The sequence below is a fragment of the Nerophis ophidion genome, linkage group LG10, assembly GCF_033978795.1.
Source record: "Nerophis ophidion isolate RoL-2023_Sa linkage group LG10, RoL_Noph_v1.0, whole genome shotgun sequence".
NCBI classification, from domain to species: domain Eukaryota; kingdom Metazoa; phylum Chordata; class Actinopteri; order Syngnathiformes; family Syngnathidae; genus Nerophis; species Nerophis ophidion.
The window spans coordinates 44,797,264-44,936,852 of record NC_084620.1 but is presented as its reverse complement, the minus strand read 5'-3'; the positions used below and the strand labels follow the sequence as shown (position 1 = coordinate 44,936,852).

The following is a 139,589-nucleotide window of genomic DNA, read 5'->3' as shown; positions in this document are numbered from 1 at the left end:
ATTTGGGCGGAATGCGTCGTACACCCTGGACAATTCGCCACCTCATCACAGGGCCAACACAGATAGACAGACAACATTCACACTCACATTCAAACACGAGGGCAGATTCAGTGTTGCCAATCAACCTATCCCCAGGTGCATGTCTTCAGAGGTGGGAGGAAAACGGAGTACCCGGAGGGAACCCACAAACTCCACACAGAAAGATCCCGAGTGGGGCACTTGCCCTAACCCCTGTACCGCCGTGCTGCCCTTTGATGGCAATATGTCTCAAGTAAACAACACCAACATTTGAAATGTTCCATTGAAAATACAGAACACTACAAACGGCGCTCAAAAATCGAACAAAATGTTTTAGTACAACTTTAGTAAGCTACGAAGCCGCGTCGCTTGATGGATTATACTGTGCTTCAGCATACCTTTATTATTATGGTGCGTGTATAAGGTAAGACATGTTATCTGGTGCTTTGTTTCGCAATAAATGCAAAAGAAACTTTCCTTACCTTCTGGTACTGAGCCGATCTGTATTTGGGATCTGCATAAGTCCTGTAAAATTGCGCGTGTACGCCTTTGTAATCCGTGTTGACACCGTAGTTGATGAACTTGTTCTTTTTCTCTGTCTTCTTGTTATTGGACATTAATCCTCTGCTGTTGCCATTTCTATTATAAAGTAGCGTAAAGTTCTTAATTATATCTGTCAGTAAACTCGCCATGAAATCTGTAAAACATACCGGTGTAGTGGGTTTACATTTTTCACCCAAGGAACTTTAGCTACTGGGAGTTCCGGCCGGACGGTTTTTAACGGGACACATTTCCTGTGTTGTTGTTTCTAGATGAGGAGATGCTGATTTAAGATTTAAGAAAAGTCTGAATGTCATTAAAACAATTAGCTCCATCTTTTGACACTTCTTCCACTCCCGTCCTTGCACGCTACACCGCTACAACAAAGATGACGGAAAAGACGCTGCCGAAGGTGAGCCACAAAACGACGCACCCTGAAGCGACTGTCAGAAAGCGGCTTCAAGATGATCTGTAAAAGATCATCTATGCATGATTTTGACCAAAGAACCACCGTTACAGGTTTTGTAGACCAGTGGTCCCCAACCACCGGGCCGTGGCCCGGTACCTGGCCGCGGCTTGATTGGTACCAGGCCGCAGAATAATTTTTTATTAATTTTTATTATTATTATTATTATTTTTTAAACCCTGTTTTTATTGTATTAAATCAACATAAAAAACACAAGATACACTTACAATTTTAGTGCACCAAGCCCAAAAAACCTCCCTTTTTCATGACAAAAACCTCCCTTCTTCATGACAAAAACCTCCCTTTTTCATGACAAAGAAAAAAAAAAAAAAAACCTGATGTTCTCTACTAAATCCTTTCAGCAAAAATATGGCAATATCGCAAAATGATCAAGTATGACACATAGAAGGGACCAGCTATCCCCGTTTAAATAAGAAAATCTTATTTCAGTAGGCCTTTAATGCGCCCTATAAACCAGTGCGCCTCAATCCATCCATCCATCCATCCATCCATCCATCTTCTTCCGCTTATCCGAGGTTCGGTCGCGGGGGCAGCAGCCTAAGCAGGGAAGCCCAGACCTTCCTTTCCCCAGCCACTTCATCCAGCTCTTCCCGGGGGATCCCGAGGTGTTCCCAGGCCAGTCTTCCCCAACGTGTCCTGGGTCTTCCCCGTGGCCTTCTGCCAGTCGGACGTGCCCTAAACACCTCCCTAGGGAGGCGTTCGGGGGGCATCCTGACCTGATGCCTGAACCACCTCTTCTGGCTCCTCTCGATGTGGAGGAGTAGTGACTTTACTTTGAGTTCCTCCCGGATGACAGAGCTTCTCACCCTATCTCTAAGGGAGAGCACCGCCACCCGGCGGAGGAAACTCATTTCGGCCGCTTGTACCCATGATTTTGTCCTTTCGGTCATAACCCAAAGCTCATGACCATTTGTGAGGATGGGAAAGTAGATCGGCCGGTAAATTGAGAGCTTTGCCTTCCGGCTCAACTCCTTCTTCACCACAACGGATCGATACGGCGTCCACATTACTGAAGACGCCAGACCGATCCGCCTGTCGACCTCACGATCCACTCTTCCCTCACTCATGAACAAGACACCGAGGTACTTGAACTCCTCCACTCGGGGCAGGGTCTCCTCCCTAACCCGGAGATGGCACTCCACACTTTTCCGGGCTAGAACCGTAAACTCGGCTGCTAACCGATCCAGTGAGAGCTGAAGATCTTGGCCAGATGAAGCCATCAGGACCACATCATCTGCAAAAAGCAGAGACCTAATTCTGCAGTAATATACACCCCCGATCCTGTATTGGGGGTGTTTATTGGTTTATTGAAGCGCCCCGGAAGTGTTAGTGCTGCAAGGCGTCCTGGGTATTTGTTCTGTTGTTTTTACATTGTGTTACGGTGCGGATGTTCTCCCGAAATGTGTTTGTCATTCTTGTTTGGTGTGGGTTCACAGTGTGGCGTATATTTGTAACAGTGTTAAAGTTGTTTCTACGGCCACCCTCAGTGTGACCTGTATGGCTGTTGACCAAGTATGCCTTGCACCTTTAAGGTTTAATGGCACTCTGTACTTGTCCCTATGTCCGTGTACACAGCAGCGTTTTAAAAAGTCAAACATTTTACTTTTAGAAACGGATACCGATAATTTCCAATATTGCAGACATCTATAATGAAAAACCATAAATCAAATGTTGTACTGATGTAAAGGTGGCTGCCAACTTTCAGTGACAAACTTTCCGACCACCACCAAACATTAATACGCCGGCTCCACTCAAGACAAGATCGGTCAAAGTCTTGTTTGAGGACACGAGAGCAGTGATTGGGAAGGAGAATGCGGCGTTCAAACAACTGACTCTCCTCTATGTGGACCACCTCCTCGAAACCACTACACCACTACAATGTCAAAACAAAAAATAAACCTTACTTTCCACACATTACAACTATTCTTGTAGAAGTACTGATCCGGCTTGTGAATGAATTATCTATGGGATGATATTTGATTAATATTAGAAACGGCCTGCAGGCCACAGCCTCCTGCTGCTGTTTTACAAACACACCAATACTCCCATCAGTGTTGGTGCTAGGAATTTTGAAAATGGGCTCCTAGGGATCCCATCAAGTCATCAAAATTTGCATTGTGACATTTCATTGAACAACAACATTACAACTTTCTGACTATTTTCCTTCCAAAGTTCATTCTTGTCATTGAGAAACTTTAAGCTAATATTCTCGCAGCTTTACAAATATTGTTGTTTTTTTCATAGTAATTCTATAACCGTATTCTTGTCGCATTTGCAACTTCATTTTTGTTACTTATTGAGCCACACATTTTAAATGGGAGACTGGTCTGGACTACAGGCAGGCCAGTCTAGTACCCGGACTCTTTTGCTACGATGCCACACTGTTGTAACACCTGCAGAATGTGGCTTGGCATTGTCTTGCTGAAATAAGCAGGGGCGTCCATGAAAAACACGTTTCTTGGATGGCAACATCTATATGTTGCCATCCAATCATGAATGTTGCTCCAAAACCTGCATGTACCTTTCAGTATTAATGGTGCCTTCACAGATGTGTAAGTTACCCATGCCCTGGGCACTAATACACCCCCATACCATCACAGATGCTGGCTTTTGAACTTTGCACCTACAGTATAATAGTCTGGATGGTTCTGTTTTTCTTTTAACTGGAGGACACAACGTCCAAAGTTTCCAAAATAATTGAAAATGTGGTCTCGTCAGACCACAGAACACTTTTCCACTTTACATTAGTCCATTTTAGATGAGCTCGGTTCCCAGTGAAGCCAGCGGCGTTTCTGGGTGTTGTTGATAAATTGCCTTTGTTTAGCATAGTAGTTTCAACTTGCACTTACAGATGTAGCTACCAACTGTAGTTACTGAGAGTGGTTTTCTGAAGTGTTCCTGAGCCCATGTGTAGATATCCTTTATACACATCACTTTTTGATGCAGTACTGCCTGAGGGATCGGAGGTCCGTAATATCATCGCTTACGTGCAGTGATTTCTCCAGATTCTCTGAACCTTTTGATGATATTAGGGACCGTAGATGGTGGAATCCTTAAATTCTTTGCAATAGCTTGTTGAGAAATATTGTTCTTAAAATGTTGGACAATTTGCTCACGCATTTGTTCACAAAGTGGTGACCCTCGCCCCATCCTTGTTTGTGAATAACTGAGTTTTTCATGGAAGCTGCTTTTATACCCAATCATGGCACCCACCTGTTCCTTTTCACCTGTGGGATGTTCCCAATAAGTGTTTGATGAGCATTCCTCAACTTTCTCAGTCTTTTTTGCCACTTGTGCCAGCATTATTGAAACATGATGCAGGCGTCAAATTCCAAATGAGCTAGAATGTGCAAAAAATAACAAAGTTTACCAGTTCGAACATTAATTAACTTGTCTTTGCAGTCTATTCAATTGAATATAGGTTGAAAAGGATTTGCAAATCATTGTATTCTGTTTTTGTTTACTATTTACACAACATGCAAACTTTACTTGTTTGGGGTTTTGTTTTTCAGCTGTACAACTTCGATAAAGGCAAACAACTATCTTATTTTGCATTACAACTATACTTCCAGTCATAACCAAGTGCCAAGTTCCTGAGAATTAAGTTGCAATGCTACAATATTACGATTGTAGTATCTTACAAGGTGACAAAAGATTTATTTTACAAGGTTTTTTTTCTGCTTATTTTTAACGTGTCGTTGTCACAGTCAGTCTGTCTGTTTTTCTCTGTGTGTCTTTGGGAGAGTGGGCGTGTTTTGGGCGTAGGCTTGGCTCCAGCTCTCAGCCTGACACAGCTGATCCCAGCACCCTAATCACTCACCTGCCTGCCATCAACTCATCACCTGCAGCCTACAAATGTTTGGACTCCACTCGGCGCGATTGCCAGATCGTTTCACCTCGCTACATGTGGTAACGCTTCTCGCCAGTTTGTCCTAGAATTCTAGCAATTTTGATAATCTTGCAAACCTGCTATTTTGTGTGTTTTTTTGCTCCTCATCTTACCCGTGTTTTTTCCTCTGCCTTCAGTTCCCTACTTGCCGTGTGTGCCTGCTAGTCTCGGCCTGCTAGCCTCGGCCTGCTAGCCTCGGCCTGCTAGCCACAGCCTGCTAGCCTCAGCCTGCTAGCCTCAGTGTGCTCTCCTGGACTGCAAAGCCTAGGACTACAAGCTGCCTCGTTTTCCCTCAGGTTTTATTAATAATAACCCTTGAACACGATTTCAGCTTGTCTTTACTGCATTTGGGTCCACCCATTTTACCCCCCCGTGACAGAACGATCTGGCACTTACAATGGACCCAGCAGATTTTGACCGTGTGAGGGAGGCCCTTGCCAATCAAGGACAGCGTTTGGGAAACCATGACCAACTATTACAAAAACTTATTGACCAGATGTCACGCGTTTCCACCCAGCTCACAACTCTCATCAATCAACAAGCTCAACCACAACCCGAACCACCTGCACCACCTGCACCCCATGCTGTTCCTGCTGTAGAGCCACACATTCCCCCGCCTGATAAATATTCTGGCAATCCTAGCACCTGTCGTGAATTTTTAACTCAGATCCAGCTTGCTTTTGAAGCTCAGCCCTCTCGTTTTGGCCGTGAGGCAGCCAAAATTGCTTATATAGCCAACCTGCTACAGGGGCCCCCTTTGAGTTATTTTAATGCCCTTCGTGAGCAAGGATCCCCTGCAGTCCAGTCCTTTGCTGCACTATCTGCAGAACTGAAGCGGGTCTACGACCACCCCATACGAGGGCAGCAAGCAGGTCAGCAGTTGTTGCGACTTCGTCAAGGGAAACGCTCAGTAAGAGAATTTGCCTGTGAATTCCGGTCCCTAGCTGTGGAGTCTGGCTGGAATGACCAGCCCCTTCTCACTGCTTTCCAGAATGGGCTTAGTCGGGTCATTGGAAGGGAGATTGTTCTGAGGAATGAGCAGTTGTCCTTAGACGAAGCTATTACAGCAGCTATCAACATCTCAGACCAGATGGCCCAGTGGCAAGCCGACCCCGTTTTTTGCAGGTCATTGGAGCCCTCCAGCTTTAGACCCGGGTCGGCCGAGCCCAATTTGCCAATGTGCAAAGCCTTAACCTCCAGTTCCCCTGTTGAGGAGCCCATGCAGGTGGGTCGGGCTCACCTTACACCTGAAGAGCGCCTCCGCAGAAGGAGGGCAGGGGTGTGTCTCTATTGTGGTCAACCTGGCCATTTCCTTGCCACCTGTTCTTTGCGGCCAAAAGAGTAGGCTCACCAGTAACAGTGGGGGTTCTGGTGAGCCAAGCTGTCTCCTCCCCTAAGTCCCTATGCCGTATGCAGTTTTCTGCTAGTCTCCGTTGGCAATCTCAGTCCATGTCTCTCCTTGCTCTGGTGGACTCGGGGGAGGATGAGAACTTTTTGGACGCCGACGTTGCTTCCCAAATGGGCATTACCATCGAACCACTTCCCTCACCCTTACAAGCCAATTCCCTGACTGGTCGACTCCTTGCCCGTGTCACTCACCGATCCGAACCTGTGCACCTCCTTGTCTCTGGTAATCATCTTGAACAAATCCAATTCCACACTATCTCTTCTCCTCATGCTCCTGTAGTCCTTGGTCAGCCCTGGTTAAGACTTCACAATCCTCACATTGACTGGTTTGCAGCCAAAGTGGTGAGCTGGAGCTCCTACTGTCTTTCCACCTGCCTGCGGTCTGCCCGCTCCCCTGCTGAGGACACAGTCTCCCCGGTTGTTGCAGAGCCCCCAGACCTGTCCAAGGTTCCCTCTGTCTACCATGACTTAGAAGAGGCCTTCAGCAAGCAACATGCACTGTCCCTCCCTCCGCACCGCCCTTATGACTGTGCCATTGACCTGCTTTCAGGAGCTCCCCTGCCTTCCAGTCGGTTATACAATCTGTCACGCCCTGAGAGAGAGGCGATGGAAAAATACATCCATGACTCATTGGCTGCAGGCATTATTTGACCCTCATCTTCCCCACTCGGTGCAGGTTTTTTTTTTGTGGGTAAAAAAGATGGCACTCTACGTCCCTGTATAGATTTTCGAGGGTTGAATAATATCACCATTCATAACAAATACCCACTGCCTTTACTGGCATCTGCCTTTGAACCCCTCCAAGGAGCAACTGTGTTTTCCAAGTTAGACCTTCGCAATGCCTACCATTTGATTCGAATCCGAGCTGGTGATGAATGGAAAACAGCCTTTAGGACTCCCCTTGGCCATTTTGAATACTTGGTTATGCCCTTTGGCCTGACTAATGCCCCAGCAGTTTTTCAAGCTCTGGTGAACGATGTCCTCCGAGACTTGATTAACCGCTCCGTTTTTGTGTATCTGGATGATATCCTGATTTTCTCCCGCAACCCGGAGGAACATGTGGTTCACGTCAGACAAGTGCTCCAGCGCCTTCTTGAGAACAAGCTCTACATTAAAGCTGAAAAATGTGAGTTCCATGTTCAGTCCACAAGGTTTCTCGGTTTCATCATTGAGAGTGGTCAGGTGAAGGCAGACCCCGAAAAGGTGCGAGCTGTGGTGGACTAGCCACAACCAACCTCAGTTAAACGTCTCCAGGGCTTTCTGGGCTTTGCAAACTTTTACCGCCGGTTCATCCGGAACTACAGTCAAGTGGTCGCACCCCTCACAAGACTCACATCTCCATCTATCCCATTCACTTGGACGGCAGAGGCTGACGCGGCTTTCAAGGAGCTTAAGAGACGTTTTACCACAGCCCCTGTCCTGATTCATCCTGACCCCTCACGCCAGTTCATCCTGGAAGTTGATGCCTCAGAGTCTGGAGTGGGGGCTGTACTATCCCAGCGTTCTGCCAAGGACCAGAAGCTCCATCCATGTGCGTTCTTCTCATATCGGCTACAACCTGCTGAGCGCAATTATGATGTAGGTAATAGGGAACTGCTGGCAGTCAAACTCGCTCTGGAAGAATGGAGGCACTGGCTTGAGGGAGCAGAACACCCCTTCATCATCTGGACAGACCATAAAAACCTGACCTACATTCAGTCTGCAAAGCGCCTCAATTCCCGTCAGGCCCGGTGGGCTTTGTTTTTTGGTCGATTCCGCTTCACACTGACCTACCGTCCAGGATCCCGCAACATCAAACCGGATGCCCTGTCACGTCAATTCACTTCGGAGGGTCCCACCAGTCCTGAGCCTATTCTTCCGGCCTCGTGTGTGGTGGCCACAGTGACTTGGGAGATAGAGTCGGTGGTCCGAAGGGCTCAGCAAGACCAACCAGACCCGGGTAATGGTCCTGATAACCGCCTTTTTGTGCCTGATGCTGTACGTTCACAGGTTCTTCTGTGGGCACACGCTTCCCTATTATCCTGCCACCCAGGAGTTGGCCGCACCATGAATCTCCTCAAGCGACACTTTTGGTGGCCTACCATGGATGCTGATACCCGTGCTTTTGTGTCTGCCTGTACTGTGTGTGCCCGTGGAAAATCCTCCAATCGACCACCTGCCGGCCTACTCCATCCCTTGCCAGTCCCAAGCCGCCCCTGGTCTCATATTTCACTGGATTTTGTCACTGGCCTCCCGCCTTCTCAGGGAAATTTGGTTATCCTCACTATAGTGGACAGATTTTCCAAATCAGTGCATTTTGTGGCTCTACCCAAACTCCCCACGTCCCTGGAAACAGCCAACCTCATGGTCCAGCATGTGTTCCGTCTTCATGGTATTCCTTCAGATGTGGTCTCTGATAGAGGGCCTCAGTTTACTTCAGAGGTTTATTGTTGTCGGGCTATTGGAGCCACTGTGAGTCTGACTTCGGGTTATCACCCTCAGTCTAATGGGCAAACCGAACGGGCAAATCAAGACCTAGAAGCGGCCCTCCGATGTGTCGTTGCTAAGAACCCCTCCTCTTGGAGCACCCACCTGGTATGGGTTGAGTATGCCCACAACTCATTACCCTGTGCAGCAACTGGAGTGTCACCATTTGAGGTATCCTTGGGATACCTACCTCCGTTGTTTCCTGCTGAGGAAGATGACATCTCCGTACCTTCAGTAGAGGCTCATATGCGGCGTTGCCGCAAGGTGTGGAAAGATGCTCGTGCTGCCCTCCTCCGCTCTGTGGACCGAAATCGTCGATATGCTGACCGACATCGAAGTACGGCCCCTGTATACCATCCTGGTCAGCAGGTGTGGCTTTCCTCTAAAGACCTCCCCCTGAAGGTGGACTCTAAGAAACTTGCACCCCGGTATGTTGGCCCTTATGAAATCATTTCCATCATCAATCCAACAGTAGTTAAACTCAAATTACCTGCACGCTGGAGGATCCATCCCACCTTCCATGTCTCTCAACTGAAGCCTGTTCCAGCCCACTGTCTCCCCCTGACACGCCCCCTCCTCCCCCCCGTGTCATCGATGACCACCCAGCCTACACGGTCCGGCGACTGCTGGATGTGCGCCGTCGGGGTAGAGGTCTACAGTACCTGGTGGACTGGGAGGGGTATGGACCTGAGGAGCGTTGCTGGGTGCCACGCAGCTTCATCCTGGACCCTTCCCTCATCTTGGCCTTTCACCGCAGTCACCCGGGCAAGCCTGGGGGATCGCCTGGAGGCGTTCCTTGAGGGGGGGGCACTGTCACAGTCAGTCTGTCTGTTTTTCTCTGTGTGTCTTTGGGAGAGTGGGCGTGTTTTGGGCGTAGGCTTGGCTCCAGCTCTCAGCCTGACACAGCTGATCCCAGCACCCTAATCACTCACCTGCCTGCCATCAACTCATCACCTGCAGCCTACAAATGTTTGGACTCCACTCGGCGCGATTGCCAGATCGTTTCACCTCGCTACATGTGGTAACGCTTCTCGCCAGTTTGTCCTAGAATTCTAGCAATTTTGATAATCTTGCAAACCTGCTATTTTGTGTGTTTTTTTGCTCCTCATCTTACCCGTGTTTTTTCCTCTGCCTTCAGTTCCCTACTTGCCGTGTGTGCCTGCCTCAGCCTGCTAGTCTCGGCCTGCTAGCCTCGGCCTGCTAGCCACAGCCTGCTAGCCACAGCCTGCTAGCCTCAGCCTGCTAGCCTCAGTGTGCTCTCCTGGACTGCAAAGCCTAGGACTACAAGCTGCCTCGTTTTCCCTCAGGTTTTATTAATAATAACCCTTGAACACGATTTCAGCTTGTCTTTACTGCATTTGGGTCCACCCATTTTACCCCCCCGTGACAGTCGTAACAACACGGTATTTATGGAAAAAATTTGTATTTTTGTTCACACAAACAAAAACGTTTTTTGCAACCCAAATAGATATTTGCAAAGAAAAAGAATGTATTTGAAATTATAAAAACAAAAATTGCAAACAAAAAAAAGGAATTTTAATAAATATTGAAAAAAATATATCGTATTTTTTTTACATGGTCAAGTCATACTCTGGGATTGGTCAATAAAAATGCTTTTTTTTTCTTTTTTTTTCTTTTTTTTGACTTGTCCAGTAACTTAGGCAAACACGACGAGTTGAGTTTATACCAAAATGGATACATGGATGGATGATACAGCAGAGGATTGAGATAATGTGATGAAACCAAAATAGAACTTTTTGGTATAAACTCAACTCGTCGTATTTGGAGGAAGAAGAATACTGAGTTGCATCCCAAGAACACCATACCTACTGTGAAGCATGGGGTTGGAAACATCATGCTTTGGGGATGTTTTTCTGCTAAGGGGACAGGACGATTGATCCCTGTTAAGGAAAGAATGAATGGGGCCATGTATCGTGAGATTTTGAGCCAAAACCTCCTTCCATCAGTGAGAGCTTTGAATGGTTGACCAAATACTTATTTTCCACCATAATTTACAAATAATTATTGAAAATTCCTACAATGTGAATTCCTGCATTTTTTTAACATCCTGTCTCTCACAGTTGAAGTGTACCTATGATGAAAATTACAGACCTCTGTCATCATTTTAAGTGAGAGAACTTGCACAATCGGTGGCTGACCAAATACTTTTTTGCCCCACTGTATTTTGCATAAAAAGACACGTTTTTCTCCAGGTTTGTACGTTCAAGCAAAGTTGAATATAAAGAATGTGTTAGGTTAAGAAGCTAATGGTCAATGAAAAAAAAAACAACGTTTTTTTTTACCGTCCTTGGGTGCCACCCGGGCCCACCTAGTACCACATAGATACAACATGGATATAGCCGCCCACCCCCCCTAAAGCAAGTGCATATGGCGTCCTGACTTTGGGGCGCCTTTTTGATCAGGTTAATGGATTTTTCTTTGCCTCTGACAGATGAGTAGGAGTGGGGGACTGGGCCGGGGGGGCGATTGGGGTCATTTGAACTGCTTGCTTGGAGTCGAGCAGAGTGCCCAGACGCAAAGTGCCAACGTTGCATTGCTAAGTGTCCAGCGGCGCGGGCGTCAGGATGTCTGGCGACATAGTGAGCAGCGCCCACCCGGGCCACCACTTCTTTACTGTAATTCCAAACGCTCCTCAGCAATGATCCCTCTAATTTTCCATATGCGTGAGCAAACGCAAAAACTCCTTGAGCATTCAGGGGAGCACATGTGAGCAACGTTAGACGTGCACATCTACTGTGGCCACACCAGTAGAGCAACGGCCCCAAACCTGACTAAATAACAAGTTAAATGTTTTATTGTTCTGATCAAATGACAGCAGTGATTTCCATGAGATTATTTTCTAATATAAGTATTTTGGCCCAATTACAATAACAATAACAAAAAATATTGTTTTTCATGAGCTGTGGACTAGTATTGTATGTCTGGGTGGGGGTCCTGCTTTGGAAATAATTTGTACTCCTTTCAGATATCCCATTTAGTTCCAACTAAAACGTTCACATGTTACACAATAGGATGCAAACCTGGGATCATGTGTACATTCCTGTAACTTTGTTTGTTCAAATATATCTTTATTAGTATTTATTTGATATAATAACATAACTTCATGGTTAATATTTATAAATTAAGATACAATTAAGAAAACAACTTTATTATTGTTAATGCGGCTGCTAGACTTTTGACAAGAACAAGAAAGTTTGATCACATTACGCCTATACTGGCTCACCTGCACTGGCTTCCTGTGCACTTAAGATGTGACTTTAAGGTTTTACTACTTATGTATAAAATACTACACGGTCTAGCTCCAGCCTATCTTGCCTATTGTATTGTACCATATGTCCCGGCAAGAAATCTGCGTTCAAAGGACTCCGGCTTATTAGTGATTCCCAAAGCCCCAAAAAAGTCTGCGGGCTATAGAGCGTTTTCATTTCGGGCTCCAGTACTCTGGAATGCCCTCCCGGTAACAGTTCGAGATGCTACCTCAGTAGAAGCATTTAAGTCTCACCTTAAAACTCATTTGTATACTCTAGCCTTTAAATAGACTCGCTTTTTAGACCAGTTGATCTGCCGCTTCTTTTCTTTTTCTCCTCTGTCCCCCCCTCCCTTGTAGAAGAGGTCCGGTCCGATGGCCATGGACGAAGTACTGGCTGTCCAGAGTCGGGACCCAGGATGGACCGCTCGTCGGGACCCAGGATGGACCGCTCGCCTGTGTATCGGTTGGAAACATCTCTGCGCTGCTGATCCGACTCCGCTTAGGATGGTTTCTTGTGGACGGGACTCTCGCTGCTGTCTTGGATCCGCTTTGAACTGAACTCTCGCGGCTGTATTGGATCCACTATGGGTTGAACTTTCACAGTATCATGTTAGACCCGCTCGACATCCATTGCTTTCGGTCCCCTGGGGGGTGGGGGGTTGCCCACGTCTGTGGTCCTCTCCAAGGTTCTCATAGTCATCATTGTCACCGACGTCCCACTGGGTGTGAGTTTTCCTTGCCCTTATGTGGGTTTTTCCGAGGATGTCGTAGTCGTGGTGGTTTGTGCAGTCCTTTAAGACATTTGTGATTTAGGGCTATATAAATAAACATTGATTGATTGATATTGTTCACTAAAAAAGGGTTTTCGGTGAATGCGCATATGAAACTGGTGGGGTTCGGTACCTCCAACAAGGTTTAGAACCACTCCATTAGCGTGATGCAGAGTTACACAACTGCAATAACAAGTATAATCATACTGTTAAATGTATGCTCTCTGGCAATGTTACAATTTCAAATGTTAAATGGCTTATTACTGTTGAAAGGGCTCATTAATCCTTATTAGATGATGTGGGCTAGCATATTGAACCACAGAGGTTCATGTTAACTTTTTGTTTACCCTGCAGTTGGAAAGTCTTCTATGGCAGCTGATACTTTGAGATGATTAAAAGCGGAATACTTTATAAAAAGAAAAAGAACGATGAGTTACAGTGGAAAGACAATTGGAAATTCCAACTGTATGCCAGGGTGCATTTTTAACATTGCACATAGTCTCATTGATTGAGTTCACAAATTCAAAGGCATAGTTTTTGCTTCGCCAGCTTTCTGGTACACTTACATACAGTGGGGCTTAAAAGTATTTAGTCAGCCACCGATTGTGCAAGTTCTCCCACTTAAAATGATGACAGAGGTCTGTAATTTTCATCATAGGTACACTTCAACTGTGAGAGACAGAATGTGAAAAAAAATCCAGGAATTCCCATTGTAGGAATTTTCAATAATTTATTTGTAAATGATGGTAGAAAATAAGTATTTGGTCAACCATTCAAAGCTCTCACTGATGGAAGGAGGTTTTGGTTCAAAATCTCACAATACATGGCCCCATTCATTCTTTCCTTAACACGGATCAGTCGTCCTGTCCCCTTAGCAGAAAAACAGCCCCAAAGCATGATGTTTCCACCCCCATGCTTCACAGTAGGTATGGTGTTCTTGGGATGCAACTCAGTATTCTTCTTCCTCCAAACACGACGAGTTGAGTTTATACCAAAAAGTTCTATTTTGGTTTCATCTGACCACATGACATTCTCCCAATCCTCTGCTGTATCATCCATGTATCCATTTTGGTATGAATGAATGAAAACTTTAACTTGCTTAGGGTCAGATTTTGTTTTGTGTGACAGCTCGTTCCTTTTCTCTCTGTCTTTTGCATTTTCCCGCAATAATGTTCCAATCCCCGTTCCCATCTTGAGTCTTCGTACAATTCCAACAGCTTTCAAATGACTTTTCTGCTGAATGTGACGCTTGAGGTACTCCAACTTCCATTCAGTCTACATTTTTCCCTCGGTAAACTCATTTGCTACTTTAGCTTCGTGGCATGTTTTGCAGAGTAGACCCTTCTCACTCGAAAAAAAAACATCTCACCCAGTTTCACCGCTTGTTCTTCTATTCGAACATACTCTGACAGCCATTCCATCTTAAAAGAACCGCATTTCTTTTTTAAAACCGCTTGGTGAGTGGATGTGTCGTTTGCCATGATAAGGGGTTATTGTCAACCATACTTGCCAACCCTCCCGGATTTTCCGGGAGACTCCCGAAATTCAGTGCCTCTCCTGAAAACTTCCTGGAAGAAATTTTCTCCCGAAAATCTCCCAAAATTCAGCGTAGCTGGAGGCCACGCCCCCTTGAGCTCCATGCGGACCTGAGTGGGGACAGCCGGTTTAGCGCCCGCTTTCCCACTATACAAACAGCTTGCCTGCCCAATCACGTTACAACATCTATAGATTTTAATAAAAAAACTGCACACACAAGGAGACGAAGCAGAAGAACGAGGAAGTTACAGCCATGGCGACGCCGTCTGTAATAGAGTGATTCTATCTTGTCTGTCGCCATCTCCTGGTGAATGTTTGCTATAGCGTTATGGGGTTGCTTTTTGATTGGCCAACAATTTACGTGGTGTTGCGCACCTGACGCCAAGTGACTCTCGCCAGTACGCAAATGGCAGAACAAAGGTTATTCAAATAGTGAAAGGTAAGTGTTTTTGGTTTCATTTCAGTAACCAGCAAGCACAGTACAGTTAGTAGAACAACTGTGTTTTTATTACTGTGTATTTGATAGGTGACGTCTGAAATTCAACTATTTATTTTATTTGTATATGTAATAAAATAAATATATAGCAAGAATTCACTGAAAGTCAAGTATTTCATACATATATATATATATTTATATATGTATATATATATATGAAATATATATGAAATACTCGAGTTGGTGAATTATACTCCACTCTTAACCACGCCCCCCGCCCCGCCCCGCCCCTGACCACGCCCCTCACCTCCCGAAATCGGAGGTCTCAAGGTTGGCAAGTATGTTGTCAACATCAATAGTTTCAATGCTATGATTGGCTGGGTAGCGTAAGTGAACCGAGTCGTTTCATTGGCTGGAAACCTGGACACGTTGCAAAATGGTACAGAAAACACCATTTTTATTATTAGTATTATTATTAGTTTAATTGATTAGATAAGATTAGGACTAATATTAGATATCAATTCATACGTTTATTTTGAATAGTATTTTATGCGCTGCATAGATTTTCTTGTGCGCTGAGAATGTGCGAGCAGTGCGCGATTGCCCAAGCGCGCAGTTGAGAGGGAACATTGTTCCTCAGTGGGACCTTTGAAGGCCAAACTTCATCCAATCAAAGTGTTCAAAAGTGGCCTGTCTCCTTCCAACTGTAGTTTCATTACGCGTTACACTTATTTTGTTTTTAACATCTTTTTCAAAACCCTTTTTTTTATCCCTCAAAAGATTTTATGCCAAATGTATATGTGAACGACTCCAGCCGTCACCGTGGGGGTTATCTGGACCATTTAGGAAGGACATTGCGTCGAGCAGGTTTGACTCTTTTATTTTTTCAAATAGCAAAGTGTCGGCGTCGATCGGGTCGCTTTTCAGCTCCGCCTCCTCCGCTGCTCGTCTCGGTCGGCTCTTCAGCTGCCGGTGGCGTTGTCTTCCTCTGGGGCTCCTTCTCGGATCGTTCTGGATTTGGTTGCTTCTGCCATGTTGCACTCCTGCGGACACTCCAACTCTCTCTCCTGCTCCTTCCTCCTTCTCCCCTCTTAAACGCTGTGAGGAGATAGGCAGATTGAGAACCAGGCACGCCCCGCCTCTTTGTTCCGCTGCATACTCCGCCTCCTGGCCGCCATTTTGAGGATGGCCAAAGTGTGTCCCGCCCCAGCGTCGACTCCGTCTCTCCACAATATACTTTTCCTCATGACTTTTTTTCTGGCAACTTTGCACTTTTTTGTAATGTCACAAATTATTATGATTTATGCTGATATTGTCATGACCCATGGTCCGGATCATGTTTTTGTTATGTTCTGTTAGTTTTAGACTTCATTAGTTCCTGTTTTTGTGCACCCTTGTTTGTTTTAGTTTCCATGGCGACTTATGATTTTCACCTGCCTCTCGTGTTTGGGAGGCGCACCTGTTTCCAATCAAGAGACTTTTATTTAAGCCTATTTTGCCAGACAGTCGGTCTGGCAACATTTCTCCTCTCATGATTAGGTTTTGTTGCTCTGTTCATGCCATACTTCATGCTGCTCGTTTTCATGCCAAGTAAGTATTGTTTATTCATGCCACAGTTCAGTGAGTTCTGTTTCTTGTCCATAGTTCTGTCTAAGTTGTGTTTACGCCTCATGCGCCCTTTTGTTTGTTCTTATTTTGATAGTGATTAATTAAAAATGTTCCTCCCTTCACGCTTGGTCCAGAGTAATCCGTTTGCATCCCGAGAGAACAAACCCCACAGCAAGCTGCGAAAATCCCCACGTCATGACAGATAGTATATATTTGTACCATGAATTGATTAACGTGGGACCCGACTTAAACATGTTGAAAAACTTATTCAGGTGATAATAATTCTGACTAACTATATTTCCGAAGAAAAGGTGTAACGATATTTTCATAAAAGTAAATCTTTTTTCCTATCTGTGTAGCATAACGGCAGGGGTGCTCTAACTTTATCGGGCTAAAATAATTGCCTGGGTACCCAAAAACCGTAATGTGACAATAAATAAATATGAACATATATTTATATACAGACACATATATATATATATATATATATATATATATATATATATGTATATATATATATATATATATATGTATATATATATATATATATATATATATATATACACACACATATACATATATATATATATACATATACATATATATACACACAAAAACATTAATATACATGTATATATATATATACACACAAAACCCAGTAATTCGTAAATAAAAACAGAATACAATGATTTGCAAATCCTTTTACACTTATATTCAATTGAATAGACTACAAGATATTTTAACGTTCGAACTGAGGAACATTTTTTTTTTAACAAATAATCATTAATTTAGAAATTAAAGGGAGCAACACATTGCAAAAAAGTTGTCACAGGAGCATTTTTACCACCGTGTTACATGGCCTTTCCTTTTAACAACACCCAGTAAACGCTTGAGAACTGAGGAGAACATTTTTGAAGCTTTTCAGGCGGAATTATTTCCCATTATTGCTTGATGTACAGCTTAAGTTGTTCAACAGTCCGGGGTCTCCGTTGTGGTACTTTAGGTTTCATTCCTCAGGCACTAATACACACCCATACCATCACGGATGCTGGCTTTTGAACTTTGCGCCTATAACAATCCGGAAGGTTCTTTTCTTCTTTGATCCGGGTGACACGACGTCCACAGTCTCCAAAAACAATTTGAAATGGGAACTTGTCAGACCATAGGCGCCGGACGCCAACTTTCAATCTTTAAAATAATTATTGAAAAATCAATCTTGTTGTAGTTAATTTTGTAGCGAGTTTGGTCCGTTTTACAAAATAATAAAGCCACAAATCATATGGTATATTAACTTTGCTGAACATCTATTTTTTTTAAATACACACACACCGAGCAACCACTGGCAGAAATGTAGATCGGCGCCTATGCGTCAGACCACAGAACACTTTTCAACTTTGCATCAGTCCATCTTAGATGAACTCGGGGCCTAGGGACATTTCTGGGTGTTGTTAATAAATGGCTTTTGCTTTGCAGAGTAGAGTTTTAACTTGCATTTACAGATGTAGTGGCAAACTGTAGTTACTGACAGTAGTTTTCTGAAGTGTTCCTGAGCACATGTGGTGATATCCTTTACACACTGATGTCGGTTTTTGATGCAGTACCGCCTGAGAGATCGAAGGCCCGTAACATCATCGCTTACGTGCAGTGATTTCCCCAGATTCTCTGAACCTTTTGACGATATTACGGACCGTAGATGGTGAAATCCTTAAATTCCTTTCAATAGCTTGTTGAAAAATGTTGTTCTTAAACAGGTCGACAATTTGCTCACGCATGTGTTCACAAAGTGGTGGCCCTCGCCCCATCCTTTTTTTGTGAATGACATGGAAGCTGCTTTTAAACCCAATCATGGCACCCACCTGTTCCCATTTAGCCTGTCCACCTGTGGGATGTTCCAAATAAGTGTTTGATGAGCGTTCCACAACTTTTTCAGTCTTTTTTGCCGCTTGTGCCAGCTTTTTTGAAACATGTTGCAGACATCAAATTCCAAATGAGCTAATATTTGCAAAAAATAACAAAGTTTTCCAATTCGAACATTACCTAAGTGTCTTGTCATTGCAGTCCTTTCAAATTGAATATAGGTTGAAAAGGATTACCAAATCATTGTATTTTGTTTTTATATACGATTTAAACAAGTACCAACTTTACTGGTTTAGTTTTTTTTTAGAATAGCCTATTGATTTTACACAACTTTATTCCCGTAGCATTCTTTATCAACGACATTTGTATGTTTTTGTTTTTTCTCGGCTTTAAGGGTCATTGCCATTTCAAAAGTGAATCCTGCTCAGTTCTAGAGTGGGAGAGGTGCCATATTGCACAGGCAGTGATGCTCGGCACATACTTGATTGAAAAGGACTGAAGTGACAACGTAAACAACAGCCCATTCATTAGCGGTGCAACACGATCACAGGCTCTTGAAGGCTTTCAGGGGGTCTATTGATCCGTCAGTGTGGTCACTTTAGCTGTGACAGAGGGTCTGTGTTAGTTGAACGGGGGTCAAGGGATGACAACACAATGAATGGTCCAAACGACACAAATAAGGCCAAAGGTCATCTCATCGACCCTACCAAAGGGTCCTCTAGTGCAGTGTTTTTCAACCTTTTTTGAGCCATGGCACATTTTTTTGCGTTGAAAAAATGCGGAGGCAGACCACCAGCAGAAATCATTAACAAACAAAACTCAGTTGACAGTAAAAAGTTGCTGTTGGATATGACTTTAAAGCATAAGCAAGCATGCATGACTATAGCTCTTGTCTCAAAGTAGGTGTACTGTCACCCCCTGTCACATCACACCATGACTTATTTTCACTTTTTTGCTCTTTTCCTGTGTGTAGAGTTTTACTTCTTGTCTTATGCTCCTATTTTGGTGGCTTTTTTCTCTTTTTTTGGTATTTTCCTGTAGCAGTTTCATGTCTTCCTTTGAGCAATTGATTGATTGAAACTTGTATTAGTAGATTGCACAGTACAGTACATATTCCCTACAATTGACCACGAAATGGTAACACCCCAATAAGTTTTTTAACTTGTTTAAGTCGGGGTCCACGTTAATCAATTAATTTTCGAGCCTTATTTCCTGCATCTACTTTGTTTTGGCAATCAAGACTATTTCAGTTCTTGGGTGGACGTTCTCGATTGTCATGTCATGTTCGGATGTACTTTGTTGACGCCGTCTTTCCTTTACAGTAAGTCTTTGCTGTCGTCCCTAGGCTTAAATAAATGATAAATGGGTTGTACTTGTATAGCGCTTTTCTACCTTCAAGGTACTCAAAGCGCTTTGACACTACTTCCACATTTACCCATTCACACACACATTCACACACTGATGGAGGGAGCTGCCATGCAAGGCGCTAACCAACACCCATCAGGAGCAAGGGTGAAGTGTCTTGCTCTTCAGCTCTCACTGGATCGGTTCACAGCCGAGTGTGAAGCGACCGGAATGAGAATCAGCACCTCCAAGTCCGAGGCCATGGTTCTCGCCCGGAAAAGGGTGGAGTGCTATTTCCGGGGTGGGGAGGAGACCCTGCCCCAAGTGGAGGAGTTCAAGTACCTAGAAGTCTTGTTCACGAATGGGGGAAGAGTGGATCGTGAGATTGACAGGCGGATCGGTGCAGCAGCTTCAGTAATGCGGACGTTGTATTGATCCGTTGTGGTGAAGAAGGAGCTGAGCCGGAAGGCAAAGCTCTCAATTTACCGGTCGATCTACGTTCCCATCCTCATCTATGGTCATGAGCTTTGGGTCATGACCGAAAGGATAAGATCACGGGTACAAGCGGCCGAAATGAATTTCCTCCGCCGGGTGGCGGGGCTCTCCCTTAGAGATAGGGTGAGAAGCTCTGCCATCCGGGAGGAGCTCAAAGTAAAGCCGCTGCTCCTCCACATCGAGAGGAGCCAGATGAGGTGGCTCGGGCATCTGGTCAGGATGCCACCCGAACGCCTCCCTAGGAAGGTGTTTCGGGCAAGTCCAACCGGCAGGAGGCCACGGGGAAGACCCAGGACACATTGGGAAGACTATGTCTCCCGGCTGGCCTGGGAACGCCTCGGGATCCCCCGGGAAGAGCTAGACGATGTGGCTGGGGAGAGGGAAGTCTGGGCTTCCCTGCTTAGGCTGCTGCCCCCGCGACCCGACCTCGGATAAGCGGAAGATGATGGATGGATGGATGGATATATATTTAAATAAAGCATTTAGGAATTTTCAAAGTGGGGTCCCATGGACCCCATCAAGTCATGAAAATGGGGTCCCACAATACATTTTTGGGGTCCCACTTTTTTGTAAGCTTTTTGAAAACAAATAATAAACGTATGCATTGTCCTGCGATATCTCACATTCCATATTGTGTTTTGGAAAAAGGTTGTCATAAACGTAAAATTAAAAGAAATAATATAAAAAGAAGACACATTTTTATGCATATGTAAATGTATTTGTTTATAATCATTCATTCACTTTCTTCTTTCCTTCATAGATCTAAACTTTACCACTGCTGGTAGTTGTTTCTATGTTTTTATTCAACAAGTTGTAGGTGTATTTATTTCTGTATAAAAGTCTACAAAGTGTTTTGCTTGGGTCATGAAATGTTAATAAGGTTGTGCCAGGGCATACATACATTTTATATTTAACGCTTAAATCTCTGGTGTCTACATCAACTTCAGATCTATTCCTCATTTCAAAATGATTTAGTTTTTTTATGTCGTTTTCTTTTTTTGTTTGTTTGTTTTCCGCCCTTTTTTGTCAAACAAAACTATGTTTTTTTTATGGCAAACAAACAAAATATGCAAAATCTTCCATCAATAATATTTTTCCAAGTGGAATATTTGATGTGACGGTATTGTAGCATCCCGGAAGAGTCAGTGTTGCAAGGGGTTCTGGGTATTTGTTCTGTTGTGTTTATGTTGTGTTACGGTGCGGATGTTCTCCCGAAATGTGTTTGTCAATCTTGTTTGGTGTGGGTTCACGGTTTGGCGCATATTTGTAACAGTGTTAAAGTTGTTTACACAGCCATTCTCAGTGTGACCTCTATGATTGTTGACTAAGTATGCCTCGATTGACAATCAACAGTCTATCTCGCTCTCACGCTCTCTCAGTCTCTGCCCCTCCCTCACGGCTGTTGCTGCGTGTGCACACCTTCACAATTTGTTTTGTTATTAACCCATCTTAACCCTGTCCGTACATTGAAAATACACTCAACCTTGACACAAAACACCGGACATTTGAAGCATTTAAGAAACCCTGTCCGGACAGTCCCTCAAAAGAGGACATGTCCGGGGAAAAGAGAACGTATGGTCAAGGGATGACACATTTGAGGTCGTCTCCAAGGTTCTCATAGTCATCATTGTCACTGGTGTCCCACTGGGTGTGAATTGTCCTTGCCCACTGGGTGTGAGTTTTCCTTGCCCTTATGTGGGTTCTTCCGAGGATGTCGTAGTCATAGTGGTTTGTACAGTCCTTTGAGACATTTGTGATTTAGTGCTATATAAATAAACATTGATTGATTGATTGCTATACGGCCACCCTCAGTGTGAATGTATGGCTGTTGACCAAGTATTTCATTGTATCGCTTGTGTGTGTGAAAAGCCGTAGATATTATGTGTCTGGGCCGGCGCGCAAAGGCAGTGCCTTTAAGGTTTAGTGGTGCTCTGTACTTCTCCATATGTCAGTGTACACAGGGACGTTTTAAAATGTCAAAAATATTAATTTTTGAAACCGATATCGATCATTTTGAAACCGATACCGATAATTTTCGATATTACATTTTAAAGCATTTATCTGCAGATAATATCCGATAATATCAGACTTCTCTAATACAAAGCATTTCAATGGTTGTAATCTGCACTTTTGCATTATATACTAGTTACTATGGTAATATATTTAGTTACTATGGTCATCTAAGTCAGTGGTCCCCAACCTTTTTGTATCCGCGGACTGGTCAACGCTTAATAATTTGTCCCGCGGCCCGGGTGTGGGGTTGGGGAGATGTCCTTTTTTTTTTTTTTCTTCTTTGTCATGAAAAAGGGAGGTTTTTGTGTTTTTTTTTTTTTTCTTCTTTGTCATGAAAAAGGGAGGTTTTTGTGGTTGGTGCACTAATTGCAAGTGTATATTGTGTTTTTTATGTTGATTTAATAAAAAAATAAAAAATAATAAAAAAATGTATTTATTTATTTTTTCAATAAAAATTTATAAAAAATTCTTCTGCGGCTGGTACCAATCGGGCCAGCCCGGTGGTTGGGGACCACTGATCTAAGTCACAGCAGCTCAGACGGGGTAATAAGCACTGTTGGTGGGGAGCGTTTTCACAGAGTGTTTATGTGTTTTCAGGCCAGCCTGAAATGTGGGTGTCAGGGACAGACGTGGAAGGAGATTTTTAGTTACAAAGCTTCGTAATTTATCAGATGTATCAGATTGTATGTGGGGGTTTTTTTACCCTTCGTGTTAATATTTGGTTGTGTTTGTTGCATTTTTGTTGTGTTTTGCTTGATTGTAAAATTTGTAGATGGAGAGGGGGTGTGACGTTCATATGTTGTCAATATTCCGTTTTATCCTTCATAGTAAATATTAAAAATCCCACATTCTTTATTTTAATGTACATTCTCGGTGGCTCATTCAGTAAAAAACAAAACAAAAGCGTAATTCCATTCCGTTTTTAAGGTAGTCTGTCATAACGTTTTCAGCATTCAACCAGACATTATTGTGGGTGAGGTTTTGTAATTGCGTTCCTAAAAATAGATAAACCTGCCCCCAGACACATTTTTTTCTCTCTAAATTTGTCTCCCAAGTCAAAATAATTGCCCAGGCCTGATCTAAAATGTTTAAGTCGATCATCCATTTCCGATCACATGCATCATTTGCATTTCTAATATGATGTTCATTTCTTATTCCATAAAATCTTTGAATTCATTTTTTAATTGTATTTCGTTAAAAAAAAAAAAAAAAAAGGGTATCTTCCAGTTCATGCAATTAAAAGACATACTTTCTGAGGATGTGCATATCTTTACAGCATGTTTTAAAAAAAAAAGATATATAAAAAAAAAAATCTGGGTATATTATATTGATCAGTTAATTAATTGAACGGTTAAAAAGAGTGTGCATGAATAATATGATGAGGTTTAGTGATACCTCTGTCTTTCCATGTTTTCCAATTGACCACATTTTTATATGATATTGAATGATATTAGGATTGTAGCAAAGCGGATGTAGTTGGGTTGATTCCAAGTATTTTCTAACACAGTTTTAGAATGCTAAAGGTGGCTTCTTTGGACTTTGCCTACGTTTAGTAGGTATTTCTTTTTTAATGTACTATAGACTCCAAATTTATTAACACACACACACACACACACACACACACACACACATATATATATATATATATATATATATATATATATATATATATATATATATATATATATATATATATATATATATATATATATATATATGTGTGTGTGTGTGTGTGTGTGTGTGTTATATATATATATATATATATATATATATATATATATATATATATATATATATATATATGTGTGTGTGTGTGTGTGTGTGTGTGTGTTGATGCATTCCTTATCTGCAGTAGAAAGGAAGAAGTTCACAACCAAAGGAGATATAATAATATAACAAGTTTGGTAATTGTGGTCTTCCCTTATCTTGTGGACTAGACAATTTTAAGTATGAGCATCAGGCCTTCTTTCCACACCATAAAAATATGATATCATTGTATATATTTTCTTAAACCATCCTTTATTCATTAGGACAGGCATCATTTTCAATATATACCGTATTTTCTAGACCGTAGGGCGCACCGGATTATAAGCCGCACTGCGGATGAATGGTCTATTTTTGATCTTTTTGCATTGTGGAGGTTTTTCCCTTCCCGGTTATTCGGACCACCAAGTACTGACATGACAGTTCCTCTCAGGGCTGAGAACACTGTTTTATTCTGCAATAAATTGTCTCTGATGTGCTTTTCAGCAATTGTCTGCGTTGGTCTGTCTCACTCTCGCTCTCGCTCTTGCTACAACTACACCTTCTTTTTTCTCCCCAACTGCTGCCTTTTAACGGAGCTATAGGTGATTAGGTAAGCAGGCCCAGGTGGGCCTGCTTACCTGTCGCTGATCTCTAAGCCGGTCCTGGCACACCTCGCTTTGCTGCAGGTCCGCAGACCATGCCCCCCCCCACATGCGTACCAAAGGGTGCATTAAAGGAGTTACTAAAGGAGTATATACTGTATATATATAAAAAAATAATTAAATGTAAAACACTTCCTTGTGGTCGACATAACATGTAATGGTGGGTCTTTGGTCAAAATGTTGCATGGATCATGATTTACAGATCATCTTCAAGCATCTTTCTGACAGTCGCTTCAGGATGCGCCGTTTTGTGGGCGGTATTAATTACGTAGCTCATCGACTTAAACAAGTTGAAAAACTTATTCGGGTGTTACCGTTCAGTGGTCAATTGTACGGAATATGGACTGTACTGTGCACTCTACTTATAAAAGTTTCAATCAATTAATCAATCAATTCAGCTGTCTCTTCTCCCCGTCATCTTTGTTGCAGTGGTGTAGCGTGCAAGGACAGGAGTGGAAGAAGTGACAAAAGATGGAGCTAACTGTTTTAATGACATTCAAACTTTATTTAAATCAACAACAGGGCAGCATGTCCTCATTTTTGGCTCCCTAGTGCAACAACAACGCCGGAAATGTATCCCGTGAAAAACAGTCCAACCGGAACCCTCTAATTACTAAAGTTTCTAGGGTGAATAATGTAAACTCACTTTGTATGTAGTATGTATGTTTTAGCACTTTCATGCCGAGTTTACTAACACATATAAGTAAGAATTTTACACTACTTCATATTAGAAATGGCAACAGTGGAGGATGAATTTCCCATGACAACAAGACAGAGAAAAATAAGAAGTTTATCGATTATGGTGGACTCGCACAGAAGTTCAGGACTTATGCAGAATCCAAATACAGATTGGCAGGAACCAATATAAAAAACTATATGAAAATAAATATAATTAAAAACGATTTTGAAGGGTAAAACCGAATAAAACAATAAATAGAAATAAAAAAATTAAAAAACACAGAGGACCACACAACTCACGTAGTGTTAAAAGCCAAAGAATAAAAGTGGGTCTTAAGACGAGACTTAAAACACGCCATTGTGGGAGCAGTTTTAACACGAAGAGGTAGAGTGTTCCAGAGATTAGGGCCGACCACAGAGAAGGCCCTGTCTCCCCTGGTTTTAAGTCTGGTCTTGGGCAGGAGTGTACATTTGGATGAGGTCCGATATATAATGAGGTGCCAGTCCATGTAAAGCTGTAAAAACAAACAGCAATGTTCTAAAATCAATTCTAAAATGAACAGGGAGCCAATGCAAACTCTCTAGAATTGGGGTTATATGCTCGTGTTTCTTGGCCCCTGTTAAAAGTCATGCTGCCGCGTTCTGGACTAACTGCAACCGGGAGAGAGCTTTTCGGCTAATGTCAGCATAAAGTGCATAGCAGTAGTCCAGGCGACTTGATATAAAAGCATGCACGGCTTGTTCAAAAAGGTTAAAAGATGAAAACGGTTTTACCTTTGCTAAAAGACGAGGATGATATGCAAATTTATTACAAAAATATAAATACAAAATCAATCAATCAATCAATGTTTACTTTTATAGCCCTGAATCAAGAGTGTCTCAAAGGGCTGCACAAGCCACAATTTTCAGAAAATAATAGAATGGAAAATGACACAATATGTTACTGCATACGTCAGCAGCTAAATTAGGAGCCTTTGTTTGTTTACTTACTGATAAAAGACAAGTTGTCTAGTATGTTCACTGTTTAATTAAGAACACACTTGCAATAAGAAACATATGTTTAATTTACTGTAGGACTTTGTGTTAATATTAAGCCAATAATGCCATTTTTGTGGTCCCCTTTATTTAGAAAAGTATCGAAAAATATTTTGTATATGTATATATCGCAACAGAGGGGCGGGGAGTTGGGGCCCTGGAAGGCGACTGCTGCTTTGAAGCGCTGCCATCCAACCATCACCACAAGGGGAAAAAGCGGTGGTGAAGGCGTGGGATGGGGGTGGGGTGTGTGCGTGTATGCCCAATTGTCTTGGGTGTGATGATGTAATGTTTTTTAGATTGAGGTCGATCTGCAAATGATCGACTCCAGGTGACGTTAAGGAGGGAGGGAGGTCAAAAGCGTCTATCGTTGAGGTGTCCTCAGGATGTTTTTCAGAACAGCCTGATCATGCGTAAAGGCCGTTCAAAGGAGTCAAATCGTAGATTAGGATGTTTGTTTTTCTCGAGCAGACAAAAACAGTGAATTGTCTGTTCTATTCGTCCATGTTGGATGCTCTCAAATTCGCGTCGAGAGTCCAGCTGATCATATCCATGCTGACGTTTAGATTCAAGGACAGCGTAGAGAAAGAGGCTTCAAAAAAGTTCAGACAAGACAAAAACAAAGGGAGCAAGCTGGGAGAAGAGGAAGCGGGAAAAAATGCGACCGCCCTCACCAGAGGCAAGACAGAACGTTTATTTATACAAATTCTTGATTTATTTGTATGTCACATTTTTATATTAAAAGAAAATGGATGGATGGAAATTTTATTTGTATGTACGTTTGTATTTCCAAATCTCAAAAATATATTTGCAAATACGCGTTTACTTATGCCAAGTATTTCTCTATTTGTACATCACATTTGTATTTGTATTTTTATAAAAACACGATTTTAAAACGCCATTGACTTGTTTGTCAAGTTTAAAATCGCTGTCTATAGTGACGCCAAGGCTGGTGACCTATCAATATCAATCAGTATCAATGAGATATGGGAAAAAATTTAAAACAATTGTTCATTAAATGAAAATTTGTACATTTGTAATAATAGAGGAGATAAGTATTCTCTGAATTTTTGATACAATTCTGTATTGTTGGAGATTTTTTTTATCCAATCCAAATTAATTTATAGCTTTTTGAATTTCCATGAATTGTATAGGTTCCTGCAGTGATTTTTGCTGTCACTTCACTGACCAAAAGCCCTGACCCCATGACATCTGACCCTACCAGACAACTACATGCCCGAAGGGGGCTGGGCAGCGGGCGGTGCCGACCACCCGAGTTTGTGCAGTAGAGCGTACTTACGACGTACGGCACGCAGGAATCAATAGCGCACGGAAGGATACTGGACACTAATGGACACTCGAAGTTGTGAAGTGCAGAAAAAAAACCATATTGATACGGACATCGAAGGCCAGTTGGGCTCCACGGGGGCAAGTGGGTAGGAAAGGAGAGAGAAGGGGATTGGGGGGGGTTTCCTTTGACTGGCGCGCCGCTCTTAATGGAAGTTTATCGACTGGATGGTGAAGAAGCTAACAGCGACGAAGAGGAGGCGCCAAGTCTGCGTTTGAGCAAATCAGAGCTAATTATTTTCCGCGTGACACAAACGTCAAAACAAAAACAGAGTCAACTGCAAAGAGTACAATTCTGGACTAACACAAACAGCCGCCAAGGTTGCCCTTTGTCACCCATTCTATTCATAACTTTTTATGGACAGAATTTCTAGGCACAGTCAGGGCGTCGAGGGGATCCGGTTTGGTGGCTGCAGGATTAGGTCTCTGCTTTTAGCAGATGATGTGTGTGGAGGTTGTCGTCCAGTGGGTTCTTTTTACACAAAGATCCTTCATCATGCCTCTGCTCACCAGCAACTCCCAACCACATCTCTCGTCCCCGGCTGTTGCTAACAAGGGCGACAGGTTATTAGATAACAAGTCCCAGCTGGGCAAGCTACTCACTTGCCCCTGACTTCGAGGCCGGTCCTTACATCCCGCTACCTGGAAAGCCCGCGGACCACGTCTCCCTCCACAATGTGGCTTCAGGATCTTCAGCTCTCACTGGATCTGTTCGCAGCCGGGTGTGAAGCGACCGAGATGAGAATCAGCACCTCCAAGTCAAAGTCCATGGTTCTCGGCCGGGAAAGGGTTGGGTGTCATCTCCAAGTTGCGAAGGAGATCTTGCCCCAAGTGGAGGAGTTCAAGTACGTAGGAGTCTTTCTCACGAGTGGGGGAAAAGTGGATCGTGAGATCGACAGGCGGATCGGTCCGGCGTCTTCAGTAATGGGGACGCTTTATCGATCCGTTGTGGTGAAGAAGGAGTTGAGCCGGAAGGCAAAGCTCTCAATTTACCGGACGATCTACGTTCCCATCCTCACCTATGGTCATGAGCTTTGGGTTATGACCGAAAGGACAATGTCACGGGTACAAGCGGCCAAAATGAGTTTCCTCCGCCGGGGGACGGGTTTCTCCTTTAGAGAAAGGGTGAGAAGCTCTGCCATCCGGGAGGGGCTCAAAGTAAAGCCGCTGCTCCTCCACATAGAGAGGAACCAGATGAGGTGGTTCGAGCATCTGCTCAAAATGCCACCTGAACGCCTCCTAGCGTCCATTTCCATGCTTGTATCTTTGTTTTTCCCCTAAATCATGTTTTTTGCATCAAAGTTTTTCACAGGCAGATAACAGTTTATTGTGTGTTAGCATTTTAGAACGCCTTGAATTGATTAACGTGGACCCCGACTTAAACAAGTTGAAAAACTTATTCGGGTGTTACCATTTAGCTGTCAATTGTACGGAATATGTACTGAACTGTGAAATCTACTAATAAAAGTATCAATCAATCAGTCAATCAAAGCCTCTTTTTCAAAACTAACAGAAGGTGGAAATATTATTTTTAGGTGATGTTAATATTTTGTCTTCACAGCAATAATAATACAAACTATGTTTTGATGTTTATCTAATTGTTCCTAATTTAAGGATTTGTACTACTCCTACTGCATTTGTACATCCATTCATACAAGTTATGTTAATCCACACTACTCAATTTGTTAGTATTTTAGCAAGTTTTTTTTTTTTTTTAAATACAATCAAGATTTTTAAAGTACTGGCATGCATTATTTTTGGGTAGCAATATTTGACATTTTTTAGGAGCAGAATGTTTCCCACAACCCTACTTCACTTGTAAATATATTCATCAAGGTGGGGTTAAGGTCAATAATTGAACTAACTATCGTATTTTTCTGTATGAATATTGACTGAATTTGACATAATTCTAGTCATGACTTTCAACATTATCTGGACAAGGCATCCTTGAAGAGCACTGGCATTGTCCACTTGTTTTTCTTAAAAAGGTTAAAATATGGACCACTAGGTTTGATTTGCATGACCAAATGTATTTACTTTTCTTTATTTACCTTTGTTTAGGTGTCTAGATCTATCGTATTCCCGTTGCGATGTGTGGGTTCATTTATTAATTGTCTAAGACCATGACTATCATTTATAGTTTGGAGCGCCACGCACAGAGTGTCTGACGGGGTATTTATATGGATATTGAAATACTCCATTATAATTATATTATCTGCGTTCGTCACTAGATCGGCGATAAACTCTGAAAATTCACTGATAAAATAGGGCAGAGGAGGACGATAGATAACAACCAGATACAAAGGTAGTGGTGTGACAGACCTCATAGTAAGCACCTCAAATTATTTATATGTACTACTTAGTTTAGGGCTAAGGTGAAGAATTTTTTGGGGCGCACAATATGTGGACTTGTATAGTTAGGAGGAGATGCCTTGTTAAGCGGGAAAAATCCATCTGGTTTTAGCCAAGTCTTACTGAGACCAAAGACTTTAGGGTTGTTTTCTCTAATGACCTCATCAACTAATAACGTTTTGGGACAAAATTATCGGGTGTTGAAAAAGTCCATATTACATGTAGTGGGCTGTTTTGAGGATTTTTTGTTAATGGTATCCGTAGTTCTGATAATAATAACGTTACGTCTATTTTGTGTAGTGTGCAATAAAAAATTTCGATCGAATCTAGGAATTGATATGATGGGGATCTTGAGATTATTTGCTTGGTGCTGATCATCATAATTTGCCACTTCTTATAGCAACATATTTATGTGCACGGTCAAAGTCTGTTTTTTAATGTAACCAATACTGTGAGTGTTTTTACATTGAGGTTCATGATAGGATACCCCAATAATTTTTGTTGAAAGTAAAACATAATCTATGTCATGTTAAACAGTAAAACTAGCAGTGTATTTAACTATCTTTAAATACTTTGTAGACGTTTGCAAAGTATATTTTTATGTCACATTTTTCCGAGTCTAATTATACATATTACACTTGTACACCTTGCACATGTACACATTACTTGTACTACTTTTCACTACTGCGAACAATCCATGTGCGTGTACTAGAGATGCCCGGTTTGCGGTGTCATCCGCGGATAAACCGCGGGTCGGGCGGGTGAGATGACGAAAAAACTGATTTTAAATAGATTCGGGCGGGTGGCGGTCTAGCCATTCGGAAATGTTTAATATACATAGTTCAGAGATCGGCAACCTTTACCACTCAAAGAGCCATTTTCACCCGTTTCACAAAGTAATGAAGACAATAGGAGCCTCTAACATTCTCACAAATATCTGCTGGTGGTCACCCAGATAACAAGAATAAAGGTGTGCTATGAAGCCATTGCCTTTGACGCCTTCTACAACATGTGCAAACTACTTGGCAGTCCAACAACATGTTGTGTGTGGCTTCCGCAGACACACGTACACGACTGCAAGGCATACTGGGTGATACAGAGTACACTGATGGTTGTGATATAAACAACTTTAAAACTCTTACTAATACGCGCCACACTGTGAAGCTACACCAAACAAGAATGACAAACACATTTCGGTAAAACATCCTCACAGGAACACAACATAAACGGAACAGAACAAATACCCAGAATCCTTTGTATCAATGACTCTTCCTGACTATATTATACACCCCGCTAGCACCAACCCCCCGCGTCGGTAAGAAATACCCAGAATCCTTTGTATCAATGACTCTTCCTGACTATATTATACACCCCGCTAGCACCCCCTCCCCCGTGTCGGTAAGGTGGGCGGGGTTGGGGGCGCGGGGGTGTAAAATATAGTCAGGAATAGTCATGATTGCAAAGGTATCTGGGTAACCATCAGTGTACTCTGTATCACCCAGTATGCCTTTCAATCTTGTACGTGTATCAGCAGAAGCTGCATACAACATGTTGCTGGACTGGCGAGCAGTTTGTACATGTTGTAAAGGGCGTCAAAGGCAATGGTTTCATAGCGCGCCCTTATTCTCGTTATCTTGATTAGTACCAGTAAATATTCGCGAAAATGGTTGCAGCTCCCATTGTCTTCTTTACTCTGTGAGACGGGTCAAAATAGCTTTCGTGTGTTAAAAATTGCCGACCCCTAATATATATCAACGGGCGGGTGGTTGCGGTTTTGATAAAATGTTGGTTCGGGTGTATGGCGGGTGGTTGACGACTTTAGTGATGCGGTTGCAGATGATATAATTGCCTATCCGCGCATCTTTAGCGTGTACATACTGCATGGGCTTTATGCACTTTTTCATTCATTCACTCACTATTTTCAGTATCTTCGTGGTTTTAATGTGTTTACTGAAACAACAGTATTACAAACTTTTATAGCACGTAGTTACACTTGGACAGTTTAAGACGTTTCTTATATGAGACTGCAATTTTTAATTTTTAATTATGTTATTATGATTATTTGTTATGCAGTGTTTTCTATGTTTCAACATTGAAGAAATGAATACATTCATTGCACGTTGTGTAATTCTTAAATAAAAACAGAAAACAATGATTTGCAAATTCTTTTCAACGTATATTCAATTCAATAGATTGCAAAGACAAGATATTTAATGTTCGAACTGAGAAACTTAATTTTTTTTGCAAATAATCATTAACTTAGAATTTAATGGCAGCAACACATTGCAAAACAGTTGGCACAGTGGCATTTTTACCGCTGTGTTACATGGCCTTTCCTTTTAAACAACACTCAGTAGTTGTTTGGGAACTGAGGAGTCTAATTTTTGAAGCTTTTTGGGTGGAATTATTTCCCATTCTTGCTTGATGTACATCTTAAGTTGTTCAACAGTCCGGGGTCTACGTTGTGGCATTTTAGATGTAGCGACCAACTGTAGTTACCGATAGTGGTTTTCTGAAGTGTTCCTGAGCCCGTGTGGTGATATCCTTTACACACTGATGTTACTTTTTTATGCAATACCGTATGAGCATCCTTGAGACCTCCGGTTACGGGAGGTGGGGGTGGAGGGTGGGGGGCGTGTTCAGGGGGTGGGGCGAAATACTTAACTTTCAGTGAATTCTAGCTATATATATTTATTTTATTATGTATATAAATAAAATAAATAGTTGAATTTCAGACGGCACCTATCAAATACACAGTAATAAAAACACAATTGTTCTACTAACTGTACTGTGATTGCTGGTTACTAAAAAAACTTACCTTTCACTATTTGAGTAACGTCACTTCCGAGTTTCCAGAAGATGGCGCCAGTATGTGCTTTGCCCTGCCGTCTCTCGTTGTCAGCTCTGTTCGTTTTTGTGTTGTTTGCGTCTATTTTCGTCTCTGTCAGCTCACTACTCGTGGCTCCTCTCCCCTGCCACCTGCGGGCTGTGTGTCGGGCCCGACTTGGATTAGCTGCGCCCTTGCACGTGCTGGCCCCCGCCAGGTTCGGTCTTGTGAACGCAAGATCTTTGACAAACAAAATGTTTATCCTGAAGGATTTCTTCACTTCCCGTGGGCGGCGGACTTGACTTCTTCAGTGTGACGGAAACATGGCTGAGAGCCGGTGAGTCCGCCCCTCTTAATGAACTTCTGCCTTGGAGTGTTCCTACTTTAATTCTCCGCGGTCGTCCGGTCGAAAAGGAGGAGGATTAGCAGCCGTTTTTAAAAAGGACTTTAAATGCCGTCAGATCCGCCTGCAATCCTCCTTTTCAAGCTTCGAACTGTACATGTTTGAGCTGGAGGGGGCGTGGCCTCCAGTTCCAGCTGAATTTGGGGAGATTTTCGGGAGAAAATTTCTTCCGGGAGGTTTTCGGTAGAGGCGCTGAATTTCGTGAGTCTCCCGGAAAATCCAGGAGGGTTGGCAAGTATGCGTGTGAGTAATCGAATCTCTGTAATATCATTGACAATTTGCTCGCATATTTGTTCACAAAGTGGTGATCCTCGCCCCATCCTTGTTTGTGAATGACTGAGCATTTCATGGAAGCTGCTTTTATACCCAATCATGACACCCACCTGTTCCCAATTAGCCTGTTCACCTGTGAGATGTTCTAAATACGTGTTAGATGAGCATTCCTCAACATTCTCTGTCTTTTTTGCCACTTGTGCCAGCTTTTTTGAAAAATGTTTCAAATTCCAAATGAGCTAATATTTGCAAAAAAACAACAACAAAGTTTACCAGTTCGGACATTAAATATCTTGTGGTTTAATCTATTGAATTGAATATACGTTGAAAAGGAATTGCAAATCATTGTTTTCTGTTTTTATTTACGATTTACTCAATGTGCCAACTTCCCTGGTTTGGGGTTTCGTATTTCAATCTATAATAAAACAAACGTATAATGGCATAACTTGACAACTTTCTATGAACTTAAAGGTGCAGCAGGCTAAGTGGTTCGTAGTGTGGGCCAACTCCCACTGCACTTCAGAAAAAAGAGTGAACACGGCACTTAACGCCTCGTGGCCAAAGGCGCGACTAAATGTGGCGGCTTGCGTCGGGACAAATGAAGAATGCCGTATTCCAGGTTACAGCCAGCACTGAGCTGCCGGAATCGTTTCCCCCGTCTCATAGGAAGTTGTACTTACCAACATGACAGCTTTTGTGCATGAGCTAATTGTGTCCAAAAAACAAAAGTGCGCTTGTTTGGATTTTTCTTTCTCGGTAACTCCGCCTTGAGAAAGTACTGTAGGCTGCTCTGCGATGATACTAACAGATGGGATGTTTGCTTACTTTTTGCATGGATAACTTCACAGCTAAGTGGAGTTAGTTTGGAGTGGTGGCCCCCCCTGTGGTACGCCTGGTTTAAAACACCAGCTGGAAACAACAAGAGCTAATCCGACTAACCAGCCGTGAGGATGGGGCTTCTCCTGGACAAATCATATTCTATACTGCAGTTGTGATAACGTGTTCTGTTATAATAATACAAATGTTTTTAACACTCAACTAATAAAATAATTGATTATTATAGCCACCACCATTGCTTGAATTCAGTTATATGCGCTCAGATTTTCTTTTTACAATTTGTATTTTCTATCTTAGATTTCCTATTTATGGCATAATACTGTTTTTTCTGTCCATCAATCCATTTGTTTTTCTCATGAGGGTCACTGGTGAGTTGGAGCCTATCCTAGATGACTATCCGGACGATTATAATGTAAAAGACCCAAAACCAGTGAAGTTGGCACGTTGTGTGAATCGTAAATACAAAACAAAATACAAGGATTTGCAAATCCTTTTCACCCTATATTCAATTGAATAGACTGCAAAGACAGGGCACTCAACGTTTGAACTGGAAAACTTTTTTCATTAAATCACCCATTATAATTACATTATCTGCGTGTGTCACTAGATCAGTGACAAACTCTGAAAATTCACTGATGAAGTCTGAATAGGGCCCAGGGGCGATAGATAGCCAGATGGAGAGGTAGCGGTGTGACAGACCTCATCGTAAGCAACTCAAATTATCTATATTTATTACTTAGGTTAGGGGTAAGGTTAAAGTTTTTTTTTTTGGATTAGCGTGACCCCACTGCAAGGGCGTAGAATTGGGTAGGGACGCTAGGGACACGTCTCTACCAATATCCAGCCGCTACTGTGTAGTCACTATCAATTCAAGCGCTGCCCGTAATGTTTAGTCAATGATTATGGCACAGAAAGGGTTAAATGTCGGTCTCTGCTAGAAGTCCCGCCTCTAACCTAAATATCGCCCCCTGATTGGTTGCCAGTTTCATGCTAACTTTAGTGTGATTGGCTGTCCCCGCTGTCAAAAGCTGTAAAAGCTAGCTTACATGCTAGTTGCTAGCGACCGGACGTGCGTGTGTGCTGTAGGTTTTGAAGGATGTCAATGAAAAGAAAACTGGATATAAGAGACTTCTTTAGGAGTCAAACTGTAAGTTACATCGTGGTCACTACATGATCACTTACGATCGCCAGACACTTCTGGATGTGGACATATCGGGCCGTTTTGGACTGATAGACGCGTGCTTGCTAGACCTGCTAACTAGCACGGGACTACTTCGGCGGCTACATCCAGCGGCCTGTGAAGCAGGGGAGTATAGTAGCAGCGCGGGCCGTCTACGGAGCAGACGCCAGCGGTGTGATCGGAAACGCGGATGCCGAGCGGGGCTAAAAACAAAGCAGAAGGCTAATCCCCACAGAACACCACTCCCCTCCATCCTGAAGCCGGATTTAAATGGAAGATGCGAGACTACTGGTCTGGGTAAGGAGTCAGTTAAGTTAGAACACGTTTTTTCTGCTTTGATTGTTTCAGAGTTGGACATGTGTTCTACTGAGGTGGCAAAGTATGATGCGTGCAGTTTATCAAAGCAACAAACAAGCAATCGGAAAATTCCCGTCGTATCAATTCCTAGATATGGTCGTAATTATACTAAATGCACTGGGCATAATAAACACAACATTATTAATATTGCTACTGCGGATAATTTGATCAAAAAATCCCTAAAACAGCCCACTACCTATAATATAGGTTTTTTAGACATAAGATCATTGTCTCCCAAAACGTTGTTAGTTAATGATATCATTAGAGACAACAATCTTAACGTCATCGGTCTCAGCTAAACCTGGCTTAAACCAAACGACTTTTTTGCGCTAAATGAGGCATGTCCTCCTAACTTTACATACGCGCACATTGCCCGTCCCCTTAAAAGGGGTGGAGGGGTCGCACTAATATACAACGAAAACTTTAACCTTAGTCCTAACATAAATAATAAATATAAATCGTTTGAGGTGCTTACTATGAGGTCTGTCACACTGCTGCCTCTACACCTGGCTGTTATATACCGCCCCCCAGGGCCCTATCCGGACTTTATCAATGAATTCTCAGAGTTCCTTGCTGATCTAGTGACGCACGCCGATAATATAATCATAATGGGGGACTTTAATATCCATATGAATACCCCATCGGACCCACCGTGCGTAGCGCTCCAGACTATAATTGATAGCTGTGGTCTTACACAAATAATAAATGAACCCACGCATCGCAACGGTAATACGATAGACCTAGTGCTTGTCAGGGGTATCACCGTTTCTAAAGTTACGATACTTCCGTATACTAAAGTATTCCGTATACTAAAGTATTGTCCGATCATTACCTTATAAAATTCGAGGTTCAGACGCATGTTCGTCAAACTAATAATAATAATAACTGCTATAGCAGCCGCAACATTAATACGGCCACAACGACAACTTTTGCTGACCTACTGCCCTCGGTAATGGCACCATTCCCAAAGTATGTGGGCTCTATTGATAACCTCATTAACAACTTTAACGACGCCCTGCGCGAAACCATTGATAACATAGCACCGCTAAAGTTAAAAAAGGTTCCAAAAAAGCGTACCCCGTGGTTTACAGAAGAAACTAGAGCTCAGAAATGATTATGTAGAAAGCTGGAACGCAAATGGCGCACGACTAAACTTGAGGTGCACCATCAAGCATGGAGGGTTTAATAACTTATAAACGCATGCTTACCTTAGGTAAAGCTAAATATTACTCAAATCTCATCCACCGTAATAAAAACGTTCCCAAATTTTTGTTTAGTACGGTAGCATCGCTAACCCAACAAGGGACCCCGTCCAGTAGCTCCACCCACTCAGCTGATGACTTTATGCAATTCTTTAGTAAGAAAATTGAAGTCATTAGAAAGGAGATTAAAGACAATGCGTCTCAGCTACAACGGGGTTCTATTAACACAGATACGACTGTTTATACGGCGAATATTGCCCTCCAAAATAGTTTCTCTCGTTTTGAGGAAATAACATTAGAGGAATTGTTACAACGTTTAAATAAAATAAAACAAACAACATGTTTACTTGACCCTCTTCCTGGGAAACTGATCAAGGAGCTCTTTGTATAATTAGGTCCATCAGTGCTAAATATTATAAACTTATCACTTTCCTTGGGCACTGTTCCCCTAGCATTCAAAAAAGCGGTTATTCATCCTCTTCTTAAAAGACCTAACCTCGATCCTGACCTCATGGTAAACTACCGACCGGTGTCTCACCTTCCATTTATTTCAAAAATCCTTGAAAAAATTGTTGCGGAGCAGTTAAATGAACACTTAGCGTCTAACAATCTATGTGAAACCTTTCAATCCGGTTTCAGGGCAAATCACTCTACGGAGACAGCCCTCGCAAAAATGACTAATGATCTATTGCTAACGATGGATTCTGATGCGTCATCTATGTTGCTGCTCCTCGATCTTAGCGCTGCTTTCGATACCGTCGATCATAATATTTTATTAGAACGTATAAAAACACGAATTGGTATGTCAGACTTAGCCCTGTCTTGGTTTAACTTTTATCTTACTGATAGGATGCAGTGCGCCTCCCATAACAATGTGACCTCGGACTACGCTAAGGTAACATGTGGAGTTCCCCAGGGTTCAGTCCTTGGCCCTGCACTCTTCAGCATCTACATGCTGCCACTAGGTGACATCATACGCAAATACGGTGTTAGCTTTCACTGTTATGCTGATGACACCCAACTCTACATGCCCCTAAAGCTGACCAACAGGCCGGATTGTAGTCAGCTGGAGGCGTGTCTTAATGAAATTAAACAATGGATGTCCGCTAACTTTTTGCAACTCAACGCCAAAAAAACGGAAATACTGATTATCGGTCCTGCTAGACACTGACCTCTATTTAATAATACAACTTTAACATTTGACAACCAAACAATTAAACAATGCGACACGGTAAATAATCTGGGTATTATCTTCGACCCAACTCTCTCCTTTGAGTCACACATTAAAAGCGTTACTAAAACGGCCTTCTTTCATCTCCGTAATATCGCTAAAATTCGCTCCATTCTGTCCACTAAAGACGCTGAGATCATTATCCATGCGTTTGTTACGTCTCGCCTCGACTACTGTAACATATTATTTTCGGGTCTCCCCATGTCTAGCATTAAAAGATTACAGTTGGTACAAAATGCGGCTGCTAGACTTTTGACAAGAACAAGAAAGTTTGATCACATTACGCCTGTACTGGCTCACCTGCACTGGCTTCCTGTCCACTTAAGATGTGACTTTAAGGTTTTACTACTTACATATAAAATACTACACGGTCTAGCTCCATCCTATCTTGCCGATTGTATTGTACCATATGTCCCGGCAAGAAATCTGCGTTCAAAGGACTCCAGCTTATTAGTGATTCCCAAAGCCCCCAAAAAAATCTCCGGGCTATAGAGCGTTTTCATTTCGGGCTCCAGTACTCTGGAATGCCCTCCCGGTAACAGTTCGAGATGCCACCTCAGTAGAAGCATTTAAGTCTCACCTTAAAACTCATTTGTAAACTGTAGCCTTTAAATAGACTCCCTTTTTAGACCAGTTCATCTGCCGTTTCTTTTCTTTTTTCTCCTATGTCCCACTCTCCCTTGTGGAGGGGGTCCGGTCCGATCCGGTGGCCATGTACTGCTTGCCTGTGTATCGGCTGGGGACATCTCTGCGCTGCTGATCCGCCTCCGCTTAGGATGTTTTCCTGCTGGCTCCGCTGTGAACGGGACTCTCGCTGCTGTGTCGGATCCGCTTTGGACTGGACTCTCGCCACTGTGTGAATCCATTATGGATTGAACTTTCACAGTATCATGTTAGACCTGCTCGACATCCATTGCTTTCCTCCTCTCCAAGGTTCTCATAGTCATCATTATCACCGACGTCCCACTGGGTCATCATTGTCACCGACATCCCACTGGGTGTGAGTTTTCCTTGCCCTTATGTGGGCCTACCGAGGATGTCGTAGTGGTTTGTGATTTAGGGCTTTATAAGTAAACATTGATTGATTGATTGATTGATACTTCAAGGGTGTATAGAGGCTCAACAATATTGAATAATTCAACAATATATCACTCCAGTCACGCCCCTTAGAGTGCTATAATGAGCATATACCATGGACTGGAGTGATATATTGCTTTCATAAACTGTTACAAATAAAGGCATTATGAAATAGGAATACTCAATCAATTTAATGTAGTTTTATTCAACCAAAAATACATACTATTCAATAAAATAGCCTCACTGTGGAAAAAATAGTCCCACCTATCCAGAAGTTAGCTCCAAATTAGCACTGCATCTATTCTTTTCCTCCGCTTTTTTTCAGGTGAAAGTCAATGCTCAGTCCCCTTTACCATTGTTAACCCTCCCCGGAGGTGAAAGTTAACTTTAACATGAGAATTCAACTACTTTAGTTAATTTTTTAACATAGTAAAAACATCAGCTGTCTTTTACTACGGACTGCAAGAGTCCGTTGTCATGGATACATGACAACAACTTCCATTCATACCAGTCATGCGTGCCTGAGGCGGAGTGATAGCCTACGCTGTGATAAGGCTTTAGAATAGTAGCCGTGCTCACGAAAGACTGAACAATCTTGCTGTGTGCCATGTCCATCAGGGAAAACTGGACAATACTGACCTGAGAGAAATCTGCCAGCAGTTCATTTCTGTTACAGACCGGCAGAAGCATGTGTTTGGCTCTTTCAAATAGGAACAACCAGTGGACAATAATCTGCTTGTTTTTGAGTATTAGTGACAAACACATTTATGTACAAAAGCAACAATAGAAAGAAGTAGATGAAGGGACAAATTGTGAGTGATTTAAACACAACTTGGGGAAAAGATTATTACAGTTCATTTTTGTTTATTTACAATGTTGTATTGCATGAATGTATTTCTGATGTTGTTGATGGACAGTAGGCTATGTTAATTGACAGTATGATGCACAGTTGCACTACAGCCCTACACTAAATATTAAAGATGAGAACTCTTCGAAGTTGTCTCCTTTGCTTTCATTTTAGTTGCTTTACCCTATAACATCTGCATGACGTGAAATTATGATTGCTAATGTAAAAAAAAAAAAAGTTAACTTTCAGAGTGCTGCCTTGGAGCACTTTTGTGTCCCCACCAATCTCAAAATCAAACCTACTTCCTTGCCCCACTGCCTCTTTTAAGGGGACGCGCAATATGTGGACTTGTATAGTTTGGAGGAGATGCATCGTTAAGCGGGAAAAATCCATCTGGTTTTAGCCAAGTCTTACTGAGACCAAGGACGTTAGGAAATATGGAAACCCTGTTTCCATATTAGTTGGAAATTGTGTTAGATGTAAATATAAACGGAATACAATGATTTGCAAATCATTTTCAACCCATATTCAGTTGAATGCACTACAAAGACAAGATATTTGATGTTCAAACTCAAAAACGTTATTTTTTTTTTTGCAAATAATAATTAACTTAGGATTTCATGGCTGCAACACGTGCCAAAGTAGTTGGGAAAGGGCATGTTCACCACTGTGTTACATCACATTTTCTTTAAACATCACTCAATAAACGTTTGGGAACTGAGGAAACTAATTGTTGAAGCTTTGAAAGTGGAATTCTTTCCCATTCTTGTTTTATGTAGAGCTTCAGTCGTTCAACAGTCCGCGGTCTTCGCTGTCGTATTTTACGCTTCATTATGCGCCACACATTTTCGATGGGAGACATGTCTGGACTGCAGGCGGGCCAGGAAAGTACCCGCACTCTTTTTTTACAAACCCACGCTGTTGTAACACTTGTCTTGCTGAAATAAGCAGGGACGTCCATGATAACGTTACTTGGATGACAACATATGTTGCTCCAAAACCTGTATGGACCTTTCAGCATTAATGGTGCCTTCACAGATATGTAAGTTACCCATGCCTTGGGCACTAATAAACCCCCATACCATCACAGATGCTGGCTTTTGAACTTTGCGCCTATAACAATCCAAGTAGTTATTTTCATTTTTGTTCTGGAGGACACCATGTCCTCTGTTTCACAATATAATTTGAAATGTGGACTCGTCAGACCACAGAACACCTTTCCACTTTGCATCAGTCCATCTTAGGTGAGCTCGGTTCCAGCCAAGCCTGCGGCATTTCAGGATATTGTTGATAAATGGGTTTGGCTTTGCATAGTAGAGTTTTAACTTGCACTTACAGATGAAACGACCAACTGTAGTTACTGACAGTGGTTTAATGAAGTGGTCCTGAGCCCATGTGGTGATATCCTTTACACACTGATGTCGGTTTTTGATGCAGTACCGCCTGAGGGATACAAAGTACGTAATATCATTGCTTACGTGCAGTGATTTCTCCAGATTCTCTGAATTTTTTAATGATTTTACGGACCGTAGATGGTAAAATCCATAAATTCCTTGCAATAGCTCGTTGAGAAGTGTTGTTCTAAAAGTGTTCGACAATTTGCTTACAAAGTGGTGACCCTCAACCCATCCTTGTTTTTGAAATACTTAGCATTTCATGGAAGCTGCTTTTATACCCAATCATGGCACCCACCTGTTCCCAATTAGTCTGCACACCTGTGGGATTTTCCAAATAAGTGTTTGATGAGCATTCCTTAACTTTATCAGTATGTATTGCCACATTTCCCAACTTCTTTATCGCGTGTTGCTGGCATCAAATTCTAAAGTTAATGATTATTTGCACACAAAAAGATGTTTATCAGTTTCAACATCAAATATGTTTTCTTTGTAGCATATTCAACTGAATATGGGTTGAAAATGATTTGCAAATCATTGTATTCTGTTTATATTTACATCTAACACAATTTCCCCACTTATATGGAAACGGGGTTTGTATTATTCTACGAGAAATGCTATGTGTGCAAGAATTTTCCAGCCTAGCTAAACTGACTCATCACCTAGACTAACAGACACTGTAATTGCCTGTGTCCTAGCTTGCTCTACTGTCGTTAGTCAAGTGTGACTCAAACAGTAATCTATTTTTCTAGGAAGAGTGATGGCGCCTTCCCAGTTAAGGTGAAGGCCGTCCTTCCTCAGCAAGCTCAGTATATCAATCAATCAATCAATCAATGTTTACTTATATAGCCCTAAATCACTAGTGTCTCAAAGGGCTGCACAAACCACCACGACATCCTCGGTAGGAAAACTCACACCCAGTGGGACGTCGGTGACAATGATGACTATGAGAACCTTAGAGAGGAGGAAAGCAATGGATGTCGAGCGGATCTAACATGATACTGAAAGTTCAATCCACAATGGATACAACACAGTCGCGAGAGTCCAGTCCAAAGAGGATCCAAGACACAGCAGCGAGAGTCCCGTTCACAGCGGAGCCAGCAGGAAACCATCCCAGGCGTAGGCGGACCAGCAGCGCAGAGATGTCCCCAGCCGATACACAGGCGAGCAGTACATGGCCACCGGATCGGACCGGACCCCCTCCACACGGGAGAGTGGGACATAGAAGAAAAAGAAAAGAAACGGCAGATCAACTGGTCTAAAAAGGGAGTCTATTTAAAGGCTAGAGTATACAAATGAGTTTTAAGGTGAGACTTAAATGCTTCTACTGAGGTGGCATCGCGAACTGTTACCGGGAGGGCATTCCAGAGTACTGGAGCCCGAACGGAAAATGCTCTATAGCCCGCAGACTTTTTTTGGGCTTTGGGAATCACTAATAAGCCGGAGTCCTTTGAACGCAGATTTCTTGCCGGGACATATGGTACAATACAATCGGCAAGATAAGATGGAGCTAGACCGTGTAGTATTTTATACGTAAGTAGTAAAACCTTAAAGTCACATCTTAAGTGCACAGGAAGCCAGTGCAGGTGAGCCAGTACAGGCGTGATGTGATCAAACTTTCTTGTTCTTGTCAAAAGTCTAGCAGCCGCATTTTGTACCAACTGTAATCTTTTAATGCTAGACATGGGGAGACCCGAAAATAATACGTTACAGTAGTCGAGGCGAGACGTAACAAACGCATGGATAATGATCTCAGCGTCTTTAGTGGACAGAATGGAGCGAATTTTAGCGATATTACGGAGATGAAAGAAGGCCGTTTTAGTAACGCTTTTAATGTGTGCCTCAAAGGAGAGAGTTGGGTCGAAGATAACACCCAGATTCTTTACCGTGTCGCCTTGTTTAATTGTTTGGTTGTCAAATGTTAGAGTTGTATTATTAAATAGAGTTCGGTGTCTAGCAGGACCGATAATCAGCATTTCCGTTTTTTTGGCGTTGAGTTGCAAAAAGTTAGCGGACATCCATTGTTTAATTTCATTAAGACATGCCTCCAGCTGACTACAATCCGGCGTGTTGGTCAGCTTTAGGGGCATGTAGAGTTGGGTGTCATCAGCATAACAGTGAAAGCTAATACCGTATTTGCGTATGATGTCACCTAGCGGCAGCATGTAGATGCTGAAGAGTGCAGGGCCAAGGACCGAACCCTGGGGAACTCCACACGTTACCTTAACGTAGTCCGAGGTCACATTGTTATGGGAGACACACTGCATCCTATCAGTAAGATAAGAGTTAAACCAAGACAGGGCTAAGTCTGACATACCAATTCGTGTTTTGATACGTTCTAATAAAATGTTATGATCGACGGTATCGAAAGCAGCGCTACGATCGAGGAGCAGCAACATAGATGACGCATCAGAATCCATCGTTAGCAATAGATCATTAGTCATTTTTGCGAGGGCTGTCTCCGTGGAGTGATTTGCCCTGAAACCGGATTGAAAGGTTTCACATAGATTGTTAGACGCTAAGTGTTCATTTAACTGCTCCGCAACAATTTTTTCGAGGATTTTTGAAATAAAGGGAAGGTGAGACACCGGTCGGTAATTTACCATGAGGTCAGGATCGAGGTTAGGTCTTTTAAGAAGAGGATGAATAACCGCTTTTTTGAATGCTAGGGGAACAGTGCCCGAGGAGAGTGATAAGTTTATAATATTTAGCACTGATGGACCTAATAATACAAAGAGCTCCTTGATCAGTTTCCCAGGAAGAGGGTCAAGTAAACATGTTGTCTGTTTTATTCCATTTACACGTTGTAACAATTCCTCTAATGTTATTTCCTCAAAACGAGAGAAAGTATTTTGGAGGGTAGTATCCGCCGTATATACAATCGTGTCAGTGTTAATAGAACCCCGTTGTAGCTGGGACGCATTGTCTTTAATCTCCTTTCTAATGACTTCAATTTTCTTACTAAAGAATTGCATAAAGTCATCAGCGGAGTGGGTTGAGCTACTGGAAGGAGTCCCTTGTTGGGTTAGCGATGCTACCGTACTAAACAAAAATTTAGGATCGTTTTTATTACGGTGGATGAGATTTGAGTAATATTTAGCTTTAGCTAAGGTAAGCATGCGTTTATAAGTTATTAAACCATCACTCCATGCTTGATGGTGCACCTCAAGTTTAGTCGTGCGCCATTTGCGTTCCAGCTTTCTACATAATAATTTCTGAGCTCTAGTTTCTTCTGTAAACCACGGGGTGCGCTTTTTTGGAGCCTTTTTTAACTTTAGCGGTGCTATGTTATCAATGGTTTCGCGCAGGGCGTCGTTAAAGTTGTTATTGAGGTTATCAATAGAGCCCACATACTTTGGGAATGGTGCCATTACCGAGGGCAGTAGGTCAGCAAGAGTTGTCGTTGTGGCTGTATTAATGTTGCGGCTGCTATAGCAGTTATTATTATTATTAGTTTGACGAACATGCGTCTGAACCTCGAATTTTATAAGGTAATGATCAGACAATACTTTAGTATACGGGAGTATCGTAACTTTGGAAACGGTGATGCCCCTGACAAGCACTAGGTCTATCGTATTACCGTTGCGATGCGTGGGTTCATTTATTATTTGTGTGAGACCACAGCTATCAATTACAGTCTGGAGCGCTACGCACGGTGGGTCCGATGGGGTATTCATATGGATATTAAAGTCCCCCATTATGATTATATTATCGGCGTGTGTCACTAGATCAGCAACGAACTCTGAGAATTCATTAATAAAGTCCGAATAGGGCCCTGGGGGGCGGTAGATAACAGCCAGGTGTAGAGGCAGCGGTGTGACAGACCTCATAGTAAGCACCTCAAACGATTTATATTTATTATTTATGTTAGGACTAAGGTTAAAGTTTTCGTTGTATATTAGTGCAACCCCCCCACCCCTTTTGAGCGGACGGGCAATATGCGCATGTGTAAAGTTAGGAGGACATGCCTCATTTAGCGCAAAAAAGTCGTTTGGTTTAAGCCAGGTTTCGCTGAGACCGATGATGTTAAGATTGTTGTCTCTGATAATATCATTAACTAACAACGTTTTAGGAGACAATGATCTTATGTTTAAAAAACCTATATTATAGGTAGTGGGCTGTTTTAGGGAGTTTTTGATCAAATTATCCGTAGTAGCAATATTAATAATGTTGTGTTTATTATGCCCAGTGCATTTAGTATAGTTACGACCATATCTAGGAATTGATACGACAGGAATTTTCCGATTGTTTGATTGTTGCTTTGATAAACTGCACGCATCATGGTTAGCCACCTCAGTAACGGGGATTTTCCGATTGTTTGTTTGTTGCTTTGATAAACTGCACGCATCATAGTTAGCCACCTCAGTAAAACAAATGTCTAACTCTGAAACACTCAAAGTAGAAAAAACTTGTTCTAATTTAACAGACTCCTTACCCAGACCAGTAGTCTCGCATTTTCCATCTAAATCCGTCTTCGGGATGGAGGAAAGTGGTGTTCTGTGGGGATTAGCCTTCTGCTTTGTTTTTAGCCCCGCTCGGCATCCGCGTTTCCGATCACACCGCTGGCGTCTGCTCCGTAGACTGCCCCCGCTGCTACTAGACTCCCCTGCTTCACAGGCCGCTGGATGTAGCCGCCGATGTATTCTCATGCTAGTTAGCATGTTTAGCACGCCCGCGTCTATCAGTCCAAAACGGCCCGATGTGTCCACATCCAGAAGTGTTTGGCGGTCGTACGTGATCACGGAGTGACCACGATGTGAGCCAGCCATAAAGTTTGTGGAATTGTCCGGTATTTCTGCCAAATGTTCCATCTTTAGCAGGATCTCCTCGAGAGCGCAGCCCGTCCGGGCGCCGCCATCTTGGTGACATATAAATGTTACACCTTGTTCTCTACAAAAAACTAGCCGGACCCTTGTAATCTTTGACTGTCTCTTGCTAGTGTCATTGGAACCGACGTATACAACTATGTTCGGGTAGCTGGTGGTGCAATTAGCCTGTCGTACGTGTTTACTAGGCCTGTTGTGAGTTAGCTCCCTAAGACTAGTTTCAATGTCGGGTGCTCTGGCCCCAGGAATACACCTAATTATGGCTGTTTTTCTAAGCTGTATGTTCCGGGTGATGGAGTCCCCTATGACTAAGATGTGGTTTCTGGTAGACTGGGGTCTAGGACTAGCCAAAGGGCTAAATGTATTATGGCTTGTAGGCCGCTTGGGGCTGCTACAAGCTGGGCTAGTCAGCTCGCTACAGCTAACCTAACAAACATGTCCACGGCGTCTAAAGTTACAAGATGACTCAATTCTAAATGGCGGACACGATCCTGAAGTAGGCCCGATCTATCTATGAGAACGGTGCACAAAGAGCAGGGAGCCATACTCACGTTGTTTCTTTCAACGAGTCGAGTTCTTGCTGTCATCGGAGAGCAGTAACTTCAGACCGGGACTAGTTTAGCTTTGACAAGCTTAGCAGCTAGCTAGCGATAGAAAGATAGCCCTTTAGGGCAATCGGACTCTGTTGTTTCTTTCATCGAGTTGGGTTATTGCTGTCTTCAGAGCTATAGGCGAAGAGTAGTATTTGATTATCGTAACATTTGCAGTTTTTTCGTTTTTTAACGGGAGCATCTTGTGTTTGTGTTGTACATGAATGCTACTGCTGGTTGTCTCCACAAGCTGGATCGTTTGTACCACGGGGCACTAGATTTGAGAAACACCTTGCGGTGCAGCGTGGATACATCGTCAGTAAAGAACCGAGGTTCATTGGGTGTTTCGGGTCTTTGATCTCTAGACACCCTCGCCTGGGTGACCCAACCGGGGCTGGTCAGGCCCCGGCTTGTGTTCAAGCAGCGTACTACTCCATCTGTCTGCCCTCTTGATCCACAACTACCTTGAGGCTTTCTGAGCAGCCTCGCTGATATTTCTGGTGGCTTTTTTCTCCAGCAACCCTCTGATTCCAAGAAGTCTGAATGCTTGATGCACAGATTTCCCTAGAAAGCCCCTGCAGTCCACTTCTATAGGCTCACAGCGGGCCCTCCAGCCGCTCTCTCTGCACACCTCTACCAGCTCAAGGTATTTGGCCTTCTTTCGCTCATGGGCTTCCTCCATCCGGTCTTCGCAGGGCTGTAAGTTCCAGCAGCACAACATGCTTCATTGAGTCAGAAGTTAAGACAAAGTCTGACCTCAGTGATGTCCTTGCTATTCGCTCTGGAAACATCAGTAGTCTGCCAAGATCCACCAGAAGCTGCAAGTCACGGGCTGTGGCTAGCAGTCCGTTTGGGGCCTTACGTCCTGCCTGTGGTTTGCCCCCTGCTTTGACGAAGGAGATGTTATGCCTGACTGGAAGCTGGTGTTTGCTCTGCTGGATTCCAGTGCCAATGGTGTCTGCTACTGCCTTCCAGTCCGCGGAGGAGCCACCGCCACCCTGTCACTGAGATTCATCACCAACTGCGCTCCCCTTACTCACCATTGTGTGTTATACTCAATGGTTTAATGGACGTCTTTATGGGTTAGACGCCTTAATCATTGGTATGTGTTCATCTTCAAAACCATTCTGGGTATCACTCCATCTTATCTTTCTTGTCTTTTAACAAAGAAACAAGGAAGTCACAATCTTCGTTCAATGAATGTTCTGCAATTTGTCGTCCCCAAAGTAAGAACTGAATTGGCCAAGAAAGAATCTAGGTTTTCAGCACCGAAGGCTTGGAAAAACATACAATCCAATCTAAAGCTTCTGTGAAAGGATTGCAGTCGACCTTGTCTGTATGCACGTGTGTTATGTGAGCAAGTTTTAATGTTGTAAATGTTATGTGTTGTTCACTGTTTTTAAAGGGGAACATTATCGCTAGACCTATGTAAGCGTCAATATATACCTTGATGTTGCAGAAAAAAGACCATATGTTTTTTAATCGATTTCCGAACTCTGAAAGGGTGAATTTGACGATTCAAACGCCTTTCAATTGTTTGCCTCGGAGCAACGACTTTTCACCCGTGACGTCACACATTACACACACTAAGTCAAATCAGCTCTGTTATTTTCCGTTTTTTCGACTGTTTTCCGGTACCTTGTAGACATCATGCCTCGTCGGTGTTTTGTCGGAGGGTGTAACAACACGAACAGAGACGGTTTCAAGTTGCAACAGTGGTCAAAAGATGCGAAAGTCCCTCGTTTGTTCTGCACACTGTACCGACGACAGCTGTGCTACAACAGAGATGGCACGGAGATGGCAAGAATGTGTGGATATCCTGCGACACTCAAAGCAGATGCATTTCCAACGTTAAAGTCAAAGAAATCACAAAGGTGAGTTTTGTTGATGTTATTGACTTATGTGGAGTGTGCAAATCAGACATATTTGGTCACGGCATGACTGCAAGCTAATCGATGCTAACATGCTATTTAGGCTAGCTGTATGTACATATTGCATCATTATGCCTCATTTGTAGCTATATTTGCATCCAGCCTTTCCCTCCACACACATTTAATGCCAAACAAATACATACCAAATGTTGGTTAGAAGGCAATCGCCGAATTCATCCGCGCTTCCTCCCGTGCTGCTGTCTGTCTTGATATGGCTTAAAAGCTTCTGTTTCTTCTTTAATTTCAATTTCGGTACCTGCCTCCACACTCCAACCATCCATTTCAATACATGCGTAATCTGTTGAATCGCTTACGGCGCTGAAATCAGAGTCTGAATCCGAGCTACTTTGCTATATCTTTCTGTCCTATACGCCATGTTTTTTTCTGGTGGCTTCACGCAGTGACGTCACAGGACAATAGACGGGTGGATGTAGCGTTGGTGTAAATCAGGCACTTTGAAGCCGTTTTTCGGGATATTGCGTGATGGGTAAAATTTGGAGAAAAACTTTGAAAAATAAAATAAGCCACTGGGAATTGATTTGTATTGGTTTTAACCCTTCAGAAATTGTGATAATGTTCCCCTTTAATGTAAACTTCCTTGCTGCTGGCAGGTGTCCCTTGGAAAAGAGATATTTGATCTCAATGGGATTTTACCTGGTTAATTAAAGGCTAAATTAAAAATTAAAAATTAAAACCTCAACCGATAACGACAGGAATGTCATGTGACTCAACAGTCGCTACTGGTAATTCTGGAAAACACAGAAAGTAGTAAAAATAAAAAAAAACAGACACCTCTAACAGTCGCCAAGATTGGATTAGGAATTTGTGTTGTGCTTTTTTCCGTTTCATTGAATTCCATGCGCGGTATTGCAGTGGATTAAATGGGAGCAGACAAGCCTCCCAAAATGGCTGCGGGGGTTATTCTAAGATCAAGTTAAGTCCGGTAGAGCACAATATTGCTGGTGTGACAGCGAATAGAACCCTCAAGCTTTCCTTCCTTTGTTTGTTGATGGCTGACTTACATTAGACCAGGAAAATGTGTTTATTCCAGACTTGAATGCAACACTGAGTTCTGGGTACGACAATAAACTGCAACCGGTGGCGAGGCTTCAAAATTGGATCTCTGAAGCTCGCTGATAAGAGAGTTACCCCCTAATCAATATCACTGCCAAGTTCACTCTGACCCACAAAAATTGATTTCCAGATGAATTACGATTCTTATTTGCAACGATTTCTGATCGAATCAAAAAAATCCTAAATCGATTTTTAATTATTATTATTATTTTAATATTTCCTTTCCAGCCACTCAGGCAAATCATATTGTTGATGAAGATTACCCGTATTTGCTGGATAGATTGATCATATTTGCCGGACCATAGGGCGCACCGGATTATAAGGCGCTGTTAGATTCAAACACTGATGACATCTATTAATCAGACAAGAAGCAAGGAATCATGCGGAGACAGAGTTCAATTTAGCTCATGAGGAGAACGCATGGCGTTGCACACTTAGTCACAGTCTCGTCCTACACTCTAAGGTTCAGCTCCCGCGTCCCACTTTTTATCCAGAGTTCCATAGTCAAGATCACTGAGGCCGCCTCTAAAAGGAGTGGTCACATATACTATGCAAAGCAGGTCCAAGACGCACAGTACGTGACGGAATGGGCTGGGGGGCCTTGTGAATTCGCCTTGTCCCCGCTTCGTGTTGTGTTGTCGTTTTATCTTGGTTGAGGTCCTTGAAGTCTCTGTCTCGTCTGTGTGGTGTCATCTTATCTTTGTTGAGGTCCTTGGCTGTTAGCGGGCTAAAACAAAGATAACATCTGCGGCTGAGGCCACCCCTCAGACAAGAAGTTTTGTCCTTGCATAGATAAGAAAAATTCTAACTTTAGTGAAGTGAATTATATTTATATAGCGCTTTTTCTCTAGTGACTCAAAGTGCTTTACATAGTGAAACCCAATATATAATTTTTACATTCAAACCAGTGTGGGTGGCACTGGGAGCAGATGGGTAAAGTGTCTTGCCCAAGGACACAACGGCAGTGACTAGGGTGACAGAAGCGGGGATCGAACCTGCAACCCTCAAGTTGCTGGCGTGGCCGCTCTACCAACCGAGCTATACCGCCCCTATTGAGCTATAGCACAATAGTTAATAACTAAAGCAACATACTTTAAGCATACTAAAGTTACTTTGACAATATATACATCAATAGTCTAACAGGCGCACTGCCGATGAATGGTCACTTTTCCATCTTTTTTCATATATAAGGCGCACCGGATTATGGGGCGCATTAAAGCAGTCATATTATTATTAGAGATGTCCGATGGGGACGGCGTGGCGCAGTTGGGAGAGTGGCCTTGCCAGCAACCTGAGGGTTCCTGGTTCAATCCCCACCTTCTACCAACCTCGTCACGTCTGTTGTGTCCTTGAGCAAGACACTTCACCCTTGCTCCTGATGGGTCGCGGTTAGGGCCTTGCATGACGGCTCCCTCCATCAGTAAGTGAATGTCTGGGTGAATGTGAAAATAGTGTCAAAGCGCTTTGAGTACCTTGAATGTAGAAAAGCGCTATATAAGTATAACCCATTTGCCATTTACCGATAATATAGAACTGACGATATTATCGGCCGATAAATGCTTTAAAATGTAATACCGATAATTATCGGTATCGGTTTTAAAAAGTAAAATTAATGACTTTTTAAAACACCGCTGTACGGAGTGGTACACGGACGTAGGGAGAAGTACAGAGCGCCAATAAACCTTAAAGGCACTGCCTTTGCGTGCCGGCCCAGTCACATAATATCAACCGCTTTTCACACACACACGACATACTTGGTCAACAGCCATACAGGTCACACTGAGGGTGGCCGTATGAAAAACTTTTAACACTGTTACAAATTTGCGCCACACTGTGAACCCGCACCAAACAAGAATTACTAACACATTTCGGGAGAACATCCGCACCGTAACACAACATAAACACAACAGAACAAATACCCAGAAACCTTTGCAACACTAACTCTTCCAGGATGCTACAATATACACCCCCGCTACCCCCTACCCAACGCCGCCCACCTCAACCTCCTCATGCTCTCTCAGGGAGAGCATGTCCCAAATTCCAAGCTGCTGTTTTGAGGCATGTTAAAAAAAAAAAAGCACTTTGTGACTTCAATAACAAATATGGCAGTGCCATGTTGGCACTTTTTTCCATAACTTGAGTTGATTTATTTTGGAAAACCTTGTTGCATTGATTAATGCATCCAGCGGGGCATCACAAGAAAATTACCCACAAGAATGTGTTTATTCCACAACTGTATATTTCGGTATCGGTTGATATTGGTATCGGTAACTAAGAGTTGGACAATATCAGAATATTGGCAAAAAATTGTTATTATTTTCTAAATTTAAAACACTTCCTTGTGGTCTACATAACATGTAATGGTGGTTCTTTGGTCAAAATGTTGCATAGATGATGTTTTACAGATCATCTTCAAGCCGCTTTCTGGCAGTCGCTTCTTATTTACGTGGCTCACCTTCGACGGCGTCTTCTGCCCGTCGTCTTTGTTGTAGCGGTGTGGCGTGCAAGGACGGGAGTGGAAGAAGTGTCGAAAGATGGAGATAACTGTTTTAATGACATTCAGGCCGTCACAAGCGCCGTCCCTGCCTCCTCTCCGCCATCTTGGGCCGGGCTCCGGCGTGCCCTGCCTCTCTGTCGGACTGCCGGCTCCGCCTCTCCACATAAACATTAACATTTTTATCCTTCCATCCATCCATATATCTTCTTCCGCTTATCCGAGGACCGGTCACTGGGGCAGCAGCCTAAGCAGGGAAGCCCAGGCTTCCCTCTCCCCAGCCACTTCGTCCAGCTCTTCCCGGAGAATCCCGAGTCGTTCCCAGGCCAGCCGCGAGACATAGTCTTCCCAACGTGTCCTGGGTCTTCCCCGTGGCCTCCTACCGGTTGGACGTGCCCTAAACACCTCCCTAGGGAGGGGTTCGGGTGGCATCCTGACCAGATGCCCGAGCCACCTCATCTGACTCCTCTCCATGTGGAGGAGCAGCGGCTTTACTTTGAGCTCCTCTCGGATGGCAGAGCTTCTCAACCTATCTCTAAGGGAGAAACCCGCCACCCGGCGGAGGAAACTCATTTCGGCCGCTTGTACCCGTGATCTTATCCTTTCGGTCATGACCCGAAGCTTATGACCCTAGGTGAGGATAGGAACGTAGATCGACCGGTAAATTGAGAGCTTTGCCTTCCGGCTCAGCTCCTCCTTCGTAAAAAAGGATAAAAATGTTAATAAACATTAACATTTTTATCCTCTTTACTATAATTAATTGTATTATTACTCTTCCTAAATGATGAATTCATTCAATAATAGTCAGAGAATGAAAAGTCATCAAAAATGTGTATTTACAGGGGGGGAAAAAAAACACATAAACAAGGCCCTATCTGAGCAAAAAGTTGAATATTGTCGCCCTCTAGTGGCCAGCTACCTTGATTACAGCGTACCAGAGTAATGTTACATTTATACAAAGGATGTGCCAACTATAAATATGAAGAAGGAAAATGAGGAGGAAAGAGACGTGTAAGCGCTGAAATGAGTTGCAGGATGGTGAAAAAAGTGGTCAATTTAGTGGGTTTTAAGCAACCATGTGGGAGAGGGCACGCCTGGCAGGACAAAGTAGCTCCACCACCAGGGCTTCTCCACACGCTCCTCTCCGGCGGAGCTGATGTCGGCCATCAGGATGTAGCGTTCGTACTGGTTGTTGGGGTCGAAGCGGTTGTAGGCGGCCGCCTCCTCCTCCTCCTCCTGCAGCTGGAGAGGCTCCATCGCCACCTTCTCCAACACGAAGTCCACTCGCCCCGCGCTGTGCATTGTGGGCGGGATCTGGACCATCTTGGTTGCACGCGTGTAGCCCAGCGCCGTGGCCGTCACTATGTGGGTGCCTGGGGTGAGGAGGCGCCAGTACTCCCCCTGGTCAGCTAAAATGTAGAAAAAGAAATATGTTCATAATAATAAAAAAGAGGGAAGTCTTGTCTTGGTTTTTCTGTCTTGTGATTCACGTGTTTTATTTTGAAATGCTACCCTCTTGTTTCAGATCACTATCCCTTCCTCTTGTGTCACCAGTCTGACGTCATCCCTGATCCCTGATTGTTTCCACCTGTTTCCCATCATTCTCATATCCTATTTAAGATCACGCCTCCTTTTGTCCTGTGCCAGATTGTCTCATCTATCGTGCCTTTCTAGCGTCCATGTCCCTGTCCTTGAATACCTCCTTGTCTTGCTCCTGTTTTCCTGGTTCCCCCTTTTTGGATCAAGCAGTTTTTTCTGTAATTTTGAGTTTACTTTTTTCCTCCTTCGAGCGTCCTTGGTTATCCTTTGTCTACCTAATTGGTGAGTTTTTGTTTTTCCAAATTTCGTATTTATTGCCTCATTGATTGAGTGATTTTTTTTGTTATTAAGAGTTAGTGTATTTATAGGTCATTTGGTCTTTTTTCCTCCTGTAGGAGCGCTTTTCGTTTATTCTTATTGATATTCCTTTTTTTGTTAGAATTTCCTTAGATTAGTATTCTTCCTTATTTTTGTGGAGTGATTTTGAGTTAATTGTTTATCCTCGGAATTATTTTTTCCGCGTGTTGATTATTCTTGTGAAAAAGTTTTTGCATTGGAAGTAAAAGGTTGTTTCAAAATAAAAGTTTTATTTTTTAACTTCCTCTCTGCATCTGGGTTCTCTCCTTACTCCAAGTTCTGACAAAAACAACATAATGTATATTAATATGACTGGGAAAAATGTAAAATCATTCTAATTTGAAGTTGTTTATTTATTTAACTTGTTGGTGGTAATGTACAAAACCAGTGAAGTTGGCACTTTTTGCAAATCGTAAATAAAAACAAAATACAATAATTGGCAAATCCTTTTCAACTTAAATTCAATTGAATAGACAACAAAGACAAGATATTTAATGTAAAAACTGAGAAACTTTGTTGGTTGTTTTTTTCTGCAAATAATGATTACCTTATTCCTTGAATTGCCGCCGGGCATGTAATATGCGCCTGCCTTCGCAAAATAATTAGCGCATGCTTACTATTACCGCCAGGTCAAATTTGTGACGTCACGAGTGACACTTCCCCTGTCATCATTTTCAAAATGGAGTTTCAACAATTTGAAATCTCATAAAGGGAAGAAGATTAAGAGCTATTCAGTAGTATTTAAGGTCCAATCGATTGAATACCGGTATGTTAAAAAGAACAGTAAGCAGCTATGTTTTATTAATATACATGTACCCCCTGTGGAGCCGACAGTATGACAGACAGGCAGGACACGCTAGCAGTAGCAGCCGTGCCCAAGATACCGGCAAACGAGCGGAAGAGAGACCTGGACTGAGGTTTTATTGGAAAATTAACAAAGTCAAACTGCTCAAGCCATGTCCTTTCCTGGTGGTCCTGGGATAAAGAGATCACCCACGGAGCAGAACGAGAGGGAAAGTCGCCTACACCTGAGCTAACTGATAGCAGCGGTCTGATAGCAGTTTTCTGAGAGACTTTTTAAAATTGAAGAAAGATAAGGAATACTTCTATATTGATCAGAAGGAGCTGGCATGGATTTAATTTATAAGTAAAGGTAAGAACATTTTTCATTTATTTTTTTATTTAGCGATAGCCTTTATAACCAGGTAAAATCCCATTGATATCAAAGATCTCTTTTCCAAGGGAGACCTGGCCAAGAGGGCAGCGGCAACGTTACATTAAAAACAGTAAACAACACATAAAACATCACATTTACAACATTAAAACTTGTTCATATGAATCATGTGCATACAGACAAGGTAGACTGCAATCCTTTCACAGAAGCGTTAAACTCATTTGATGTAACAAGGGTTTTAAGTTGAATATTCCATTGTAGGTTATTCCAAGCCTTCGGTGCTGAAAATAATAACCATAATAACGTTTTTTTTATTAAATGTGCTTTTCATGATGGTATCCTTACATCACACTCAATTTTTTACTGCATGCCATTGGTAAGCGCAGGGGTGAGAAGATGTTTTAAAATTATTAGTGCCTGCTTAATTTTACAGCATGCCTTGAATAAGCGCAGGAGTGAGAAGCGGTTTTAAATTAATTAGCGCCCCTGCGGCTATTCAAGGAAATATGGTAACTTAAAATTTAATGGCAGCAACACATTGCAAAAAAAGATAGCACAAGGGCATTTTTACCACTGTTACATGGCCTTTCCTTTTAACAACACTCAGTAAACGTTTGGGAACTGAGGAGACCCATTTTTGAATCTTTTCAGTTTGAATTCTTTCCCATTCTTGCTTGATGTACAACTTAAGTTGTTCAACAATCTGGGGTCTAAGTTGTGGTATTTTACGCTTCATATTGCACCACACATTTTCAATGGGAGACAGGTCTGGACTACAGGCCGGCCAGTCTAGTACCCGCATTCTTTTACTATGAAGCCATGCTGTTGTAACACGTGGCTTGGCATTGTCTTGCTGAAATAAGCAGGGGTGTCCTTGATAACGTCGCTTGGATGGCAAAATATGTTGCTCCAAAACCTTTCAGCATTAATGGTGCCCTCGCAGATGTGTAACTTACCCATGCCTTGGGCACTAATACACCATCACAGATTTTGGCTTTTGAACTTTGCGCCTGTAAAAATCCGGACGGTTCTTTTTCTCTTTGTTCCGGGGGACACGACGTCCAGAGTTGGCAAAAACAATTTGAAATGTGGACTCGTCAGACCACTTTGATTCGGTCCATCTTAGATGAGCTCGGGCCCAGCGAAGCCGGCGGCGTTTTTGGGTGTTGTTGATAAATGGCTTTCGTTTTGCATAGTACAGTTTTAACTTGCACTTACAAATGTAGCGACTGACTGTAGTTACCAACAGTGGTTTTCTGAAGGGTTCCTGAGCCCATGTGGTGATATCCTTTTACACACTGATGTCTCTTTTTGATGAGGTATCGAAGGTCACGGGAATTCTATGTTGAATAAGTGTTTAATGACCATTCCTCAACTTTCTCATTCTATTTTGCCACGTGTGCCAGCTGTTTTGAAACATGTTGCAGGGATAAAATTCCAAATGAGTTCATATTTGCAAAAAAATAAAGTTTACCAGTTCGAACATTAAATATCTTGTCTTTGCAGTCCATTTAATTGAATATAGGTTGAAAAGACGGCGGCCTTTCTGGGTGTTGTTGATAAATGGCTTTCATTTTGCATAGTACAGTTTTAACTTGCACATACAGATGTAGCGACCGACTGTAGTTGCTGACAGTGGTTTTCTGAAGTGTTCCTGAGTGATATCCTTTACACGCTGATGTCGCTTATTGGATTTGCAAATCATTGTATTCTATTTTTATTTACGATTTACACAACGTGCCAACTTCACTGGTTTTGGGTTTTGTTTTTGGAGCAGTATCAACACATATTTGACATATTTTCATTTTATTTTACACCATGTCCTAAAAGGAGTAAGAAAAAACAAGTCTTATCTACTCTTCCCCTGTTTTCACTTCGAAGCAATTACGAACACAGATGTTTGCCACCTATTCTCAATTTGTACACAAGTTTCATCAATGTGTTCGAAATACAGCAGTTCTCTCCATCGGGGGAAAAAAAAAATCATAACTCATGACGTTTATCATAATTCTTCTTCTTTGTACTTTGAAAACACTGGGAGTTTGAACAGTTTCCTAAATTGGATCATATCGATACTTTGTTTGATTTATTTTCTTTATTCATTCCATAATTTAATTCTACATGCTAATATACTAAAGCTTGTAAGTGTCGTACATGCATACAAATGTTTTAATTTAGTTTTTCCCTAAGGTTATATTTCTCCTTCTTAGTTGAGAAGAATTGGTGAATATTCTTGGAAAGCATATTATACTTTGATTTGTACATAATTTTAGCTGTTTGCAAATCATTGAATTTTAATAGTTTTCAATTAATAAAGTATTTGCATGTTTTCTATATCCAACATTATTTATTATTCTAATTGATATTTTTTGTAACACTTTTTAGTGCATTTAAGGTACTTTTATAGTTATTTCCCACATTTCTGCAAAATAACTCAGATGTGGTAACACTAGCGAGTAGTAAAAAAATATGGAGGGATTTTTGTTCATTATTGACGTGTTTCTTGCTCCGTTATGTTGTATATTTTTAATAGGAGATTTCCAGTTCACTTTATCATCTATTACACCGTATTTTCTGGACCATAGGGCGCACCGGATTATAAGGCGCACTGCCGATTAATGGTCTATTTTTGATATTTTTTTTCATATGTAAGGCGCACCGGATTATAGGGCGCATTAGAGGAGTCATACTATTATTTCTTTTTTCTAAATGTAGAACACTTCCTTTTGGTCTACATAACATGTAATGGTGGTTATTTGGTCAAAATGTTGCATAGATTATGTTTTACATATCATCTTCAAGCCTCTTTCTGACAGTCGCTTCCGGATGCCGCGTTTTGTGGATGGTCCTTTTTACGTGGCTCACCTTCTGCAGCGTCTTCTACCCGTCATCTTTGTTGTCATGGTGTAGCGTGCAAGGACGGGAGTGGAAGAAGCGTCAAAAGATGGAGCTAACTGTTTTAATGACATTCAGACTTTACTTAAATTCATAACGGAGCAGCATCTCCTCATCCGGAAACAACAACAATGTACCCCGTGAAAAAAATGTCCCACCGGGACTCTCTAATAACTAAAGTTCCTGGGGTGAATAATTAAAACTCACTACACCGGTATGTTTTAGCACTTCAATGGTGAGTTTACCGACGGATATAAGTGATAAGTAAGAACTTTACACTACTTTATATTAGAAATGGCAACAGTGGAGCATGAATATCCCATAACAAGACGATAAGAGAAAAAGAAGAAGCTTATCTACTATGGGTTCCTCACGGACTACAGAGGCGGACGCGTGCAATTTTTTAGGACTTATGCAGATCCAAATACAGATCAGCAGGTACCGGAAGATAAGAAAATATTATTTTGCATAACATTGCGAAACAAAACGCCAGATAATATGTCTTACCTTATATACACACCATAATAACACTTGTACGTTAAAGCACAGTACAATCCATCCAGCGGTGCAGCTTCATAGCTTACAAAAGTCGTACTAAAACATTTTGATTGACTTTTGAGCTCTGTGTGTTATGTTCTATATTTTCAATGAAACATATAAATTGTTGGTGTTGTTTACTTGAGTCATATTGCAGTCTACATGTATCTCCTATGTGTGATTGCCATCGTATTGCAGTCTACACGTATCCCTTATGTTTGACTGGTCACATTTATCATTTCACCATGTACCAAGTAAACATACTTGTCAACCATCCCGGGAGACTCCCGGGTTTCAGTGCCCTTCCCGAAAATCTCCCAGGGCAACCATTCTCCCGAATTTCTCCCGATTTCCACCCGGACAACAATATTGGGGGTGTGCCTTAAAGGCACTGCCTTTAACGTCCTCTACAACCTGTCGCCACGTCTGCTTTTCCTCCATACAAACGGCTTTTCCACACACATAAGTTAATGCAATGCATACTTGGTCAACAGCCATACAGGTCACACTGAGGGTGGTCATATAATAACTAACACTGTTACAAATATGCGCCACACTGTGAAACCACTCCAAACACATTTCGGGAGAACATCCGCACCTTAACACAACATAAACACACCAGACCAAATACCCAGAACCCTTTGCATCACTAACTCCTCCGGGACGCTACAATATACACCCCCGCTACCATCAAACCCTGCACCCCCCAACAAACATTTCCATCTCCCAAATTTGGAGTTCTCAAGGTTGGCAAGTATGCAAGTAAAACAGATTTGAGGTCGGTAAGCAAGCATAATTCCTCCGTACACTAGGCACACCGGGTCATAAGGTGCACTGTCGAGTTTTGAGGGAAACAAATGATTTTAAGTGCACTTTATAGTCCGGAAAATACGGTACTTGAAAATGTCAGTGGAATTCTCTCCAGCAGATTAGATTTTTCCTTTAGTGATGAGGACAACGTGCAGGAATAATGTGTGTCTTTGGCCATATTTAGACAAATGTATGCGCTGAGAAAATAAAATGGCTAAAACTTTAGTTTTTAGTTCTTTCCTCTGTAAACCAAAATCTTAACTGCGCTCTTCATCTAAGATCTAGAACACAAATTTAGGAACACACACTAAAGTGAGTTGACTCCATGAAACGTTTTACTGCACATAAGCATTACCAACTGTTCCCAAACAACACAAGTCTTGTGTGTTTATGAAAGATGTAAATAAGTCGTGACATTTTGTTTACAACACAGCGGCGTGCGAGTGAGTGAGTACTAACAACTGTACGGATTTTGGCGCACAGCAAGATGTGGTCCAGTGTTGGGAGGAGTGTGAACGAGTGCTGGGATGACGCCGCCCAGATTTACTTGAAGGCAAACAAAAGGAGGAATTGTTATTGTTGTCAGCGAGAACAAGAAGAAGAAAGTCAGAGACTTTAACAGAAGAAGTATTGTCGCAGATTGAGTGTTGTTTGTATCCTCAAAGGCCTACTGAAATGAGATTTTCTTATTTAAACGGGATAAGCAGGTCCATTCTATGTGTCATACTTGATCATTTCGCGATATTGCCATATTTTTGCTGAAAGGATTTAGTAGAGAACATTGACGATAAAGTTTACAACTTTTGGTCGCTAATAAAAAAGCCCTGCTTTTACCGGAAATATGTGCACGTGACGTCACGAGTTGCAGGGCTCCACACATACTCAGATTGTTTATAATGGGAGCCACCAGCAGTAAGAGCAATTCGGACCGAGAAAGCGACAATTTCCCCATTGATTTGAGCGAAGATGAAAGATTAGTGAATTAAGATTAGGATAGATAGTGAAGGACTGGAAAAAAAAAAAAAGGCGGCGGCAGTGTGAGCGTTTCAGATGTAATTAGACACATTTACTAGGATAATTCTGGAAGATCCCTTATCTGCTTGTTGTTTTAATAGTGTTTTGGTGAGATTGTAAAGATTGTAAAGACATACCCCGAGGTCGGATGGCTGCGGTGAACACGCAGTGTCTCAAAGAGAAGCCGAGGAGCCAATCTCAAAGCTGCCTTTTTTGACAGCTGCTGCAGGACGACGAATAATCCAATGATGTCTCCGGTAAGATATATATCACAATTTTCCTATCCAAAAACATGCTGGTTGACGTAGAGGAAACATGTTCGCTTGACCGCTCTGCTTCACAACAAACAAAGAAACACCGGCTGTGTCTCGGTGCTAAAGACAGATGCAATCCACCGCTTTCCTCCAACAGCATTGTTCTTTATAGTCTCCATTATTAATTGAACAAATTGCAAAAGATTCAGCAACACAGAGGTCCAGAATACTGTGTAATTATGCGATTAAAGCAGACGACTTTTTGCCGCTAGTGGTGCAGTGCTAATATTTCTTGACAGTCCGTGACGTTGGCGCACGCGTCATCATTCAGCGACGTTTTCAACAAGAAACTCGCGGGAAATTTAAAATTGCCATTTAGTAAACTAAACCGGCCGTATTGGCATGTGTTGCAAAGTTAATATTTCATTATTGATATATAAACTATCAGACTGCGTGGTCGGTAGTAGTGGGTTTCAGTAGGCCTTTGATTTGTGTTTGATGTGTTTTAGCCATACATGGTGTGGGTTTTTGTACAAAGATGGTTTTAAATCACAGACAAGCACTTTTAGGATTGATAAGAGATTTAGTGATTGATAAGACATTTGGCTCTTTCTATCAACTTAAAATGGTCAATATGAGTAGATGTGCACTGTGCAGTATTTCATGACAATTTATCATCACATGAGCTCATCTGTTTGGGTTATTTAAGGGAATATTATGTTATTTAAGGCAATATACATTTTGGGGTTATTTAAGGCAATGTGAAGTTTGGGGTTACTTAAGGCAATATGGAATTATTTAAGAAAATATGAAGTGTGGGGTTATTTACGGCAATATTAAAATATTTAAGGAAATGTGAAGTTTTTTTAAGGCAATATGAAGTTGTTGCCTCGACCCCTCCCTCCTCTGTAACCTTAGACCAGGGGTCGGCAACCCGCGGCTCTGGAGCCGCATGCGGCTCTTTAGCGGCGCCCTAGTGGCTCTCTGGAGTTTTTTCAAAAATATATGAAAAATGGAAATGATGATGGAAAAAAAACATATATTTTCTTTTAATTTGGTTTCTGTAGGAGGACAAACATGACACAAACCTCCCTAATTGCTATAAAACACAATGTTTGCATTAAACATGCTTCACTGTCCTACTAATTTTGGCGGTCCTTGAATTTACCCTTGTTTGTTTACTTGTATAACTTTCTCCAACTTTCTAAGACGTGATTTATGCCACTTCTTTTTCTGTTTCATTTTGTCCACCAAACTTATTGTGCGTGAATGCACAAAGGTGAGTTTTGTTGATGTTATTGACTTATGTGGAGTGTGCTATTTAGACATATTTGGTCACTGCATGACTGTAAGCTAATAGATGCTAACATTCCATTTAGGCTAGCTATATGTACATAGTGCATCATTATGCCTCATTTGTAGCTTTATTTGAGCTCATTTAGTTTCCTTTAAGTCCTCATAATTCAATTTATATCTCATGACACTCACTATCTGTATGTAATATGGCTTTTAATTTTTTGCGGCTCCAGACAGATTTGTTTTTGTATTTTTGGTCCCATATGGCTCTTTCAACATTTTGGCTTGCTGACCCCTGCCTTAGACCTTTCTCTAATCTTCCATACATTTCCAAAATATTAGAGAAGGTTGTCTACAGTCAGTTGTTGCCCTTCTCAGAGGATAATGGTATCACTGGGCTGTTCCAGTCCGGTTTTAAAGCCCTCCACAGCACAGAGTCAGCGCTTCTAAAAGTTTTTAACGATATCCTGCTGTCAACTGATTCTGGTAAATTTTTTGTCCTGGTGCTTTTAGATCTGTCTGCTGCGTTCGACACCGTCGACCACGCCACCTTAATCACTCGCCTTGAGAACTGTGTGGGTATTATGGGCACCGCCCTCAACTGGTTCCGGTCGTACCTAGCCGACAGGAGTTTTTGTGTAAAAATAGACAGTTGTATGTCTTCCACAGCTCCTTTACCACACGGGGTCCCCCAGGGCTCAATCCTTGCCCCAATCTTATTTGCGCTTTACCTTCTCCCCCTTGGTTCTGTTTTTAGGAAGTATGGTATTGCATTTCATTTTTATGCCGATGATTGCCAGATCTATTTTCCCATGGCACAAAATAACACGGTTCAACGTCTCATTGACTGCCTGCCCGACATCAAAGCCTGGCTTTCAGCTAACTTCCCAAGCCTAAATGAAGACAAAACAGAAGTTATGTTGTTTGGTCCAAGTTGCTCTCCCTCCCCCAACATTGACCTCGGCACTCTGACCCCGTATTTCAGCGACTAGGTCACAAACCTGGGGGTAAAGTTCGACTAAGATTTTAAATTCAAAAAACAAATCAGCAGCGTCGTTCAAAAAAGCTTTTATCAATTACACCAAATAGCCATATCAGGACATGATCTCGAGAAATTAATCCACGCCTTTATCTCGAATCGTTTAAACTACTGCAATGCCCTGTATGTAGGCATTAGCCAGGCCTCCCTCGCCCGCCTGCAGCCCGTGCAGAACTCTTCATAATGCCATTTAAGGCATTATAAAGTTGTTAAAGACAATATGAAGTTATTTAAGGCAATATATGGTTTGGGGTTATTTAAGGCAATATGAAGTTTGGGGTTATTTAAGGCAATACAAAGTTATTTAAGGCAAAATGTGGTTTCGGGTTAGTTAAGGCAATACAAAGTATTTTAAGGCAATATGAAGTTATTTAAGCAATATGAAGTTTGGGGTTATTTAAGGCAATATGAAGTTATTTAATTCAATATGAAGTTATTTAAGGCAATATGAAGCTGATTAAGGCAATTAGAAGTTTGGGGTTATTTAAGGCAATTAGAAGTTTGGGGTTATTTAAGGCAATATGAAGTTATTTACTCCTCTCTGAGCTGCCACTTTATTATGGTAGAAGAGGTTGGGTGTCCCAATGATCCTAGGAGCTATGTTGCCCATATGGTCTACCAAGACAAACAGGTCCGAGGTGAGGGATCCGACAAAGTACAGCTCGAAGACCTCGCTGAAAAAGAAAAACTAAGGACTCAGATGGGGTCCGGCCGGGCATAACCAAAAGAAGCAACGTGGGTCCCCCCTCCAATGGGCTCTCCACTCATGGGAGGGGCCAGAGAGGTCGCGAGCACAGTGAGCTGGGCGGTAGTCGAAGGCAGGCCACTTGGCGGTCCTATCCTCGGCTACATAAGCTAGCTCTTGGTAAGTGGAACGTCATTGGATTTGTGGTCTCATGTTTTGAACACTTGGGTGAAGAGATGGGGAAAGCTTTCTACCAATCCCCACCTGGTGGTGAGTTACCTTCAATGGTGGGGGAAGATGCCAAACCGACCTGGCATGCCCAAACGCATAGTGAGGGTCTGCTGAGAACGTCTAGCAGAGTCTCCTGACAGAGAGAGTTTCAAATACCACCCGAGGCGGCCGATTTGAGCTGTGGCTGCAAGGTGGTTGGTGCCTGTGGTGGCGGTAATCCGAGAACCCGTTAGTGGACACCGGCGGTGAGGGATGTCGCCAAGCTGAAGAAGGAATCCTATCAGGTTCTTTTGGCTCATAGGACTCCGGACGCAGCGGACAGGTACAGACAGGCCAAGCGGTGTACTTCGCGGAGGGAAGAACTCGGACATGGTAGAAATTTGGGAAAGCCATGGAAAACAACTTCCGGACGGCTTTGAAGCAATTCTGGACCACCAACGGCCGCCTCAGGAAGGGGAAGCAGTGCACTGTTGGCACAGTGTTTGGTGCGGATGGAGTTCTGCTGACATCGACTGCGGTTGTTGTGGATCGGTAGATTAAATACTTCGAAGACCTCCTCAATCCCACCAACAAGTCTTCCTATGGGGAAGCAGTGCCTGGAGAATCTGTAGTAGGCTCTCCTATTTCTGCGGCTGATTCAGGAGGAACTGTGTGGTTTTTGTCCTGGTCGTGGAACCGTGGACCAGCTCTACACTCTCGGTAAGTTCCTTCAGGGTACATTGGGGTTTCCCCAACAAGTCTACATGTGCTTTGTGGACTTAGAGAAGGCATTCAACCGTCTCCCCCGGGAAGTCCTGTGGAGATTGCTCAGAGAGTATGGGGTGTCGGACTGTCTGATTGTGGCGGTCTTCTCCCTGTGTGATCAGTGTCAGAGCTTGGTCCGCATTGCCGGCAGTAAGTCGGACCTGTTTCCAGTGAGGGTTGGACTCCGCCAAGGCTGTTTTTTTTAATCGATTCCGATTATAACTTTGATGAACATAATTTGTAGGCGTAATCAGGGCATTGAAGGAATCCGGTTTGGTGGGTACAGAATTAGGTCTCTGCTTTTTGCAGAGGCTGCTTTTTTTTCACCGATTCTGATCATAACTTTGCTGGACATAATTTGTGGGTGCAATCAGGGCATTGAAGGGATCCGGTTTGGTGGCTGCAGAATTAAGTCACTGCTTTTTGCTGATGATGTGGTCCTGATGGCTTCACCTGGCCAGGACCTTCAGCTCTCACTGGATCGGTTCGCAGCAGTGTGTGAAGCAACTGGAATGAGAATCAGCACCTCAATTCCGAGTCCATGGTTCTCGCCCAGAAAAGGGTGGAGTGCCATCTCCGGGTTGGGGAACAAATCTTGCCCCAAGTGGAGGAGTTCAAGTATCTCGGAGTCCTGTTCGCGAGTGAGGGAAGAGTTGATAGTGAGATTGACAGGCGGATCAGTGTGTGGTCTTCAGTAATGCGGACACTGTATCGATCTGTTATGGTTAAGAAGGAGCTGAGCTGGAAGGCAAAGCTCTCAATTTACCGGTTGATCTACGTTCCCATCCTCACCTATGGTCATGAGTTTTGGATTATGACCGAAAGCACAAGATCACTGGCACAAGTGGCCGAAATGAGTTTCGTCTGCTGGGTAGTGAAGCTCTCCCTTAGAGTGAGAACCTCTGTCATCCGGGAGGAGCTCAAAGTAAAGCCGCTGCTCGTCCACATCGAGAGGAACCAGATGAGGTGGTTCGAGCATTTGGTCAGGATGCCACCCGAACGCCTCCTTAGGGGCGTGTTTAGGGCACGTTCGACCGGGAGGGGAACACGGGGAAGATCCAGGACACGTTGGGAAGACTTTGTCTCCCGGCTGGCCTGGGAACGCATTGGGATCCCCCGGGAGGAGCTGCAGAAGTGGCTTGGGAGAGGGAAGTCTGGGCTTCTCTGCTTAGGTTGCTGCCCCCACGACCCGACCTCGGGTAAGCGGAAGAAAAAATGGATGGATGGATGAACTTATTTAAGGCAATATAAAGTTTGTGGTTATTTAAGACAATATGAAGTTTGGGGTTATTTAAGGCTTTTATGAAGGTGTTTAAGGCAATATAAAGTTATTTTAGGCGATACGAAGTCTGGACACTCGCTCAGAACATTTTCATAAACATTTTCTTGCTTGCTATTGATGGTTAACACAACTTTCCAAACATGGGAACAAAAGGAGGTGAGTGAGAAGGAGAATTCTCAGAAGAAGAAGCGGAAGCCAATCATTGAATTCAAGAAAAAAATCATTGACAAAAGTGTGCATGTCTCCAACTTGGCAGAGCAATTTGGAGCAGGAGTCGTCGATTAAGACCACAGTGAAGCACGCAATAAAGGCCGTTAAAAATCATGTTTTGGACGGCGAACATTTATCCACGAGTATATGGAGAAACTGCTGATGATGTGTTTGCCAGTAGAAGATTTAAAAAAAATGTATTTTATTAAATTTTTTCCCATTTGTCCTGTTTAATTACTTAGGAATATCATTATGTTGATGTCGATGTCCATATTCGCTGTACAGAGTTACATTATTATTACCGTATTTCCTTGAAGCCGCCGGGCATGTAATATGCGCCTGCCTTGATTTACTGTCGGGTCAAACTCACTCCCCAAATTTAATAAGCGCATGCTTACATTTACCGCCGGGTCAAATTCGTGACGTCACGAGTGACGCTAACCTCGGTCGTCCTTTTCAAATTGGCGTAGGAGGTTTTTTTTCTTTTAATATGTGTAAACCAGGGGTCTCTTTCCACAGCCATAGAGATCACACTAATGGTTGTGATATAAAACAACTTTAACAATCTTACTAATATGCGCCACACTCTGTGAACCCACATTAAACAAGAATGACAAACACATTTCTGGAGAACATCGGCTCTGTAACACATTATAAACGCAACATAACACTTACCAAGAATGCAATGCATCCATGACTCTTGGCTATATTATACGCTAGCACCAAACCCCGCCCCCGCACGCCCCTCCGTGCGTCGGTTGAGGAGGGCGGGGTTGGGGGCGCGTGTATAATATACCGTAGCCAAGAGTCATGGATGCATGGCATTATGGGTAATTCTTATGTTGCGTTTATAATGTGTTACAGAGCCGATATTTTCCAGAAATGTGTTTGGTGTGGTTTCACAGAGTGTGGCGCATATTAGTAAGAGTGTTAAAGAGTGTTTTATATCACAACCATCAGTGTAAAAGGTATGGCTGTTGACCAAGTATGCATTGCAATCTCATATGAACAGCAGCGAAATGCATGCGTCTGGCCGGCACGCCGGTAGCATGGTGTAAAAGTGGGTGCTATGAGATGTTGTATAGCAGTGGTCCTCAACCACCGGGCCGCGGCCGCAGAATAATGTTTTATTAATTTTATTTTTTTTATCACACAAGTTTTTACTACGTGCCTTTGGTAAGCGCAGGGGTGAGAAGAGGTTATAAAATTATTAGCACCTGCTTACTTTTACTGGATGCCTTGAATAAGCGCAGGAGTGAGAAGAGGTTTTAAACTAATTAGCGCCCTGGCGGCTATTCAAGGAAATACGGTAGATGTTTGTTGTACATTCTACTGTATTATTTTTGAAACAATATTTTTTGTTTTTGTCATTAAAAAAACATTTTGACATGTTAAAACGGTGGTGTTTTGTTCATTTAATTTGATTAGAGACACACTTATTTGTATACTGACAATTTGACAACCATCATTTTATGACTTTTTTTTACATTCTAATAAGATTATTGTGAGGCGATAATTCCATTTGCCCTTTTCTCGCTTATGCATTGGTTCATTTTCAACAAATCCAATTTGACTTGGACTATCAGCCATAAGAAAATTAGATAAAGACCCGTGGTTGAAGGCAGCCCCAAAAATGTTATTAGCCATGTAGCTTAGCATTAAGCTCTGACATCATGTTGTGGAAAACTGACCAAAAAAGCCGATTCTAGACTTATCTTACGATTTTGACTCCAAACCTGGCACACTAAATGTAGTATTTTGATGCCACTGGATTGTGCTTTGAAATAGTGAGGCAATGAACATGTCAAACCGTACTTGCAGCGATGTTGTGACGTATCCCTCGCACAGTGATCTTGGCGCCCTTGATGCCGTTTCCCTCCACGTCTTTCACGATGCCTTTGATCCCTCGATGGGCCTAAAAAAAGTGATACCAGGCAGAACAGATGACAAGGTGGTACCAAGAAAACGACATTTAGAGACGTCGGAAAAAAGGGGTCGTGTCTTCACCAACCGCTTCTATGAAGGACAACATGGCTTCTTGGTTCTCGTGCCAGCTGATGAACAGGTCGTCCTCCGGGGGAAATTTGTCGCAGCCCAACTCCACCGTCACCTCGAAGCAGTTGGTGTGGAGATAGTTAAAGTCTTGCATGCCTGATTTAAAAGAAAATAAAAATGGAAGATGTTCACAACTATTGTAATTTTAAGCTCTCGATGCCTTAAAAAATATATATGTATATTTTTTTAATATTAATTAATTCCAGTAACATAATGATTAATTTGGTAAATTTTTCATTAACCAAAAATAATTCATTCTTATATTACAAATGCATCGTAAAAATAAATATATTTTTTAATACAATAAGTATTTTTCATAGTTTAAAAAAAAATAAATAAAAAAAAATAATAAAATAAAATAAAATAAATAAATATAAATAAATACAAAAAAGTGTTTTATACACACATATATATATATATATATATATATATATATATATATATATATATATATATATATATATATACCGTATTTCCTTGAATTGCCGCCGGGGCGCTAATTAATTTAAAACTTCTTCTCACTCCTGCGCTTACCAAAGGCATACGGTAAAAGTAAGCATGCGCTGATTATTTTAAAACCTCTTCTCACTCCGGCACATACCAAAGGCATGCAGTAAAAATTTGAGTGTGATGTAAGCTTGGACCTTAAATCCTACTGAATAGCTCTTAATCTTCTTCCCTTTATGCGATTTCAAATTACCTGTATTGAAATCAGCCTCCTCCATTTTGAAAAGGATGACAGGGTAAGTGTCCCTCATGACGTCACGAGTTTGACCAGGCGGTAATACTAAGTATGCGCTAATTATTTTGGGAAGCGTGTTTGACCCGGCAGTGATTCAAGGCAGGCGCATACAATATGCCCTGCGGCAATTCAAGGAAATACGGTGTATATATATATATATATATACATATATATATATATATATATATATATATATATATATATATATATATATATATATATACAGTATATAACATTTGAACACATTTAAGTTTTTTATTATTATATAGTGATTTTAACAAAAAAAATGTTTGTGTAACCTTGTGACGTGTTTCTTGGTGCACTTTTTAATACTAATTTGTATACTATTTAATTCCTAAAATAGGTGTAGGAGCCTAAATGCTATTTAAGATGATTTACATTTATGTGTATTCAGCCAAAATGGGACTATTTATTTGAACAATACAAAAATGTATATATTGCATGCTTAGGGTATAAAATATAGGGTATAAATATAGGGTATAAAATATAAAGCACACTTTATTTGTAATCATTACATTTGTGTATAGCGCGGTATTGCTCGGTTGGTAGAGTGGCCGTGCCAGCAACTTGAGGGTTCCAGGTTCGATCCCCGCTTCCGCCATCCAAGTTCCTGCCGTTGTGTTCTTGGGCAAGACACTTTACCCACCCTCTCCCAGTGTCACCCGCACTGTTTTAAATGTAACTTAGATATTGGGTTTCACTATCTAAAAGCGCGTTGAGTCACTAGAGAAAAGCACTATATAAATATTCACTTCACTTGTGTGAATAATTCCATAATGTACTATTTTATACAGCTTTAATACAGTGAAAAATATGTAACTGTTTAATTGCATTTATGGCGGAAGGATCTGTGTGGTAATTAGGTTTGGACACAGTGCATTATGGGTTATGGAAGTCAGGTATGATGGAATCGAGCCACACAGTTTTTTTTAACCTTACTCTTACTCTTACTATACATTTTTTTCCCACATCTTTAGTGTTTGACGTTTTTGGAATGATTAAGTGTGGCAACACTAAATTGGCCCTAATGTGTGAATGTGAGTGTGAATGTTGTCTGTCCAGGGACGCCGCTAGGAATTTTGGGCTCATGAAAAGAATATTTACAGAGCTCCAAAACACATAATTTCATATGATTTCATCATCATTAGGGGCCTCTCTGGGCCCCCCTCCATCATGGGCCCCTAGAATCAGTCTCCTTTACCCCCCCTTTTCGGCGCCCCTGTGTCTGTCTATCTGTGTTGGCCGTGCGATGAGGTGGCGACTTGTCCAGGTTGTACTCCGCCCTCACCCGAATGCAGCTGAGATAGGCTCCAACACCCCCCGCGACCCCAAAAGGGACTAGCGGTAGACAATGGATGGATGGAAGTTCACAAGTAAACGATACACACAAAGAAGAGGAGCGTCTGGAGTTTTTTGTTTGTTTGTTTGTTTGTTTACACTTTTAGTTCTACAAATATAACCTTAAACTGTTTTAGCAAAACACTATCATTGTGTGAAAATAAAAATTACTTTTTTGTATTACAACTTTGTACCGTAATATCACGACTTTTGCAAAAAGTACCGCAGCACTTTCGACTTTATTCTTGCTACATTTCCTTTTAAAGGCCTACTGAAATGAGATTTTCTTATTCAAACGGGGATAGCAGGCCCTTTCTATGTGTCATACTTGATCATTTCACGATATTGTCATATTTTTGCTGAAAGGATTTAGTAGAGAACATCCACGATAAAGTTCGCAACTTTTGCTTGCTAACAGAAAAGCCCTGCCTTTACCAGAAGTTGCAGACGATGACGTCATATGTTGATGGCTCCTCACATCGTCACATTGTTTTTAATGGGAGCCTCCAACTATAACAGCTATTCGGATCGAGAACACGACAATTTCCCCATTAATTTGAGTGAGGATGAAAGATTTGTGTTTGAGGATATTGAAAGCGACGGACTAGATTGATTGGCAACACTAAAATTGGCCCTAGTGTGTGAATGTGAGTGTGAAGGTTGTCTGTCTATGTGTGTTGGCCCTGCGATGAGGTGGCGACTTGTCCAGGGTGTACCCCGCCTCCCGCCCGATTGTAGCTGAGATAGGCGCCGGCGCCCCCCGCGACCCCGAAAGGGAATAAGCGGTAGAAAATGGATGGATGGATGGACTAGAAAAAAAAAACGTGATTGCATTGGGACGGATTCAGATGTTTTTAGACACATTTACTAGGATCATTCTGGGAAATCCCTTATCTTTCTATTGTGTTGCTAGTGTTTTAGTGAGTTTAACATTACCTGATAGTCGGAGGTGTGTGTCCACGGGTGTGTTGACGCCAATGTCTCAGGGAAGTCGACGGCAGCTTTATGGGCGGCACAAGCTCAGCTTATCTCCGGTAATAAGCGACTTTTTACCACAATTTTCTCACCGAAACCTGCTGGTTGACATTCGGTCGGGATCCATGTTCGCTGTGATCCATAGTAAAGTTTCACCTCCGTGAATTTTAAACAAGGAATCACTGTGTGTTTGTGTGGCTAAAGGCTAAAGCTTCCCAATTCCATCTTTCTACTTTGACTTCTCCAATATTAATTGAACAAATTGCGAAGGATTCAGCAACACATATCTCCAAAATACTGTGTAATTATGCGGTTAAAGCAGACGACTTTTAGCTGTGTGTGCGCGCAGCGCTCATATTTCCTAACAGCCCGTGACATCAAGCGTACACGTCATCATTACTCGACGTTTTCAAGAAAAAAAACTCCCGGGAAATTTAAAATTGCAATTTAATAAACTAAACCGGCCGTATTGGCATGTGTTGCAATGTTAATATTTCATCATTGATATACAAACTATCAAACTGCGTGGTGGGTTGTAGTGGGTTTCAGTAGGCCTTTAAAATAGACATGCGTTTGTATTTTTGGGACGCAACATTTCTTCTCTTTTTTCAGTATTTACTAAAAACACGGGTATATTTGCACAACTTTTCCTTGAACAAAAAAACTTGCCGCTTTTTACTTATTTTTTTTCCCAAAACAAAGACTCCCCCAGGCACCAACTTGTGAAGGATGTCTTGCCTCACCTCCTGCATTGCTGGACCACTGTGCTCCGTTCACGGTCCCCCTCTGGCTGTGGGTGTGAGCGGACCCACAGGGAGTGTTTCCGGTGTACATGCTTTCATGGGTGCTTGCGTAGGTTTTGGCCAGGAACTTGAACACCTTGACAATTTAAAACATTAATTAAAAAATGTTTTTTTTTTAACTTTAGAAACAATTAAAATGCTAAAATACAGGAACCACAAGTTTTACAGAGTTAATTAATACCCTGATGAAAAACAATACAGTAATGTTTGTGACCTTCCCACTTTTTGTAACAAAATATAAATTGTCGTTTTTGAAACATTCGAACATTACATCTTTTACTTTTAAAACATATTCTATCGTTTAGTAACGAAGAGTTTTTGTGACATTTTAATTATTAATTACAATAAAATTTTAAAACCAGGCCAAACCATTCATGCATCTATAGAGTTATGCCTTTTCTTAAGACTAACTTGTCTATTCTCCGATTTTTATTAAATTTCAGCAACATTATTACATAACCCAAAACCAGTGAAGTTGACACGTTGTGTAAATGGTAAATAAAAAGAGAATGCAATTATTTCCTAATCCTTTTCAACATATATATATATATATATATATATATATATATATATATGAGACATAGTGATTTAGGGCTATATAAGTAAACATTGATTGATATATATATATATATATATATATATATATATATATATATATATATATTCATATTCGAGGGTCCCTGGTTCAATCCTCAACTAGTACCAACCTCGTCACGTCCATTGTGTCCTGAGCAAGACACTTCACCCTTGCTCCTGATGGCTGCAGGTTAGCGCCTTGCATGGCAGTTCCCTCCATCAGTGTGTGAATGTGTGTGTGGGTAAATGTGGAAGTAGTGTCAAAGCGCTTTGAGTACCTTGAAGGTAGAAAAGCGCAATACAAGTACAACCCATTTATTTATATTTATTTTGCAAATAATCAATAACTTAGAATTTAATGGCAGCAACACATTGCAAAAAAAAGTAGGCACAGGGGCATTTTTACCACTGTGTTACATGGCATTTTCTTTTAATAACACTCACTAAATGGTTGGGAATGAGAAGACCCATTTTTGAAGCTTTTCAGGTGGAATTCTTCCCCATTTTTGCTTGACGTACAGCTTAAGTTGTTCAACAGTCTGTTGTGGTATTTTAAGCTTCATATTGCGCCACACATTTTCAATGGTAGACAGATCTGGACTACAGGCAGACCAATCTAGTGCCCAGACTCTTTTACTACAAGTGGCTTGGCATTGTCTTGCTGAAATAAGCAGGGGCGTCCATGATAATGTTGCTTGGATGGCAAAATATGTTGCTCCAAAACCTGTTTGTGCCTTTCAGCATTAATGGTGCCTTCGCAGATGTGTAAGTTATCCATGCCTTGGGCACTAATACACCCCCATACCATCACAGATGCTGGCTTTTGAACATTGCCCCGATAACAGTCCGGATGTTTTTTTTCCTCTTTGAAATGTGGACTGGTCAGACCACAGAACGCTTTTCCACTTTGCATCAGTCCATCTTAGATAAGCAGCGAAGCCGGCTGCTTTTCTGGATGTTGTTGTTAAATGGCTTTGGCTAAGCATACTAGAGTTTTAACTTGCACTTACAGGTGTAGCGACGAACTGTAGTGACTGACAGTGGTTTCCTGAAGTGTTCCTGAGCCCATGTGGTGATATCCTTCACACACTGATGACGCTTTTTGGTGCAGTCCCGCCTGTGGGATCGAAGGTCCGTAATATCATCGCTTACGTGCAGTGATTTGTCCAGATTTTCTGAACCTTTTGATGATATTACAGACCGTAGATAGTGAAATCCCTAAATTCCTTGCAATAGCTCGTTGAGAAATGTTGTTCTTAAACTGTTGGACGATTTGCTCACGCATCCACTTGTGAGATGTTCCAAATAAGTGTTTGATAAGCATTCCTCAACTTTCTTAGTCTTTTTGCCACTTGTGCCAGCTTTTTTTAAACATGTTGCAGGCATCAAATTCCAGATATATGCAAAAAATAACAAAATTTTTTCATTTTGAATATTAAGTAGTTTGTCTTTGCAGTCCATTGATTTGGAATATAGGTTGAAAAGGATTTGCAGATCATTGTATTTTGTTTTCATCTACGTGCCAACTTCACTGGTTTTGGGTTTTGTAGGTTTTAACAATATTTTTGATGCATGTTTTCCGCAAAATTACAACATAACCGCGTAACTTTCAGATGTTTTTCCTCAATATTAAAACATTTTACTCCTAATATCACAATGTTTTTTTGAACAAAATACAACTTCTGATATGAATGACTCTTACCTTGTCGTCCGGCGTAGGAGACAAGAGATTAACATCCAGCGGGTGTTTGGAGCGATCGTAAGGATACGACACCACCAGATCTCCCCCGTGGAAGTTAGCGGACAGCACGAATGGGAGAGATCGGATCCATTTCATCACGGCGTATGTCTCAGGTGCTACCTTTTTTTTATCATTGTGACCAAAAAAGTAGAGAATGAAACAATTCATAGAAGCATCAAGTCAATGCAGTGAGTTTGTTATTGAGGCCATATATGGACACTTCTTGTCACTTGCAAGCCATTTTATGGACATTTCCTGTACCTTGCCGAACCAGTAATGGTCAGGGATGGGGACGTGGTCTGTTCGGTAAGCCTTTTGCCGACGTCGGCTGTAAACGATGGACGTCAAATCTGGGAAGTTTCGGTTTAGATCGATGTTCTGGGCGTTGTTTCGGCCAACGTTGGAAGAAATATATCTGTGACCCTGACAAATGTACACATAAGAGATCAATGGTGAAACATTTGAAATGAATGACTGCTCAACCAGCCAATGACGGTACAGTGATTGACTTTTACAATTAGACTTAGACTTAGACAAACTTTTTCCTCGTTAATTTACCAATTTTTTGGAAAGACTTTATTTCTGCAACGCTAATGACTTTTTTCACCCACAACTTTTATGTAACATTACGTTTGCTGTTTCCTTTTGTGGTGACTCCTGAAAAACAACTTAAGCGTAACTTATGAGCGCTGTCTCCTTCTATGTTTGCAAAATGTATCTGCATGTCATTCAGTTGTATTATAACTGTAGTTATTATTTTGGTGTTTGGTTGTCTTTAAGTTTAGTCCCTCGGGTCACATATGGAAACGGACATAAATGCGCTCAGGAAAGAAGTTTTGGCAATGTTTAAAATTATCAAATATGGTAAATATTGTACATATTACATTGTTATGAAGGTGTCTGTTACTACATTGTAGATAGACTTGCAGTGTGTACATTGTATATATTACATATTGTTATGAAGGTGTCTGTTACTACATTTTATGGATATATATATATATATATATACATATATATATATATACACACATATATACATATATATATATACATTTATATACATATATATATATATATATATATATATATATATATATATATATATATATATATATATATATATATATATATATATATATATATATATACATATATACTTGCAGTGTTTAAATTGTACATATTACATATTGTTATGAAGGTGTCTGTTACTACATTATATATATATTTGCAGTGTCACGGCCTGGGCTCAAACCTGCTTTCCCCCGGCACCTCCGCTGGCAGCGCGCCGAGATCTGCACACCTGGGACTGATGAGGGCGAGCGGTATAAGAACCAGTGGACCCAAGGATCCTCGCAGGAACTTAATCCTCTATCGTGTACCATAAGCCGACTCCAGCTTTTCTCTCTCCCTCTCTCTCTCTCTCTCTCTCTCTCTCTCACACCCCTCCATGTCTGATTTCTGTGTTGTTCTCACGCAGTGCTTTTCCCAAGCTCTCCTGTGAGCCCTTGTTGTTCCGCTCTAGATTCTGGACTGCCTCCCTTAGATCTCTACCTCTCGCATGATCACAGACTGCCTTCCTGCTTTGTCCCTCCTCTCACCCAACACAAAACTAGGTAACACACACTACAGGTAATCACACACATAGCCTCACATACAAACACTCTTGGATTTTGTCACACACCATTCTATAGTTTATTTATTAGTATTGTTGATTATTTCATATAGAATGGCGCAGTGGAAGAGTGGCCATGCGCAACCCGAGGCTCCCTGGTTCAATCCCCATCTAGTACCAACCTTGTCACGTCCGTTGTGTCCTGAGCAAGACACTTAACCCTTGCTCCTGATGGGATGCTGGTTAGCGCCTTGCATGGCAGCTCCCTCCATCAGTGTGTGAATGTGTGTGTGAATGGGTAATTGTGGAAGTAGTGTCAAAGCGCTTACCTTGAAGGAAGAGAAGCGCTATACAAAGACAACCCATTTATTTAACCCATTTATAAATATAATAAATCATAGAGCCATCATGCCCCCCGGTAGTTGTGCCGTCAACTCCTTCCTCCAAGCATAACATGCAGTGTGTGTATATAAGTCAAAGTACCAATGATTGTCACACACACACGAGGTTTGGCAAAATTATTCTCTGCATTTGACCCATCACCCTTATATAAAACATTATATATACTTGCAGTGTGTATATAAAACATATTACATATTGTTATGAAGGTTTATGTTACATTATATATATATATATATATATATATATATATAAATAGGCAGTATGTATATTGTACATATTGTTATGAAGGTGTTTGTTACTACATTATATATATACTTGCAGTGTGCATGTTGTACATAATACAAATTGTTAGGAAGGTGTCTTTTACTACATTATACTGCATGTATAAGACGCTCAACTTAAAGTCTTTTTCGTTATAGAGGAACTGCACTTTTTATGGAATTTTGCCTATTTACAATCATTATGAAAGACATGACGGATGGATTTTAATGCAACTCGTAAAATAAACGTAAATGAAAGTCCACTTACAGCAGAGCCAATGGGAGGTCCTCTATTCCACCCATAAAACCTAATAAACAAAAATCCAAAAAGCACCATCAATACTCCATTTACATTTTGGGACTTATCAGAAAAAACAATTTATAACGGTGCCATGATCAAGAGCTTCCTCATTTATTTGCTCTTTGCTTATTATAGATCATAAATCATGCTTCTCACCTGGATAGTATCAGGACGATAACGTATTACGACATGTTGGTACACTTTGACAGCCAATTTAGAACCGGTAATGTTGGTTGGAATGCATAAAAAAAATAAAAAATGAATCCGTCGTCATGTCTTTCATGATTGTGAAAGTGCAGTTCCCCTCCAGGTTTCCACTTTTTACTCATACTTTTCGGGTAGAAAAGTACGAGTCTCGCCTTGTAGCACCTAAACTTTTTTTCTCATTTTGTTAAACTGACCTCATCGTTGTCTTCATCGCCGCCGCTCCTGTCGTTTTGTCCGGATAACGCAAACTCAAAGCCGTCAGGGTTGATGGAGGGCAGGATGTGGATGCGAGTGGTGTTGATGAGCGTCCGCACACGTTCGTTTCCAAGGCGATATTCCGAACAAAGGTGCTGAGCCAGGTAGATAAGCAGCTGGCGGCCCACGGCTTCATCGCCGTGAATGTTGGCGACAAACTTCATCTCTGGCTCAACTGCAGGAAATACATGTAAATATGAAGACTTGTTAGCAGTGGGACTTGGTTTTGTTTTATTATTTCTAGGGCTTTCCAAGTTAATACTTGAACACATGCCACGAATCGCAGAACATTATCAAGTAAAAACTCCGATTCATCACACAGTTTATGCTCCTTAACCTGAACGGCGGATGCTTCAATGAAAGGTGAGCAAGTTGTTCGTGATCGGGTCCTTGCAAAAACTAGAGAGCAGACATCAATTGTGTGCTCGCTTTTTCAACAAATAAATGACGTGCATTCAAGTTCTAGATTTTGAAACATTTCCTGTTTGACATTTTGACAGTACTGTTGTTTTGTTTTTTTTAAGTTACTTTGAATTACACATGGTAGTAATTTATTGGGATTCATCCAAATGCAAAAGTGTGATTCATCTGAATTTTGACAGCACCACACTTTAAAATTACAAATTTGAGAAATAATTAAATCTTTACATAAAAAATAAACATTTTATTTGCAGATTTCTCAGGGTATTATGTATTTTCTACATATATATATATATATATATATATATATATATATATATAATGTATATATGAACATACATACACACATTTACACACATATACACATTTATATGTGTGTGTGTGTTAAGGTTAAAGTACCATTGATTGTCACACACACACTAGGTGTGGCGAAATTATTCTCTGCATTTGACCCATTACCCTTGATCCCCCCCCTGGGAGTCGAGGGGAGCAGTATAGGCAGCAGCGCTGGCCGTGCCCGGGAATCATTTTTGGTGATTTAACCCCCAATTCCAACCCATGATGGTGAGTGACAAGCAGGGAGGTAATGGGTCCCATTTTTATAGTCTCTGGTATGACTCGGCCGGGGTTTGAACTTACAACCTACCGATCTCAGGTATGTATGGGGCGGCATAGCTCGGTTGGTAGAGCAGCCGTGCCAGCAACTTGAGGGTTCCAGGTTCGATCCCGGCTTTCGCCATCCTAGTCGCTGCCATTGTGTCTTTAGGCAAGGCATTTTACCCACTCAGTGCTCTGCTCTCAGTGCAACCCACACTAATTTAAATGTACCTCAGATATTGGGTTTCACTATGTTAAGCGCTTTGAGTCACTAGAGAAAAGCGCTATATAAATATAATTCACTTATACATCTATATACACATTCTCACATGCACACACACGCACACACATATACATATATATATATACATATATATATATATATATATATATATATATATATATATATATACACAAACACACACACATATATAAATGTGCGTGTGTGTGTTTGTGTGTTGTTTAATGTTTATTTTCAGACCGTAACTGTTTCCAAATGGTGTCTGTATCTTGGCGGTAAAACGGTTGCTCAAACAAAACAAAAATGTAATTTACGTCTTTATTCCTCCCTTGTGAAGATGTTCCCCTTTTTTTTTAAAAGAAGGATTCTTCATCCTTGTACTTGCCTTTGATGTTGAACAGTCCCTTAAGTGGACCATTTTAGTGCTTGGTTTGATCTCTTTCCTTAATCATTCCATACATTAGCCGCACATTTGTATAAGCCTCAGGGTTTAAAGCTTTGGAAAACAGTTGCGTTTTATAACGCGGAAAATACGGTAATAAAATGTATCCGTCTGTCTTACGTAATTCATGTTGTCCGGGGTTGTTGGAGAACTCAATGACCAGCAGCTCCCTGCCCTCCATGCTGCGGCCGATGCTGTAGGTTTTGGCAATGTCGGCACATTCCTGCTGGGTTTTCTTCAGGATGCTGTTCATCTGAGCGTTGGTGTGGTAGGTGAACTTGATCTTCAAGGCCGGCTCCACCGGAGGAACGTCGAGCAGGAAGTAATCGTAGTCCCCATCGGACTGTGCTGCAAGACAAAGAGCGGAATAGGTGTTTTTGCAGCCTGACTAAAAGTTTGTCAACAGCCAAATGGCTCGTCAAGACAAAGTGCACAGAGGAATGCTGTTATTTTTGGACTAGCACTCATTATCTTTTAACTGCAGCATAGGACAGAGAAAAGTCTTGGCCTCTTATTCCGGATCTTTGAGTCATTTTCTTATTCTGGCTCACTCTTTTCTCCATTTTTTAATGGCTATTTTCAACTAATTACACCAGCTTTTTCTTATTTGGGATCTTGTATTCATTTCTGACGATCTGTTCTTGCAGAGTGTATCATCTGCATCTGCTCCTTTATGCTAATAGTTCTACACACGCAGCTGAAGAATGCTGCCAAGCACTTATTCAAGCAGAGAGTTTGCACGAGATCAGTGACAAAGTCCAAATGTTTTTCTTTTCCGAAAAGTTCCCGGCAACCATCTGGTTTGCACACACTGGAATCTGGCATGAAAGTTCAACTGGAATTTCATATCTCCTCCATCTCTCCCTTTGGACTCTTTAGTGTCTTTTTCCCCCTCGGTTTTTATTGGACGACATCGTTGCTTTCCCCCTTCTCACTTCTTGTTTTGTTGCAGAGCTTCTGAAACAATCATTCTTTGTCACAACAATATTGTATGTGATACGATTACATTCAAAAGGAGAAAAATAAATCTGCCTTTTCATGGCAATACTATCCAAATAAGGTTGTTTATGAAAGTACAAGTCAAGTTAAGTCTTTGTGAGTAAGAAAAAGTTGTAATATTAGATAAAAAAGTCGGGGAAAGCTTACAATGTTAAAAGTTAGAGGGAGAAAGTCTCATTTATGGAATACCGTATTTCCTTGAATTGCCGCAGGGGCGCTAATTAATTTAAAACCTCTTCTCACTCCTGCACTTACCAAAGGCACGCGGTAAAAGTAAGCATGCGCTAATTATTTTAAAACCTCTTCTCACTCCTGCGCTTACCAAAGGCATGCGGTAAAAGTAAGCATGCGCTAATTATTTTAAAACCTCTTCTCACTTACCAAAGGCATGCAGTAAAAAGGCATGCAGTAAAAATGGTTGTGTAATGTAAGCTTGGACCTTAAATCCTACTGAATAGCTCTTAATCTTCTTCCCTTTATGCGATTTCAAATTACCGGTATTGAAATCAGCCTCCTCTATTTTGAAAATGATGACAGGGAAAATGTCACTCATGTTTGACTAGGCGGTAATTATTTTGCGAAGCGAGTTTGACCCGGCAGTAATTTAAGGCAGGCGCATACTATATGCCCTTCGGCAATTCAAGGAAATACGGTAAGTCACATTTTTTTGTGGAAAAAAATAAGCGATAGCATTTTATATAGAAAACTAACATTTTTAGGATCGTTTTAAGATATTTTAAATGTGTTCTTATTGTTGTTGTAAATCTCAGAAAAAAGAATTTATCAACACAAAAATAGGCTTGTTTATTGGAGAAAGTATTCTCCTAGTATCAGGAGAAAAAAGTTGTAATGTGACGCGGGTACATCAATAATCAAGGAAATAGTTGTCGTAACGTTATGAAATTAGTAGTTTGAAGTATATCGTATTTTCCAGGCAGACTTAAACTCTTGTTGTTTTCCCCTCAAGACTCGAAGGTGCGCCTTATAACCCGGTGCGCCCAATGAAAGGAATAAGTTTGGTTGAGCTTACCCACCTCAAAGCTATTTTATTTGGTACATGGTGTGATGATAAGTGTGACCAGTAGATGGCAGTCAAACATAAGAGATAAATTGTTTTCTTCAGAATTAGGCTTGTTTATTGGATACAGTATTCTCCTAGTACTAGGAGAAAAAAGTTGCAATATGAAGCAAGTATATCAATCATCAAGGAAATAGTTGTCGTAACGTTATGAAACTAGTAGTTTTCTTTGAAGTACATAGTATTTTCCAGACTATAAGGTGCACTTAAAATATTTTTTTATTTCTGGAAACTCGACAGTGCGCCTTATAACCCGGTGCGCCTAATGTAAGGAATAAGTTTGTGGTTGAGCTTACCCACCTCGAAGCTATTTTATTTGGTACATGGTGTGTTGATAAGTGTGACCAGTAGATGGCAGTCAAACATAAGAGATAAATTGTTTTCTTCAGAATTAGGCTTGTTTATTGGAGAAAGTATTCTCCTAGTATTAGGAGAAAAAAGTTGTAATGTGACGCGAGTACATCAATCATCAAGGAAATAGTTGTCCTAACGTTATGAAACTAGCAGTTTTTCTTTGAAGTATACGTTTTAATATCAGAGGACATAGTCTTATTGCTTGGTGTTGGAAAAGAGCCACAAAAATAATTTATTTACAATAAAAAGTCGTTATTTTTCCACGATCAAATATATCCATCCATCCATCCATTTTCTACCGCTTATTCCCTTTTGGGGTCGCGGGGGGCGCTGGCGCCTATCTCAGCTACAATCGGGCGGATGGCAGGGTACACCCTGGACAAGTCGCCACCTCATCGCAGGGCCAACACAGATAGACAGACAACATTCACACTCACATTCACACACTAGGGCCAATTTAGTGTTGCCAATCAACCTATCCCCAGGTGCATGTCTTTGGAAGTGGGAGGAAGCCGGAGTACCCGGAGGGAACCCACGCATTCACGGGGAGGACATGCAAACTCCACACAGAAAGATCCCAAGCCTGGATTTGAACCCAGGACTGCAGGACCTTCGTATTGTGAGGCAGACGCACTAACCCCTCTGCCACCGTGAAGCCCGATCAAATATATATTCTCGGGAAAAGTAAAGTAAATAATGTTGTCGTTTTTTTTTTGTTTGTTTGTTTTTAAAATAATAAATTAGGTAAAAATCTACAAGACCCAAAACCAGCGAAGTTATAGCATGTTGTGTAAATGGTAAATAAAAACAGAATACAATTCCTTGCAAATCCTTTTCAACTTATATTCAATTGAATAGAATGCTAAGACAAGATATTTAATGTTCGAATTGGAAAATTGTTATTTCTTTACAAATATTAGCTCATTTAGAATTTGATGACTACAACATGTTTCAAAAAAGCTGGCACAAGTGGCAAAAAAGACTGATAAAGTTGAGGAATGCTCATCAAACACTTATTTGGAACATCCCACAGGTGAACAGGCTAATTGGGAACTTGTGGGTGCCATGATTGGGTATAAAAGCAGCTTCCATGAAATGCTGAGTCATTCAAAAACGAGGATGGGGCGAGGGTCACCACTTTGTCAACAAATGTGTGAGCAAATTGTCCAACAGTTTAAGAACAACATTTGTCAACCAGCAATTGCAAGGAATTTAGGGATTTCACCATCTACGTTCAATAATATTGTCAAAAGGTTCAGAGAATCTGGAGAAATCACTGCACGTAAGCAGCAAGGCTGAAAACCAACATTGAATACCCGTGACCTTCGATCCCTCAGGCACTACTGCATCAAAGACCGACATCAGTGTGAAAAGAATATCACCACATGGGCTCAGGAACATTTCATAAAACCACTGTCAGTAACTTCTGTTAATTGCTACATCTGTAGGTGAAGTGCAAGTTAAAACTCTACTATGCAAAGCAATAGCCATTCATCAACAACACCCAGAAACGCTGCTGGCTTTGCTGGGCCTGAACTCCTCTAAAATGGACTGATTCAAAGTGTTTTGTAGTCTGACAAGTCCACATTTCGTATTGGGTTTGGACACTGTGGACGTTGTGTTCTCCGGAACAAAGATGAAAAGGCACAAAGTTCAAAAGGTAGTATCTGTGATTGTATGGGGGTGTATTAGTGCCCAAGGCATGGGGAACTTACACATCTGTGAAGGCACCATTAATGCAGAAAGGTACATACAGGTTTTGGAGCAACATATGTTGCCATCCAAGCAACCTTATCATGGACGCCCCTGCTTATTTCATCAAGATATACCACACTCTTTTGCTATACTTGGCTTTATATCTTTTATATATATATATATATATATATATATATATATATGGCAACACTAAATTGGCCCTAGTGTGTGAATGTGAGTGTGAATGTTGTCTGTCTATCTGTGTTGGCCCTGCGATGAGGTGGCGACTTGTCCAGGGTGTACCCCGCCTTCCGTCCGATTGTAGCTGAGATAGGCACCAGCGCCCCCCTAGCCCCCAAAGGGAATAAGCGGTAGAAAATGGATGGATGGGATATATATATATATATATATATATATGTATATATATATATATATATAAGATATATTACTAGACTGGCCTACCTATAGTCCAGACCTGTCTCCCATTGAAAATGTGTGGCGCATTATGGAACCTAAAATACCACAACGGAGACCCCGGACTGTTGAACAACTTAAGCTGTGCATCAAGCAAGAATGGGAAAGAATTCCATCTGAAAAGTTTAAACATTAAATATCTTGTCTTTGCAGTCTATTCAATTGAATACAAGTTGAAAAAGATTTGCAAATCATTGTAATCTGTTTTCATTTACGATTTACACAATGTGCCAACTTCACTGGTTTTGGGTTTTGTACAATAAAAAGTCGTCATTTATCCAGGATCAAATATTTATTCTCGGGAAAAGTCAAGTAGGACAAGTAAATGTCGTTTTTTGGTTTGTTTTTAAAATAAAAGTCTGAATACATTAGGTAAAAATCTGTAATATATCAAGGATGAAGTATTTTGAGGAAGAAGTTGTGTAGATTAAATTAAATTCATCACGTAAAACTGGAATATTGTCATGTTTTTCGAGAGCAAAGTCGTAATCTTATGAAAATAAGTTGCACTCTTAAGAGAATTAAGTCATAACTTTTCCAGATAAAAGTCGGTATTACCAGAAATAAATCTTACTTTTACAAGGTTAAATTTGGAGAGCGTTCATTTTGAAAAGTGATGTTTACAAGAAAAAAGTCGTAATCTGTTTGTAATCTGAGGTCAGATGGGAACCGCATCCGTTTTTTCCATCGACAAATCCGCCCAAAAACAAAAAACAAAGGCATTTTATTGTTTACCAGCTGTCAACATGTCAACAATCTTTTTATTGCAAACTGTCGGCCAAAACTATGCCAACATCTTTCTTTACTGTCGTCTTCCCCCCAATCAGCACTCAGCCTGGTGCGTTCACAGACAATTGGAAATTCCAAAGCTCCAAATACCACTCATGACTCATAGCCACTATGGCAAATTATTTAGTTGGTGGACTGGATTAAAAAATGTATGGACTGAGTAACCAAGGCTGGATTATGTGGAGTCACACACGTCACGTGTTCGGTTTTGCGATAACCCGCACACTATACGAAAAACCGAGGCATCATTTTGGAAAATATTTTCGGCGAAAACTGAGTCATACAAAAAGTTGGCTGTGCGAAAACCGAGCATTGACTGTATCCTACTTTTATGAAAATTGCATGATATTTTTCTTTAAGGTAAACGTCATATTGAACGAGAAAAACAAATCATAATACTAGTAAATGTAATACAAGTCACTTTAATCAGTAACTTTAAGGAGAAATAAGTGTCATTAAATGTTCACGGGTAAAGCATGTTTTTATATTATGCAGTGTCTGTTAAAAAGTATTTTTATATAAAACAATAGGGTTATACCAATATTTTGGTACAGGTACCAAAGTGTATTTTGATACTTTTTGATGCGTTGATACAAAAACTGACATCAATCTCCAAAGGATATCACCAAATGGGCTCAGGAACACTTCCGAAAACCACTGTCACTAAATACAGTTCATCGCTACATCTGTAAGTGCAAGTTAAAGCTCTACTATGCAAAGCGAAAGCCATTTATCCAACACCCAGAAACGCTGCCGGCTTTTCTGGGCCCGAGATCATCTTAAAATGGACTGATGCAAAGTGGAAAAGTGTTCTGTGGTCTGATGAGTCCACATTTCAAATTGTTTTTGGAAATATTCGACATCGTGTCATCCGGACAAAAGGAGAAGCGAACCATCCAGGCTGTTATCAACGCAAAGTTCAAAAGCCAGCATCTGTGATGGTATGGGGGTGCATTAGAGCCCAAGGCATGGGTAACTTACACATCTTTGAAGGCACCATTAATGCTGAAAGGTACATACAGGTTTTGAAACAACATATGCTGCCAACTAAGAACCGTCTTTTTCATGGACGCCCCTGCTTATTTCAGCAAGACAATGCCAAGCCACATTCAGCACGTGTTACAACAGCGTGGCTTCGTAAAAAAAAAGAGTGCGGGTACTTTCCTGGCCTGCCTGCAGTCCAGACCTGTCTCCCATCGAAAATGTGTGGTGCATTATGAAGTGTAAAATACGACAGCGGAGACCCCGGACTGTTGAACGACTGAAGCTCTACATAAAACAAGAATGAGAAATAATTCCACTTTCAAAGCTTCAACAATTAGTTTCCTCAGTTCCCAAACGTTTATTGAGTGTTGTTAAAAAAAAGGTGATGTAACACAGTGGTGAACATGCCCTTTCCCAACTACTTTGGCACGTGTTGCAGCCATGAAATTCTAAGTTAATGATTATTTGCAAAAACAATTAAGTTTATGAGTTTGAACATCAAATATGTTGTCTTTCTAGCATATTCAACTGAATATGGGTTGAAAACGATTTGCAAATCATTGTATTCCGTTTATATTTACATCTAACACAATTTACCAACTCATATGGCAACGGGGTTTGTAATTTGTCTGCTGACGTGTGCAGTATACACATCGTGTCATTTCTCATTCTATTATTTTGTCAAACTGATAAAGGACAAGCTGTAAACATTGATTATTAATCCACTTGTTCATTTACTGTTAATATCTGTTTATGTTCTGTTTTAACATGTTCTATCTACACTTCTGTTGAAATGTAATAATCACTTATTCTTCTGTTGTTTGATACTTTACATTAGTTTTGGATAGAGATGTCCGATAATGGCTTATTTGCCGATATCCCATATTCCGATATTGTCCAACTCTTAATTACCAATTCCGATATCAACCGATACCGATATATGCGGTCATGGAATGAACATAATATTATGCCTAATTTTGTTGTGATGCCCGGCTGGATGCATTAAACAATGTAAAATGGTTTTCCAAAATAAGAGAACAACTTTAACTCAAGTTATGGAAAAAAGTGCCAACATGGCACTGCCATATTTATTATTGAAGTCAGGAAGTGCATTATGTTTTTTAACATGCCTCAAAACTGCAGCTTGGAATTTGGGACATGCTTTCCCTGAGATAATCCTGATACTGGAAATACTATACTTTGCCTTTTTACAAAGCACATTATTATTTTTTTTTTTTTAACATGCCTCAAAACAACAGCTACAAAAACAATGAAGGAACACAGCTTCTGTCCAGTGTACACTAGAGTAATAAATTAAACAATAACATAGTCCTCCTTTAGTGCAAGACTGCCTGATGTACTATATAACAGCAAATTATAAACGGGGCTCAATTTGCCCTGCTCTAACGTATTTGTATGAGTAAGAAAAATGTGCTGCAAGCTAGTGGTGAGTGCTTGAAGTGGCCTAGCAGTCAGTCAGAGCTTCTGAAATGCTGCGTTGAGACAGGGCATCTCCGCTCACTGCAAGCTGCAAGGTGTGCACCATGCAGAGCAGACTATCCACACCAGACTCCACCGTAGATTTTGCCATACTGCGTGCCTTGTCCCTGACCACAACTTGAGCTTTCGCCTTGGGGTGGTTTTTGTAGTATTTTTGTTTTTTCTCAGCGAAGTCTTTAAGCGACAACTGTGTAGTACTACTTTTTTTCTGTGTTTTTTTTTCATCCATCTTCCGCTTGTATGCATCGTGTATCTCCTTATGATTCTTGAAGAGGGGGGAGATCAACTTCCTCGTATTAAAGGAAAACGTCTTGGTTCCTCCTCACGTAACCATCTTTTTGAAGTCATTGCAAATTGCCAGTTTTTTATGCGTCAGACACACTTTAATATAATCCCAAACCATAGACATGGTGTCAATAGTCAGTCACCGAGCGAGCTCGCTTGCTAGCCACGGCTACAGCACCGGCAACAACACACTCTTGTTGATGTTATGCCGCGCTCGCGGCGGTTTGATGAGGTCATCAAGTGTCGCCAGTAAACCTCTAATGCTGCAGTCGTCAAGTCCTGTGTTGTGTGTGGGAGAGGGGAGACGCAACTGCTCTGTACCTCTCCCTACATCCTTGTTTTACCGGATATGTACCGCTCCTTACAGCAGCGTTTTAAAAAGTCATTCATTTTACTTTTTGAAACAGATACCGATAATTTCCGATATTACATTTTAAAGCATTTATCGGCCAATAATATCGCCCTGCCGATATATCGTATATCTCTAGTTTTGGTTAATACCAAAAATGTGGGTATCGATCCGATACCAAGTAGCTACAAGATCATACATTGGTCATATTCAAAGTCCTCATGTGTCCAGGAACATATTTCCTGAGTTTATGAACATAATATTTTTTTATTTTTTTTTAAACAGGAAAAAAGATTCTGTGATCATGAAAAAAATTAATGTATTCATTGTAGTACCGACTAGTTACGCTCTTGTACTTGGTATCATTACAGTGGATGTCAGGTGTAGATCCACCAATACCATTTATTTACATTGAGGCGTGCCAGCTTTTGTTAGCGATAACAGGGGAGCTATTGTATCCTGCTGCGGTGTGTAGTGAAGCATGTTTACTATTCCTCGTCCTGCAGGGATGATACTTTATTTGTCGCCATGGAGGTGAGGATTAGTGATCTAGAAGTAGCTAAAACACTGCCGACTGGGGCTAGATGTTAGCTACTAGCTAGCTAGCTAGCTAGCCATGTTTTAATGCACCTCTTCCTGAGAGCGCTTCAGTGTTATAGCTTCACCTTTATCCCTATTTTTAAGCCAAAATGTGTCCGTTCTTCCTTTTCTTTCTACACACTGTCTGCTTGTAAGTACTCTGTGATTGTGCGCTGCCGAATATGCTCCTCTGACCAGCATGAGGACGTGCCGTCATGCCCGTAAAAAAACAAAAAACTTTTCAAACAGAGCCTTGTACCGTTTTTGATTCCTTAGTACCGCCATACTATACTAGTACCGGTATACCATACAACTACAGATGTGTGATAAATGCTTTAAAATGTAATATCGGAAATTATCGGTATCCGTTTCAAGAAGTAAAATTAATGACTTTTTAAAACGCCGCTGTATGGAGCGGTACATATACGGTAAAACACGGACGTAGGGCACACTTGCCAATCCTCCCGGAAATCTCCTGGGGAAAGCATTCTCCCGATTTACACCCGGAAAATATTGGGGGCGGGCCTTAAAGGTACTGCCTTTAGCGTCCTCTACAACCTGTCGTCACATCCCCTTTCCTTCCATACAAACAGCGTGCCGGCCTAGTCACATAATACATGCTGCTTTTACACACACATAAGTGAATGCATAGCATACTTGGTCAACAGCCATACAGGTCACACTGAGGGTGGCCGTATAAAAAACTTTCACACTGTTACAAATATGCCCCACACTGTGAACCCACACCAAACAAAAATGACAAACACATTTCGGGAGAACATCCGCACCGCAACACAACATAAACACAATAGAATAAATACCCGGAACCCTTTGCAGCACTAACTCTTGCGGAAAGCTACAATATACACCCCCCGCTACCACCAAACCCCACCTCAACCAACAAATATGGCAGTGCCATATTGGCACTTTCTTCCATACTGGAGTTAAAGTTATCTTATTTTGGAAACCATTGCTTTTGATTGATTGATTTATTGATTAATTGAAACTTGTATTAGTAGATTGCACAGTATACTACATATTCCGTACAATTGACCACTAAATGTTAACACCCAAATAAGTTTTTCAACTTATTTGGGTCCACGTTGATCAATTCATGGTAAAGTTACATTGTTTAATGCATCCAGCGGGGCATCACAACAAAATTAGGCATGATAATGTGTTGATTCCACGACTGTATATAACGGTATCGGTTGATATCGGAATCGATAATTAAGAGTTGGACAATATTGGAATATCGGCAAAAAAGCCATTATTGGACATCTCTGCGTACAAACCTATAAGACACTTGAAAAAAAATCACCTTTTACATCTTTGATGGGGTCGTAGCATCCTTCTTCCTCCCCCACGAAGAAGCGATCACAGTCAAGGAAGTAGGGCCAGGCCATTTCGATGGCCTCAAAGGCGTGGACGCACCTTTTCTGCAGCGCCTCGCAGGTAGAGCGACAAGGCTTCACCACCTTGTCCTTCTCGCAGCGCGGCGCTAACACGGAGCAACCCAGCATGCGGATCTCTGGTTGGCACTCTCCGCCCAGCAAAGATTCGACAACGCTTAAGAGAAGGTACTCCACGCCGCTCTCGGCCTCTTGGCGAGTGCTGTGGCCCAGGATGTTGGGGAAGAGGGTCTGGGAGTACGCCATGTCTTCGCAGTACGACAGCTGGATGTCCGTGCATTTGGCTGCGACACAAAAACATGTTAGCCATGGAGCAATATCACCACGTGTTGCACCGATATCTGGGGCCGTACGCAGGTCATTAACACTGCAGTTATTTAGGGCCACAAGGGCCATTATGGACCTGCTGCAAAATGCAAGCAACCCATAATATTATTCCTCATACTTCAACTTTTATTATTAGAGTTCCGCACGTTTCTGTTACGATTAATACAAGATTTAGGCTAGGATAGGCCCCCACATATGTTATACCATCGAAAAGGTCTCACTCGCGTCTAGGATAGGATAGGATAGTTTAGGAAAGGATAGGTCTTTATTGTCATTGCACAAGTATAATGAAACTTTGTTTTCGGCACAAACTCATTCAAGATTAGACAAACAAACAGTGTACAGGGTTACAGAACAGGAACGCTTATGGGTCGCCACAAGGCGCTCTGTAAAAGATGGGGAAAAAGGTAAAACGCTGGGGAAGGATGAGTAAAAAAATACAATCTAGACTGGGCTCCTAAGTGGGGCCAGTCTGGAGTGGGCAAAAACCTCCAAAGCAAAGCACATATCCATATTACAACATATCTCTCGCGATATCTAGCAACAGAGGGAAGGGAGTGCGGGGTCATGGCAGTAGGCCGCAGCTCTCAGGCCTACTACCATCCTTTCATCACCCCTCTGGGATTTGCGCCGAGGGCATTGGATTGGGGAGGGGTATGTATGTGTGTGGCGTATATTTTTGTGGATGCATATTTGTGTGTAAGCCTACAGTGTGTCTCTGTTCCGCGGCCTTGATGTTGTGAAGTCGCTAGTCCAAAGTCAACAACAACAGGTGTGTGTCCATGAGAGACAAGAAGGGAGTTTGTCGTGTCTTCACTGCACTGTCCTTCGGGAGAGACTCAAAGCCCGGGAAACAATCCAAGTTAGAATGTTTTGTATGCGATTGAAAATAAAATTTGCTTTTCACTCTAAATTGTCTATAACTGGTCCACAAACCTGCGGGGCAGACAGTCCGATGTGATCTAAAATCACAAGAGTGTCCACAGTTCTTTCCGCATCCTCCATTAATTTTTGGCAGCTTTGGGGTACTTTGAAGACTGCCAGCATCTTCCAATTTGTCGACAAACCAGAGCAACGCTTACTCCAATCAGCAGATGTCCTGTTGTCATAATTCCAAATAGGTAGATATCTTCCCGTCCTCGACAGTAAAGGGTCGCCAGGCACGCGGCACTCCTTCTCCCAAGAGTCCGTTGTGTGTTAAGCAAAATCTTCTCAATTTCATTGAGGCTAGTTAAATAGTTCCAATGTTGAATTGGAGAGCAGTGCAAAAAGAGGCCTCTCGATGAGTGCCAGAGAGAAGACCACGTCTACGGCGATACTTTACGTTGGGAACATTTTGTGTTACCATGTTATTCACAAATTTGTTTAAAAAATGGGTCAATTTAATGGGTACATACCCTTTCAATGGACTTTCGTTCTAAAACAAATGTCAAAAAGACATAGCTGTAGCTCAGCCATACGTTCACGTAGCTCGGTGCTTAAAGGGGAAAATTATCACCAGACCTATGTAAGCGTCAATATATACCTTGATGGTGCAGAAAAAAGACCATATATATTTTTAACCGATTTCCGAACTCTAAATGGGTGAATTTTGGCGAATTAAACGCCTTTCTGTTTATCGCTCTGTGGCGATGACGTCAGAACGTGACGTCACCGAGGTAACACAGCCGCCATTTTCATTTTCAACACATTGCAAACACCGGGTCTCAGCTCTGTTATTTTCCGTTTTTTTGGCTATTTTTGGAACCTTGGAGACATCATGCTTCATCTGTGTGTTATCGGAGGGTGTAAAAACATTAACAGGGAGGGATTCAAGTTGCCCCACTGGCCCAAAGATGGGAAAGTGGCAAGAAATCTTCCGCCAGACCCCCATTGAATGTGCTGGAGTGTCTGCACATTTTACCGGCGATGACAGACATGACACAGAGATGTATGGATAACCTGCAGATGCATTTGCAACGATAAAGTCAACGAAATCACAAAGGTGAGTTTTGTTGATGTTGTTGACTTATGTGCTAATCAGACATATTTGGTTGCGGAGTGACTGCCAGCTAATCGATGCTAACATGCTATGCTAATCAATGCTAACATGCTATTTACCGGCGGTGCTAAAGCAGACATGGCACAGAGATGTATGGATAACCTGCAGATGCATTTGCAACTATATTACGTTTCCTTCCACCCACATTTAATGCGAAAAAAACACTTACCAATCGGAGGATTTAAGTTGCTCCAGTGTCACAAGATGCGAAAGTCCTGATCGTTTTGTCCGCACATTTTACCGGCGATGCTAACGCAACTATTCGGCCATGCTATGGCTATGAATAGCGTCAATAGCTATTCGCTCAATAGCTTCAGTTTCTTCTTCAATACTTTCATACTCCAACCATCCGTTTCAATACATGCGTAATCTGTTGAATCGCTTAAGCCGCTGAAATCCGAGTCTGAATCCGAGCTAAAGTCGCTACATCTTGCTGTGGTATTCGCCATTGTTTGTTTGTATTGGCAGCACTGTGTGACGTCACAGGAAAATGAACAGTGTCTTGGCAGAGAGCGAAAAAAAGGCACTTTAAAACTTTTTTTTAGGGATATTCCGGGACCGGTAAAATTTTGAAAAAAAATTCAAAAAATACAACAAGCCCCTGGAAACTGATTTTTATTGTTTTTTAACCCTTTTGAAATTGTGATAATGTTCTCCTTTAACATCTCATTTTGTTCACACACTTGTCTACTTTCGCCACAAGTTAACTGATAGCATGCTAACGTTAGCTTGCTTGCATGCTAACATAAGCATGATCTTTTTTTTTTAGCTAAATTTGCTTCCGTTCACCCCAGAGTCAAATAACTTGGTACGTGAGACTTGTTAAGTTTTTTTTTTGCTATTTTTTCATTTTTTTTCTCTACTTCCACAGCCATACACCTTACAGCCATGTTACTTGATATGTGACACATGCTAACTGTTAGCATGCCATCGTTAGTGCACATGCTAAGTGTTACATTTTAATGTAATCATGCTAAAATTTTAGGCTAGCTCTATAGCTCATTTTGTACACTTACACCTAAAACTCACGGATTCGGACACTCGAAACCATCTTAAAAGTACGGCGGCTTCCGACGACCCTCAGCCAGAGGTCCCGGGCACAGAGTTTTAGGTGTAAGTGTACAATATGAGCTATAGAGCTAGCCTACTGAGTAGTCCTGAGTTCAATCCTGGGCTTGGGATCTTTCTGTGTGGAGTTTGCATGTTCTCCCCGTGACAGCGTGGGTTCCCTGCGGGTACTACGGCTTCCTCCCACCTCCAAAGACATGCACCTGGGGATAGGTTGATTGGCAACACTAAATTGGCCCTAGTGTGTGAATGTTGTCTGTCTATCTGTTTCGGCCCTGTAATGAGATGGCGACTTGTCCAGGGTGTACAAGGCCTTCCGTCCAAATGCAGCTGAGATAGGCTCCAGCACCCCCCATGACCTCGAAAGGGACAAGCAGTAGAAAATGGAGGGGAAGGGGTATGCTGCCTGCAAATTTTGTAGATCAGTCTTCTCCATGGAACACGGTGGACGAACGGAGGATATACTCATTCATGAACAGATTATTTATATATATATATATATATATATATATATATATATATATATATTAGGGGTGGGCAAATTAATGCGTTAATTACAAGTTAACTCATCAATCTATTAACGCCGACAATTATTTTATCGCGTATTTGCGTATGTTGTTTACATGCTTTTATTTTGTTAACGCCTTTTCTTATAAAGATGGCGGCGCCCGGACGGGCTTTGGCGTGGAGGGGCTGTTGGTAAAGATGGAACATTTGGCAAAAATACCGGACAATTCTGCAAATTTCATGGCTGGTTTACAGCGTGGTCACTCCGGGATCACTTATGACCGCCAGACAATTCTGGATGCGGATAGATCGGGCCGTTTTGGACTGAATGACGTGTGCTTGCTAGACCGGCTAGCTAGCATGGGAATACTTTGCCGGCTACACCCAGCTGCCTGTGAAGCAGCGGAGTATATGTGTTGTCTGTCTATTTATCAATAATGCAGACGAGGAGTTTTGGCTGAGTTCTTAACATTTACTTTCAGAGCGTGCATATCACAACATACAAGATGCCGTCATGGCGACACACAACCTTTACCGGGCTACCGCGCATGCTCGTCACTCCTGTTGCATGCTGGGTAGGGCAGTTCTTTTTTCCCTGGCTCATAACATCACAATATAGTACCATGTATATGATGCGTTCAGTTTATCAAAGCACCAAACAAACAATCTGAAAATTCCCATCATATCAATTCCTAGATATGGTCATAATTATTTTAAGTGCACTACGCATAATAAACCCAACATTAAGAATATTGCTACTACGGATAATTTAATCAAAAATTCCCTAAAACAGCCCACTACCTATAATATAGGTTTTTTAAACATAAGATCCCTGATAAAAAAAAATGTTCCTGCTGTTACCTCAGAAATTGCCTGTTCGGATGTTATGATTGTGGCTCAGAGATTTGTATGTAGATTATATTTATTTTCCATAATAAACAGGATAACTTAAATACCCTGGCAGTGGAAATAAGCTTAAATGTTTGTATTTACATTTTTTGAGTTGATTTTCATCAAATATGCTATTTAACTGCTACTATTTAACAAGTACTGATTTCAATTGTTTTGGCGCTTTTGTTCATGTGGGAGAATATTCCAATAAAGGTGCATTTTTAATTCATTATTGGGCTTTGCGTATACAATGCAGTTAATCGCGATTAATCAGAGAAAAAGTGCGATTAACTTTGATTAAAATTTTTAATCGTTGCCCAGCCCTAATATATATATATATATATATATATATATATATATATATATATATATATATATATAAAATGTTTAATTTGACAGGTTTTCAAAAGATAAAAAATATATATTTAATATATTGTATATATTTAATATATTTAATTTGACAGGTCTTCAAACAATTTTTTTTAATCTATATATTTACAGGATTTATTTCAACAGGTATTCGAAAGGTTAAAAAAAATCTATATATTTAATATATTTAATTTGAAGAAAGCATGTCGGTGATATTTATAAAATAATCTTGCCTTTCCTCCTTTCCTGTTATGGTTTAAACAAGGGGGAGATGACGGCAGACTGACACCAGGTGCAATATTGTCCAAAGATTTATTTTATATATATATATATAAGACATGCACCTGGGGATAGGTTGATTGGTAACACTAAATTGGCCCTAGTGTGTGAATGTGAGTGTGAATGTTGTCTGTCTATCTGTGTTGGCCCTGCGGTGAGGTGGCGACTTGTCCAGGGTGTACCCTGCCTTCCGCCCGATTGTAGCTGAGATAGGCGCCAGCGCTCCCCGCAACCCCGAAAGGGAATAAGCGGTAGAAAATGGATGGATGGATATACGCGACCCCGAAAGGGAATAAGCGGTAGAAAAATGGATGGATGGATGGATATATATATATAAATATATATATACATTTTTTTTATTTTATTTATTTATATATATATATATATATATATATATATATATATATATATATATATATATATATATATATATCAAACAATAGAAAACATACTAAGGAAATGGAGTGTGAACTAGATCCAAAATGGAATGGGTGATGGACTATGCGAAGTATTTAGCTGAGGTGTGTGTTACCAAATGTTGTGAAGAGATGAAGAACACGGAAGTCCGTGGGGCAGACAGAGGATCCAGGGCGAACGAGAGGTGCCGAGAGAAAACGTGTCCAAGCGGTAGGTCGAGAATCCAAAAGGGCAGTCCGGGAGGCAAGGGGAACAACAGGGGATCACAAGAGAACACGGGGAGCGCTGCGGGAAGACAACAGGAACATCAGACACAACGGAAACACGGAAATCGCAGGGGAAGAGCGAGTACGCGGGATGGAAGCCAAATACGGGATGCTTACTCATGTACAGAAGACTATACTCCGGCGAGGTAGGTAGTACAGGTTTAAGAAGGCAGATTGCTCATCAAGGACAGGTGTGTTGATTGCTGGGAAATGATTGCACTTGGTGGCTGCTGCAGGTCGGGAAGGCGCACGGCGCGTCCTTTGATATACGCGGCCGTGGGCGTGTCCCGAAGAGCGCACAGACGGAGGAGCGGCTTTGGCAGGAGTCCGAGCCGTAACATTTCCGAGCTGTCATCTTATCGTGGTAGAGGTGTTTGCATGTCCCAATGATCCGAGGAGCTATGTTTTTCGGGGGCTTGTATGCCCCCTGGTAGGGTCTCCCAAGACAAAGAGGTCTACACCCAAAAATCTACAGTTGTTGATTTGTGATAAAAAAAATAAAAATTAAAAATACAAAAAAAGGTGCCAAAATGATACTGTAAAATTGCAGGGGGGTTTTTTTACATTAAAAAAACTAACGTAAATTTTTCAGTAAAATTCTGCCAAATGAGTTGCCTTATTTTTTTAACCATAAAAACAGCAGTATAGTTTTTCCATTTACAGTAATATACACTCAATTTTGAGGTGAAATTATTGCAACTCGCCATATATTTTTTACATTTTAGTTTTTAAAAAATTTACTGATAAAATGCATAAAAAATGTGTAATAATAGTATTCACTGTTAGAAGCGGGGAGCCAAACATAACTGCGATGTGGCCCTCAGTGAAAACGACTCTGACACCTCTGTTCTATAGCCAGCATTATGAGTGTATGTGCCTTTTTGTAGGGCGCTTAGTGAGCGAAGTTTACTTATATTTTCAAGTATTTGTTATACTTGATTCAAATAATTTGTTCATGAATGAGTATATCCGTTCGTCCACCGTGTTCAATGGAGAAGACAGATCTACAAAATTTGCAGGCAGCATACCCCTTCCCCTTCGAGCTATCCTGGATGAACTGAAATAATTGTTTTTCCAATCATTTTGGAACTTGCAAGCATACTTCTTCATACTCGTCGTGGCCATGTCTCTTCTCTGTTCTTCTGCTTCGTCTCTGTTATGATTTCTGACATTTTGAAGCAATGCATGTTGGGAATGCGGATGTTGTGTGTCAGTGTATTAACGTGCCGGCTTGAATAAACACACGCTGAGAAATAGCTCTGTGTCTGCCTACTTTATGGGTTATAGATAAACCTATGGATAACGGAGATATTTATAATACCGTATTTCCTTGAGTAGCCGCCTGGGCGCTAATTAATTTAAAACCTCTTCTCACTCCAGCGCTTATTCAAGGCATGTGGTAAAAGTAAGCAGGCGCTAATAATTTTAAAACCTCTTCTCACCCCTGCGTTTACCAATGGCATGTAGTAAAAAATTGAGTGTGCTAAAAAAATTAAAAATTAAAAATTAAAAAATTATTCTCCTGGGGACCACTGCTCTACAACATGTCATCGCACCTACCTTTACACCATGCTATCTGCGTGCCGGCCGGACGCATGCATATCACTGCTTCTCATACGAGATTGAAATGCATACTTTGTCAACAGCCATACCTTTTACACTGATGGTTGTGATATAAACAACTTTAACACTCTTACTAATATGCGCCACACTCTGTGAACCCACACCAAACACATTTCTGGGAAACATAGGCTCGGTAACACATTATAAACGCAACATAAGAATTACCCAGAATTCCAATGCATCCATGACTCTTGGCTACCGGTAGTCTCCTTTTCAGGTGAGAGAGGACGCTAAAGGCAGTGCCTTTAAGGCACGCCCCCAGTATTCTTGTCCTGGTGGAAATCGGGAAAAATTCGGGAGAATAGTTGCCCAGGGAGATTTTCGGAAGGGGCACTGAAATTTAGGAGTCTCCCGGTAAAATCGGTAGGGTTGCCAAGTTTGACTGGAACTGAATCTCGGCTGCGGATGTCTCAGAAATATATGCAACTTGGTGAAAAGTTTGGGAATTCGGAAAGAACAAAACATGCACCAAATTAAGTTCAAGTTTGATTAAATAAGTGCGAAAAAAAAAAAAAAGGTCCAAAAATTGCATTGAGGGCACCTCAAAATAAGATTCTGCTCAGAGCCCCAATTTCCCCTGCTTGGATGTAATTTCAAATGTCCCTTGAAAGTATTATGGGGGCCACAGTTTGACTTAGGAACGGATTATTCCTATGTTACATTATTTGGGATGGGGAGGAGGAAATGTCCTGAATTGAATCTTTCCGTAGGCTCCTCACTGTGTTGGAAATTAGAATGTGAATATTTCATATGGCAGCCATGGATCATCTAAAAATACACACGCTCGCTTTTATGACTCACATTCCATTAGGCTGAGTTATGTCGGTCAAAAAAAATTAAAAAATGGCCCCGATTGGAACAAGTAGGCTGTTTTCGGAGGAATTGCAATGAGAAGACTTTACTTACGTTTTTCTTCCAATATTGGACTGCAGTGACCTGGAAGACAGTGGAGTGTTAGCACCTTTGTTAGGCAGCAGGGAGCAGAAAGTACAAAGTACAATCAATATACTTTTTCTGTATCATTTAATCAAACAGTTCCAAATCATGCAGTATTCTAAACTTACATATAGCAAACATTTTTGTTAAAAGCATCTAATTATAATAATAATAATAATAATAATAGATTTAGGGCAGAAGGCGGGCGGAAGGAATGCAGCTGAGATAAGCTCCAGCACCCCCCGCGACCCCGAAAGGGACAAGCGGTAGAAAAATGGATGGATGGTTAATTGATTAAAAGTTAAAATTAAAGTACCAATGATTGTCACACACACACTAAGTGCGATGAAATTTGTCCTCTGCATTTTACTCATCCCCTTGTTCACCCCCTGGGAGGTGAGGAGAGCAATGAGCAGCAGCGGTGGCCATGCCCGGTAATCATTTTTGGTGATTTAACCCCCAGTTCCAACCCTCGATGCTGAGATGGTCTATAAAAGCACCTTTCAAAAAGGACACTGTACAGTGAAAAGTCAACAATGCTACTGAGTTAAGTGTTTTTTAGACACCAGCGTCCCCGCTACCCCAAAGGGAATAAGCGGTAGAAAATGGATGGATGGATGGATTATTATTCATATTTATCCGAATATTCAATTGTTGTTGTTTTTTTAAAGGTTTCCTGGATTAGAGCATTTCTAATGCCATTTTTTTCCCGTGGGAAAACAAAATAATATAGCAGCTGTTGGAGTGTAATCTCATGTAAGAAAACACCCCAAAAAATAGTAATGTGTAAAAAAAAAAAAGTTTTAAAAGTGAGTTTAAAAAAGTACATACAAACACAACTATGCACAATTTTATATCAAAACACACACACACACACACACACTAAACTATATAAAAAAATAACATAAGTACTTTCTTGAGCCCCCAAAACGTTTCAAAAACTGTAAAAAAGTACGGCAGTGCGAAACTTTTACCGTGCAAATGGAAGCCATTTACCTCGGATCCGTGTGTCACATCTGGGAGGCCAAGCTGAGACAAGAAGACTTTGCACGTGCAGCAGCAAGAAAAGGCTTATTTCCCACCGTCTGTGTTCCATGGCGCTGCTGTGGCGTCTGATGCCCACACACCGGCCAAAGCAGGCAGACCGAGTGCACGGTTCCCTAAGAGAAGTCATCCAAAAATGCTTGGGAAGTTTGCGTGCACTCCCCTCCCATCTGCTTCTGGCTGCCACTTTTTTAGAAGCATTAAGGCGCTTGGGGTCAAGTTACAAAGATGTGGAACTTTTTTATTTGAGTGGATAACACACTGACAAGAAGCGACTCCATGCTGAACAGCAAATACTTCTTACCCTCTGGACCAGGCCTGGGCAATTATTTTGACTGGGGGGCCCCATTTGGAGAAAAAATCGTGTCTGGGGGCCAGTACATCTATTTTTTGAACACCAATACAAAACCTCACAATAATGTCTGATTGAATGCTAAATACTTTCTCACAGACCACCTTAAAAAACATGATGGAATTTTACCTTTTTCTATGAAGGATAAAACACTGAATATTAACAAAATATGAATGTCACACCCCCTTTCGATCGACACATCTTACAATTAAGTGAAACGCAACAAAAATGCAACAAACATTGACATATGAACGTGAAGGGTACAATATAAACCCACCTACAATCTGATATGTCTGATACATCACTAAGCTTTAGAACTTTGTAGAAACACTCCCCACCCATACTGCTTGGTGCCTCTTGTGAGCTGCCGTGAATTACATTACCATAGTATCTAATTACATGACCATAGTAACTAATTAGATTACCATATTAACTCATTAGATTACCAGAGTAACTGGTTAATCATCCATAAGCACAGATTCCAACCATTGAAATACTTTTTTTAGTTCAAGATCGTTAGAAAACATCACTGCACATCACTGCACATCACAATGGCAGCTATACTTTCCAAATTAAAGATCTAAAAAAAAATCATTTGAGAATGTTTGGTGGGCCCCGGGGCCTTAATTTGCCCAGGTCTGCTCTGGACTGTTGACTAAAAAGTAACATGGACTTATTTGGCCATATTTCTTGGTCACACCCGTGGGACAATGTGAATCCAAGTAGCCAGCTGGTGCGTATGGGGTGCCGAATGTAAACATTCAGTTACAATTTTCAAGCAGATTTATCATTTAGCTCCCTTTTCTCACATTTAGCTCATTTTCATCATATTCATATTTAATTAAATGTTGACTCTAAAAATTAGTTACATTTAAATCTTAAATAAACATCTAAATGTAAGTTAAATTTTAAATCTAAATGTAAATTTAAATGTTGAATCTAAACCTAAATGTTTAATCTATATATAAATCTTAAAGGGGCTGTTTGCAACTTGCTCACAATTACATTTTTCAAAGCAAAACACAAACACCATTGGCTAGTTCAGGCCTGGGCAACTATTTTGACTGGGGGTGAGTCTTATTCTGCGTCGTGTAATTTTTTAAGTGAAAGAAACTCCACCATTCTGTCGTTTCATCATTTATTGGCCACCTGTTTTGGAAACACGAAACACATAAACAGGTCTCTACTTTTCTGGCGGAGTGATACCTCATCAGCAAAAGTCCGATAGAAGAGGAATAAACAACATTCATTCATACAAAAATAATAATTTAAATTACATTAACAAAAAAAGTTTTATCACAAAATAAAAATACTAATACACAAATCCACGTACCTGTTTTGGAAACACGAAACACACAAACAGGTCTCTACTTTTCTGGCAGAGTAATACCTGAATAAATACCATGTGTAATTATGACCAAACATTTCAAACATTCGATGCTCTAATCCTTAACAAAGTTGTGCATAAAAAATACTTAAAACAACACATCACTTGTACCTACAACAATAATGTTTTAGCTTTTAAAGTATTATGAAAGTTTAGAAATAATATTTACACAAGAAACACAGAGCAATGAAAACCTATTACCTAATCAGCAAAAGTCCGATAGAAGAGGAAGTAAATGTCCGAAAAAACCACAGTCACTTCCTGCACCGGACATCCGGTTCTTCAAAATAAAACCATCCATCCATCCATCCATCCATCATCTTCCGCTTATCCGAGGTCGGGTCGCGGGGGCAGCAGCCTAAGCAGGGAAGCCCAGACTTCCCTATCTCCAGCCACTTCGTCTAGCTCTTCCCGGGGGATCCCGAGGCGTTCCCAGGCCAGCCGGGAGACATAGTCTTTCCAACGTGTCCTGGGTCTTCCCCGTGGCCTCCTACCAGCTGGACGTGCCCTAAACACATCCCTAGGGAGGCGTTCGGGTGGCATCCTGACCAGATGCCCGAACCACCTCATCTGGCTCCTCTCGATGTGGAGGAGCAGCGGCTTTACGTTGAGCTCCTCCCGGATGGCAGAGCTTCTCACCCTATCTCTAAGGGAGAGCCCCGCCACCCGGCGGAGGAAACTCATTTCGGCCGCTTGTACCCGTGATCTTATCCTTTCGGTCATGACCCAAAGCTCATGACCATAGGTGAGGATGGGAACGTAGATCGACCGGTAAATTGAGAGCTTTGCCTTCCGGCTCAGCTCCTTCTTCACCACAACGGATCGATACAACGTCCGCATTACTGAAGACGCCGCACCGATCCGCCTGTCGATCTCACGATCCACTCTTCCCCCACTCGTGAACAAGACTCCTAGGTACTTGAACTCCTCCACTTGGGGCAGGGTCTCCTCCCCAACCCGGAGATGGCACTCCACCCTTTTCCGGGCGAGAACCATGGACTCGGACTTGGAGGTGCTGATTCTCATTCCGGTCGCTTCACACTCGGCTGCGAACCGATCCAGTGAGAGCTGAAGATCCCGGCCAGATGAAGCCATCAGGACTACATCATCTGCAAAAAGCAGAGACCTAATCCCGTGGCCACCAAACCGGAACCCCTCAACGCCTTGACTGCGCCTAGAAATTCTGTCCATAAAAGATATGAAGAGAATCGGTGACAAAGGACAGCCTTGGCGGAGTCCAACCTTCACTGGAAACGTGTCCGACTTACTGCCAGCAATGCGGACCAAGCTCTGACACTGATCATACAGGGAGCGGACTGCCACAATAAGACATTCCGATACCCCATACTGTCTGAGCACTCCCCACAGGACTTCCCGAGGGACACGGTCGAATGCCTTCTCCAAGTCCACAAAGCACATGTAGACTGGTTGGGCAAACTCCCATGCACCCTCAAGAACCCTGCCGAGAGTATAGAGCTGGTCCACAGTTCCACGACCAGGACGAAAACCACACTGTTCCTCCTGAATCCGAGGTTCGACTATCCGGCGAAGCCTCCTCTCCAGTACACCTGAATAAACCTTACCGGGAAGGCTGAGGAGTGTGATCCCACGATAGTTGGAACACACCCTCCGGTCCCCCTTCTTAAAGAGAGGGACCACCACCCCGGTCTGCCAATCCAGAGGTACCGCCCCCGATGTCCACGCGATGCTGCAGAGTCTTGTCAACCAAGACAGCCCCACAGCATCCAGAGCCTTAAGGAACTCCGGGCGGATCTCATCCACCCCCGGGGCCTTGCCGCCGAGGAGCTTTTTAACTACCTCAGCGACCTCAGCCCCAGAAATAGGAGAGTCCACTACAGATTCCCCAGGCACCGCTTCCTCAAAGAAAGACGTGTTGGTGGGATTGAGGAGGTCTTCGAAGTATTCCCTCCACCGATCCACAACATCCGCAGTCGAAGTCAGCAGAACACCATCCGCACCATACACGGTGTTGATAGTGCACTGCTTCCCCTTCCTGAGGCGCCGTATGGTGGTCCAGAATCGCTTCGAAGCCGTCCGGAAGTCGTTTTCCATGGCTTCCCCGAACTCTTCCCATGTCCGAGTTTTTGCCTCCGCGACCGCTAAAGCTGCACACCGCTTGGCCCGTCGGTACCCGTCCACTGCCTCCGGAGTCCTATGAGCCAAAAGAACTCGATAGGACTCCTTCTTCAGCTTGACGGCATCCCTCACTGCTGGTGTCCACCAACGGGTTCTGGGATTACCGCCACGACAGGCACCAACAACCTTGCGGCCACAGCTCCAATCAGCCGCCTCGACAATAGAGGTTCGGAACATGGTCCACTCGGACTCAATGTCCCGCACCTCCCTCGTGACATGTTCAAAGTTCTCCCGGAGGTGTGAATTGAAACTCTCTCTGACAGGAGACTCTGCCAGACGTTCCCAGCAGACCCTCACAATGCGCTTGGGCCTGCCAGGTCTGTCCGGCATCCTCCCCCACCATCGCAGCCAACTCACCACCAGGTGGTGATCGGTAGAAAGCTCCGCCCCTCTCTTCACCCGAGTGTCCAAAACATAAGGCCGCAAATCCGATGACACAACTACAAAGTCGATCATGGAACTGCGGCCTAGGGTGTCCTGGTGCCAAGTGCACATATGGACACCCTTATGTTTGAACATGGTGTTTGTTATCGACAAACTGTGACGAGCACAAAAGTCCAATAACAAAACACCACTCGGGTTTAGATCCGGGCGACCATTCTTCCCAATCACGCCTCTCCAGGTTTCACTGTCGTTGCCAACATGAGCGTTGAAGTCTCCCAGTAGGACAAGGGAATCACCCGGAGGAGCACTTTCCAGTACTCCCTCGAGTGTACCCAAAAAGGGTGGGTATTCTGAACTGCTGTCTGGTGCGTAAGCACAAACAACAGTCAGGACCCGTCCCCCCACCCGAAGGCGAAGGGAAGCTACCCTCTCGTCCACTGGGTTGAACTCAAACGTACAGGCTTTGAGCCGGGGGGCAACCAGAATTGCCACCCCAGCCCGTCGCCTCTCACTGCCGGCAACGCCAGAGTGGAAGAGAGTCCAGTCCCTCTCGAGAGAACTGGTTCCAGAGCCCTTGCTGTGCGTCGAGGTGAGTCCGACTATATCCAGCCGGAACTTCTCTACCTCGCGCACTAGCTCAGGCTCCTTCCCCCCCAGTGAGGTGACGTTCCACGTCCCAAGAGCTAGCTTCTGTAGCCGAGGATCGGACCGCCAAGTGCCCTGCCTTCGGCTGCCGCCCAGCTCACAATGCACCCGACCTCTATGAGTGGTGAGCCCATTGGAGGGATGACCCACGTTGCCTCTTCGGGCTGTGCCCGTCCGGGCCCCATGGGAACAGGCCCGACCACCAGGCGCTCGCCATCGTGCCCCAACTCCGGGCCTGGCTCCAGAGCGGGGCCCCGGTGACCCACGTCCGGGCGAGGGAAATCTGGGTTCATTTCGTTGTAATTCCATAGAAGTCTTTGAGCTGCTCTTTGTCTGATCACTCACCTAGGACCTGTTTGTCTTGGGAGACCCTACCAGGGGGCATGAAAACCCCCAGACAACATAGCTCCTAGGATCATTGGGACACGCAAACTCCTCTACCACGGTAAGGTAGCAGCTCAGAGAGGAGTCAAAACCAATACTTCAAAATAAAACATAACACCCTGTCTCGTTCATAATATAGCGCAACAACATCATACTATTACATATATATATATATATAGATATATACATATTATATATATATATATATATATATATATAATATATATATATATATATATATATTATATATATATATATATATATATATACATATATATATATATATGTAATAGTATGATGTTGTGTGTGTGTGTGTACAGTGGGGCAAAAAAATATTTAGTCAGCCACCGATTGTGCAAGTTCTCCCACTTAAAATAATGACAGAGGTCTGTAATTTTCATCATGGGTACAATTCAACTGTGAGAGACAGAATGTGAAAAAAAATCCAGGAATTCCCATTGTAGGAATTTTAAAGAATTTATTTGTCAATTATGGTGGAAAATAAGTATTTGGTCAACCATTCAAAGCTCTCACTGATGGAAGGAGGTTTTGGCTCAAAATCTCACGATACATGGCCCCATTCATTCTTTCCTTAACACGGATCAATCGTCCTGTCCCCTTAGCAGAAAAACAGCCCCAAAGCATGATGTTTCCACCCCCATGCTTCACAGTAGGTTTGGTGTTCTTGGGATGCAACTCAGTATTCTTCTTCCTCCAAACACGACGAGTTGAGTTTATACCAAAAAGTTCTATTTTGGTTTCATCCGACCACATGACTTTCTCCCAATTCTCTGCTGTATCATCCATGTGCTCTCTGGCAAACTTCAGACGGGCCTGGACATGCACTGTCTTAAGCAGGGGGACAAGTCTGGCACTGCAGGATTTGATTCCCTGTCAGCGTAGTGTGTTACTGATGGTAACCTTTGTTACTTTGGTCCCAGCTCTCTGCAGGTCATTCTTGCTCACCGTTCTCATAATCATTCTGACCCCCCAGGATGAGATCTTGCGTGGCGCCCCAGATCGAGGGAGATTATCAGTGGTCTTGTATGACTTCCATTTTCTGATAATTGCTCCCACAGATGATTTTTTCACACCAAGCCGCTTGCCTATTGTAGATTCACTCTTCCCAGTCTGGTGCAGGTCTACAATTCTTTTCCTGGTGTCCTTCGACAGCTCTTTGGTCTTGGCCATAGTGGAGTTTGGAGTCTAACTGTTTGAGGCTGTGTACAGGTGTCTTTTATACATATAACGAGTTCAAACAAGTGCCATTAATACAGGTAATGAGTGGAGGACAGAAGGGCTTCTTAAAGAAGAAGTTACAGGTCTGTGAGAGCCAGAGATCTTCCTTGTTTGAAAAAAAAATCCAGGAATTCACATTGTAAAAAGGTTTATTTTAATTTCATCTGACCACATGGCATTCTCCCAATCCTCTGCTGTATCATCCATGTATCCTTTTTGGTATAAACTCAACTCATCGGGTTTGGAGGAAGAAGAATACTGAGTTGCATCCCTTTAACACCAAATCTACTGTGAAGCATGGGGGTGGAAACATCATGCTTTGGGGCTGTTTTTCTGCTAAAGGGACAGGACAATTGATCCGTGTTAAGGAAAGAATGAATCGGGCCATGTATCGTGAGATTTTGAGCCTAAACCTCCTTCCATCAGTGATAGCTTTGAATGGTTGACCAAATATTTATTTTCCATCATAATTTACAAATAAATTATTTAAAATTCCCTACAATGTGAAATCCTGGATTTTTATATATATATATATATATATATATATATATATATAAATATATATGTGTGTGTGTGTGTGTGTGTGTGTGTGTGTGTGTGTGTGTGTGTGTGTGTGTGTGTGTGTGTGTGTGTGTGTGTATGTATGTGTATGTATATATATATATGTATGTATATGTGTATGTATGTATATATGTATGTGTGTATATATGTATGTATGTGTATGTATGTTTCAAAGTTACTTGTTAGTGACGAACCCCAAGATGCAGAGACGGAGGCAGGCATAGAATATGAAAACATGATCTAATCAAAATTAAACAAAAACAAACAAAAAGCACGTACGGGGGCGGAATAAAAAACTAAAGGAGCTAGCACTGGAAGCTAGAAAATAAAAAGGAACTTTAGCATGGAAGGTAGTGGATAGCAAACAGAAAAACTGGAAATAACTAATGGCTAACGAGAACAGCTTACCGCTACAACGACCAGGACAAAATGTAGCACGACAGGTAATAGCTTAAAAGAATCACATCGACACGACAAGAGCAACATATGGCAAAGACAAGTCCGAATGACAATACAATGATCCAGCAACTGACACAGGACCAAGTCCATACAAATAGGAGCGGGCTGATTGGCAAAAGCTGTTCCCAGGTGCCAATCAGCCGCAGCTGTCGAGGAACACAGCACTCAGGGAACAAGACAGGAAGCTGACAAAATAAGAGCACTAGACAGGAACTGAGGACAGGAAATACTGAACACACACAGAGGAAAAACTAAAACACAAACAAACTGTCAGTGGCAAGCCTGATAGTATGTGTGTGTGTGTGTGTGTGTGTGTGTGTGTGTGTGTGTGTGTGTGTGTGTGTGTGTATATATATATATATATATATATATATATATGTGTGTTTGTGTGTATATATAAGTATGCATACATATATATGTATGTATGCGGAGGTATGGGTGTATATGTATATACATACTGTATGTATGTGTGTATATGTATGTATGTATGTATATATACGTATGTATATGTATATATGTATATGTATGTGTCGGATTGGTGGTGGGTCTACTGTGTGCTGGGTTGCGGGTCGTTTCCTCCCCATTGCGAGGGGGCTGCGTACTGCTCGCCTCTCGGCGGCATTCCCCGGCGCTGTCTGTGGCTGTATGGGGCTGTGACGCTGGCCGTGGTCGGCGGTGCGTTGGGGTGTTGGGTCGACCGAGGTGGCTCGATTGGCCTGAATGTGGATGAGTTGGGGTCGGTGTGTTGGCGGCCTCGGTGGTAGCTGGGGGTGTGCGTTGTTATGGTTTACGGGGTCTGACTTTTTTTTTTGTTTGTTTGTTTTGTTTTGTTTTGGCTCCGGCAACCGTGGACATTTGTACTGTGAGCGGGCGGTAGTGGTGATGGTTGCTGCGGTGCTACCAGCGGTTAGCATTGCTGTGTTGGGTTGGAGTGGTTGGGGTACTGTGATTGGTGTCTGCGCGCTTGTGGAGTTGTGGGGGATGGCTGGCGTTGGCTTGGCGGCTGGTTTGAATACTGACGTGCGGACGGGATGCATTGGCTTCTTCCCCCATTGAGGCGCTCCGTCCCCTGGCCGGGACTCGTATGGGCACGTTGCTGTGTGGATGGCCGGGATACAGTGTTTGCATTGGGCATGGGGGCTGTGCAGTTTTTCTGCATTCGGTTGCCGGTATTGACTCTGCAGGGTTGGTTTGGGGTGGGCGGGTGCTGGCTTTGTTTGGCAGTGGGTGGACTCGCATGGGGTCCTTTAAAGTGGTCAGGTGTAGGTATTTGGGGGGCTCGGCTTGGTTGGGACCCACCATGACCTTGATGTCCCCCAATTTTAATCGCATTATTAGTTCCCACAGGCATACACATCTCACTCACGCTACAGCACACACATCATGGAGACTGGAGGTCGGCTGTAATGGCTGGCCTCCAAATTTTAACTACACAGTAGACACTCTGGGGACCCTGTACACATGCAAGAGGGGGTTGGGGTTTGGGAGTACGGTGCATCCCTCACTGCCTCCTCGTCCGGCGCGGGTTGCGGGGACTGCGGTCTGGTGGCCTGCCACTCCCGGGCAAAGACCTCGCTGAAGGTGTGAGGATCTTATTATCGTTATTATTATTTTTTTTAATTTTATTTTATTATATATTATTTTGAAAGAAGAAATAATACTACAATAAATTATTTATTTGTGTGGGGCGTTGCGCGGGTCTCGCTTCCTGTTGAGTGGGGTCCGTGCCCGTGTGGCCCGTCCTTGCGCTGTGGAGTCCGTGTTGGTGACTTGATGTGGTGGCAGCGCAGCCCCTTTGTCTGGTCCGGATGCAGTGTCTCTGTTGTTTGGGCAGTGGTGTGTTTGTGCGGGTTTGGGCCGGGGTGGTGGGGTCTATTGGTGGGGGAGGTGTTGATGTCTCTTGTTTGCATGTTGGCGTTAGGGCTGACTGGCGGGCTGGCGCGGGCTGGTCTCCATGATCCTGTTGGCGTGTGGTTGCCGGTCGCAATTTATTTATTTATTTTTTATTTTTTTCTCGATCACTTTGATTTAATGGGGTGGTGCTGGCTGTCTGGGGCTATTGCAGCTGCTGTTTCTGATGCCGTTTGTTTGTGGTGTGGGCGCCCGTGGCTGCTGGGTCCGGTTCGGGGGGGTGGCTGATGTTGTGACTGGTGGAAACGGGCACTCCTGGTGGTTGTTGGGGCTGATGGACTAGACGGCTTCATACTTGTTTATTGTCGTGTTGGTTGGCTTGTTGGGTGAGGGCCTTGGGTGCCCTTGCGCCCTGCCGCGCCACCCTGGCACGCCCGGCTTCGCACCGTTGTCTGGGGCAGACTTGTCGGGGATTGTCCCTGTGTGGCTTGGGGGATTGGCTAGTTCTCAGTGGGCAGTGGACGCCGGGACTTAATCGCTGACCCTACGACCCGTGTATGGATTTGTTGTCGTATAGATATGTGTGAGTGCGTGCGTGCATGCGTGCGTGTGTGGATGGATGGATGGATGGATGGATGGATGCTAATGTGTGTATGTACGTATATGTGTGTGCATGTATGGTTACAGGTATGTGTGTGTTTATCGATGTGTATATGTATGTGTGTAAGTGCATATGTGGGTATGTATACATATGTATGTATGTGTATGTGTGTATATGTATGTATGTATATATTTATGTTTGTATGTATGTATACATGTGTATGTATGTGTATGTATGTGTATATATACATGTATATATGTGTATGAGTGTATGTATATATATGTATCTATATAATATTGATGTATGTCTGTATGTGTATGTATGTATATGGGTATATGGGCGTGTGTGTGTATATATATATATATATATATATATATATATATATATATATATGTGTGTATGTATATTTCTGGGGATATGCTCTGGGCCTGCTGGTCAATCAGGGGTCGGCGCCTCAGGCTACTGCATCCGGGCTGTACGTCTGGAGCTCCTGGGTCTCATCCCTTCTGGGTGCCCGTCTTGGTTGGGGCCGGCTGAGTCCAATCCCCTCATCCATTGTGGTAGCTTGGTGCTGCAGGGTATTCGGAGTTGCTGTGAGTCGGCCAGCTGCTGGGTTATTGATCTTGTGTGTCAGCATTTCTGTGATCTTCTTTTGATTCTTTTTTTTTGTGTGTATACAGTATATGTATGCGGAGGTATGGGTGTATATGTATATACATACTGTACGTATGTGTGTATGTGTGCATGTATGTATATATATATATGTGTGTGTGTGTAAATGTGTGTATGTATATGTGTACATTTGTGTGTATGTATATATATATACTGTATATATGTGTGTATGTATGTATGTGTATGTATATATGTGTGTATATATATATACATATGTATATGTATGTATGTATGTGTATATATAAGTATGTATGTGTGTGTATATGTATGTATATACAGTATGTATGTGTGTGTATGTATGTGTATATATACATATATGCATTACATATATGCATGTATGTATGTGTGTATGTGTTTGTGTGTATGTATGTATGTGTATATATGCATACAGTATACGTATTGCATATATATGCATGTATGTATGTGTGTATGTGTGTGTATATGTGTATATATGTATGTATATGTATATATATATGTGTGTGTGTGTGTGGATGTATATGTGTATATATGTATGTGTGTGTATATATATATATATATCCATCCATCCATCCATTTTCTACCGCTTATTCCCTTTCGGGGTCGCGGGGGGCGCTAGCGCCTATCTCAGCTACAATCGGGCGAAAGGCGGGGTACACCCTGGACAACTCGCCACCTCATCGCAGATATATATATATATATGTATTTATTGTAATTTATTTTCTTTAATATATTTTTAATATATTTTTTAAAATATATTAATCATTATGTTGTTGTTGTCCCCCCCCCCTCCCTCAGGGGCGGGACGTCGACAGGGCGGTTGCTGGTTGTTCCATCTCCATCGTTGGGGTCCCTGCGGGTGGGGTGGGTGGTTCCCGTGGCCCTGCGCTAGGTGGTCCAGTGGCAGCCGTCTTGGGTGGGGTGGCCTGGTGTGCTCCCCGGGGGTGGGGGTGGGGTAGTGGGGGCTCGGGTGCTGGTGGGGCGGGGGCAGTCTTCCCGTCCGGTTGCGGGGAGTCTCTGGGTTTCCCCGGGCGGGGCGTCCCGCCTTTCTGCTCGTGTGGGGGTTGTCTCTCGATGGCTTGGGGTTTAGCCGTCCGCTGCTTCTCTCATGCCCTTTCCTCTGCCGGGCGCGTCTCTCTGCGGCCTACTGCTGGCTCTTCCGGGCGGCGCGGTGGGCCGGGCCCTTGGGTCCCCGTCGCTGGCCGGCCTGGCTGCGTAGGGCCGGTGGTCCCTGGTTCCCTGGGCGCCACACCTGCTTTTTGGGTTGGGCTCTCTGGGTGGCTGGGGCCGTACTCTAGCTCCCACGCACACTGGGAGTCAAATATTTTGTACATACAAACACACACACACCGTTATTCATACATACAAACATAGGTACCTACTACGCTCCCACAAACAGTACATACACAAATACAGTACACACCTACATTCTCCAAGTTCGTCCATCTACACGCATACACATACTGTACATATACATTCACTGTACAGACAAGCATATACACATACTGTACATATACATTTACTGTACAAACATTCATATACACACTCACATTCAACGTATGGCAAATGTTTATATCCAACTTGGAGAAAGCGAATCACCAGGTTTAAGTGAATAATGGTTGAGAAGGAGCCTTAGTTGGACATTCGCATGTGGACTGGAATTAGCTCTCTCACGAGAAGAAGCAATAAAACCAGGCTTCTGAATGCAAAAGTTATAGCTCTATCCTGGAGTAGAGATTCCATGTTTATCTTAAACGTCAAACCTACAAGTTATGGTATACATCTGTTGTCTTCCCAGTCACTACACACAAACATCTCCTTACATAGTCAGGTTGTGGTGGTGTATGACTTCTCCAGTTATGGAGTCCTTATTTTTTTTTAACCTAGGCTCCTCTGGGTACTGCACACCTGTTTAATGATGCTCTCTTGTAATAAAGCAACTTTTTGTTCAGCAAAGCATCTCCGACATCGCTTTTGATCCAACCGCACTGCCGTGTTGCCCTCCTGCCCGGGAAGGGGTGACAAGACCGGAAATACCCTTCACGAGTACCTACTGCCCACCTCAGAGCCAGTCATAATCTGTCTCCCATCTTGCTCATCTAATTGAGAAGGCATTCATTTCTATTTAACAGGTGATAGTGCTAACTTAATAGTTAGTACCTGTTGTATTTATGGCAGATGACATGCTAGCGTTATTGCTGCTGGGAAGAGATCGACACGGTTCCATGCAAGCTCTCAAACGCGACTTTTGGCGCTTGTTTTATTTTAGTGCGGATGACTGAATTACTTTTCCGGTTGACCTATGGCATCACACGAGGATTAGCAAATCCGTACAACTTGTTTCTTGTGATGTCCGCTGTAATATTGGCACAGATTTCAAATATTAGGTCGTTAATGGGTGTGCTCATGTTAAAAAGCAGACAACATCGAGAAATGATCTTGGGTTTTGTATAGCGGAAGCTAAAGCAAAAACTTAGCACAGGAAACTTAGAAACAAGAACCAGGAATATCCTAACGTAACAGTTGCATGAAGCATACAAAGAAGCCAGGAGGAGTGTGGCGAGAGAGGTGTATAAATAGCTCTCTGATTAGTGGTCGACTGCCGGTGAGCGTGCCGACCAGTAATCAGAGGCAGGGGAACCAAATTAATCCCCATAGAAACCAAAACAAACCCAGAAGCGCACAAAACAGGAACTAAGGGAGTCCAAAAATATCAGAACATAACAAAAACATGCTCCAGGCCACGGATCATGACAGTTTGTGTGTCAAGCAGTGCATCAAGTTATTTCCTTTCAACGATAATAGTCACATTTAGTTCTCTTACCATATTTTACGGACTGTAAGGCGCACTTAAAATACTTTTTTTTTTTCTCAAAACTCGACAGTGCGCCTTATAACCCGGTGTGCCTAATGCATGGAATAATTCTGGTTTTGTTTACCAACCTCAAAGCAATGTATTTTGGTACATGGTGTAATGATAAGTGTGACCAGTAAATGGCAGACAAACATAAGAGATACATACAGACTGCAATATAATGGCAGTCACACATAAGAGATCATGTAGACTGCAAAATGACTCAAATAAACAAAACCAACATTTTATATGTTCCATTGAAAATACACAACATTACACACAGGGTTTGAAAATCAGTCAAAATGTTTTAGTACGAAGAAGCCACGCCGTTTGATGGATTGTACTGTGTTTCAAAATTGGAGTTTTATTATGGTGTTTGTATAAGGTAAGACACATTATCTGGTGTATTGTTTCGCAATACTATGCAAAAGCAACTTTTCTTACCTTCTGGTACCTGCTGATCTGTATTTGGGATCTGCGTTAGTCCTGAGGAATTGCGCGTCCGTCGTAATCGATAAGCTTCTTCTTTTTCTCTATCTTCTTGTTATGGGACATTCATCCTTCGCTGTTCGCTGTTGCCATTTCTAATATAAAGTAGCAGAAAGTTCTTACTAATATCTGTCAGTGAACTCGCCATGGAAGCGCTAAAACATACCGGTGTAGTGAGTTACTCACTACACATTATTCACATTATTCACCCAAGGAACTTTAGTTACTAGAGAGTTCCGTTTGGACGGTTTTCCAACGGGACACATTTCCGGCGGATGAGGAGATGCTGCTCCGTTATTAATTTGTCATGTTCTGTGGTTTGGATTATGTTTTGTTATTCTTTGTTAGTTTTTGGACTCCATTAGTTCCTTTTTGCGCTTCCTTGTTGGTTTTGTCACCATGGCGACTCATTAGTTTCACCTGCCTCATTTGTTTGGATCACGCACCTGTCGCTAATCAGAGATTATAATTCAAGCCAGTCTTTTTCAGTTAGTCTGCCTGGCGACATTGCCCTGTTTTGACAGTTCTTGTTATTTTGACGCCATTGTTCATGCTGCTTGTTTTCTTGCCAAGTAAGTTTTGTTTATTTATGCCATAGTTTAGTGAGTTTTGTTTCTGGTCCATAGTTCTGTTTTAGTTGTGTTTTCGCCTCGTGCGCCTTTTTGTTTGTTCTATTTTTTTTTTTATAGCCAAAATTAAATAATGTTCCTACCTTATACCGTTGTCCGGAAAAGTCTGTTTGCATCCTGGAAGAACAATCCTCGCAGTAAGCTGTGAAAAAACCCCTGTCACAACATGATTTAAGTAAAGTCTGAATGTCATTAAAACAGTTAGCTCCACCTTTTGACACTTTTTCCACTCCCGTCCTTGCAGGCTACATGGCTACAACAAAGAAAACGGAGAAAAGACGCAGCGGAAGGAGAGCCACGTAAATAAGACCGCACACAAAACGGCACATCCTGAAGCGACTGTCAGACAGCAACTTGAAGATGATCTGTAAAACATCATCCATGCAACATTTTGACCAAATAACCGCCATTACATGTTGTGTAGACCATAAGGAAGTGTTTTCAATATAGAAAAAAAATAATAATAATATGACTCCTTTAATGTGCCCTATTACCCGAAGTGCATTATATATGAAAAAAGATCGAAAATAGACTATTAATCGGCAGTGCGCCTTATAATCCGTTGCGCCCTCTGGTCCGGAAACTACGGTAATCATGGTGAATCATGTCAATACAGTACTATCTAAATAAATAAAAAACTATTGTTAAATAAGAATAAATGACAATAATTACCCAATCAACAGGTTTTATTGCACATTAGCCCTGTTACCTAGTCACATGTACAAAGAACAGTAAACGGTATTAATATTCATATTCAATCTGGCACTACAACAGTTTTGAATTACAGGGCATTATTAATGCCCTGAACAAGACAAAAATACCAAAAAGCATAATAACAGACCTAATATTCCAACTTTTAAAACAAACCGTGACTAAAAAGCTGGCCAACTGACCTGGAGGATATTTTGTGGGGGTTTCCTGATGATACACCATATACATTCAACTTAGCCTTGGCTGTAGCTATGGCATCCCATAATGCACCTGCTGTGAACCTGTTTCTATGTTTTTGTTGTTGTTGTTTTTTGTTTTGTTTTTTATAAATGGTGCTCTGTTTTGTTATGTTTGGTTTGCTCGTTTTTTCTTGTGTTATCTTTTAACCTGCCTATTGTACAGCACTTTGGCTACCCTTTGGTAAATTTTAAATGTGCTTTATAAATAAAGTTGATTTGATTTGATTTGAATGGCCTTCTTTTAAGGGACTGTTGTATTATATACACTATTATATAAGCACTTTGGTAGGTTTTATTGACATAATCCTTACTATAATCAAAATATTTACTAAAACAATATCAACAAAGAACCATAATAACATTATTATGCCCTTAGTTAACATTTTTAACCGAACAGTGGCATAAAAGCCAGTCAATGACCCTGAAGGAATTTTAAAAAAGCATGTTTTGATGTATTTTTCTTTATAAAATCATAAATAAAATGAAAATGCATGCAAAAAGACAACGATGATAATCATGATCATTTCAAATTGGTGTGTTTATAAATCAGTTATATTTGCTATATATTTTTTTTAAGTATTCTGATTACTAATCAAAATGACATCAAAACACAAAACCACGGTTTTTGGGGTAAAATATGTGCACTATCCTTTTTTGGGGGGGTTGGAGCAGAGTTTAAACACTATTTAAAAATGTCCAATTTGGAGCAGATATCAGATCCTATGAAAACATCACAAGACAGCTACTGTTCATGAGAATTTTGGACTGGACAGTGACTAAAAAGCCAGCCGACGAACCTTAAGTCTTTCTCGGAAAGCTACAGACCGTTGATTCCAGATAAGAGCTTCCAGAATTGGTGGTCCCGAAAGTCCAAAAACTTGGAGAACCATCCCATAACTTGTCTGATGGAATAGATTCATCATCAGAGCGGCCAAAGACTCACCCTCCCTTGTTTTCTAAAGCTGCCTCGCCCTTTCGATGCCATCAGTCTGGCCTTGGCCGACTCCCACGAACACCTCGCCACCCACTAAGGGTTTGTTTTTATTTTACCGCCATGCAGCCACGGGATGCTAGCTGACCCTCTGCAGGCAATAATCGCTCTCCGTATCCAGCGAGCTGTTTTGGTCCGATGACGGGAGGTTGCGACGGAGCAGGCGGTTGAATACGCGGAGCGCTACCTTCTTGTACTGCTGGCGCCAGAGGGAGTAGGCGAAGGGGTCTGAGGCGGCCTTGCTGTACGTCAGGCACTTGCTGATGATGCCCCAGCGACGGTTAACGTCCACAAAGGGGAGGAGCTCCGCTAACCTGAAAAGAAAGGAACCGAGTCAGTCTGGACAAAAGTACATTTTCGAAAAAAGCTATCATATTTTCTGGACCATAAGGCGCACCAGATTAAAAGGCGCATTAAAGGAGTCATATTATGATCATTTTTCTAAATGTAAAACACTTCCTTGTCGTCTAGATAACATGTAATGGTGGTTCTTTGGTCAAAATGTTGCATAGATTTTGTTTTACAGATCATCTTCAAGCCGCTTTCTGACAGTCGTTTCAGGATGTGGCGTATTGTATTAAGTTAAGTTAAAAGTAAAAGTACCAATGATTGTCACACACACACTAGGTGTGGTGAAATTTGTCCATTACTTTGTTCACCTCCTGGGAGGTGAGGGGAGCAGTGGGCAGCAGCAGTGCCACGCCCGAGAATCATTTTTGGTGATTAACCCCCAATTTCAACCCTTAATGCTGAGTACCAAGCAAGGAGCTAATGGGTCACATTTTTATAGTCTTTGGTATGAATAAATTGATTAACGTGGACCCCGACTTAAACAAGTTGAAAAACTTATTCGGGTGTTACCATTTAGTGGTCATTTGTATGGAATATGTACCGAACTGTGCAATCTACTAATAAAAGTTTCAATCAATCGATCAATGACTTGGCTGGGGTTTGAACTCACAACCTACCGATCTGAGGGCGGACAGTCTAACCACTAGGCCTCTGGTGGGCGGTCTTATATACGTGGCTCAGCTTTGACAGCGTCTTCTTTCCGTCATCTTTGTTGTAGCGGTGTAGCGTGCATGGACGGGCGTGGAAGAAGTGTCAAAAGATGGAGCTAACTGTTTTAATGACATTCAGACTTTACTTCAATCAATAACTGAGCAGCATCTCCTCACTTGTGGCTAAATAATGCAACAACAACGCCGGATATGCGTCCCGTGAAAAACCCGTCCGACAGGAACGCTCTAATAACTAAAGTTCTGTGGGTGAATCATGTACACTCACTTCACCGGTAGTTTTTAGCGATTTGATAGCGAGATATAAGTTAAAACTTTACACTACTTTATATCAGAAATGGCAACAGCAGAGGGTGAATGTCACATAACAAGAAGATAGTGAAAAAGAAGAAGCTTATCGACAACGGTGTCGACACGTACTACAGTGGCGGACGTGCGCAAATATTCAGGACTTATGCGGATCTCAAATACACATCAGCAGGTACCAGAAGGTAAGAAAAGTTGGTTTTGCATAATATTGTGAAACAAAACACTAGATAATATGTCTGTCAAAGGCTGCCATTTTGCGGTCCTCATACACACACCATAGTAATATTTGTATCTCTGACTACGGTAGTCGTAATGGGCCGACAATCCATCAAGCTGTGCGGCTTCAAAGTCATACTAAAATGTTTTGACAGATTTTTGAGTGCCGTGTATAACGTTCTATATTTTCAATGGAACATTTAAAGTTTTGGTGTTGTTTACTGGCGTCATATTGCAGTCTCTGTGTATCTCTTGTGTGTGACTGCCATCGTATTGCAGTCTACACGTATCTCTCTTATTTGTGACTGACATCTACTGGTCACACTTATCATTACACAATGTACCATTTTGTAATGTTAAGTGGGGCAGTATAGCTCGGTTTGTAGAGTGGCCGTGCAAGCAACTTGAGGGTTCCAGGTTCGATCCCCACTTCCGCCATCCTAGTCACTGTCGTTGTGTCTTTGGGCAATACACTTTACCTACCTGCTCCCACTGCCACCCACACTGGTTTAAATGTAACTTAGATATTGGGTTTTCACTATGTAAAGCGCTTTGAGTCACTATAGAGAAGCGCTATATAAATATAATTCACTTCACTACCAAAAAAAATTGCTTCGAGCTCGGTAAGCACAACTAAAATTATTCCGTACACTAGACGCACCGGGTCATAAGGCGCAATGTCGATTTTTAAGAAAATTAAAGGATTTTAAGTGCGTCGTATAGTCCGAAAAATATGGTAAATACAAGTGCTGTTAAAATCATTTTGATTTGTGATTAATCCCAGTAAACTCAATTGAATTCTGAAAAAGACCCAAATATTTTGATGAAAAATGCACATTGGCATGTTTTTTTTTTAATGCTGGATAGTGAACAATCCAAATCTTGAAGGGTACCTGGTGATCACGTAGGGAGCAAAGCAGACAAGGAAGGAGCCGATAAAGATGCTGATCTTCTTGGTGGCTCTCAGCTTCCGCCTCTTTTGCTCTGCAATACATCGCTGCTTCACACTGAAAAAATAGAATTTATATTTCACACTCAAATGAAGACACGTGGACTTACACTTGTGTGGCCTATAGCATGTATTCAAAAGCAAATATTTTTTCACTTGATTGTAGGAGTTTTAATTGAGATATTATGGGGGAAAGGTCTTATTTACAGTATAGTTTTTTAAAAATGCCATGGAGCCCTAAAATGTTCTTATTTTGTAAATTGCTTGAGTTGAATTGCAAAATAAATTATTTATGTTATTTGTGCATTCTAATGTTGATCCGAAATGTGCCTGTGTTTATTTAGATTTTAGTTCAATTGTACATTTTATATTTACATTAATTACCAGTAAAGGATTTTACTTGTTCTATATTTACACTAAACATCTATTTTTGAGCCCCACAATGCAGTATTAATATTACAAAAATGCAATCACATTCTTAAATATAAACACCTGCAAATGTTTATTCTTGGTGATCTGCATCAATTTAGTAACGTGTCATCAAAGAGTAAAAATGCATTTATTTCAATAGATAAATAGATAGTACTTTATTGATTCCTGCAAGATAGTTCCCTTAGGAAAATGTTAAATATATGCATCATAACAAAAAGGGTTATACTAAAAAAATGGATGGATGTAGATAGTCCAACTCGTACTTACTGGTATACACACATAATACATACTGACTGGTATACATAAACTATGGAAATGATACCAGTAGAAAAAACCTGCATTTAGTTTAGATAGTGATGCGTCATTTATGTGTTTTAACTATTAAATGAACCTAAAATGTGATTATTTTTTTAAATCTTTGTAAAAAACATTGGACACAATGTGTTGTCGAGCTCATGAGATGTGACACAAGTGCAAGCCACTGCCACACTATTGTTCATTTTTTTAAAGGTTTTTATTTTTATTTTTTTAAATGGCTGTGGTGATAATGTCAATGAGGGATTTCTAATCATGGTTATGTTGGAATTCTTATTAATATTGATACTGTTGTTGATATTATTCATTTTTGTTTTGAGTACTTTTGGATTGTTTTGTGGTATGTTTGTGTGTCCTCTCAAATGCTCTGTTGATTGCTATTCTGATATAAAACCGGGTTTGGTTTTGGAATTGGAATTGTAATATTGTGGTATTGTTGTGTGTTATTTTGTTGGACTGATTAATAAAAAAATAATAAAAAAATAAGGGTCCAGCACCCCTGCGACCCCAAAAGGGAAAAGCGGTAGAAAATGGATGGATGGATGGTATTGTTGTGTGTTATTTTGTTGGACTGATTAATTAAAAAAAAAAAATAAATTAAACAAAGTAAGGGTCCAGCATACCCCGCGACCCCCAAAGGGACAAGCGGTAGAAAATGGATGTATGGATGTTATTGTTGTGTGTTTTTTGTTGGACTGATTAATAAAAAAAATTGAATAACCAATCAAACAAAATAGGGCTCCAGCACCGCCCACCACCCCGAAAGGGACAAGCGGTATAAAATGGATGGATGGATTGATGGTATTATTGTGTGTTATTTTGTTGGACTGATTAAAGGCCTACTGAAATGAGATTTTCTTATTCAAACGGGGATAGCAGGTCCATTCTATGTGTCATACTTGATCATTTTGCGATATTGCCATATTTTTGCTGAAAGGATTTAGTAGAGAACATCCACGATAAAGTTCACAACTTTTGGTGCTGATAAAAAAGCCTTCCCTGAACCGGAAGTCGCAGACGATGACGTCACAAGGGTGAGGGCTCCTCACGTCCTCACATTGTTTTTAATGGGAGCCTCCAACAAAAAGTGCTATTCAGACCGAGAAAACGACAATTTCCCCATTAATTTGAGCGAGGATGAAAGATTTGTGGATGATAATGATAGCGAAGGACTAGAAAAAAATAACAATAATAAAATAAAGTTGTTTTTTTTAAAAAGGCGATTGCATTGGGTAAATGTTTTTAGACACATTTACTAAGATAATTCTGGGAAATCCCTTATCTTTCTATTGTGTTGTTAGTGTTTTAGTGATAGTCGGAGGGGTGTGTCCACAGGTGTCTTGAGGCCAGTGTCTGAGGGAAGTCACGGCAGATATAAGGACGGCGCAAACTCCACAGATCTCCGGTAAGAGGCGACTTTTTAACACAATTTTCTCACCGAAATCTGCCGGTTGACAAGTGGTCGAGATCCATGTTCGCTTGACCGCTCTGATCCATAGTAAAGCTTCACCTCCGGGAATTTTAAACAAGGAATCACCGTGTGTTTGTGTGGCTAAAGGCTAAAGCTTCCCAACTCCATCTTTCTACTTTGACTTCTCCATTATAAATTGAACAGATTGCAAAAGATTCAGCAACACAGATGTCCAAAATACTGTTTAATTGCGCGATGAAAAGAGACGACTTTTAGCCGCAAGTGGTGTTGTGCTAATATTGCCTGACATTCCGTGACGTCACACGCACGCGTCATCATTCCGCAACGTTTTTAACAAGAAACTCCGCAGGAAATTTAAAATTGCGATTTAGTAAACTAAACCGGCCGTATTGGCATGTGTTGAAATGTTAATATTTCATCATTGATATATAATCTATCAGACTGCGTGGTCGGTAGTAGTGGGTTTCAGTAGGCCTTCAATAAAAATAAAAATAAAAATAAAAATGATAAAATAAAAAAAAGGCTCCAACACCCCCCGCGATCCCCGAAAGGGAGAAGTGGTAGAAAACGGATGGATAATAATAATAATAATATCACCAAAATGCTCACTTTTTGTGTTTTTTTTTACTTTTTTGGTGATTACCTTTACAAATAGATACATTTCTGTCAAATTGGATTGTGGTCGATTGTATTCACATATTTTGGAGGTAAATTTGGATTCTTTTTTTTTTTTTTTGGTATTTTATATGGAAGAGATACATTTTTTCTTTTTTTATTAGTTGTACATTTTGTTTTGTATCATTGTAAACATTAAAAAAAACTTACAATTTTCTCCATATATTTTTTTTTTTGCAATATTCTGCATACAAACAATTATAGAACTCCAAATGGCAAAACATCCATCCATTTCCTACCGCTTGTCCCGTTCGGGGTCGCGGGGGTGCTGGAGCCTATCTCAGCTGCATTCAGTTATATGCTATATCAGGGGTCGGGAACCTTTTTGGCTAAGAGAGCCATACAAGCCAAATATTTTAAATAGTATTTCCGTGAGAGCCAATTAGTACTTTTTTAAAGACTGAATACAACTAAATGATTGAATTTCAAAGTAAGGCCATACATTTTTACAGTATAATAAGTCTCGTATTCTTTTTAATAACATTGTTATTCTGAAGCTAACCAACAACAAATAGTCAAGTGAATTATATTTATATAGCGCTTTTTCTCTAGTGACTCAAAGCGCTTTACATAGTGAAACCCAATATCTAAGTTACATTCAAACCAGTGTGGGTGGCACTGGGAGCAGGTGGGTAAAGTGTCTTGCCCAAGGACACAACGGCAGTGACTAGTATGGCGGAAGCGGGAATCGAATCTGCAACCCTCAAGTTGCTGGCACGGCCACTCTACCAACCGAGCTAAACCTTCTTACCATTAATGCAACTTCTTGAACGGGTGCGGTAGAAACCGGATGGATGGATTAAAAGGCATAAGAATGTTTTATATTTTGAACGTTATTTTTGACAATGTGATTACAAGCAGAATTATTCATTACTTACCGTTAAGCAATGTCAGCGAAGATTTATCTGAGAGCCAGGTGCATTCATCAAAAGCAGTGGTCCCCAACCACTGGGCCGCGGCCCTGTACAGGGCCGTGGCTCGATTGGTACCGGGCCGCAGAATAATGTTTTATTAATTTTAATTATTTTTTAATTAAAACAACGGGCCGCGGGACAAATTATCAAGCGTTGACCGGTCCGCAGCTACAAAAAGGTTGGGGACCACTGATCAAAAGAGCCACATCTGGTGTCAAACTCTGGCCCGTGGGCCAAATTTGGCCTGCCATGTAATTTAATTTGGCCCTGGAGGCAAAATCAAATTAACATTAGAGCTGGCCCGCCGGTATTATACAGAGGCGGTGCCGCTGTAACACCGCATTCACCGCTAATACTCATACTTGCCAACCCTCCCGATTTTCCCGGGAGACTCCGAAGTTCAGTGCCCCTCCCGAAAATCTCCCTGGGCAACCATTCTCGTGAATATCTCCCAATTTCCACCCGGACAACAATATTGGGGGCCGTGCCTTGAAGGCAATGGCTTTAACGTTCTCTACAACCTGTCGTCACGTCCGCTTATCCTCCATACAAACAGCGTGCCGGCCAAGCCTCATGATATAAGCAGCTTGTACACACTCATAAGTGAATGCAAAGTATACTTAGTCAACAGCTATACAGGTCACACTGAGGGTGGCCGTATAAACAACATTAACACTGTTACAAATATGCACCACACTGTGAACCCACACCAAACAAGAATGACAAACACATTTCGGGAGAGCATCCGCACCGTAACACAACAGAACAAATACCCAGAACCCCTTGCAGCACTAACTCTTCCGGGACGCTACAATAGACGCTACCACCTAAAACAGTGGTGTCAAACTCAAATACAGAACGGGCCAAAATTTAAAACTGAACAGAGCCGCGGGCCGATGTTGAACAAATTAACCCTTTAATAGGGACCCAAACAAGTTTTGCATTGAATATTGACCAAGCAAGGCTTATATAACTTTATAGTGACATGCAAAATCCAGTTTCAAATAATATATAATTAAAAAATATCAATGGCATATCAAATTAAATAAAAACACAAATTTAAGGCCTTTTTTCGGCGGCGGGTTTGAGTTGGGGCGGGGTTTGGTGGTAGCGAGGGTGTATATTATTGCGTCCCGGAAGAGTTAGTGATGCAAGGGGTTCTGGGTATTTGTCCGGTTGTGTTTATGTTGTGTTACGGATGTTCTCCCGAAATGTGGTTGTCATTCTTGTTTGCTGTGGGTTCACAGTGTGGCGCATATTTGTAACAGTGTTAACCTTGTTTATACAGCCACCCTCAGTGTGACCTGTATGGCTGTTGACCAAGTATGCATTGCATACACTTGTGTGTGTGTATGCGCCGCATATATTATGTGAGTGGGCCGGCACGCTGTTTTTATGGAAGAAAAGCGGACGTGGCGACATGTAGAGAACGCCAAAAGCAGTGCTTTTACAGCCCGCCCCCAATATTATTGTCCGGGTGGAAATCGGGAGAAATTCGGGAGGGGCACTGAACTTCGGGTGTCTCCCAGGAAAATTGGGAGGGTTGACGAGTATGAGTGTTAGCAGTGAATATGGTGTTACAGCGGCGGGCCAGCTCTAATGTTAATTTGATATTGCCTCAAGGGCCAAATGAAATTACACGGCGGGCCAAATTTGGCCCGCAGGCCAGAGTTTGACACCCATGACCTAAAACGGGGATTAGGAACCTTTTTGGCTGGGAGAGCCATTTAAGCCAAATATTTTAAAATGTATTTCCGTGAAAGCCATATAATATTTTTTAACACTGAATACAACTAAATGTCTGCATTTTTAAGTAAGACCAACATTTATAGAGTATAATATGTCACAAACTCGCATGGCAGCTGTAGTAAGCGACCCCTAAATGCAGGAACCAGGAAAGCGATGCGCAGGAACCAGGAAAGCGATGCGCAGGTAAGATGCTTTTAATATTACCAACAGGAGAATGAATGCATGTACAGTTCTAAACAATAGTCAATCTTTGAGCCCTGAGGAATGCGCAAGATAAGCATAAATAGAAACATGCTGATTGGCAGCAGTTGAGGGGAAAAAAACACAGCGCTCAGCGGGACAAACAGGAAATGGAAACAAATTAAAAGCACAGATGGGAAGTATATACGAAACAAAGAAGCAAAAACAGAAATGAAGTGACAGATCTTCACATAATAAGTCTCTTATTGATTGATTGATTGATTGAAACTTTTATTAGTAGATTGCACAGTACAGTACATATTCCGTACAATTGACCACTAAATGGTAACACCCGAATAAGTTTTTCAACTTGTTTAAGTCGGGGTCCACGTTAATCAATTCATGGTATTCTTTTTGATAACATTTTTATTCGGAAGCTCACCGATGATAAATAAAATCCTTCTTACCATTAATGCGACTTCTTGAACAGGTGCGGTAGAAAACAGATGGATGGATTAAAACATGGGTGTCAAACTCTGGCCCGCGGGCCAAATTTGGCCCGCCGTGTAATTTAATTTGGCCCTTGAGGCAATATCAAATTAAGATTAGAGCGGGCCCGCCGCTGTAACACAACATTCACGGCTATTACTCATACTCGTCAACCCTCCCAATTTTACTGGGAGACTCCCGAAGTTCAGTGCCCCTCCCGAATTTCTCACGATTTCCACCCGGACAATAACATTGGGGGCGGGCCGTAAAAGCACTGCTTTTGGCGTTCTCTACATGTCGCCACGTCCGCTTTTCTTCCATAAAAACAGCGTGCCGGCCCACTCACGTAATACATGCGGCTCATACACACACACACATGTATGCAAGGCATACTTGGTCAACAGCCATACAGGTCACACTGAGGGTGGCCGTATAAACAAGGTTAACACTGTTACAAATATGCGCCACACTGTGAACCCACAGCAAACAAGAATGACAAACACATTTGTCATTCTTGTCATTTCAGGAGAACATCCACACCGTAACACAACATAAACACAACCCGGACAAATACCCAGAACCCCCTTGCTTCACTAACTCTTCCGGGACGCAACAATATACACCCCCGCTACCACCAAAACCCCGCCCCAACTCAAACCCGCCGCCGAAAAAAGGGCTTAAATTTGTGTTTTTATTTAATTTGATATGCCATTGATATTTTTTAATTAATATTATTTGAAACTGGATATTGCATGTCACTATAAAGTTATATAAGCCTTGCTTGGTCAATATTCAATGCAAAACATGTTTGGGTCCCTATTAAAGGGTTAATTTGTTCAACCTCGGCCTGCGGCTCTGTTCAGTTTTACATGTTGGCCCGCTCTGTATTTGAGTTTGACACCCCTGGATTAAAATGTATGAGAATGTTTTATATTTTGAATGTAATTTTTAACACTGCGATTACCAGCGGAATTATTCATTACTTATCGTGTTAAGCAATGTCAGCTAAGATTTATCTGAGAGCCAGATGCAGTCATCAAAAGAGCCACATCTGGCTCGAGAGCCATAGGTTCCCTACCCCTGACCTATAAGGTTAATTTGTTCAACCTTGGCCCGCGGCTTTGTTCAGTTTTAAATGTTGGCCCACTCTGTATTTGAGTTTGACACCCCTGCTCTAGACCCACAGGTTCCCTACCCCTGTGCTATATGTTGATGACGTCATGAAGGTGCCAATTAAGTTGCGCAAAAGTGACCAAAAGTCCCTCCCTGGCGCAGGGACTTACCTCGGGTGGACGTCCACCAGCAGGAACAGGGTCTGCATGGTGATCACGTCGATCCTCTTGCAGTGGAACCTGGCCACCTGGAGCACTTTCAGGTAGGTGACGCACAGCGTGAGGAGCGACAGCGCGAAACTTCCGGCGTGGAAGACCGCGGTGAAGACGGCGAACTTCAGCCGGTCGCCGCCGCCTCTTTGCAGGGGTGCAAGACGCGAACGCGTCGCTGTAGCGCAGCCAGGAGAAGAGCAGCGCCGTGAGGGCGAAGGTGAAGGAGTGCATCCAGGAGTAGCACACCATCACCGCAGCGTCCTTGTAGCGCATTTTGGCGGAGTAGCTCAGCGGGAAGACGACCGCGATCCAGCGGTCGATGCTGAGCGCCGCCGCGCCTCAACATGGCGTTGACGGTGAGGAAGGTGTCCATGAAGCTGACGGTGCTGCACCAGCGGTCCCCCGAAGGGCTGCTGACGCCGAAGGATGCCGGCGGCGGTGGCGGGCATGTTGAGCAGGGTGATCAGGATGTTGCAGAGAGACAAGTTCATGACGAAGACGCCGGGGACTTGGCGGCGGATCTCGGTGCTGTGGAGGAAGCAGAGCAGCACCAGCGCGTTGGAGAGGAGCGAGACGAGAGCCACCGCGACCAGGAAGGCGGCGGAGAGAACGTCCGGGAGGTCCATGATGACCCAGACCGGCGCGGACGAGGAGGATGAGCCGCTGGAGGACGGAGACTTTCATGGGAGCTGGCCAGCGTGCTGAAGGGTGACGACACACGTGGTTACCCCTCCCCCACCTGTGGTCTGTTCCTGGGTCAGGGGCCCAGGCCTGCTCTCCCTAAGGTCAAAACGCGCCGTGCGTATATCGTGGAGCGCATGTCAGGTGTCAGTTATTCTATCCACCGACTCCAGGAGTCGGGAACCTTTTTGGCTGAGAGAGCCATGAAAACCAAATATTTTAAAATGCATTTCCGTTAGAGCATGGGTGTCAAACTCTGGCCCGTGGGCCAAATTTGGCCCGCCGTGTAATTTAATTTGGCCCTTGAGGCAATATCAAATTAACATTAGAGCGGGCCCACCGCTGTAACACCACATTCACCGCTAATACTCATACTCGTCAACCCTTCCAATTTTCCTGGGAGACTCCCGAAGTTCAGTGCCCCTCCCAAATTTCTCCCGCGGGCCGTAAAAGCACTGATTTTGGCGTTCTCTATATGTCGCCACATCCGCTTTTCTTCCATAAAAAAAGCGTGCCGGCCCACTCACATAATTTATGCGGCTCATACACACACACAAGTGTATGCAAGGCATACTTGGTCAACAGCCATACAGGTCACACTGAGGGTGGCTGTATAAACAAGGTTAACACTGTTACAAATATGTGCCACACTGGGAACCCACAGCAAACAAGAATGACAAACACATTTCGGGAGAACTTCCGCACCGTAACACAACATAAACACAACCGGACAAATACCCAGAAGCCCTTGCATCACTAACTCTTCCGATACGCAACAATATACACCCCCGCTACCACCAAACCCCGCCCCAAGTCAAACACGCCGCCGAAAAAAGGCCTTAAATTTGTGTTTTTATTTAATTTGATATGCCATTGATATTTTTTAACTAATATTATTTGAAACTGGATTTTGCATGTCACTATAAAGTTATATAAGCCTTGCTTGGTCAATATTCAATGCAAAACTTATTTGGGTCCCTATTAAAGGGTTAATTTGTTCAACCTCGGCCCGCGGCTCTGTTCAGTTTTAAATTTTGGCCCGCTCTGTATTTGAGTTTGACACCACTGCGTTAGAGCCATTTAATATTTTTTAACACTGAATACAACTAAATGTTTGCATTTTTAAGTAAGAACAACATTTTTAGAATATAATACGTTTCTTATTCTTTTTAATAACATTGTTATTCTGAAGCTAACCAATAATAAATAAAATACCTCTTACCATTAATGTGACTTCTGGAACAGGTGCGGTAGAAAAGGTCGGATGGATTAAAACGTGTGAGAATGTTTTATATTTTGAACGTTATTTTTAACTCCGTGACTACGAGCAGACTTATTCATTACTTATCGTGTTAAGCAATGTCAGCTAAGATTTATGTGAGAGCCAGATGCAGTCATCAAAAGAGCCACATCTGGCTCGAGAGCCAAAGGTTCCCTACCCCTGACCTACTCGGTGGCCTAGTGCAGTGTTTCTCAACCTTTTTTCAGTGATGTACCCCTGTGAACATTTTTTTTAATTCAAGTACCCCCTAATCAGAGCAAAGCATCTTTGGTTGAAAAAAAGAGATAAAGAAGTAAAATACAGCACTATGTCATCAGTTTCTGATTTATTAAATTGTATAACGGTGCAAAATATTGCTCATTTGTAGTGGTCTTTCTTGAATTATTTGGAAAAAAATATATATAAAAATAACTAAAAACCTGTCGAACAATAAACAAGTGATTCAATTAGAAATAAATATTAGAAGTAATCATCAACTTAAAGTGCCCTCTTTGTGGATTGTAATAGAGATCAATCTGGATTCATGAACTTATTTCTAAACATTTCTTCACAAAAAAAGAAATCTTTAACATCAATATTTATGGAACATGTCCACAAAAAAAATCTAGCTGTCAACACTGAATATTGCATTGTTGCATTTCTTTTCACAGTTTATGAACTTACATTCACATTTTGTTCAAGTATTATTCAATAAATATATTTATAAAGGATTTTTGAATTTTTGCTATTTTAAAAAAATCTCATGTACCCCTTGGCATACCTTCAAGTACCCCCAGGGGTACACGTATCCCCATTTGAGAACCACTGGCCTAGTGGGTAGAGTGTCCGCCCTGAGATCGGTAGGTCGCGAGTTCAAAACCCGGCTGAGTCATACCAACTACTATATAAATGGGACCCATTAACTCCCTGCTTGGCACTCAGCATTAAGGGTTGGAATTAGGGGTTAAATCACCAAAAATGATTCCCGGGCGTGGCACCGCTGCTGCCCACTGCTCCCCTCGCTTCCCAGGGGGTGATCAAGGGTGTGTGATAATCATTGGTACTTTAACTTTAACTTTTAACTTTTCTACCACTTATCCCTTTTGGGGTCGCTGGAGCGTATCTCAGCTGCATACGGGCGGAAGGCAGCATACACCCTGGACAAGTTGCCACCTCATTGCAGGTGTCAGTTGTTAATTTTATTCCTCAAGCCCAGGGGTCTCCAAACTACGGCAGGGGGGCCATATACGCGCCAGCATCCGAAATCCGGCCTGCAGGAAATCCCAAGTTAAAAAAAAAATTTAAAAAAACGTATTTTTATTTTTATTTTTTTTTTTAACCTGTCTGTGACAGGTCTCCAGCCCTCATCGTGTGGGTTGCAGTGACCATCGATGCAGGACGCATTGTAGCAGGGTTGACTCGGGTTTATTATTTCAATAACCAAGTTTTGTTGCCAGTCGGTCACGCCAATTTCTAGCACACCCTCTCTTCTTGCTCGTCGCGGCGCGCCTTTCGGTGGCCGGTGGCTGTGTCTTCCGCGGGGGCTCATCTTTCTCATCGTCTTCGTTGTCGGATGGTTCCTCTCCTACTTCTGCCATGATTGTTCCTCCTTCTCCCCTTTTATGCTGCAGCAGAAGATGCAGAGATTGAGAGCAGGTGTGTCGTTTACGCACCTGTCTCTGATGGCTGCAGTGTCGCTCCCAGCGTGCCCCGCCTCGCTGCTATGCTGCATGCTCTGCCTCCTGGCCGCCATCTCGGTTAGGACCGCTGTATGTCCTATCCTGGTGTCGGCTCATCGGCTCCGTCTCTCCACACTGTCCTTTCTAATCCATTATCTACCGCTTGTTAGCCTCTGCGTCTCCGAGCTGCTCAGGCATATCATATTGTATAAAAATGCGTTTTCCTATCGATAACATGATAACGTGACATCGCGCTCGCGCCAAAGTGTCCACGCGCGCTCTTTCAGTCAATTGGGGGGGGGGGGGTAGTGGGTAGGGGGTAGCAAGGTGTATATTGTAGCGTCCCGGAAGAGTTAGTCCTGTAAGGGGTTCTGGGTACTTGTTACGTTGCGGATGTTCTCCCAAAATGTGTTTGTCATTCTTGTTTGTTGTGGGTTCACAGTGTGGCGCATATTTGTAACAGTGTTAAAGTTGTTTATACGGCCACCCTCAGTGTGACCTGTATGGCTGTTGACCAAGTATGCATGGCATTCACTTGTCTGTGTGTGAAAAGCTGTAGATAATATGTAATTGGGCCGGCACGTAAAGGCAGTGCCTTTAAGGTTTATTGGCGCTCTGTACTTCTCCCTATGACTTTTAAAAAGTCATAAATTTTACTTTTTGAAACCGATACCGATAATTTCCGATATCATATCTTAAAGCATTTATCGCCCGATAATATCGTCAGTCAGATATCATGGGATATCCCCAATATATATATATATATATATATATATATATATATATATATATATATATATATATATATATACACAAACCCCGTTTCCATATGAGTTGGGAAATTGTCCATCTTTTTCTGCTTATCTGATGTAGGATCGCGGGTGCAGCAGCCTAATCAGGGAAGCCCAGACGTTCCTCTCCCCAGCAACTTCGTCACGCTCTTACCGGGGAATCCCGAGGCATTCCCACGCCATCCGGAAGACATAGTCTTCCCAACGTGTCCTAGGTCTTCCCCGTGGCTTCCTACCGGTCGGGCGTTTGGGTGGCATCCTGACCAGATGCCCGAAACACCTCATCGGGCTCCTCTAGATGTGGAGGAGCAGCGGCTTTACTTTGAGCTCCTCCCGGATGGCAGAGCTTCTCACTCTATCTCTAAGGGAGAGACCCGCCACCTGGCGGAGGAAACTCATTTCGGCCGCTTGTACCCGTGATCTTGTCCTTTCGGTCATAACCCAAAGCTCATGACCATAGGTGAGGATGGGAACGTAGATCAACCGGCAAATAGAGAGCTTTGCCCTCCGCCTCAGCTCCTTCTTCACCACAACGGATCGATACAGCGTGCGCATTACTGAAGACGCCGCACCAATCCTCCTGTCGATCTTACGATCCACTTTTCCCTCACTCGAGAACAAGACTTTGAGGTATATGAACTCCTCCACTTGGGACAGGGTCTCCCCCCCAATCCGAAGATGGCACTCCACCCTTTTCCGGGCGAGTACCATGGACTCGGACTTGGAGGTGCTGATTCTCATCCCAGTCGCTTCACACTCGGCTGTGAACCGATCCAGTGAGAGCTGAAGATCCTGCCCAGATTAAGCCATCCGAACCACATCATCTGCAAAAAGCAGGGACCTAATTCTGCAGCCACCAAACCGGATCCCCTCAACGCCTTGACTGCGCCTAGAAATTCTATCCATAAAAGTTATGAACAAAATCGGTGACAAAGGACAGCCTTAACGGAGTCCAATCCTCACTGGAAACGGGTCTGACTTACTGCCGGCAATGCGGACCAAGCTCTGACACTGATCATACAGGGAGCGGACTGCCACAATCAGACAGTCCGATACCCCATACTTTCTGAGCACTCCCCACAGGACTTCCCGAGGGACGCGGTCGACTGCCTTCTCCAAGTCCACAAAGCACATGTAGACTGGTTGGGAAAACTCTTATGCACCCTCAAGAAGAGAGTATAGAGCTGGTCCACAGTTCCACAACCAGGACGAAAACCACACTATTGGGACGGCGTGGCGTAGTGGTAGAGTGGCCGTGCGCAACCCGAGGGTCCCTGGTTCAATCCCCACCTAGTACCAACCTCGTCACGTCCGTAGTGTCCGTAGCAAGACACTTCACCCTTGCTCCTGATGGGTGCTGGTTAGCGCCTTGCATGGCAGCTCTCTCCATCAGTGTGTGAATGTGTGTGTGAATGGGTAAATGTGGAAGTAGTGTCAAGCGCCTTGAGTACCTTGAAGGTAGAAAAGCGCTATACAAGTACAACCCATTTATCATTTATTTATTCCTCCTGAGTCCGAAGTTCGACTATCCGGCGTAGCCTCCTCTCCTGTACACCTGAATATAATACCGGGAAGGCTGAGGAGTGTGATCCCACGATATTTGGAACACACCCTCCGGATTCCCTTCTTAAAGAGAGGAACCACCACCCCGGTCTGCCAATCCAGAGGCACCGCCCCCGATGTCCACGCGATGCCACAGAGTCTTGTGAACCAAAACAGCCCCAAAGCATCCAGAGCCTTAAGGAACTCCGGGCGGATCTCATCTACCCCTTTTTAACTACCATCCATCCATCCATTTTCTACCGCTTATTCCCTTTCGGGGTCGCGGGGGGCGCTGGCGCCTATCTCAGCTACAATTGGGCGGGAGGCGGGGTACACCCTGGACAAGTCGCCACCTCATCGCAGGGCCAACACAGATAGACAGACAACATTCACACTCACATTCACACACTAGGGCCAATTTAGTGTTGCCAATCAACTTATCCCCAGGTGCATGTCTTTGGAAGTGGGAGGAAGCCGGAGTACCCGGAGGGAACCCACGCATTCACAGGGAGAACATGCAAACTCCACACAGGAAGATCCCGAGGCTGGATTTGAACCCAGGACTGCAGGACCTTCGTATTGTGAGGCAGACGCACTAACCCCTCTTCCACCGTGCCCCAGAAATACGAGAGCCCAATACAGATTCCCCAGGCACCGCTTCCTCATAGGAAGACGTGTTGGTGGGATTGAGAAGGTCTTCGAAGTATTCCCTCCACCGATCCACAACATCCGCAGTCGAAGTCAGTAGAACACCATCTGCACCATACACGGTGTGACAGTGCACTGCTTCACCTTCCTGAGGCGGCGGATGATGCTCCAGAATCGCTTCGAAGACATCCGGAAGTCGTTTTCCATGGCTTCCCCGAACTCCTCCCATGTCCGAGTTTTTTCCTCGGCAACCGCTGAAGCCGCACACCGTTTGGCCTGTCGGTACCTGTCCACTGCCTCCAGAGCCCTATGAGCCAAAAGAACCCGATAGGACTCTTTCTTCAGCTTGACGGCATCTCTCACAATGGGTTCTCGGATTACCGCCACGACAGGCACCAACTACCCTGCGGCCACAGCTCCAATCAGCTGCCTCGACAATAGAGGTGCGGAACATGGTTCACTCGGAATCAATGTCCCGCCCCTCCCACATGACATGTTCAAAGTTCTTCCGGAGGTGGGAATTGAAACTCTCTCTGACAGGAGACTCTGCCAGACGTTCCCAGCAGACCCTCACAATGCGTTTGGGCCTGCCAGGTCTCGCCGGCATCCACCCCACCATCGCAGCCAACTTACCACCAGGTGGTGATCGGTAGAAAGCTCCGCCCCTCTCTTCACCCGAGTGTCCAAAACATGAAGCCTTAAATCCGATGATACAACTACAAAGTCGATCATGGAACTGCGGCCTAGGGTGTCCTGGTGCCAAGTGAACATATGGACACCCTTATGTTTGAACATAGTGTTTGTTATGGACAATCTGTGACGAGCACAAAAGTCCAATAACAAAACACCACTCGGGTTTAACTCTTATCTTACTGATTGGATGCAGTGCGTCTCCTATAACAGTGTGACCTCGGACTATGTTAAGGTAACGTGTGGAGTTCCCCAGGGTTCGGTCCTTGGCCCTGTACTCTTCAGCATCTACATGCTGCCGCTAGGTGACGTCATACGCAAATACGGTATTAGCTTTCACTGTTATGCTGATGACACCCAACTTTACATGCCCCTAAAGCTGACCAACACGCCGGACTGTAGTCAGTTGGAAGCGTGTCTTAATGAAATTAAACAATGGATGTCCGCTAACTTTTTGCAACTTAATGCCAAAAAAACGGAAATGCTGATTATCGGTCCTGCTAGACACCGACCTCTATTTAATAATACAACTTTAACATTTGACAACCAAATAATAAAACAAGGTGACTCTGTAAAAAATCTGGGTATTATCTTCGACCCAACTCTCTCCTTTGAGTCACACATTAAAAGCGTTACTAAAACAGCCTTCTTTCATCTCCGTAATATCGCTAAAATTCGCTCCATTTTGTCCACTAAAGACGCCGAGATCATTATCCATGCGTTTGTTACGTCTCGTCTCGATTACTGTAACGTATTATTTTCGGGTCTCCCCATGTCTAGCATTAAAAGATTACAGTTGGTACAAAATGCGGCTGCTAGACTTTTGACAAGAACAAGAAAATTTGATCATATTACGCCTGTACTGGCTTCCTGTGCACTTAAGATGTGACTTTAAGGTTTTACTACTTACGTATAAAATACTACACGGTCTAGCTCCAGCCTATCTTGCCGATTGTATTGTACCGTATGTCCCGGCAAGAAATCTGCGTTCAAAAGACTCCGGCTTATTGGTGATTCCTAGAGCTCAAAAAAAGTCTGCGGGCTATAGAGCGTTTTCCGTTCGGGCTCTAGTACTCTGGAATGCCCTCCCGGTAACAGTTCGAGATGCTACCTCAGTAGAAGCATTTAAGTCTCACCTTAAAACTCATCTGTATACTCTAGCCTTTAAATAGACCTCCTTTTTAGACCAGTTGATCTGCCGCTTCTTTTCTTTCTCCTATGTCCCCCCCTCCCTTGTGGAGGGGGTCCGGTCCGATGACCATGGATGAAGTACTGACTGTCCAGAGTCGAGACCCAGGATGGACCGCTCGTCGGGACCCAGGATGGACCGCTCGCCTGTATCGGTTGGGGACATCTCTACGCTGCTGATCCGCTTGAGATGGTTTCCTGTGGACGGGACTCTCACTGCTGTCTTGGAGCCACTATGGATTGAACTTTCACAGTATCATGTTAGACCCGCTCGACATCCATTGCTTTCGGTCCCCTAGAGGGGGGGGGTTGCCCACATCTGAGGTCCTCTCCAAGGTTTCTCATAGTCAGCATTGTCACTGGCGTCCCACTGAATGTGAATTCTCCCTGCCCACTGGGTGTGAGTTTTCCTTGCCCTTTTGTGGGTTCTTCCGAGGATGTTGTAGTCGTAATGATTTGTGCAGTCCTTTGAGACATTTGTGATTTGGGGCTATATAAATAAACATTGATTGATTGATTGATTGATCCGCGCGGCCATTCTTCCCAAACACGTCTCTCCAGTTTTCACTGAGCGTTGAAGTCCCCCAGTAGGACAAGGGAATCCCCCGGGGGAGCACTTTCCAGTACTCCCTCGAGTGTACCCAAAAAGGGTGAGTACTCTGAACTTCTGTTTGGTGCGTAAGCACAAACAACAGTCAGGACCCGTCCCCCCACCCGAAGGCGGAGGGAGGCTACCCTCTCGTCCACTGGGTTGAACTCCAACGTACAGGCTTTGAGCCGGGGGGAAACAAGAATTGCCACCCCAGCCCGCGTACAGGCTTTGAGCCGGGGGGAAACAAGAATTGCCACCCCAGCCCGTCGCCTCTCACTGCCAGCAACGCCAGAGTGGAAGAGAGTCCAGCCCCTCTCGAGAGAAGTGGTTCCAGAGCCCTTGCTGTGCGTTGAAGTGAGTCCGACTATATCCAGCCGGAACTTGTCCACTTCGCGCACTAGCTAAGGCTCTTTCCCCCCCAGTGAGGTGACGTTCCACTTCCCAAGAGCTAGCTTCTGTAGCAGAGGATCGGACCGCCAAGTGCCCTGCCTTTGGCTGCCGCCCAGCTCACGTCGCACCCGACCTCTAGTTGAGTTGGGAAATTGTATTAGATGTAAATTGTATTAGATGCAAATATAAACAGAATACAATTATTTGCAAATCCTTTTAAACCCATTTTGAATATGCTACAAAGACAACATATTTGATGTTCAAAATTTGTTTTTTGCAAATAATCACTAACTTTAGAATTTGATGCCAGCAACACGTGACAAAGAAGTTGGGAAAGGTGGCAACTGATAAAGTTGAGGAATGCTCATCAAACACTTATTTGGAACATCCCACAGGTGTGCAGGCTAATTGGGAACAGGTGGGTGCCATGATTGGGTATAAAACAGCTTCCCAAAAAATGCTCAGTCTTTCACAAAAAAGGATGGGACGAGGTACAACCCTTTGTCCACAACTGCGTGAGCAAATAGTCAAACAATTTAAGAACAACGTTTCTCAAAGTGCAATTGCAAGAAATTTAGGGATTTTGAACATCTACGGTCCATAATATCATCAAAAGGTTCAGCGAATCCGGAGAAATCACTCCACGTAAGCGGCATGGCCGGAAACCAACATTGAATGACAATGACCTTCGATCTCTCAGACAACACTGTATCAAAAACTGACATCAATCTCTAAAGGATATCACCACATGAGATCAGGAACACTTCAGAAAACCACTTTCACTAAATACAGTTGGTCGCTACATCTGTAAGTGCAAGTTAAAGCTCTACTATGCAAAGCGAAAGCCATTTATCAACAACATTCAGAAATGCCGCCGGCTTCTCTGGGCCCGAGATCATCTAAGATGGACTTATGCAAAGTGGAAAAGTGTTCTGTGGTCTGACGAGTCCACATTTCAAATTGTTTTTGGAAATATTCGACATCGTGTCATCTGGACCAAAGGGGAATCCAACCATCCAGACTGTTATCGACCCAAAGTTCAAAAGCCAGCATCTGTGATGGTATGGGGGTGCATTAGTGCCCAAGGCATGTGTAATTTACACATCTGTGAAGGCACCATTAATGCTGAAACGTACATACAGGTTTTGGAACAACATATGCTGCCATCTAAGCGCCGTCTTTTTCATAGACGCCCATTCTTATTTCAGCAAGACAATGCCAAGCCACATTCAGCACGTGTTACAACAGAGTGGCTTCGTAAAAAAAAGAGTGCAGGTACTTTCCTGGCCCGCCTGCAGTCCAGACCTGTTTCCCATTGAAAATGTGTGGCGCAGTATAAAGCATAAAATACGAAAGCGGAGACCCCGGACTGTTGAATGACTGAAGCTCTACATAAAACAAGAATGGGAAAGAATTCCACTTTCAAAGCTTCAACAATTAGTTTTCTCAGTTCCCAAACGTTTATTGAGTGTTGTTAAAAGAAAAGGTGATGTAACACAGTGGTGAACATGCCCTTTCCCAACTACTTTGGCACGTGTTGCAGCCATGAAATTCTAAGTTAATTATTATTTGCAACAAAAAAAATAATAAAGTTTATGAGTTTGGGTTGAAAAGGATTTGCAAACCATTGTATTCCGTTTGTATTTACATCTAACATAATTTTTAACTCATATGGAAGACATTTATTTATGTCTGTGTATATATATATATATATATATATATATACACACAACCATCCATTCATTTTCTCCCGCTTATTCACTTTGGGGTCACGGGGTGGCGCTGGTGCCTAGCTCAGCTACAATCGGGCGGAAGGCGGTGTACACCCTGGACAAGTTGCCACCTCATTGCATATATATATATATATATATATATATATATATATATATATATATATATATATATATATATACATACATATACATATATATATGTATATGTACATACATACATACATACACACATCCATATATATATATATATATATAAAACACACTTGTAAAGAACATAATGTCATGAATGTTTTGAATTTCCAATCATTTCTACAACTGTTATTTTTTTGTGATACAGTGATTGGAGCACATACTTGTTGGTAACAAAAATCATTCATCAAGTTTGGTTCTTTTATAAATTTATTATGGGTCTACTGAAAATGTGACCAAAAGTATACATACAGAAATTTGAATATTTGTTACACCTCCCTTGGCAAATTTCACTGCAATAAGGCGCTTTTGGTAGTCATCCACAAGCTTCTGGTTGAAATTTTGACCATTCTTATTGACAAAATTGGTGCAGTTCAGGAAAATGTGTTGGTTTTCTGACATTGACTTGTTTCTTCAGCATTGTTTACATGTTCTTAATGGGGTTTAAGTCAGGACTTTGGGGAGGTAATTCTAAAACCTTAATTCTAACCTGATTTAGCCATTCCTTTACCACTTTTAATGTGTGTTTGGGATCATTGTCCTGCTGGAACACCCAACTACGCCCAAGACCCAACCTCTGGGCTGATGATTTTAAGTTGTCCTGCAGAATTTTGAGGTAATCCTCCTTTTTCATTGTCCCATTTATTCTCTGTAAAGCCCCAGTTCCATTGGCAGCTAAACAGACCCAGAGCACAATACTACCACCACCATACTTGACGGTAAGATGGTGTTCCTGGGATTAAAGGCCTCACCTTTTCTACTCCAAACATATTGCTAGGTATTTTTGCGTTTGGACCAGATCATCCTCTTCTTGGGAATTTAAGCTACTGGTCACCCCCACGTTCTTTCGATGACACATAAGATGGTTTTAAATGAATCCCAGACAGAGTAGCTATTTTGACATTTTATTCCGAAGCTTTGGGAGACCACTCTATGAACAACACATTCAAATCGCATCGCCCAAGTTAATCTGAAAACATTATGGAAGCGCTGTCTTATTCAATATCTGCCCCGCCCCACCTACCGGAATGAATACCCTTATTTGTTCTTCTTAGCCTGGGACATTTGAGATAAGAAGGGTGTTATGGTTACTAGTCACTTTCCGAGCTTCAACGTCTACGCATGCACACCACTTGGCTGTTTTCAAATATGACTAGGATTTAAAAAGAAATAACTTTTGAATATGGATATAAGTAGACATCTATCTCCGTCAATCCCCCTTCAGCTCTTCGACAAAAGATCTCTAACACAATTACAAAACTTCTAAAGCACCTGCCCCACTTTAAAGTTTTAGCAAGCTCGACCTAAAACAAAAGCATAGTTACATGGGAGATAGATGGAGAGAGTCCACGTCAAAGTCGTCATGGTCAGCGAAGGAAACTATTAATTCTCGGAAGTCACCACTTCGCTTGACCCCTTTCAGAGACATAACAATCCCAGAAACAGGGAGGGGTTGACCTTCTACGCCTCTAACAATGATGCGGGTGCATAGAGACCTGCCAAAGGTGCCTTGGAGCCAATCTTTGAAGGGGTCAGAGACACCGGAAAACTTCAGTAAGTTCCTTAGACAGGGCTTGGAGGCCCTCCAAGGCTTTCTGAACCGAGCCATCGGGGACGGTGTTTTTAGGAATGAAGGTACAGCATTGGTCACCAAACATTGCACACACACTATCAGGGTCTATCTCCATATTAGTGTCTGTTGTGGCGTGCTCTTGATACTCACACATTTTCTGTTATGATGTTGTAGGATCTTCTGTAACATGTCCATATCAATACTTGGTGTGGTCTGTGTTCTTGGT

The 139,589-nt window shown here is 42.3% G+C and overlaps 2 protein-coding genes across 2 annotated transcripts; both read right to left on the bottom strand.

The window, feature by feature from the left end:
• Positions 1-53,312: 53,312 nt before the first annotated feature.
• Positions 53,313-99,937, bottom strand: LOC133560877 (carboxypeptidase Z-like). Its single transcript, XM_061913892.1, has 11 exons — positions 99,774-99,937; positions 98,748-98,777; positions 89,963-90,337; positions 79,676-79,903; positions 77,795-78,030; positions 75,080-75,241; positions 74,780-74,938; positions 72,442-72,577; positions 68,579-68,718; positions 68,383-68,482; positions 53,313-53,909 (listed from the first exon to the last, which is right to left on the bottom strand). Exons 1-11 carry the CDS (start codon positions 99,871-99,873, stop codon positions 53,557-53,559), a joined length of 2,019 nt encoding a protein of 672 aa, XP_061769876.1. The 5' UTR covers positions 99,874-99,937; the 3' UTR covers positions 53,313-53,556.
• Positions 99,938-115,165: 15,228 nt separating this feature from the next.
• Positions 115,166-127,231, bottom strand: gpr78b (G protein-coupled receptor 78b). Its single transcript, XM_061911909.1, is given in 6 exon segments — positions 115,166-116,716; positions 118,840-118,953; positions 126,365-126,544; positions 126,546-126,745; positions 126,747-126,797; positions 126,799-127,231. Coding segments are annotated over 6 exon segments (1,014 nt in total). The 5' UTR covers positions 127,033-127,231; the 3' UTR covers positions 115,166-116,481.
• Between the last annotated feature and the right edge of the window lie 12,358 nt (positions 127,232-139,589).

What these genes read in the sequence shown, in the direction of transcription:
- LOC133560877 (XM_061913892.1), bottom strand. Translation starts at nt 99,873, where the DNA reads ATGGAACACAGACGGTGGGAAATAAGCCTTTTCTTGCTGCTGCACGTG. An exon ending in TCCAATATTGGAAGAAAAAC is followed by an intron (nt 90,338 to 98,747) that starts GTAAGTAAAGTC and finishes TTTGTGTCGCAG; the next exon opens with CCAAATGCACGGACATCCAG. An exon ending in ACCATTACTGGTTCGGCAAG is followed by an intron (nt 74,939 to 75,079) that starts GTACAGGAAATG and finishes GATAAAAAAAAG; the next exon opens with GTAGCACCTGAGACATACGC.